Raw genomic sequence first — 144179 nt, forward strand, 5'->3', positions numbered from 1 at the left:
TGCTGGTCAAGGAAAATGTAGAATAGATCATTGTTAGCTAGACAATGCAGCACACCATGTAAAATTTAATCATCGAGTTGTAGAGAGATACAGTGTGGACACAGGCCCTTCGGCCCAACTTACCCACACCGGCCAACATGTCCCAGTTACACTAGTCCCAGCTGCCTGCGCTTGGTCCATATCCCTCCAAACCCGTCCTATCCATGTACCTGTCCAACTGTTTCTTAAACGTCGGGATAGTCTCAGCCTCGACTACCTCCTCTGGCAGCTTGTTCCATACGCCCACCACCCTCTGTGTGAAAAAGTTACCCCTCGGATTCTTATTAAATGTTTCCCCTTCACCTTGAACCTATGTCCTCTGGTCCTCGATTCCCCTACGCTGGGCAAGAGACTCTGTGCGTCTATTCCTCTCATGATTTTGTACACTTCTCTACGATTACCCCTCATCCTCCTGCGCTTCATGGAATAGAGACCCAGCCTGCTCAACCTCTCCCTGTAACTCACACCCTCTAGTCCTGGCAACATCCTCGTAAATCTTCTCTGCGCCCTTTCCAGCTTGACAACATCTTTCCTATAACATGGTGCCCAGAATTGAACACAATGCTCTAAATGCGGCCTCACCAACGTCTTATACAGACAGAGAGCCATCAATTGGATAGCCAGTCAGAAGCTTTTTTCCTTCAGGTGGGAATGTCAAAGATTAGAGGACACGGCTTTTAAGATGAGAGTGGCAAGGATATGAAAGCTTTGGAAAGGGTGTCGGATCTATTCCTCTCATGATTCTATACACCTCTGTAAAATCACAACTCTGCCTCCCACACCACAGTCGCTGCCTCACAGCGCCGGAGACCCGTGTTTGATCCTGACTCTGGGTGCAGCCTGTACAGAGTTTGTACGTCATGTGTCAGAAGGTGTTTAGTTTAGTTTAGAGATACAGCGTGGAAACAGGCTCACCGGGTCCGCGCCGACCAGCGATCCCCGCACACTAACACTATCCTACACCCACTAGGGACAATTTTTACATTTATACCAAGCCAATTAACCCACAAACCTGTACGTCTTTGGAGTGTGGGAGGAAACCGAAGATCTCGGAGAAAACCCACGCAGGTCACGGGGAGAACGTACAAACTCCGTACAGACGGCGCCCGTAGTCGGGATGGAACCCGGGTCTCCGACGCTGCATTCGCTGTAAGGCGGCAACTCTACCGCTGCGCCACCGTGACTGCCCTGTGTTATATTACGTGGTGATTGTTGCTCAGCATAGACTGGATGGGCCGAAGGGCCTGTTTCAGTGCATTATCTCTAAAGTAAAGCCTTCTTTACCACTCTACTTGGGTTGATGTTTTGAAGATGCTTGGGAAGAGGGAGGGAAGTATATTGTGTGTTTGTGTTTGTGTATGAGAGAGAGAGAGAACTTTTATTCATGCTGTTTACAAAGTACAGTGCTTGCCTATCTGTTCAGTTTAGTTCGGAGATTAATTTAGAGACACAGACTAAGTCTCTCGGCCTACCGAGTCCACGCAACCAGCGATCCCCACACACTAACACTATCCTGCGCACCAGAGACCATTTACAATTTTACCAAGCTAATTAGCTTGCAGACTTGCACGTCTTTGGAGAGTGGGAGGAAACCGGAGCACCCGGAGGAAACCCACGTGGGTCACGGGGAGAACGTACAAACTCCGTACAGGCAGCGCCCGTAGTCGGGATTGAACCCGGGTCTCTGGCGCTGTGATTCAGTAGCTCCACCGCTGTGCTGCTACAGGTAGGAATTTCTTTGTTCCCCTTTGGAACATGTGACAGTAAAACGCTAGTGTGGAAACAGGCCCTTCGGCCCAACTTGCCCACACTGGCCAACATGCCCCATCTACATTAGTGTCCCCTGCCTGCATTTGGTCTATATCCCTCTAAACATGTCTTATCCATGTACCTACCTGTCTCTTAAACGTTGGGATAGTCCCAGCTAGGGGTACCAACTTTACAACTCCCAAATAAGGGACAAAAGGTGACGTCACCGCCTCACCTGACCTCGCCCAGCCGGCGGCCACGTGCTCCCACTCCACCAATGGCGGCCGCCCGGGCCGGGAGGTGGGTTGCTACGCAACCTCCGTTGGCGAATACACTTGGCCCCGCTCCCCAAACACACTCCGTTAGGCTACAGTGTCCGGGCCTACAGTGCCTTCCTAAGCCTAATACGGGACAAGGGCGGTCTTGTAGGGGACAAACCAATTCAGCCCAATATACGGGATGTCCTGGCTAATAGTTAATGTCTTGGCTAATGTCCTGGCAACCCTAGTCCCTGCCCAAACTATTTCCAGTTTATAATCCTTGTTATATTCTGGTCACAGAAGAAACTGCAGACACTAGAAGCCTGAAGCAAAAATCAAACTCCACCTTAAAAAATATCCACTGACTTGGCCTCCACAGCCCTCTGTGGCCATGAATTCCACAGATTCACCACCCTCTGACTATAGAAATTCCTCCCCATCTTCCTAAAGGTTCGTCCTTTAATTCTGAGGCTGTGCCCTCTGGTCCTAGACTCTCCCACTAGTGGAAACATCCTCTCCACACCCACTCTGTTGGGTTACGGGGAGAAGGCTGGAGAATGGGGTTGAGAGGGAGGGATAGATCAGCCTTGATTGAATGGTGGAGTAGACTAGATGGGCCGAATGGCCTAATTCTGCTCAAGTCACTTATGAAGCTATGAGCTCTATCCAGGCCTTTCATTATCCGGGACGTTTGAATGAGGTTATCTTTGTTTGAACATCTCACTAAAGTTGTGGCACTTGCCTGCCCTTATTTTCTGTTGTATCTTCTTTCGGCAGACTGAATATATTGATGTCCTCATCAGAAGATAAGCCTGGAATGTCCAAATGGCTCTGATCCCTGGTAGGAGGTGAGTGATTAAGACCTGCGTTTAAGGTTTTTCCAATCTTTCCTCGTATGACAGTCCCGCCATCCCGGGGAATAATCGGGTGAACCTACGTTGCACTGCCTCAATAGCAAGGACGTCCTTCCTCAAATTAGGAGACCAAAACTGCACACGGTACTCCAGACGTGGTCTCACCAGGGCCTTTAAGGTTTGTGACTGTAAGATGTGGGAGAAAGGAACAGAGTACTGGAGTAACTCAGCGGGTCAGGCAGCATCTGTGGAGAACATGGATAGGTGACGTTTCACAGAGTGCTGGAGTAACTCAGCGGGTCAGGCAGCATCTCTGGAGAACATGGATCAGTGATGTTTTGGGTCGGGACTCTTCTTCAGACTGATTTCCAGGTCTGGTTATTTTGCTTTAACAAAGTCTGCCTACTACAAAAATAGTCAGAAATACAGTATAGAAACTGGCCCTTCTGCCCAACTTTCCCATGCTGACCAAAATGCCTCACACACTAGTCCCACCTGCCAACCTGGCCTCTCCCTCTTCTCCCCTCTCCCATCAGGCAAGCGGTACAGAAGTGTGAAAACGCACACCTCCAGATTCAGGGGCAGTTTCTCCCCCGGCTGTTATCAGGCAACTGAACCATCCTACCACCAATGAGAGAGTGGTCCTGACCCATCTATCCTCATCGGAGGTTCTTGTACTATCTTTAATCGGACTTTACTGGACTTTATCTTGCACTAAACGTTATTCCTTTTATGCTGTATCTGTACACTGTGGACGGCTCCATTGTAATCATGTACAGTCTTACCGATGACTGGATAGCGCGCAACAAAAAAAGCTTTTCACTTTACCTCTGTACGCTTGACAACAAGAAACAATTAGACAGGTACATGGACAGGACAAGTTTGGAGGGATATGGGCCAGACACAGGCAGGTGGGACTAGTCTAGATGGGACGTGTTGGCCGGTGTGGGCAAGTTGGGCCGAAGGGCCTGCTACCACTTTGTATCACTCTATGACTCTAATAAACTAAAACGTTTGAGTATATAATCTTACACACTTTATAACTCTACTTGGGGCGGTCATGGTGGCGCAGCGGTAGAGTTGCTGCCTTACAGTGAATGCAGCGCCGGAGACCCGGGTTCCATCCCGACTACGGGCGCTGTCTGTACGGAGTTTGTACGTTCTCCCCGTGACCTGCGTGGGTTTTCTCCAAGATCTTCGGTTTCCTCCCACACTCCAAAGGCGTGCAGGTTTGTGGGTTAATTGGCTTGGTGTAAATGTAAAAATTGTCCCTAGTGGGTGTGGGATAGTGTTAGTGTGCGGGGATCGCTGGTCGGCGCGGACCCGGTGGGCCGAAAGGGCCTGTTTCCGCACTGTATCTCTAAACTACACTACTTTTTTACATTTTTAACAGAAAGAAGAAAAGCATACCTTTGAGAAATGAAACCCTGTTATCATTCTACAAGGATAATTTGCATTTGAGAATGTGCTTTATTTCGGAAGATAATGAATTGCTGGTTTGACCCGGCCAATGCTGACTCTGCATTTGGAATTGTGTCAAATTCTTTGTCGAAATTTTGCTTTTGGCATTTGGCAAATGTTGGAAATACAGACACGGTGTATTAAACAAAGGCAACTTTTGTTTCTGTCCATTAAAGTATGAAAATGGTAATATACAACTTGTTGGGACTTGCTTCTTAATGACAAAGCTTTGTGGTATCTGCACCAGTTCAGTTCATTGTCACGTGTACCGAGGTACAGTGAAAAGCTTTTGTTGCGTGCTAACCAGTCAGCGGAAAGACACTACATGATTACGATCGATCCATTTACAGCGTACAGATACTTGATAAAGGGAATAACGTTTAGTGCAAGGTAAAGCCAGCAAAGTCCAATTAACGATAGTCCGAGGGTCACCAATGAGGTAGATAGTAGTTCAGCACCGCTCTCTAGTGGTGAGAGGATGGTTCAGTTGCCTGATAACAGCTGGGAAGAAACTGTCCCTGAATCTGGAGGTGTGCGTTTTCACACTTCTGTACCTCTTGCCCGATGGGAGAGGGGAGAAGAGGGAGTGGCCGGGGTGAGACTGGCCCTTGATTGTGCTACTGGCCTTGCCGAGGCAGCGTGAGGTGTAGATGGAGTCGATAGATCCCAGCCTCGGCACAGTGTCTCAGTGTCCCAATACATTCAATAGACAATAGGTGCAGGAGGAGGCCATTCGGCCCTTCGAGCCAGCACCACCATTCAATGTGATCATGGCTGATCATTCTCAATCAGTACCCCGTTCCTGCCTTCTCCCCATACCCCCTGACTCCGCTATCCTTAAGAGCTCTATCCAGCTCTCTCTTGAATGCATTCAGAGAATTGGCCTCCACTGCCTTCTGAGGCAGAGAATTCGACAGCAATGCTGCAATGTAGTTGGCAGTGACTGGGGTGGCACGGTGGCGCAGCGGTAGAGCTGCTGCCACACAGCGCCAGGGACCCGGGCCCGATCCGGAAGACCAGTGCTGTCTTTTCTCCGGGCCCCCCGGTTTCCTCCCACACTCCAAAGACGTGCAGGTTTGTAGGTTCATTAGCTTCGGTAAACTTTCAAGAGAGAGCTAGATAGAGCTCTGAAGGATAGCGGAGTCAGGGGGTATGGGGAGAAGGCAGGAACGGGGTACTGATTGGGAATGATCTACACTGGTCCCACCTGCCTGCGTTTGGCCCATATCCCTCCAAACCTGTCCTATCCATGTACCTGTCTAAATGTTTCTTAAACGATGGGTAAAGTTCCAGCCTCAACTATCTCCTCCTGGCAGCTTGTTCCACACACCCACCACTTCTTTGTGTCTATCTTTGGTGTAAACCAGCAACTGCAGTTCCTTCATCCACAGTTAGATAAGTGTTGGTCTCGGCATCATGTTCAGCATCAAAAATAATAAAGGGGAAGCTTTTTTAAATGTTCCCGATGTTGGGGGAGTCCTGAACCAGGGGCCACAGTTTAAGGATAAAGGGGAGGCCATTTAGAACTGAGATGAGGAAAAACTTTTTCACGCAGAGAGTTGTGAATCTGTGGAATTCTCCGCCACAGAGGGCGGTGGAGGCCGATTCACTGGATGAATTTAAAAGAGAGTCAGATGGAGCTCTAGGGGCTAGTGGAATCATGGGATATGGGGAGAAGGCAGGCACGGGTTACTGATTGTGGATGATCAGCCATGATCACAATGAATGGTGGTGCTGGCTCGAAGGGCCAAATGGCTGCCTCCTGCATCTATTGTGTATGTTGCTATGTTTCTAAAATTGTGGGCCGAAGGGCCTGTTCTTGCGCTATTTGCTTGCGCTCTGTGCTCTATCTCTGTCAGGAGATGTAACCTTTTAACAGGTAGCATCCTTGCCTGCTCAGGTGAAGATCCCTGCACTTACAACACCTGGGACTTGAAAATGGCGCCAAACCAGTGACCCTATACTGTTGTGGTGTACTACTTAGTTTAGTCTAAAAGGCTAGTAGAAGCAGAAGCATTTATTATCTTATAGAAAATAGGTGCAGGAGGAGGCCATTCGACCCTTTGAGCCAGCACTGCCATTCATTGTGATCATGGCTGATCATCCACAATCAATACCCCGTGCCTGCCTTCTCCCCATACCTCTTGATTCCGCTGGCCCCTAGAGCTCTACCTAACTCTCTTTTAAATTCATCCAGTTATTTGGCCTCCACTGCCCTCTGTGGCAGAGAATTCCACAAATTCACAACTCTCTGGGTGAAAAAGATTTTTCTCACCTCAGTTTTAAATGGCCTCCCCTTTATTCTTAAATTTCCGTTTAGTCTAAAAGGCTAGTAGAAGCAGAAGCACTTATTATCTTTTAATCCCAGCTTGGGTGTGTACAGAGACTGTCTTCAGACACACAGAAGTATTGCACTGGAGGTTAGGTTGCACGTTTAGTTCAGTTTAGAGATACAGCGCGGAAACAGGCTCTTCGGCCCACCGGGTCCGCGCCGACCAGCGATCCCCGCACACTAACACTATCCTACGCTATGGACAATTTTGACACCAAGCCAATTAACTTACAAACCTGTGCGTCTTTGGAGTGTGGGAGGAAACTGAAGTTCGTGGAGAAAACCCACGCGGGTCATGGGGAGAACGTACAAACTCGGTACAGACAGCGCCCCTAGTCAGGATTGAACCCGTGACTCCGGCGCTGCAAGGTCTGTAAGGCAGCAACTCTACCACCGTGCCACCCAGCTATACACTTTTACTGTATCTGAGGTGCTTATCTAATACGTATCTCGGTGCTAATGTCAAGGTCAAAGTGATAGGATTAGATTGAGGCCATTCGGCCCATCAAGTCTACTCCGCCATTCAATCACAGCTGATCTATCTCTTCCACCTAACCCCATTCTCCTGCCTTCTCCCCATAACCCCTGACACCCGTACCAATCAAGAATCTATCTATCTATCTCTGCCTTAAAAATATCCATTGAGTTGGCCTCCACAGCCTTCTGTAGCAATGAATTCCACAGATTCACCGCCCTCTGACTGATGAAATTTTCTCCGAGTCTCCTTCCTAAAAGAACGTCCTTTTATTCTGAGGCTGTGGCCTCTGGTCCTAGACTCTCCCACTAGTGGAAACATCCTCCCCACATCCACTCTATCCAAGCTTTTCACTATTCTGCAACTAAACTCCAGCGAGTACAGGCCCAGTGCCGACAATCGCTCATCGTAGGTTAATATTAATGTATGTATGGTGAGGCTTGTACTGAACTGTATTCAAAAATGAAAATGAATTTTCACTGTACCTCAGTACATGTGACTAGTAAACTACCGTACACATAAACTCCACACGTACAGGCGACTCCTGGGTTGTGGCCGTTAGTTTAACAGAAATTCACCCTTTGCAGAATTTACAAATTTGAGATGCAGAATAAAATTTGCTCACATGAAAATTTATTTGTCAACTTGAATAAATGCAAGTATTTTGGACTTCTTTTCCTGATGTATATGCAGATGGCAGAATCTTGTATTAGGAAAATCTCAATGCGTTGGTGATAGTCAAAGAGTGATACAGCATGGAAACAGGCCCTTCGGCCCAACTTGCCCACAACACTGGTCCCACCTGCCTGCGTTTGGCCTATCTCCCTCCAAACCTGTCCTATCCATGTACCTGATTAGCTGCTTCTTAAACGTTGGGATAGTCCCAGCCTCAACTACCTCCTCTGGCAGCTCGTTCCATACACCCACTACACTCTGTGTGGAAACGTTACACCTCAGATTCCTATTAAATCTTTTCCCCATCACCTTGAACCTATGTCCTCTGGTCCTCGATTCCCCTACTCTGGGCAAGAGACTCTGTGCATCTACCCGATCTATTCCTCTCGTGATTTTGTACACCTCTATAAGATCTCCCCTCATCCTCCTGCGCTCCAGGGAATAGAGACCCAGCCTGCTCAACCTCTCCCTGTAGCTCACACCCTCTAGTCCTGGCAACATCATAGAAAGCAGGTGCAGGAGGAGGCCATTCGGCCCCCATCGAGCCAGCACCGCCATTCAATATGATCGTGGATGATCATCTAAAATCAGTATCCCGTTCCTGCTTTCTCTCCCGTATCCCTTGATTCCGTTAGCCCGAAGAGCTAAATCTAACTCTCTCTTGAAAACATCCAGTGAATCGGCCTCCATTGCCTTCTGTGGCAGAGAATTCCAGAGATTCACAACTCTCTGGGATGAAAACGTTTTTCCTCATCTCAGTCCTAAATGGCCTTCCCCTTATTGTTAAACTGTGACCCCTGGTTCTGGACTCCCCCCAACATCGGGAACATTTTTCCTGCATCTCAATCTACATCCTGGTAAATCCTCTCTGCAACCCTTTCTAGCTTGACACCATCTTTCCTATATAACATGGATGTGGAGATTTTATTAGATATTTTAAAAGTTTTCTACAAATGGCTAGATCGGGAAAGTAGAGTAAAAAGATCACATTTATCTTGCAAAAAGAAATCAAAACCATTCAAAACATTTTTAACATCGAGTAGAAAAATGAGAATCTTTCAGAGAATTACAGGAAAACCCCAGATCAGGTGTTTTAATATAAAAAGCTCCAATTTAAATTGTAGTTAAGTTCTGCCTCTGCCGTAGAATCATAATAAAATGTGGTTTTATAAACTCTGTGCAAATCTGATGCATCTACTGAAATTTTGGGAGAAGCCAGTAATTATTAATCTCAAGATAGACACAAAATTGCTGGAATAACTCAGCGGGATAGGCAGCTAGTGTAGACAATAGGTGCAGGAATAGGCCATTCGGCCCTTCGAGCCAGCACCACCATTCAATGTGATCATGGTTGATCATTCTCTATCAGTAGCCCGTTCCTGCCTTCTCCCCATATCCCCTGACTCTGCTCTCCTTAAGAGCTACATCTAGCTCTCTCTTGAATGCCAACTTCCTCACTCCCAAATAAGGGACAAAAGGTGACATCACGTGACCTCATCCAGCCAGTGGCCACGTGCTCCCGCTACACCGGGGCCGGGAGGCGGGTTGCTACGCAACCTCCGTTAGGAGGTGCCCGGGCCTCCGGACCTACACTGTCCAAGTCTACAGTGTCCTGGCCTACAGTGTCCTGGCCTACAGCGGCTCCCGGGCCTTCTGTGTCCGGGCCTAGTGTCCTGGCCTACAGTGTCCTGGCCTACAGCAGCCCCTGGGCTTTCTGTGTCCGGGCCTACAGTGTCCGGGCCTAGTGTGTCCGGGCCTACAGTGTCCGGGCCTACAGCGCCCCCCGGGCCTAATACGAGCCAAGGGCAGTCCCATACGGGACAAACCAATTGAGCCCAATATAAGGGATATCCCGGTTAATAGGGAACAGTTGGCAACCCTACTGGCAGCATCTCTGGAGAGAAGGAATGGGTGACGTTTCAGGCCTAGACACTCCTTCAGACTCGGACCCAAAACTTCACCCATTCCTTCTCCCTGGTCATGCCAGGCCTGCCCCGCTGAGTTATTCCGGCGTTTTGTGTCTGTCCTCGGTTTAAACCGGCTTCTGCAGTTCCATCCTCCACGGTTATTAATTTCAAGTGATTCTCTACGACGAGGTACGTTCCCCAAAGAGCAATCTAGGATTGAGAATGCAATCATTTACACTTGTAGGCTATATACAGTGAGAGCGTTTGTATTTAAACCAGGACGTTATTAATTCGGCTTGCGATGGATCTTAGCACTAGTCTGCAGCAAGCAGGTGCAAGTACAGCTCGCTAGTGGGATACTGACGCACGCGCTCCACACTGATATTAATCCTCCTTCACGGACAGACTGCCGTTGATGGTCTTGCTGTAGTTGTTGTAGTACCCGTTGTTTAACTCTCTGAAAGTGGTGGCGGTCGTTTCCTTGCTCTGTGTTCTGCTGTACGTCTGCGGACAATGTAAGAAGGAATGAATGAAAGTGAATACTCTTGTCGATGAGCCGAAACATTATGACCACTGGCGGGCGAAGTAATCGAATAACGTTGATCATCTTGTTACAATGGCACCTGTCAAGGGGTGGGATATATTAGGCAGCAAGTGAAGTCAGTTTTTGAAGTTGACGTGTTGGATGCAGGAGAAATGGGCAGGAGTAAAGACCCGACCGACTTTGACAAGGGCCAAATTGTTATGGGTCAGACGACTGGGTCAGAGCATCTCTGAAACGGCAAGGCTAGTGGGGTGCTCCCGGTCAGCAGTGGTGAGTACCTACCGACAGTGGTCCGAGGAGGGACAAACCACAAACCGGCGACAGGCAGGGTGTTGGGCGCCCAAGGCTCATCGATGCGCGAGGGCAACGAAGGCTATCCCACCTGGTCCGAACCGACAGAAGGTTGACTGTGGCACAAGTCACGGGAAATGTTAATGGTGGTCACGGGAGGAATGTGTCACAATACACAGTGCATCGCACCCTGCTGGTATGGGGGGGGGGCGCTTAGCGCGAGAGGAAACCGAAGATCTCGGAGAAAACCCACGCAGGTCACAGGGAGAACGTGCAAACTCCGTACAGACAGCGCCCGTAGTCGGGATGGAACCCGGGTCTCCGGCGTTGTGAGGCGGCAACTCTGTGCTGCCCCGGTAAGAAGCTGCTGGAGGGCGCCAAGGGGAGCAGTCCGAGAGAGGACCCGGCGGCAGATGTCTCTGGACGTGCCTGCAGTGGGTGCCGGTGGTCAGCTAACGACAAAGAGGGAGGTGGGGGAAGGGGGGGGGGGGGGGCTCCAAGAACAAAGGGACAGCATTGGGGACCACATTGAACACTTTGTAACGTTGACAACGCCCTATACGTGACGACCCTTCGCATACTTGAGATCTAGGAGGATGAGGAGGAATTTCTTCAGTCAGAGGGTTGTGAATCTGTGGGATTCGTTGCCACAGAAGGCAGTGGAGGCCACAAGTCAGTGGATATATTTAAGGCAGAGATGGATAGATCCTTGATCAGTGCGGGTGTCAGGGGTTATGGGGAGAAGGCAGGAGAATGGGGTTAGGAGGGAGAGATAGATCAGCCACGATTGAATGGCGGGGTAGACTTGATGGGCCGAATGGCCTAATTCTAATCCTATCACTTATGGCCTTGTGTACGGTGTGCAAAATGAAGAATTTCATTGTGACATTCACTCAATCACTTCACTCACTCACTCACTCACTCACTCACTCACTCACTCACTCACTCACTCACTCACTCACTCACTCACTCACTCACTCACTCACTCACTCACTCACTCACTCACTCACTCACTCACTCGTGTCTTCTTACCTTCCTGTAGAAGTTGATGAACAGCAGTACGAGTGTGGCCATGTAAGAGGACTGGAACAGCAAGCATCCGGGTGGGAACCCACAAGGCTTTATCACTGCACTGAGTGTGTGGACCATTGTCAGTACGAACTGCACCTGGAGATAACAGGAGACAAGCGTCAGAGTACAAGGAGGTTCAGTTTAGTTCACTTCAGAGGTACAGCGCGGAAACAGGCCCCTCGGCCCACCGAGTCCGCGCCGACCAGCGATCCCCGCACACCAACACTATCCTACACACTAGGGACAATTTACAATTTTACCAAAGCCAATTAACCTACAAACCTGCACGTCTTTGGAGTGTGGGAGGAAACCGAAGATCTTGGAGAAAACCCACGCAGGTCACGGGGAGAACGTACAAACTCCGTACAGACAGCACCCGTAGTCGGGATCGAACCCGGGTCTCTGGCGCTGTGAGGCGGCAACTCTAACGCCACGCCTCCGCGCCGGACTGTATGAATGTTTCAACTGCTTTCTGTGAATACAAATTAAGTTCGCAAGTTTCGCTGGGACCAGAATTCATGGATTCAACGATTAATAGGAATCTGAGGGGTGACTTTTCCACACAGAGGGTGGTGGGTGTAAGGAACGAGCTGCCGGAGGAGGTAGTTGAGGCTGGGACTATCGCGACGTTTAAGAAACATTTGGACAGGTACATGGATAGGACAGGTTTAGAGGGATATGGGCCAAATGCTGGCAGGTGGGACTAGTGTAGGTGGGGCATGATGGCTGGTGAGGTCAAGTTGGGCTGAAGGGCCTGTTTCCACGCTGTAGCACTCTATAACACAAGATCCACATAAGGGTGTGTGTGATTATTTACTGTAGTTTATTCCTGTCACGTGTACCGAGGTAGAGTGAATAGTTTCTTGCGTGCTATCTCGTCAAAGAAAAGACTACACATGATTTGAGCGGCACGGTGGCGCAGCGGTAGAGTTGCTGCCTTACAGCGAATGCAGCGCTGGAGACCGGAGTTCGATCCCTACTACAGGTGCTGTCTGTACGGAGTTTGTACATTCTCCCCGTGACCTGCGTGGGTTTTCTCAGAGATCTTCAGATTCCTCCCACACTCCAAAGACGTGCAGGTTTATAGGTTAATTGGCTTGGTAAATGTAAACATTGTCCCTAGTGGGTGTAGGATAGTGTTAGTGTGCGGGGATCACTGGTCACGAGATTGATCCGTGGGATGGCGGGACTGTCATATGAGGAAAGATTGGAAAGACTGGGCTTGTATTAACATATAACAACTACAGCATGGAAACAGGCCCGTCCGGCCCTACCAGTCCACGCCGACCATTCTCTCTGACCTAGTCTCATCTACCTGCACTCAGACCATAACCCTCTAATCCCCTCCTATCCATATACCTATCCAATTTACTCTTAAATAATAAAATCGAGCCAGCCTCCACCACTTCCACCGGAAGCCCATTCCATACAGCCACAACCCTCTGAGTAAAGAAGTTCCCCCTCATGTTACCCCTAAACCTTTGTCCCTCAATTCTGAAGCTATGTCCCCTTGTTGGAATCTTCCCCACTCTCAAAGGGAAAAGCCTACCCACGTCAACTCTGTCCGTCCCTCTCAAAATTTAAAAAACCTCTATCAAGTCCCCCCTCAACCTTCTACGCTCCAAAGAATAAAGACCCAACCTGTTCAACCTCTCTCTGTAGCCTAAGTGCTGAAACCCAGGCAACATTCTAGTAAATCTCCTCTGTACCCTCTCCATTTTGTCGACATCCTTCCTATAATTTGGCGACCAGAACTGCACACCATACTCCAGATTCGGCCTCACCAATGCCCTGTACAATTTCAACATTACATCCCAACTTCTATACTCGATGCTCTGATTTATAAAGGCAAGCATACCAAACGCCTTCTTCACCACCCTATCCACATGAGATTCCACCTTCAGGGAACAATGCACAGTTATTCCCAGATCCCTCTGTTCCACTGCATTCCTCAATTCCCTACCATTTACCCTGTACGTCCTATTTTGATTTGTCCTACCAAAATGCAGCACCTCACACTTATCAACATTAAACTCCATCTGCCATCTTTCAGCCCACCCTTCCAAAAGGCCCAAGTCTCTCTGTAGACTTTGAAAATCTACCTCACTATCAACTACTCCACCTATCTTAGTATCATCTGCATATTTACTAATCCAATTTGCCACACCATCATCCAGATCATTAATGTAAATGACAAACAACAGTGGACCCAACACAGATCCTTGGGGCACTCCACTAGACACTGGCCTCCAACCTGACATACAATTGTCAACCATTACCCTCTGGTATCTCCCATTCAGCCATTGTTGAATCCATCTTGCAACCTCACTATTAATACCCAACGATTTAACTGGAGTTTAGAAGGATGAGAGGGGATCTTATAGAAACATATAAAATTATAAAAGCTAGATGCAGGGAAAATGTTCCCAATGTTGGGCGAGTCCAGAACCAGGGGCCACAGTCTTAGAATAAAGGGGAGGCCATTTAAAGCTGAGATGAGAAAAAACTTTTTCACCCAGAGAGTTGTGAATTTGTGGAATTCTCTGCCACAGGAGGGCAGTGGAGGCCAATTCACTGGATAGATTTAAGAGAGAGTTAGATAGAGCTCTCGGGGCTAGCGGAATCAAGGGATACGGGGAGAAGGCAGGCTCAAAGGGCCGAATGGCCTCCTCCTGCACCTATTTTCTACGTTTTTATGACCCGCTGAGTTACTCCAGCACTCGGTATTTTTTTTGAAAACCTTGTTTGTAAGACAATAGACAATAGACAATAGGTGCAGGAGGAGGCCATTCGGCCCTTCGAGCCAGCACCGCCATTCAATGTAATCATGGCTGATCATCTACAATCAGTATCCAGTTCCTGTAAGGAACAGCAAAATTGTAAATTGTTTCTCGTTTGTATCGGATAGTGTTCGTGTGCGGGGATCGCTGGTCGGCGCGGACTCGATGGACCGAAGGGCTTGTTTTAGTGCTGTATCTCTAAGGGGGAAACCTTTCTCTTTTAGGTCTCTTCCTCACGGCGCGGGGTGCGGCTGGACTTAACATCGCCCGGTGCGGCTCGGCCGCTGGACTTAACAGTGCCCGGTGCGGCTCGGCCGCGGGGCCTTCCATCGCCCGGCGCGGCTCGGCCGCGGGGCCTAACATCGCCCGGCGCGGCTCGGCCGCGGGACTTAGCTGCGCACGGCTCGGTCGCGGGGCCTTCGATCGCCCGGCTCGGCCGCGAGACGTTTCAGCGCCCGGTGCGACTCGGCCGCGGGGACTTCCATCCCCTTGCGGGGACTGTGCGGGTCGGTCGGGGATGAGCTGTCTGTCCGTGGGCGTGGGGAAGAGAGTGGAAGTTTTGTTGCCTCCATCATGGTGAGGGGGTGTTTGGAGTCACTGTGATGGACGTTTGTGTTGGGGTCATGTGTCTTGTGTTCTTTTTTGTGTGTGACTGCTATGTAGTTTCGTTCGGTACCTTGGTACCGAATGACAAATAAAGCCCTGTTGAACTGTTGATCTGTTAAAGTCTGAAGAAAGCCGGGTTGTGGATTTTCATTTGTCACTGGAGGTAGGGAGGGTGTGGGGTAGGCTTGGTGGTTAAAGGACTGAGTTGGAGGTTATCCTTACATGGGGGGGGTTATGTGTTAACATAGAAACATAGAAAATAAGTGCAGGAGGAGGCCATTTGGCCCTTCGAGCCAGCACCGTCATTCATTGTGATCATGGCTGATCATCCACAATCAGTAACCCGTGCCTGCCTTTAGATTTTTTTTTAGATTTAGAGATACAGCGCAGAAACAGGCCCTTCGGCCCACCGGGTCCGTGCTGCCCAGCGATCCCCAGCACACTAACACTATCCTACACCCACTAGGGACAATTTTTACATTTACACCAAGCCAATTAACCTACATACCTGTACGTCTTTGGAGTGTGGGAGGAAACTGAAGATCTCGGAGAAAACCCACGCAGGTCACGGGGAGAACGTACAAACTCCTTACAGACGGCGCCCGTAGTCAGGATCGAACCTGAGTCTCCGGCGCTGCATTCGCCGTAAGACGGCAACTCTACCGCTGCGCCACCGTGCCTGCCTTCTCCCCATATCCCTTGATTCCACTAGCCCCCAGAACTCTATCTGACTCTCTTTTAAATTCATCCAGTGAATCGGCCTCCACTGCCCTCTGTGGCAGAGAATTCCACAAATTCACAACTCTCTGGGTGAAAACGTTTCTTCTCATCTCAGTTTTAAATGGACTCCCCTTTATTCTTTAGACTATGTGTGACCGCCCCTGGTTCTGGACTCCCCCGACATTGGGAACATTGTTCCTGCGTCTAGCTTGTCCAGTCCTTTTATAATTTTACACGTTTCAGCGTTCTCACACGGAGCAATCTAATTTGCAGCCCTTAATCTTCTCAGTAGCATGATTAAATGTGCTTCTGCCAACCCTGGGGGGGATTTAGCTGCTCAGTCTGTTATTAGCTTCATCGGATTGAGAGATTAGTGCGGGACTGAGGGGGGGTCTGTTCAACGCGGTCAAGAACGGGGAGGGTTGCCAATAGACAATGGGTGCAGGAGGAGGCCATTCGGCCCTTCGAGCCAGCAGCGCCATTTAATGTGATCATGGCTGATTATTCTCAATCAGTACCCCGTTCCTGCCTTCTCCCCATACCCCCTGACTCCGCTATCCTTAAGAGCTCTATCCAGCTCTCTCTTGAATGCATTCAGAGAATTGGCCTCCACTGCCTTCTGAGGCAGAGAATTCCACAGATTCACAACTCTCTGAGTGAAAAAGTTTTTCCTCATCTCTGTTCTAAATGGCCTACCCCTTATTCTTAAACTGTGGCCCCTTGTTCTGGACTCCCCCAACATTGGGAATATGTTTCCTGCATCTAACGTGTCCAACCCCTTAATAATCTTATACGTTTCGATAAGATCCCCTCTCATCCTTCTAAATTCCAGTGTATACAAGCCTATTCACTTCAGTCTTTCAACATATGACAGTCCCGCCATTCCGGGAATTAACCTAGTAAACCTACGCTGCACGCCCTGAATAGCAAGAATATCCTTCCTCAAATTTGGAGACCAAAACTGCACACAGTACTCCAGGTGCGGTCTCACTAGGGCCCTGTACAACTGCAGAAGGACCTCTTTGCTCCTATACTCAACTCCTCTTGTTATGAAGGCCAACATTCCATTGGCTTTCTTCACTACCTGCTGTACCTGCATGCTTCCTTTCAGTGACTGATGCACTAGGACACCCAGATCTCATTGTACGTCCCCTTTTCCTAACTTGACACCATTCAGATAATACTCTGCCTTCTTATTCTTACCACCAAAGTGGATAGCCTCACACTTATCCACATTAAACTGCATCTGCCATGCATCCGCCCACTCACACAACCTGTCCAAGTCTCCCTGCAACCTCATAGCATCTTCCTCACAGTTCACACTGCCCCCCAGAAATGAAAGTGGCAACTCCTGCAGATTGTGCTAAAACTACAAAACAGAATAGTAGAAAAAAAATTTTAACACAAAAAAATAAATTAATACAATAAATTAAATTAGCCCCTGGTGATATGAGAGTTAACAGTCCTGATGGCCTGTGGGAAGAAACTCCGTCTCATCCTCTCCGTTTTCACAGCGTGACAGCGGAGGCGTTTGCCTGATCGTAGCAGCTGGAACAGTCCGTTGCTGGGGTGGTAGGGGTCCCCCATAATGTTGCTGGCTCTGGATCTGCACCTCCTGACGTACAGGTATGTAGGTTAATTGGCTGGGTAAAATGTAAAAATTGTCCCTAGTGGGTGTAGGATAGTGTTAATGTACGGGGATCGCTGGGTGGCACGGACTTGGTGGGCCGAAAAGGCCTGTTTCCGGCTGTATATATATGATATGATGATATGATATGATGATATAGGTCCTGCAGGGGGGCGAGTGTAGTTCCCATGGTGCGTTCTGCCGAACGTTCGGTCATAAGCGATAGGAGTAGAATTAGGCCATTCGGCCCATCGAGTCTACTCGCCATTCAATCGTGGCTGATCTATCTCTCCCTCCTAACCCTGTTGTCCTGCCTTCTCCCCCCTAACCCCTGACACCCGCACTGATCGAGAATCTGCCTTGACATGATGAATCTCCATGATGCAGCCATCTTACCAGCTGGGCCTGGGTGAGGTACTTCTTCCACCAGAGGTACGGGTACATGGATGGGACGGTGGAGAGGCCGTAGTAGGAATACATGAGGACATGGATAAAGCTGTTCAGTGTTGGCCCAAGGAAACCTGCAGAGAAAAAAGGCCAGAAGATCAATTGTTGGTGGCACTGTGGCGCAGCGGCAGAGATTTAACAGAACGCAGAGATCCAGCTCGGAAACAGCTACCCTACGTAAAAGACTGTGCATCTACCCGATCGCATGGTTTTGTGCACCTCTATAAGATCACCCCTCATCCTCCTGCGATGGCCCTTGCTCGTTCCACCCACCCACCGCCCTTTGTGTAAAAAAGTTACCCCTCAGATTCCTATTAAATCTTTTCCCCTTCATCTCAAACCTATGATTGATTCTCGATTCCCCTACGCTACGTAAAAGACTGTGCGTCTACCCGATCTTATAGAAACATAGAAACATAGAAAATAGGTGCAGGAGTAGGTCAATCGGCCCTTCGAGCCTGCACCGCCATTCAATATGATCATGGTTGATCATCCAACTCAGTATCCCATACCTGCCTTCTCTCCATACCCCCTGATCTCTTTAGCCACAAGGGCCACATCTAACTCCCTCTTAAATATAGCCAATGAACTGGCCTCAACTACCTTCTGTGGCAGAGAATTCCACAGATTCACCACTCTCTGTGTGAAAAAAAACGTTCTCATCTCGGTCCTAAAAGACTTCCCCCTTATCCTTAAACTGTGACCCCTTGTTCTGGACTTCTCCAACATCGGGAACAATCTTCCTGCATCTAGCCTGTCCAACCCCTTAAGAATTTTGTAAGTTTCGAAAAGATCCCCCCTCAATCTTCTAAATTCCAGCGAGTACAAGCAGTCTTATGGTTTTGTGCACCACTATAAGATCACCCCTCATCCTCCTGCGCTCCATGGAATAGAGTCCAGAACCAGGGGCCACAGTTTAAGAATAAGGGGTAGGCTATTTAGAACTGAGATGAGGAAAAACTTTTTCAGTCAGAGAGTTGTGAATCTGTGGAATTCTCTGCCTCAGAAGGCAGTGGAGGCCAATTCTCTGGATGCATTCAAGAGAGAGCTAGATAGAGCTCTTAAGGATAGCGGAGTCAGGGGGTATGGGGAGAAGGCAGGAACGGGGTACTGATTAAGAATGATCAGCCATGATCACATTGAATGGTAGTCTGGCTCGAAGGGCCGAATGGCCTCCTCCTGCACCTATTGTCTATTGTCTATTGAGTCCCAGCCAGCTCACACTCTCCCTGTAGCTCGGGGCCCTCGAGTCCTGGCAACATCCTCGTAAATCTCCCCTCTCTGCCCTTCCCAGCTTGACGACACCTTCCCAATAAACATGGTGCCCTGAGCTGAACACAATACTCTAAACGTGGCTCAGGCCCTCGAGTCCTGGCAACGTCCTCGTGAATCTTTAAATCTTTTAACGTTGACAGTAATATTTAGTTCCAGCACAACGCTGGTCCAGAACTTGCTTAAGCAACTAAGAAGAATCCCGACCTGAATCATCACCAGCCGTTTATCGCCACAGATGCAGTCTGACCCGCTGAGTTCCTCCAGCACTTTATGTTTTACCTAACTGCTTGTGTTGTCTATAGATGCTAGAAATTGTCCCAATACAAACCTCTACAGATGTTTAGTTTAGTTTAGTTTAGAGATACAGGGCGGAATCAGGCCCTTCGGCCCACTGGGTCCGTGCTGACCAGCGATCCCCGCACATTAACGCTATCCCATACCCACTAGGGACAATTTTTACATTTACACCAAGCCAAATTAGCCCACAAACCTGCACGTCTTTGGAGTGTGGGAGGAAACCGACGATCTCGGAGAAAACCCACGCAGGTCACGGGGAGAACATACAAACTCCGTACAGACAGCACCCGTAGTCGGGATCGAATCAGAGTCTCCGGTGCTGCATTCGCTGTAAGGCAGCAACTCTACCGCTGCGCCACCGTGACGCCCAATTTAATCGAGTTAATCTGAGGAACTCATTGCCACAGAGGGCTGTGGAGGCCAAGTCGGTGGATATTTTTTCAGGCAGAGAGAGACAATTCTTGATTAGAACGGGTGTCTAGGGTTAAGGGGAGAAGGCAGGATAATGGGATTAGGTTGCAGAGATCAGCCACGATTGAATGGCGGAGAGGACTCAATGGGCCGAATGGCCTCATTCTACTCCTATAACTCTTGTGAACTTGAGTTTATTGTTTAGCTTAGTTTAGTCCAGTTTATTGTCACGTGTACCGATGTTGTACCGAAACCTTGTCTGTCACCTCTTCCTTCTCTCCAGAGATGCTGAGTTACTCCAGCACTTTGTGCCTATCTTCGGTGTAAACCAGCATCTGCAGTTCCTTCCTGCACATTGTGTGCTCACCAGTCAGTGGAAAGACATGATTACAACACAACACAATACAACACAATACAATACAATATATCTTTATTGTCATTGTACAGGGGTACAACGAGATTGGGAATGCGCCTCCCATACGATGCAATAAATTAATTCGCTAGTCAGTATTAATTTAAACAACCCAATGAAACAAATTGGAACAGTTTTAAAACAGAATAAAGTGCAAGTAGATCTGTGCCGGTTCACTGTGCGATGTGACCATCCGGCTCAGCAGGACCGGTTCATAGCAGCTATGGCCCTGGGGATGAAGCTGTTCCTGAGTCTGGAGGTGCTGGCGTAGAAGGCCTTGCATCGTCTGCCCGATGGTAGAAGTTCGAACAGACTGTTGCAGGGGTGTGAAGAGTCTTTGTGGATGCTGGTGGCTTTTCTGAGGCATCGTGTGTTGTAGATGCCCTCCAAGGCTGGTAGCTGTGTTCCGATGGTCCTCTGAGCTCTATGGACTACCCGCTGTAGAGCTTTCCTCTCTGCCTCCGTGCAGCTGAGGTACCACACAGGGATGCCATGCGTTAGGATGCTCTCTATGGTGCAGCGGTAGAAGGTCGTCAGCAGCTGTTGGGGTAGACCAGACTTCTTCAGTGTTCTCAGGTAGAACAGTCTTTGCTGTGCCTTCTTGACCAGCGCAGCGGTGTTAGTGGACCATGTGAGGTCCTCCGAAATGTGAGACAATCGAGACATGGTGGTCGAGACTTGCGTACGGCGCACGGTGGCGCAGCAGTAGAGCTGCTGCCTTACAGACCTTACAGCGCCGGAGACACGGGTGCTGTCTGTACGGAGTTTGTACGTTCTCCCTGTGACCTGCGTGGGTTTTCTCCGGGTGCTCCGGTTTCATCCCACACTCCAAAGACGTACAGGTTTGCGGGTCAATTGGCTTCGATAAAAATGTTTAATTGTCCCCAGTGTGTGTAGGATAGCATGAGTGTTCAGTTCAGTTTATTGTCACGTGTACCGAGGTACAGTGAAAAACTTTTGTTGCGTGCTAACCAGTCAGCGGAAAGACAACACACGATTACAATCGTGTACAGGATGAAGGGAATAATGTTTAGTGCAAGGTAAAGTCCAGTAAAGATCGATTAAAGATAGTTTGAGGGTCTCCAATAGGTGGATAGCAGCTAGGGGTTGCCAATAGACAATATACAATAGACAATAGGTGCAGCAGGAGGCCATTCGGCCCTTCGAGCCAGCACCGCCATTCAATGTGAGCATGGCTGATCATTCTCAATCAGTACCCTGTTCCTGCCTTCTCCCCATACCCCCTGACTCCGCTATCCTTAAGAGCTCTATCTAGCTCTCTCTTGAATGTATTCAGAGAATTGGCCTCCACTGCCTTCTGAGGCAGAGAATTCCACAGATTCACAACTCTCTGACTGAAAAAGTTTTTCCTCATCTCAGTTCTAAATAGCCTACCCCTTATTCTTAAACTGTGGCCCCTGGTTCTGGACTCCCCCAACATTGGGAACATGTTTCCTGCCTCTAACGTGTCCAACCCTTTAATAATCTTATACGTTTCGATAAGATCCCCTCTCATCATTCTAAACTCCAGTGTATACAAGCCTAGTCGCTCCAGTCGCTCCAATTTCCTCACTCCCAAATAAGGGACAAAAGGTGACGTCACCGTCCCCCGCCCCACGTGACCTCACTCAGCCAGCGGCCACGTGCTCCCGCTCCACCAAAGGCGGCTGCCCGGGCCGGGAGGCAGGTTGCTACGCAATCTCCGTTAGGCAGCGCCTGGGCCTACAATGTCTGGACTACAGCGGCCCCCGGGCTACAGTGTCTGGGCCTATAGTGTCTGGGCCTACGGTGTCCGGGCCTACAGTGTCTGGGCCTACACTGTCCGGGCCTACAGTGTCTGGGCCTACAGTGTCCGGGCTTACAGTGTCCGGGCCTACAGCGTCTGGGCCTACAGCGTCCGGGGCCTACAGCGTCCGGGCCTACAGTGTCCGGGCCTACAGTGTCCGGGCCTACAGTGTCTGGGCCTACACTGTCCGGGCTTACAGTGTCCGGGCCTACAGCATCCGGGCCTACAGCGTCCGGGGCCTACAGCGTCCGGGCCTACAGCGTCCGGGCCTACAGCGCTCCCTGGGCCTAATACGGGACGAGGGCGGTCCCATATGGGACAAACCAATTTAGCCGAAAATCCGGGATGTCCAGACTAGTACGAGACAGTTGGCGACCCAAATAGTAGTTCAGCACTGCTCTCTGGTTGTGGTAGGATGATTCAGTTGCCTGATAAAAGCTGGGAAGAAACTGTCCCTGAACCTGGAGTAATTGTCACAAGTGTGCAGGATAGTGTTAGTGTATAGGGTGATCGCTGGTCGGTGTCGACTCGGTGGATAGATAGAGCTCTTAATGATAGCGGAGTCAGGGGTATGGGGAGAAGGCAGGAACGGGGTACTGATTGTGGATGATCAGCCATGATCACATTGAATGGCGGTGCTGGCTCGAGGGGCCGAATGGCCTCTTCCTGCACCTATTGTTTATTGTCTATTGTCTATTGACTGTATCTCTAAAGTCTAAAGTTCCCACCATTGTGTTACTATCATAAAAATCATGTGATATGAGAGGAATTGGGCCATTTGACCCATCGGGTCTATGCCATTCTATCATGGCTAATTTATCTCTCCCTCCTAACCCCATTCTCCTGCCTTCTCCCAATAACCTCTGACACCCGTACTATTCAAGAATCCAGCTATCGCTGCCTTAAATATATCCACTCACGGCCTCCACAGCCTTCTGTGACAAAGAATTCCACAGATTCACCACTCTCTGACTAAAGAAATTCCTCCTCATCTTTCTAATCTGAGGCTGTGCCCTCTGGTCCTAGACTCTCCCACTAGTGGAAACATCCTCTCCACATCCACTCTATCCAGGCCGCTCACTATTCTGTAAGTTTCAATGAGGTCCCCCCTCATTCTTCTAAACTCCAGCGAGTACAGGCCCAGTGCTGACAAACGCTCATCATAGGTTAACCCACTCATTCCTGGGATCGTTCTCGTAAACCTCCTCTGGACCCTCTCCAGAGCCAGCACATCCTCCCTCAGATATGGGGCCCCAAATTGCTCACAATACTCCAAATGTGGCCTGACCAGCGCCTTATAAAGCCTCAGCATTACATCCCTGTTTTTGTGTACAAGCCCACTTGAAATAAATGCTAGCATTGAGTTTGCTTTCTATATTACCGATTCGACTTGCAGATTAACGTTTTGGGAATCCTGCACCAGCACTCCCAAGTCCCTTTGCACCTCCAATTTCTGGAATCTCTCCCCATTTAGAAATTAGTCTACGCTGGTTGGCATGAACTCGTTGGGCTGAAGGGCCGGTTTCCACGCTCTATGTCTAAAAGGTGTAGGATTGTAATACTTTACAAGGATATCGCTGGGCCGAGGGGCCTGTTTCCACGCTGTATCTCTGATGTCTGGGGTTGCCAACTGTCCCGTATTAGCCGGGACATCCCGTATATTGGGCTAAATTGGTTTGTCCCGTACGGGACCGCTCTTGTCCCGGGTGCCGCTGTAGGCCCGGACAGTGTAGGCCCAGACACTGTGGGCCCGGACACTGTAGGCCCGGACAGTGTAGGCCCGGACGCTGTAGGCCCGGACACTGTAGGCCCGGACAGTGTAGGCCCGGACAGTGTAGGCCCGGACACTGTGGGCCCGGACACTGGGGGTCCGGACACTGTGGGCCCGGGGGCTGCTGTAAGTCTGGACAGTGTAGGCCCGGATGCCCGGGCACTGCCTGACGGAGGTTGCGTAGCAACCCGCCTCCCGGCACGGGCGGCCGCCATTGGTGGAGCGGGAGCACGTGGCCGCTGGCTGGGTGAGGTCACGTGGGGCACCTTTTGTCCCTTGTTTGGGAGTGAGAAAGTTGGCAACCCTACTGATGTCCAACGTCTGAAGGCCTCCACCATTGCCAACACTTACTCTGACCACAGGGAATCCAGTTGAGGACACACCACCAGATGTTGAACATTGAGGCGTGGTGGTACACGTGAAGAAAGGTGATCTGACTGTTCTTCTTCCGTAAGATAAAAAATATCGTGTCCATAAATTCGATGGCCTTGGAAAAGTAGTACCACCACAGCACTTTGGCCACCTGAAAGGGAAAAGGGAATACATTTAGAACCATTTTTTACCAGGATGTTGCCAGGAGTAGAGGGTGTGAGCTACAGGGAGAGGTTGAGCAGGCTGGGTCTCTATTCCATGGAGCGCAGGAGGATGAGGGGTGATCTTATAGAGGTGTACAAAATCATGAGAGGAATAGATCGGGTAGACGCACAGAGTCTCGTGCCCAGAGTAGGGGAATCGAGGACCAGAGGACATGGGTTCAAGGTGAAGGGGGAAAGATTTAATAGGAATCCGAGGGGTAACCTTTTCACACAGAGGGTGGTGGGTGTATGGAACAAGCTGCCAGAGGAGGTAGTTGAGGCTGGGCCTATCCCATCTGTTAAGAAACAGATGGACAGGTACATAGATAGGACAGATTTGAAGAGTTGTGGACCAAGCGCAGACAGGTGGGACTGGGGCAGCTGGGACATTGTTGGCCGGTGTGGGCAAGTTGGTCTGAAGGGCCTGTTTCCACTCTGTATCACTCTATGACTCGATAACCCCCCTGACCTAAATACAGGCCTTTTCCCCGCTCTTCCTTGTAGAGTCATAGAGTGTGGAAACAGGCCCTTCGGCCCAACTTGCCCACACCGGCCAACATGTCCCATCTACACTAGTCCCACCTGCCCGCGTTTGGCCCATATCCCTCCAAACCTGTCCTATCCATGTACCTGTCTAAATGTTTCCTAAACGTTGTGATCATCCCAGCCTCAATTACCTCCTCTGGCAGCTCGTTCCATACACCCACCACCCTTTGTGTGAAAAGGTTGCCCCTTAAGATCCTATTAAACCTTCAATAGGCAGGTGGGACTGGTGTAGATGGGACATGTCGGTCAGCGTGAGCAAGCTGGGCTGAAGGCAGTGCTGGAGTAACTCAGCAGGTCAGGCAACATCTCTGGAGAACATGGATAGGTGCCGTTTCACAGAGTGCTGGAGTAACTCAGCGGGTCAGGCAGCATCTCTGGAGAACATGGATAGGTGCCGTTTCACAGAGTGCTGGAGTAACTCAGCGGGTCAGGCAGCATCTCTGGAGAACATGGATAGGTGACGTTTTGGTTTGGGACCCTTCTTTAGACTGATGGGCGGGGGGGAGGGAGAGAAAGCTGGTAAAACGTGACAGGTGGACACAGGGGAGGGGGATTTGTTGATAGGCAGCTGGTTGGAACAAAAACCAGAGATAAGAACAGTAGGTGCGAGACAGGTTTGTAGAATTGCGGATTTGTAATGCAAGGGGAGAAAGGTGGGAGAGATGTGGGAGGAAAGGGGAGCATCCGGAGAAAACCCAGCCGGTAGAGTCGCTGCCTCACGGCGCCAGAGACCTAGGTTCGATCCCGACTTTGGTTGCTGTCTGTACGGAGTTTGCACGTTCTCCCCGTGACCTGCGCAAATTTTCTCAGAAATCTTTGGCTTCTCCTCACACTCCAAAGATGTGCGTTAATTGGCTTGGTGTAAATGTGTAATTATCCTACATTGTGTGTAGGATAGTGTTAGTGTGCGGGGATCGCTGGTCGGCGCGGACACGGTGGGCCGAAGGGCCTGTTTCCGCGCTGTATCCCTAAATGAAACTAAGTGAATGGCTCGAAGGGCAAAATGGCCTCCTCCTGCACCTATTGTCTATGCTTCTATGTTTCTATGTTTCTAAAGGGTGGTAGGTTTAGTTTCAGTTTAGTTTAGTTTAGTTTTGAGATACAGTGCAGAAACAGCCCATCGGGTCCGTACCGACCAGCGATCCCCGCACATTACCACTATCCTACACCCACTAGGGACAATTTTTACATTTACCGAGCCAATTAACCTACAAACCTGCACGTCTTTGGAGTGTGTGAGGAAACTGAAGATCTCGGAGAAAACCCACGCAGGTCACGGGGAGAGCGTACAAACTCCGTACAGACGGCGCCCATAGTTGGGATCGAACCCGGGTCTCCGGCGCTGTGAGGCAGCGTCACTACCCGCTGCACCGCCGTGCCGGCGTTTCGTGTGGTCTTACCCGAATGTCGGCTGTGCCAGCGCTGTGAAGATTCTGGCACAGCAGATTGTACCGGCCTTCCCAGCTCGCCAAGACCAACTGTGAGGGAGAGAAAACACGTGGCAGGAGAAAGTCAAGAGAGGTTTTAGTGTCACATTCACCAGATGCAGCAGCAACAACAGAATATGTAAACATCGTACACTGCAAACAACATGGTAAACGACAGAGAAGGTTCAGTGTGTGTGTGTGTATACTAGGGGTTGCCAACTATCTCACTCCCAAATACGGGACAAGGTGACGTCATCACCCCGCGCTCCAGGTGAGCTCACCCAGCCAGCGGCCACGTGCTCCCGCTCCACCAATGGCGGCTGCCCGGGCCGGGAGGCGAGTTGCTACGCAACCACCGTTAGGCCGTGCCCGGACCTCCGGGCCTACACCGTCCGGGCCTACGTTGTCCAGACCTACACTGTCCGGACTTACACTGTCCAGGCCTGCACTGTCCGGGTCTGCACTGTCTGGGCCTGCACTGTCCGGGCCTGCACTGTCCGGGCCTGCACTGTCCGGGCCTGCACTGTCCGAGCCTACACTGTCTGGGCCCACACTGTCCGGGCCTACACTGTCCGGGCCCGCACTCTCCGGACCTACAGCGCCCTCGGGCTTAATATGGGACAAGGGCGGTCCCGTACGGACAAACCAATTTAGCCCAAAATACATGATTTCCCGGCAAATACGGGACAGTTGGCAACCCGAGTGTGTTTTCATGTACTCACAAGTACTTCAAGTAGCCCTTGCTTTCCCTCTCTCTCTCTCTCTCCATCCCCTCCCCCTTCCCAGTTCTCCCACCAGTCTTACTGTCTGTGACTACATTTCATCTCTGTACTGCCCCCTCCCCTGACATCAGCCTGAAGAAGGGTCTCGACCCAAAACGTCACCCATTCCTTCTCTCCAGAGATGTTGCCTGACCCGCTGAGTTACTCCAGCATTTTGTGTCTACCTGAGAACAGTGCAGCACAAGAACAGACCCCCCTCAGCCCACGATGTTTAGCTTAGTTCAGTTTAATTTAACGACACAGCACGTAAACAGGCCCTTCGGCCCACCAAGTCCGTTCCGACCGGCGTTCCCCGCACACTAACACAAGCCTACGCACACTAGGGACAATTTACATTCATACCAAGTATGCAAACCCAAGCCAATTAACCTACATACCCCCCCCTGTACGTCTCTGGAGCGCGGGAGGAAACCGAGGATCTCGGAGAAAACCCACACAGGTCACGGTGAGAACGTACAAACTCCGTACAGACAGCGCCCGTAGTCGGGATCGAACCCGGGTCTCTGGAGCTGTGAGGCAGCAACTCTACCGCTGCGCCACCGAGCCTGCATCCAACAGTACTGTTCTACGTTCTAGACTACGTCACGACTTGCTCTTCAGAGACTGAAATACAACATTGGCACAGTGGTGCAGCGGTAGAATTGCTGCGTCATGGCTCCAGAGACCCAGGTTCTATCCTGACAATGGGCGCTGTCTGCACGGAGTTTGTACGTTCTCTCCTCGACCTGCGTGGGAATTCTCCGGGTGCTCTGGTTTCCTCCCACATCTGAAAGACGTGCAGGTTAGTAGTTTAATTGGGTTAGACAATAGACAATAGACAATAGACAATAGGTGCAGGAGTAGGCCATTCAGCCCTTCGAGCCAGCACCGCCATTCAATGCGATCATGGCTGATCACTCAATCAGTACCCCGTTCCTGCCTTCTCCCCATACCCCCTCACTCCGCTATCCTCAAGAGCTCTATCAAGCTCTCTCTTGAACCCATCCAGAGAATTGGTCTCCACTGCCTTCTGAGGCAGAGAATTCTACAGCCTACAGCGACCCCCCCCTTCCCCCGGGCCTACTACGGGCCAAGGGCGGTCCCGTACAGGACAAACCAATTTAGCCCAATATACGGGATGTCCCGGCTAATACGGGACAGTTGGCGACCGTCTTACCTCAACGAACATGTAGAGGGAGAGGATCATGACTCCAAAGTTGTAGATGATCAACAAGCTCCTGAGAGTGTAGGCCGGCCTTTTCCTCATGTACTTGGTGCCGAGCCAGATGGCGGAAAGGTAGGAGAGCGTGAGGAAGAACGTGGGGAGATAGGAATCCAGTAATGCCCAGCCCCGAACCCTGGCATCTGTGAACGAGAACGAAAAGTTGCCCATCATGCATCAGTTTATGTTTAACGCACAATTAAATCGAGGACCAGAGGACTTAAGGGCCTGTCCCACTTCAGGCGGTTTTAAGGCGACTGCCGGTGACTAGGCTGTCGCCGACAGTTCACCGGGGTGTCTCGGGAGTGACCGTGAGGAGTCTTCAATGGATCTCGGCGCGTCGCGGAAAAATCAACCGGTATGAAATTTCTCGGCGACAGCTGGCTTGTCGCCAGGTATCGTTGCTTATTGCGGGCGCTGTCTGTCGCACGCTGTCCCCAGGTTTGCTAGGTTCTCTTAGATGCATTTAGAAGCACGTAATATTAAATTAAGTGAAGTCATTTGAAGATACCACAAAGTACTTGTGTTTAACCAATTTATTTACCGTTGGGACATTTGACGGGTAGATTGGAGGCGACTGTTTGACGGTCAGGTAAGCGTGATCAGGAATTTTGCGATGTTTCCGAAGACGGTGTAATCTCGACCTGACTTGGCATTGTCGTGGTCATTGTCGTGGTCACTGTCGTGGTCACTGTCGTGGTCACTGTCGTGGTCATTGTGGTCATTGTCGTGGTCATTGTCGTGGTCATTGTCGTGGTCATTGTGGTCATTGTCGTGGTCATTGTGGTGGTCGTTGTCGTGGTCATTGTGGTCATTGTCATGGTCATTGTCGTGGTCATTGTGGTCATTGTCGTGGTCATTGTCATGGTCATTGTGGTCACTGTCGTGGTCATTGTCGTGGTCACTGTCGTGGTCACTGTCGTGGTCACTGTCGTGGTCACTGTCGTGGTCATTGTGGTCATTGTCGTGGTCATTGTCGTGGTCATTGTCGTGGTCATTGTGGTCATTGTCGTGGTCATTGTGGTGGTCGTTGTCGTGGTCATTGTGGTCATTGTCATGGTCATTGTCGTGGTCATTGTGGTCATTGTGGTGGTCATTGTCGTGGTCATTGTGGTCATTGTCGTGGTCATTGTCGTGGTCACTGTCGTGGTCATTGTGGTCATTGTCATGGTCATTGTCGTGGTCATTGACGTGGTCACTGTCGTGGTCGCTGTCGTGGTCATTGTGGTCATTGTCGTGGTCACTGTCGTGGTCATTGTCGTGGTCACTGTCATGGTCACTGTCGTGGTCACTGTCGTGGTCACTGTCATGGTCATTATCGTGGTCATTGTCGTGGTCATTGTCGTGGTCATTATCGTGGTCATTGTCGTGGTCATTGTCGTGGTCATTGTCGTGGTCATTGTCGACGGGCAAAAGAGAATTTCGGCGATCTGCTACGACTTTGACAGTCGCCGGCAGTCGTCTAACAAATCGCCTAAGTGGGACAGGGCCTTAAAGTTTCAAGGTGAAAGGGAAAAAACATTAACAGGAATCTGAGGGGTAACTTTTTCACACAGAGGGTGGTGGGTGTATGGAACGAGGAGCTAGATGAGGCTGGGACTATCCCAACGTTTAAGAAACAGTCAGACAGCATCATGGACAGGCTATTTAAAACTGAGATGAGAAGAAACGTTTTCACCCAGAGAGTTGTGATTCTGTGGAATTCTCTGCCATAGAGGGCAGTGGAGGCCGATTCACTGGATGGATTTAAGAGAGAGTTCGATAGAGCTCTAGGGGCTAGCGGAATCAGGGAATAAGGGGAGAAGGCAGACACGGGTTACTGATTGTGGATGATCAGCCATAATCACAATGAATGACGGTGCTGGCTCGAAGGGCAAAATGGCCTCCACCTGGACCTATTTTCTATGTTTCCATGTTTCTAAAGAGTGGTAGGTTTAGTTTCAGTTTGGTTCAGTTTAGTTTAGAGATACAGCGCAGAAACAGGCCATTTCGGCCCACCGGGTCCGCGCCGACCAGCGATCCCCGCACACCAACACTATCCTACACCCGCTAGGGACACTTTTTACATTTATACCAAGCCAATTAACCTACAAACCTGTACGTCTTTGGAGTGTGGGAGGAAACCGAAGATCGCGGAGAAAACCCACGCAGGTCACGGGGAGAACGTACAATCTCCGTACAGACGGCGCCCGCAGTCGGGATGGATCCCGGGTCTCCGGCGCTGCATTCGCTGTAAGGCGGCAACTCTACCGCCATGGAATGTATGGAACGAGCTGCCGGAGGAGTAGTTGAGGCTGGGACTATCCCAATGTTTGAGAAACAGTTAGGCAGGTGCATGGATAGGACGGGTTTGGAGGGATACGGGCCAAATGCAGGCAGGTAGGACTAGTGTAGACGGGACTAGTGTAGATGGGACATGTTGGTCGGTGTGGGCAAGTTGGGCTGAAGGGCCTGTTTCCACACTGTATCACTCTGTGACTCTAGTTGATTATTATCACGTTTATCGTGGTATGTTGAAAAGCTTTTTTTGTTGCCTGCTTTCCGGTCAATGAAAAAACTGGACATGGTCACAATCGATTGCCCGTTCACACTAACTCTGTGTGCAGGCAGCATTAATAGTTCTATTCACAAAATGCTGGGGTAACTCAGCAGGTCAGGCAGTATCTCAGGAGAGAAGGAATGGGTGATGTTTCGGGTCAAGACCCTTCTGAAGAAGGGTCTGAAGAAGGGTCTCGACCCGAAACGTCACCCATTCCTTCTCTCCTGAGATGCTGCCTGTCCCGCTGAGTTACTCAAGCATTTAGTGTCAATCTTCGTTGTAAACCAGCATCTGCAGTTCCTTCCTACACATAAGATCATAAGGTCATAAATGATGGGAGTAGAATTAGGCCATTCGGCCCATCAAGTCTACTCCGCCATCCAATTATGGCTGATCTATCTCTCCCTCCTAACCCCATTCTCCTGCCTTCTTCCCATAACCCCAGACATCCGTACTGATCCAGAATCTGCCAATCTCCGCCTTAAAATGTTCCACTGTCATCTGTGGCAATGAGCTCCACAGATTCACCACCCTCTGGCCCCTGGTTCTGGACTCCCCCAACATTGGGAACATGTTTCCTGCCTCTAACGTGTCCAACCCCTTAATAATCTTATATGTTTCGATAAGATCCCCTCCCTCCTTCCTAAAAAAAATGTCCTTTAATTCTGTCTATGGCCTCTAGTCCTGTACTCTCCCACTAGTGGAAACATCCTCTCCACATCCATTATAAGGCAGAGATCGGTAGAATCTTGATTAGTGCGGGTGTCAGGGGTTACGGGGAGAAGGCAGGAGAATGGGGTTAGGGGGGGAGAGATAGATCAGCCACGATTGAATGGCGGAGCAGACTCGATGGGCCGAATGGTCTAATTTTGCTCCTATAACTAACTGATAGTCTTATCTCTCAGCGATATATACCCAGATCTCCTGCAAACAGCCAGAACTCATCCCGAAAACACTGACTTACCTCTTTCTCCGAACATGTAGTCCACAAAGGAATTCACATGTTTGTCTAAGCTTTGGATATGGCTCTGGAAGAAATATTTACAACATTTTATGAAATTAAATTTCAAGTCAAAATATATAGACTTCACTGTTCATTATGATGCATAGAGCCATAGAGTGATAGAAACATAGAAACATAGAAAATAGGTGCAGGAGTAGGCCATTCGGCCCTTCGAGCCTGCACCGCCATTCAATATGATCATGGCTGATCATCCAACTCAGTATCCTGTACCTGCCTTCTCTCCATACCCCCTGATCCCTTTAGCCACAAGGGCCACATCTAACTCCCTCTTAAATATAGCCAATGAACTGGCCTCAACTACCTTCTGTGGCAGAGAATTCCACTGATTCACCACTGTCTGTGTGAAAAAAAACTTTCTCATCTCGGTCCTAAAAGACTTCCCCCTTATCCTTAAACTCTGACCCCTTGTTCTGGACTTCCCCAACATCGGGAACAATCTTCCTGCATCTAGCCTGTCCAACCCCTTAAGAATTTTGTAAGTTTCTATAAGATCCCCCCTCAATCTTCTAAATTCCAGCGAGTACAAGCCGAGTCTATCCAGTCTTTCTTCATATGAAAGTCCTGCCATCCCAGGAATCAATCTGGTGAACCTTCTCTGTACTCCCTCTATGGCAAGAATGTCTCGGATACGGCGTGGAAACAGGCCCTTCGGCCCAACTTGCCCGCACCGGCCAACATGCCCCATCTACACTCGTCCCACCTGCCTGCGTTTGGCCCATATCCCTCCAAACCTGTTCTATCCATGTACCTGTCCAAATGTTTATTAAATGTTGCGATGGTCCCTGCTCTCAACTACCTCCTCCGGCAGCTCGTTCCACCCATCCACCACCTCGGATTCCTATTAAATCTTTTCCTCCTTCACCTCAAACCTATGATTGATTCTCGATTCCCCTACCTTACATAAAAGACTGTGCGTCAACCCGATCTTATGGTTTTGTGCACCTCTATAAGATCACCCTTCATCCTCCTGCGCTCCATGGAATAGAGTCCAGAACCAGGGGTAGGCCATTTAGAACGGAGATGAGGAAAACCTTTTTCACTCAGAGAATTGTAAATCTGTGGAATTCACTGCCTCAGAAGACAGTGGAGGCCAATTCTCTGAATGCATTCAAGAGAGAGCTCGATAGAGCTCTTAAGGATAGCGGAGTCAGGGGGTATGGGGAGAAGGCAGGTCGGGGTACTGATTGAGAATGATCAGCCATGATCACATTGAATGGCGGTGCTGGCTCGAAGGGCCGAATGGCCTCCTCCTGCACCTATTGTCTATTGTCTATTGTTTAGTTTAGTTTAGTTTAGAGATACAGCGCGGAAACAGGCCCTTCGGCCCACCGGGTCCGCGCCGACCAGCGATCCCCGCACACTAACACTATCCTACACCCACTAGGGACAATTTTTACATTTGCCCAGCCAATTAACCTACAAACCTGCACGTCTTTGGAGTGCGGGAGGAAACCGAAGATCTCGGAGAAAACCCACGCAGGTCACGGGGAGAACGTACAAACTCCGTACAGACGGCTCCCGTAGTCGGGATGGAACCCGGGTCTCCGGCGCTGTATTCGCCGTAAGGCAGCAACTCTACTGCTGTGCCACCGTGACTGCCCGATGTCTTGTAGAAAGCAATACTGCCGGGCTGCATCACAGCTTGGTTTGAGAACAGCCCTGTTGCAGATGTTACCCGGTCCATCACACAGACCAGACTCCCCACCAATGACTCCATCCACACTTCACGCTGCCTCGGGAAAGCAGCCGACACAATCATAGACTTGTCCCACCTCCGTCATTCCTTCTTCTCCCTTTACACCATCGGGAAGAAGGTACAGGAGCCTGAAAACTGTAACGTCCAGGTTCAGGAACAGCTTCTACCCTGCAGCCATCAGGCTGTTAAACTCTATGGGGAGCTGCACCGTAGAGTTGCTGCCTTACAGTGAATGCAGCGCCGGAGACCCGGGTTCAATCCCGGCTGCGGGCGCCATCTGTACGGAGTTTGTACGTTCTCCCCGTGACCTGCGTGGGTTTTCTCCGAGATCTTTGGTTTCCTCCCACACTCCAAAGACGTACAGGTTTGTAGGTTAATTGACTGGGTAAAATGTAAAAAATTGTCCCTAGTGGGTGTAGGATAGTGTTAATGTGCGGGGATCGCTGGTCGGCACGGACCCGGTGGGCCGAAGGGCCTGTTTCCGCGCTGTATCTCTAAACTAAACTAAACTACAACCTCCAAATGGGCTCTAAACTATGACCTCTCTTCATTGCATTTGGGACTTTGTGCTTTTGTTTTGCACTAGGAATAAATATATTTGTTTTTTTAATGCATTGAACTATATTTTTGTTTTTTATGTGATCATGGCTGATCATTCACAATCAGTACCCCGTTCCTGCCTTCTCCCCATACCCCCTGACTCCGCTATCTTTAAGAGCTCTATCTAACTCTCTCTTGAAAGCATCCAGAGAATTGGCCTCCACTGCCTTCCGAGGCGGAAAATTCCACAGATTCACAACTCTCTGGGTGAAAAAGTTTTTCCTCATCTCCGTTCTAAATGGCCTACCCCTTATTCTTAAACTGTGGCCCCTGGTTCTGGACTCCCCCCAACATTGTCAAGTCAAGTCAAGTCAATTTTATTTGGAAAGCACATTTAAAAACAACCCACGTTGACCAAAGTGCTGTACATCAGTTCAGGTACTAAGAAACGAACATACAATGGCACTCAAACATAACAGCACATACATAAACAGTTCACAGTTCACATGGAACATGTTTCCTGCCTCTAACGTGTCCAACCCCTTAATAATATTATATGTTTCAATAAGATCCCCCTCTCATCCTTCTAAATACCAGTGTATACAAGCCCAGTCGCTCCATTCTTTCAACGTACGACGGTCCCGCCATCCCGGGAATTAACTTTGTGATCCTGGATTTTCCACAGTTTTCCTGCAAGGTATTCGAGTCTTTCACAGAGCGCATGGGGGGGTGAGCCAGCGTTTTAAGGGCCTGTCGCACTTAGGCAGTTTAAAGGCGACTGCCGGTGACTAGGCTGTCGCCGAACGTTCGCCGGGGTGTCGCGCGTGGGCGTGACCGTGAGGAGTCTTCAACGAATCGCAACGGATCTCGGCGCGTCGCGGAAAAAAATTCCCAGATAGAAATTTCTGGGCGCCAGCTGGCTTGTATCGTAGCTTATTGCGGGCGCTGTCTGTTGCACGCTGTCCCCAGGTATCGTAGCTTATTGCGGGCGCTGTCTGTCGCACGCTGTCCCCAGGTTTGCTGGGTTGTCGCAGATGCGTTTAGAAGCACGTAATATTAAATTAAGAAAAGCCATTTGAAGGTACCAGAAGATAGTTTTAGTTTAACCAATTTATTTACCGTCAGGACATTTGACGGGTAGATTGGAGGCGGCAGTTTGACGGTCAGGTAAGCGTGGGGATTTTCGCGATCTTTATGACCATCAGCCATTACATTTAAAGCGGGCTCCCAACCCAGATATGCAACCCAGAAACCAGATGTTTCCGAAGACGGTTCCGAAGACGATGTAAACTCTTAACCAGGTGCTAGTTTCACACAAAACGTTACTTGTATCGACCTGACTCGGCATTGTCGTGGTCATCGTCTGCCTCAGAAAGCAGTGGAGGCCAATTCTCTGGATGCATTCAAGAGAGAGCTAGATAGAGCTCTTAAGGGTAGCGGAGTCAGGGGGTACGGGGAGAAGGCAGGAACGGGGTACTGATTGAGAATGATCAGCCGTGATCACATTGAATGGTGGTGCTGACTCGAAGGGCCGAATGGCCTCCTCCTGCACCTATTGTCTATTGTCGTGGCGATCTGCTACGACTTTGACAGTCGCCGGCAGTCGCCTTAAAGATCACAGAACTGGGACAGGCCCTTTAAGTGTCGGTGGCGGATGTGGAGTTGGAACCGCGTGATCTCGGCAGAATGGGCTGCCTTGTGCAAGTTAATCCCAGGCTTGGACTGCTCTAAAACCTGGACCAGCTCCCAAAGGCATCTTAGACCCTCGACACAAGGAGCCCATTGTGTCCCTGTGCGACATTCCAGCCTTCCAGCGAGTCTATAACGCTAAACTTATTAAAAGCCTTTGTTCGCTCCATTGTGGAATAATTAGTGTCGCTCGAGGATAGTACCAAGGTGATTCAGGTCGTAGCGATTCAGATGATATGAACCCGCTGGTCAAGGTTAGCGTGAAGGGGCATTGTTGGTAATTGGCCAAATTCATCCTCATTTGTGGTCTAGTTTAGTTTTGACACACAGCGCGGAAACAGGCCCTTCGGCCCACCGAATCGGCGCCGACCAGCGATCCCCGCACACTAACACTATCCTGCACACACACAATAGGGACAATTTTACATTCACACCAAGCCAATTAATCTGCAAACCTGCACGTCTTTGCAGCGTGAGAGGAATCCCACGCAGGTATTATGTGCAGTTATGGTCTCCCAATTTGAGGAAGGACGTCCTTGTTATTGACGCAGTGCAACGTAGGTTCATGGCTGATCATTCTCAATCAGTACCCCGTTCCTGCCTTCTCCCCATACCCCCTGACTCCGTTATCCTTAAGAGCTCTATCTAGCTCTCTCTTGAATGCATTCAGAGAATTGGCCTCCACTGCCTTCTGAGGCAGAGAATTCCACAGATTTACAACTCTCTGACTGAAGAGGTTTTTCCTCATCTCCGTTCTAAATGGCCTACCCCTTATTCTTAAACTGTGGCCCCTGGTTCTGGACTCCCCCAACATTGGGAACATGTTCCCTGCCTCTAACGTGTCCAACCCCTTAATAATCTTATATGTTTCGATAAGATCCTCTCTCATCCTTTTAAATTCCAGTGTATACAAGCCTAGTCGCTCCAGTCTTTCAACGTACGACAGTCCCGCCATTCCGGGAATTAACCTGGTGAACCTACGCTGCACGCCCTCAATAGCAAGAATATCCTTCCTCAAATTTGGAGACCAAAACTGCACACAGTACTCCAGGTGCGGTCTCACTAGGGCCCTGTACAACTGCAGAAGGACTTCTTTGCTCCTATACTCAACTCCCCTTGTTATGAAGGCCAACATTCCATTGGCTTTCTTCACTGCCTGCTGTACCTGCCGTTCTGTCTAACTCCATGACTACAAATGACAATGAATTTGGCCAATGACCAATAATGCCTCTGAACACTACCTTTCCCTGATCATCCACAATCAGTAACCCATGCCTGCCTTCTCCCCATATCCCTTGATTCCACCAGCCCCTAGAGCTCTATCCAACTCTCTTTTAAATTCATCCAGTGAATTGGCCTCCACTGTCTTCTGTGGCAAAGAATTCCACAAATTCACAACTCCCTGGGTGAAAAGGTTTCTTCTCACCGCAGTTTTAAATGGCCTCCCCTTTATTCTTAGACAGTGTGTGGCCCCTGGTTCTGGACTCCCCCAACATTGGGAACATTTTTCCTGCATCTAGCTTGTCCAGTCCTTTTATAATTTTATACGTTTCTATAAGATCCCCTCTCATCCTTCTAAATTCCGGTGAACACTAGCCCAGTCTTTCTTCATATGACATCCCAGGGATTAACCATGATCACATTGAATGGCGGTGCTGGCTCGAAGGGCCGAATGGCCTCCTCCTGCACCTATTGCCTATTGTCTATCAGATCCCCTCTCATCCTTCTAAATTCCAGTGAATACAAGCCCAGTCGACCCATTCTTTCCTCATTCAGTCTCGCCATCCTGGGAATTAACCTCATGAACGGCACGGTGGCGCAGCGGTAGAGTTGCTGCCTTTTTACAGCGAATGCAGCGCCGGAGGCTCAGGTTCGATCCTGACTACGGGCGCCGTCTGTACGGAGTTTGTACGTTCTCCCCGTGACTTGCGTGGGTTTTCTCCGAGATCTTCGGTTTCCTCCCACACTCCAAAGACGTGTAGGTTTGTAGGTTAATTGACTGGGTAACTGTAAAAATTGTCCCTAGTGTGTGTAGGATAGTGTTAATGTGCGGGGATCGCTGGGCGGCGCGGACTCAGTTGCTGCCTTATGGCTCCGGAGACCCGGCTTCCATCCCGACTGCGGGCGCCGTCTGTACGGAGTTTGTACGTTCTCCCCGTGACATTCGTGGGTTGTCTCCGGGCGCTCCGGTTTCCTCCCACACTCCAAAGACGTGCAGGTTTGTAGGCTAATTGACTTCTGTAAATTGTAAATAGACCCTAGTGTGTGTAGGATAGTGCTGGAGTACGGGGTGATTGCTGGTCAGCATGGACTCGGTGGGCCGAAGGGCCTGGATCTACACTGTATCTCTAAACTACGGTGGCACTAGGGTTGCCAACTGTCCCGTATTAGAAACATGGAAACATAGAAAATAGGTGCAGGAGTAGGCCATTTGGCCCTTCAAGCCTGCACCGCCATTCAATATGATCATGGCTGATCATCCAACTTAGTATCCTGTACCTGCCTTCTCTCCATACCCCCTGATCCCTTTAGCCACAAGGGCCACATCTAACTCCCTCTTAAATATAGCCAATGAACTGGCCTCAACTACCTTCTGAGGCAGAGAATTCCACAGATTCACCACTCTCTGTGTGAAATTTTTTTTTCTCATCTCGGTCCTAAAAGACTTCCCCCTTATCCTTAAACTGTGACCCCATGTTCTGGACTTCCCCAACATCGGGAACAATCTTCCTGCATCTAGCCTGTCCAACCCCTTAAGAATTTTGTAAGTTTCTATAAGATCCCCCCCAAATCTTCTAAATTCCAGCGAGTACAAGCCGAGTCTATCCAGTCTTTCTTCATATGAATGTCCCGCCATCCCAGGAATCAATCTGGTGAACCTTCTCTGTACTCCCTCTATGGCAAGAATGTCTTTCCTCAGATTAGGAGACCAAAACTGTACACAATACTCCAGGTGCGGTCTCACCAAGGCCCTGTACAGCTGGGACATCCCGTATATTGGGTTGAATTGGTTTGTCCCGTACGGGACCGCCCTTGTCCTGTATCTGGCCCGGGGGACGCTGTAGGTCCAGACACTGTGGGCCCGGACACTATAAGCCGGATAGTGTAGGCCCGGACACTGTAGGCCGGACAGTGTAGCCCCTGACACTGTAGGCCCGGACACTGTAGCCCTTGACACTGTGGGCCCGGACGCTGTAGGCCCGGGGGCCGCTGTAGATCCGGACAGTGTAGGCCCGGGCGCCGCCTAACAGAGGTTGCGTAGCAACCCGCCTCCCGGCCCAGGCGGCCACCATTGGTGGAGCGGGAGCACGTGGCCGCTGGCTGGGTGAGGTCACGTGGGGCACGGGGTGGTGACGTCACCTTGCCCTTTATTTGGGAGTAAGAAAGTTGGCAACCCTAGGTGGCACTCTCTAAACGAGCGGCACGGTGGCGCAGCGGTAGAGTTGCTGCCTTACAGCAAATGCAGCGCCGGAGACCCGGGTTCCATCCTGACTACGGGCGCCGTCTGTACGGAGTTTGTACGTTCTCCCCGTGACCTGCGTGGGTTTTCTCCAAGATCTTCGGTTTCCTCCCACACTCCAAAGACGTGCAGGTTTGTAGGTTAATTGGCTTGGTAAATGTAAAAATTGTCCCTAGTGGGTGTAGGATAGTGTTAATGTGCGGGGATCGCTGGGTGGTGTGGACTCGGTGGGATGAAGGGCCCGTTTCCGCGCTGTATCTCGAAAGTTTAAAGTCTCATTTTATTGTTCTATTACTCAGTTCAAATGACAATCAAACGCTCCTGGCTCTTTAATGGAATCTCAGAGGGAAACAGCAACGGATGAGGCAAATGATCAGCTAATTGGTCACAATATCAGAAAAAAACTCTTAATATTCGTTGATTAATTGCATGGTGTCCTTTACAAAGAGTCACAGAGACACAGAGACGGAGACACATAGACACAGAGACACAGAGACACAGAGACACAGTCACAGAGACACAGAGACACAGTCACAGAGTCACAGAGACACAGAGACACAGAGACACAGACACACAGAGACACAGAGACAGAGTCACAGAGTCACAGAGACAGAGTCACAGAGACACAGAGACACAGAGACACAGAGTCACAGAGACGGAGACACAGAGACACAGAGACACAGAGACACAGAGACACAGAGACACAGAGACACAGAGACACAGAGACACAGAGACACAGTCACAGAGACACAGACACACAGAGACACAGAGACACAGAGACACAGAGACACAGTCACAGAGACACAGAGACACAGAGACACAGAGACACAGAGACACAGACACACAGAGACACAGAGACACAGAGACACAGAGACACAGAGACACAGAGACACAGAGACACAGAGACACAGAGACACAGAGACACAGAGACACAGAGACACAGAGTCACAGAGACAGAGTCACAGAGACACAGAGACACAGAGACACAGAGTCACAGAGACAGAGTCACAGAGTCACAGAGACAGAGTCACAGAGTCACAGAGACACAGAGACACAGAGACACAGAGACACAGAGACACAGAGACACAGAGACACAGTCACAGAGACACAGAGACACAGTCACAGAGTCACAGAGACACAGAGACACAGAGACACAGTCACAGAGACACAGAGACACAGAGACACAGAGACACAGTCACAGAGACACAGAGACACAGAGACACAGTCACAGAGACACAGAGACACAGAGACACAGAGACACAGAGACACAGAGACACAGAGACACAGTCACAGAGACACAGAGACACAGAGACACAGAGACACAGAGACACAGAGACACAGAGACACAGAGTCACAGAGACACAGAGACACAGAGACACAGTCACAGAGACACAGAGACACAGAGACACAGAGACACAGAGACACAGAGACACAGAGACACAGAGTCACAGAGACGGAGACACAGAGACACAGAGACACAGAGACACAGAGACACAGAGACACAGAGTCACAGAGACACAGAGTCATAGAGTGACACAGTGTGGAAACAGGCCCTTTGGCCCAACTTGCCCACAACGGCCAACATGTCCCATCTACACTATCCCACCTGCCCACGTTTGGCCCATATCCTTCTAAACCTGTCCTCTCCAAATGTTTCTTAAGCGTTGCGATATTCCTAGCCTCAACTACCTCCTGCAGTTTGTTCCATCCACCCACCACCCTCTGTGTGAAAAGGTTACCACTCAGTTTCCTATGAAATCTTTTCCCCTTCACCTTAAACCTATGTCCTCTGGTCCTCGATTCCCCTACTCTGGGCAAGAGACTCTGTGCATCTACCCGATCTAATCCTCTCATGATCTTGTACACCTCTATGAGACCACCCCTCATCCTCCTGCGCTCCAAGGAATAGACTCCCAGCCTGCTCAACCTCTCCCTGTAGCTCAGGCCTTCGAGTCCTGGCAACATCCTCGTAAATCTTCTCCGCGCCCTTTCCAACTTGACAACATCTTTCCTATAACATGGTGCCCAAAACTGAACACAATACTTTAGGTTAGTTTTTTTTGTTTCGTTTAGAAAAGAAAAGTGCAGGAAAGTCCGAGCCAACCATCGATCACCATACACTATAGACAATAGACAATAGGTGCAGGAGGAGGCCATTCGGCCCTTCGAGCCAGCACCGCCATTCAATGTGATCATGGCTGATCATTCTCAATCAGTACCCCGTTCCTGCCTTCTCCCCATACCCCCTGACTCCACTATCCTTAAGAGCTCTATCGAGGTCTCTCTTGAATGCATTCAGAGAATTAGCCTCCGCTGCCTTCTGAGGCAGAGAATTCCACAGATTTACAACTCTCTGACTGAAAAAGTTTTGCCTCATCTCAGTTCTGAATGGCCTACCCCTTATTCTTAAACTGTGGCCCCTTGTTCTGGACTCCCCCAACATTGGGAACACGTTTCCTGCCTCTAACTTGTCCAACCCCTTAATAATCTTATACGTTTCAATAAGATCCCCTCTCATCCTTCTAAATTCCAGTGTATACAAGAGAGAGCTAGATAGAGCTCTTAAAGATAGCGGAGTCAGAGGGTATGGGGAGAAGGCAGGAACAGGGTACTGATTGTGGATGATCAGCCATGATCACATTGAATGGCGGTGATGGCTCGAAGGGCCGAACGTCCTACTCCTGCACCTATTGTCTATTGTCTATTGAAGGGCCTGTTTCCACCCAGTATGACTCCATGACTTCCCAACATGCTACACAAGACCTAGACAGATTCACCATCCTTTCGATGAACTGCAAAAGGGAGAGAGGGTTCTGAAGGACATGAGAGCAAGGAGGATTATGTCACGTTGTAGGTTCGATGGCCTCATCTGTACAAACCCAGCCTGGATAGATGCTGTATCGTGTGGCAGCAATTTCCTCCTAAGCCTGATTAATAAAACAAATCTCGTGACATGCTTTATTTTGGCTGCTATCATATCACGAGACGTGTTTTATTCATCAGGCTCAGGAGGAAATTGCTGCCACTTGATACAGCATCTATTAACCTGTTTGGTCTCCTCGATCAACATCATCTTCAACAACAACCTCCGTCTTCTCAGGCCTACGGGATCTCATAAGGCCATTCATGATAGGAGCAGAATCAGGCCATTCGGCCCATCGGGCCTACTCCGCCATTCAATCGTGGCTGATCTATCTCTCCTTCCGAACCCCATTCTCCTGCCTTCTCCCCGTAACCCCTGACACCCGCACTAATCAAGAGAGAGAGCTAGATAGAGCTCTTAAGGATAGCAGAGTCAGGGGGTATGGGGAGAAGGCAGGAACGGGGTACTGATTGAGAATGGTCAGCCATGGTCACATTGAATGGCGGTGCTGGCTCGAAGGGCCGAATGGCCTCCTCCTGCACCTATTGTCTATTGTCTATAATCAAGAATCTGTCAAACTCCGCCTTAAAAATTTCCACTGACTTGGCCTCCACAGCCGTCTGTGGCAATGAATTCCACAGATTCACCACCCTCTGACTGAAGAAATTCCTCCTCAAATCTCCTTCCTAAAAGAACATCCTTTTATTCTGAGGCTGTGCCCTCTGGTCCTAGACTCTCCCACCAGTGGATCTTATTGAATCATATAAGATTATTAAAGGATTGGACACGTTAGAGGCAGGAAACATGTTCCCAATGTTGGGGGAGTCCAGAACCAGGGGCCACAGTTTAAGAATAAGGGGTAGGCCATTTAGAACGGAGATGAGGAAAAACTTTTTCAGTCAGAGAGTTGTGAATCTGTGGAATTCTCTGCCTCAGAAGGTAGTGGAGGCCAATTCTCTGAATGCATTCAAGAGAGAGTTAGATAGAGCTCTTAAGGATAGCGGAGTCAGGGGGTACGGGGAGAAGGCAGGAATGGGGTACTGATTGTGGATGATCAGACATGATCACAGTAAAATGGCGGAGCTGGCTCGAAGGCCGAATGGCCTACTCCTGCATCTATTGTCTATAGGCAGGAACATCCTCTCCACATCCACTCTGTCCAAGCCTTTCACCATACGGTAAGTCTCAATTAAACCTCCTTATAAACTCCAGCGAGTACAAGTCAAGTCAATTTTATTTGTATAGCACATTTAAAAACAACCCACGTTGACCAAAGTGCTGTACATCAGTTCAGGTACTAAAAAACGAACATACAATGGCACACAAACATAACAGCACATACATAAACAGTTCACAGCACCCCCTCAGAGGGCCTCAAACGCTAGGGAGTAGAGATAGGTTTTGAGCCTGGACTTAAAGTAGTCGATGGAGGGGGCAGTTCTGATGGGGAGAGGGATGCTGTTCCACAGTCTAGGAGCTGCAACCGCAAAAGCGCGGTCACCCCTGAGCTTAAGCCTAGACCGCGGGATAGTGAGTAGCCCCAAGTGGGCCGACCTGAGGGACCTGGAGATAGAGTGGTGGGTTAGAAGATTTTTGATATAGGAGGGGCAAGCTCGTTTAAGGGTTTGTATGCGAATAGGGGGAGCTTGAAGTTGATTCTGTACCGTACTGAGAGCCAGTGTATGCCCAGTGCCGTCAAACGCTTGTCTTGTGTTGTAGTAAATAGCCCAATAGTGAAGTCACTGTTTTCCCCTATGAAGTAAAATGATCGTCAATTATGTATTTTTTATAGGCCACAGGTTATCGAGTTTCCCACTCCCGTTTCTGCGCTCCACCCCCCTCTCACTACAGTGCACACACACACACCTCTCTCCCACACTTTACTTTAGACTTTAGAGATACAGCGCGGAAACAGGCCCTTCGGCCCATCGAGTCCGCGCCGCCCAGCGATCCCCGCACACTAACACTAATCCGACACACCATCTAGGGACACTAGTTTTATCATGTCTACCAGGCCAATTAACCTACAAACCTGTGAGAATCTATGCTATTAGTTGATATAGTTAATTAGAGATATTGATATTTTGTTGTAGTTGAGATGGTTTCTTTTGTTGTTTTAGCTAATAATACCGGCACGGTGGCGCAGCGGTAGAGTTGCTGCCTGACAGCGAATGCAGCGCCGGAGACCCGGGTTCCATCCCGACTACGGGCGCCGTCTGTACGGAGTTTATACGTTTTCCCCGTGACCTGCGTGGGTTTTCTCCGAGATCTTCGGTTTCCTCCCACACTCCAAAGACGTACAGGTTTGTAGGTTAATTGACTGGGTAAATGTAAAAAATGTCCCTAGTGTGTAGGATAGTGTTAGTGTGCGGGATCGCTGGGCGGCGCGGACCCGGTGGGCCGAAGGGCCTGTTTCCACGCTGTATCTCTAAATCTAAAATGAATGCTTATTTTCAGTGGAAAGCAGTAAGATGGATGCTTGTGGCAGAAATGTTATCCTTGGGAACAGAATGTGTTTGTCCCTTTATGAATGATAAAGAGTATGCTGAAGAGTAGGGGCTCTTGTTCTTAAATTACTCCCCCACTCCTCTGTCTGACTGTGAGAGTGCTTTGTATTAAAACAGTAACCAAGGTTGTGCACCTGCGAGATAAAGAAAGTTTCTTTCTTAGTAACAACTCCTTATAAGGGTGCGTGTGAAAGTAGGAAAAGTTTTGAATCCACTCTAGGTAAATTGACGCGTTTCCCCAAAAGCATGTGACTTATATTAATAGACAATAGACAATAGACAATAGACAATAGGTGCAGGAGGAGGCCATTCGGCCCTTCGAGCCAGCACCGCCATTCAATGTGATCATGGCTGATCATTCTCAATCAGTACCCCGTTCCTGCCTTCTCCCCATACCCCCTGACTCCGCTATCCTTAAGAGCTCTATCTAGCTCTCTCTTGAATGCATTCAGAGAATTGGCCTCCACTGCCTTCTGAGGCAGAGAATTCCACAGATTCACAACTCTCTGACTAAAAAAGTTTTTCCTCATCTCCGTTCTAAATGGCCTACCCCTTATTCTTAAACTGTGGCCCCTGGTTCTGGACTCCCCCAACATTGGGAACATGTTTCCTGCCTCTAACGTGTCCAACCCCTTAATAATCTTATATGTTTCGATAAGATCTCCTCTCATCCTTCTAAATTCCAGTGTATACAAGCCTAGTCGCTCCAGTCTTTCAACATATGACAGTCCCGCCATTCCGGGAATTAACCTCGTGAATCTACGCTGCATTCCTTCAATAGCAAGAATATCCTTCCTCAAATTGAGACCAAAACTGCACACAGTACTCCAGGTGCGGTCTCACTAGGGCCCTGTACAACTGCAGAAGGACCTCTTTGCTCCTATACTCAACTAAATGGTTTGGTTTCTGAGCATGTGACCTGTATTAATGATTTTGTTTCCTCTGTAACCATGGGAATTGTATTAGATTTGTAATTGGTCCTTAATTTTAATCTGTTACGCCCCTTTTTCCCTTCTGCATACAAAAGTAAACAATGGTGGAAAAGTTGTCCCTCCCGTCCCCTGAGTTGAGATCTTTCCAGACACGAGTATTGTGTCTGGAGATCGTCACGGGAAGAACCCCACGGTGGAATAAACCTGATGTGCTCATCCAGTATTACATGTGACTATTCAGACTGAAGGTAAAGAACTTGATTTATCACCTGCGCGTCTTTGGAGCGCGGGAGGAAACCGGAGATACCCGGAGAAAACCCGTGCAGGTCACGGGGGAGAACGTACAAACTCCGCACAGGCAGCGCCCGTGGTCAGGATGGAACCCGGGTCTCCGTCGCCGTGAGGCAGCGACTCTACCGCCGCGCCAACGTGACGCCCCTCTTCTTCCGAGTGATGGTGAACTAGTCGAGAAAAGGATTTCCAAATCCTGTATTATTTTGCTTTAGCTTTAAATTTGCTTACGGTAGAGTTGCTGCCACAGAAGGCTGTGGAGGCCACAAGTCAGTGGATATTTTTAAGGCGGAGATTGATAGATTCTTGATTAGTGCGGGTGTCAGGGGTTATGGGGAGAAGGGAAGAGAATGCGGTTATAGACAATAGACAATAGGTGCAGGAGGAGGCCATTCGGCCCTTCGAGCCAGCCCCGCCATTCACCGTGATCATGGCTGATCATTCACAATCAGTACCCCGTTCCTGCCTTCTCCCCATACCCCCTGACTCCGCTATCCTTAAGAGCTCTATCTAGCTCTCTCTTGAAAGCATCCAGAGAATTGGCCTCCACTGCTTTCTGAGGCAGAGAATTCCACAGATTTACAATTCTCTGAGTGAAAAGTTTTTCCTCATCTCCGTTCTAAATGGCCGACCCCTTATTCTTAAACTGTGTGGCCGCTGGTTCTGGACTCCCCCAACATTGGGAACATGTTCTTGGCATCATGTTGGGTGGACTCCCCCAACATTGGGTCTAGGCATCATGTTGGGTGGACTCCCCCAACATTGGGTATTAGCATCATGTTGGGTGGACTCCCCCAACATTGGGTCTAGGCATCATGTTGGGTGGACTCCCCCAACATTGGGTATTAGCATCATGTTGGGTGGACTCCCCCAACATTGGGTATTAGCATCATGTTGGGTGGACTCCCCCAACATTGGGTCTAGGCATCATGTTGGGTGGACTCCTCCAACATTGGGTATTGGCATCATGTTGGGTGGACTCCCCCAACATTGGGTCTAGGCATCATGTTGGGTGGACTCCCCCAACATTGGGTCTAGGCATCATGTTGGGTGGACTCCCCCAACATTGGGTATTGGCATCATGTTGGGTGGACTCCCCCAACATTGGGTATTGGCATCATGTTGGGTGGACGCCCCCAACATTGGGTCTAGGCATCATGTTGGGTGGACTCCCCCAACATTGGGTCTAGGCATCATGTTGGGTGGACTCCCCCAACATTGGGTATTGGCATCATGTTGGGTGGACTCCCCCAACATTGGGTATTGGCATCATGTTGGGTGGACGCCCCCAACATTGGGTCTAGGCATCATGTTGGGTGGACTCCTCCAACATTGGGTCTAGGCATCATGTTGGGTGGACTCCCCCAACATTGGGTATTGGCATCATGTTGGGTGGACTCCCCCAACATTGGGTCTAGGCATCATGTTGGGTGGACTCCCCCAACATTGGGTCTAGGCATCATATTGGGTGGACTCCCCCAACATTGGGTCTAGGCATCATGTTGGGTGGACTCCTCCAACATTGGGTATTGGCATCATGTTGGGTGGACTCCCCCAACATTGGGTCTTGCCATCATGTTCGGTGGACTCCCCCAACATTGGGTCTAGGCATCATGTTGGGTGGACTCCCCCAACATTGGGTCTAGGCATCATGTTGGGTGGACTCCCCCAACATTGGGTCTAGGCATCATGTTGGGTGGACTCCTCCAACATTGGGTCTTGCCATCATGTTGGGTGGACTCCCCCAACATTGGGAACATGTTCTTGGCATCATGTTGGGTGGACTCCCCCTACATTGGGTCTTGACATCATGTTGGCTGGACTCCTCCAACATTGGGTCTAGGCATCATGTTGGGTGGACTCCTCCAACATTGGGTCTTGCCATCATGTTGGCTGGACTCCCCCTACATTGGGTCTTGACATCATGTTGGCTAGACTCCTCCAACATTGGGTCTAGGTATCATGTTGGCTGGACTCCTCCAACATTGGGTCTTGCCATCATGTTGGCTGGACTCTCCCAACATTGGGTCAAGGCATCATATTGGCTGGACTCCTCCAACATTGGGTCTTGCCATCATGTTGGCTGGACTCCCCCAACATTGGGTCTTGGCATCATGTTCGACACAGTGGAGCAGCGGGTAGAGCCACTGCCTCACGGCGCCAGAGACACGGGCTCAATCCTGACCTCGGGTGCTGCCTGCGCGGAGTTTGCACGTGCTTCCTGTGACCTCGTGGGTTTTCCCCGGGTGCTCCGGTTTCCTCCCGCACTCCGGAGCGGGTTTGGAGGTTTGTCGGCTTCTGTAAATTGTCCCCGGTGTGCGGGATGTGAAAGGGGGCTAATGTAGGAGTGTGTACCGATGGTCTCGGTGGTCGATGAGCCAAATGGTCTTTTTTTCCACGCTGTATCACTGTGGACAAACATGTAAAATTCTTAAAGGATTGGACAGGTTAGATGCAGGGAAATTGTTCCCGATGTTGGGGGGAGTCCAGAACCAAGGGGCCACAGTTTGAGAATAAGGGGTAGACCATTTAGGACTGAGATGAGGAAAAACCTTTTCACCCAGAGAGAGTTGTGAATCTGTGGAATTCTCTGCCACAGAAGGCAGTGGAGGCCGATTCACTGGATGTTTTCAAGAGAGAACTAGAGAGAGCTCTTAATGATAGCGGAGTCAGGGGGTATGGGGAGAAAGCAGGAACGGGGTACTGATTCTGGATGATCAGCCTTGATTTTTACATTTGCCCAGCCAATTAACCTGCAAACCTGCACGTCTTTGGAGTGTGGAAGGAAACCGAAGATCTCGGAGAAAACCCACGTAGGTCACGGGGAGAACGTACAAACTCCGTACAGATAGATAGTGAGTTAGAGCTCTTAAATGATAGCGGAGTCAGAGGGTATGGGGAGAAGGCAGGAACGGGGTACTGATTGAGAATGATCAGCCATGATCACATTGAATGGTGGTGCTGGCTCAAAGGGCCGAATGGCCTCCTCCTGCACCTATTGTCTATTGTCTATAACACCTGTAGTCAGGATTGAACCCGGGTCTCCGGCGCTGCATTCGCTGCAAGGCAGCAACTCTACCGCTGCGCCACTGTGCCGCCTGGTTCGAATGGCGGAGTAGACTTGATGGGCCGAATGGCCTAATCCTGCTACTATCACTTATGAACGTATGAAACCGTGAGAGACAATAGACAGTAGACAACAGGTGCAGGAGGAGGCCATTCGGCCCTTCGAGCCAGCACCGCCATTCAATGTGATCATGGCTGATCATTCTCAATCAGTACCCCGTTCCTGCCTTCTCCCCATACCCCCTGACTCCGCTATCTTTAAGAGCTCTATCCAGCTCTCTCTTGAATGCATTCAGAGAATTGGTCTCCACTGCCTTCTGAGGCAGAGAATTCCACAGATTCACAACTTTCTGACTGAAAACGTTTTTCCTCGTCTCAGTTCTAAATGGCCTACCCCTTATTCTTAAACTGTGGCCCCTGGTTCTGGACTCCCCCAACATTGGGAACATGTTTCCTGCCTCTAACGTGTCCAACCCCTTAATAATCTTATATATGTTTCAATAAGATCCCCCCTCATCTTTTGCATCTTGACTTAGTGGAGGGTCTCCATCATGTTTACCCCCTGCATCTCGAAACTAAACTGAACTAAAAGCTTTTTTTGCGCGCCTGATTGGTGATGTGCAAGTCATTTCCACACTTCTCCATCACACTAGCACATACCATGTTACGCTATTTGCAAGGCTAGGAGGGTCTCATATGCCGTAACTGGAATCTCGATGAGGTACAGGATTACCGAAGACAACAATGGCCGGGAGGAAGAGAAGTCAGTCAGACGGATGATCAGATGTCCTCTCTCTCTCTCTCTCTCTCTCTCTCTCTCTCTCTCTCTCTCTCTCCCTCTCTCTCTCTCTCTCTCTCAGGAAACTGGGTTACTCACACCACTTGTAAACCCTGAAAGGACTTCATAGATCCAGCTCTATTCAGCAGGACAAAGCACCAAAACTTGCTCGGTTCTGTTTTCTGAGTTTTCAATGAGCTTCTCCCCCTCTCTTTTATATTCATTCCAGGAGAATCATGAAAGCCTCATTCACTCAAGACACTGAGTGCGATTGATCGGGGGGGGGGAGGGGGGGCAGGGGAGGGAGGTGCACTGGTTTCACTTCAGTCACCTCAGTCTGAAGAAGGGTCTCGACCCGAAACGTCACCCATTCCTTCTCATCAGAGACGCGCTGCCTGACCTGCTGAGTTACTCCAGTATTTTGTGTCTACCTTCGATTTGAACCAGCATCTGCAGTTTTTTTTTTGTCCTATACTGGTTTTCAATAGACAATAGACAATAGGTGCAGGAGGAGGCCATTCGGCCCTTCGAGCCAGCACCACCATTCAATGTGATCAAGGCTGATCATTCTCAATCAGTACCCCGTTCCTGCCTTCTCCCCATACCCCCTGACTCCGCTATCCTTAAGATAGTTTTTTGTCACAGGGTGTGGTGGGCGTATGGAACGAGCTGCCAGAGGAGGTAGTTGAGGCTGGGACTATCCCAACGTTTAATAAACGGTTAGACGGGTACGTGGATAGGACAGGTTTGGAAGGTTATGGACCAAACGCGGGCAGGTGGGACTAGGGTAGCTGAGACATTGTTGGCCGGTGTGGGCAAGTTGGGCCGAAGGGCCTGTTTCCACACTGTATCACTCTGCAACTCAGGTTCCTATTGAATCTTTCTCAATAGACAATAGAGCGGGAAAAGGCCCTTCGCCCCACTGAGTCCATGCTGACCTACGATCACACGTATACTACTTCTATATTAATAGACAATAGACAATAGACAATAGGTGCGGGAGGAGGCCATTCGGCCATTCGAGCCAGCACCGCCATTCAATGTGATCATGGCTGATCATTCTCAATCAGTACCCCGTTCCTGCCTTCTCCCCATACCCCTTGACTCCGCTATCCTTAAGTGCTCTATCTAGCTCTCTCTTGAATGCATTCAGAGAATTGGCCTCCACTGCCTTCTGAGGCAGAGAATTCCACAGATTCACAACTCTCTGACTGAAAAAGTTTTTCCTCATCTCCGTTCTAAATGGCCTACCCCTTATTCTTAAACTGTGGCCCCTTGTTTTGGACTCCCCCAACATTGGGAACATGCTTCCTGCCTCTAACGTGTCCAACCCCTTAATAATCTTATACGTTTCGATAAGATCTCATCTCCTCTCCTCCTTCTAAATTCCAGTGTATACAAGCCTAGTCGCTCCAGTCTTTCAACATATGACAGTCCCGCCATTCCGGGAATTAACCTCGTGAACGTACGCTGCACTCCCACAATAGCAAAAGACTCGGTGGCACAGCGGTAGAGTTGCTGCCTCACAGCGCCAGAAACCCGGGTTCCATCCTGACTACGGGTGCTGTCTGCACGTTCTCCCCATGACCGCGTGGGTTTTCTCCGGTTTTCTCCCACCACACTCCAAAGACGTACAGGTTTGTTGGTTAATTGGCGTCGGTAAAGTTGTGAATTGTCCCTAGTGTGTGTAGCATAATGTTAATGTGCGTGGACTCGACGGGCCAAAGGGCCTGTTTCCGCACATGTATCTCTAAACTAAACTCAAGTAATAAATAAATATAAATAAAGTTTGAAGAAGGGTCTCGACCTGAAACGTCACCTAAGGTGAGAGGAATAAAGTTTGAAGGATCTGAAGAAGGATCTTAATCGTTATCATTGTCACGTGTACCGGGGTACAGTGAATAACTTTTTTATTGCGTGCTATCCGGTCCGCGGAAAGACAATACATGATTACACTCCAGCCGTCCAGTGTACAGATACAGTATAAAGGGAATAATGTTTAATGCAAGATAAAGTCCTTAAAGTCCAACCTAAAACGTCACCTATCCATGTTCTCCAGAGACGCTGCCTGACCCGCTGAATTACTCCAGCACTCTGTGAAACGTCACCTATCCATGTTCTCCAGAGACGCTGCCTGACCCGCTGAGTTACTCCAGCACTCTGTGAAACGTCACCTATCCACGTTCTCCAGAGATGCTGCCTGACCCGCTGAGTTACTCCAGCACTTTATGTCCTTTTGTGTATTAACCAGTATCAGCAGTTCTTTGCCTTAATTAGAATTAATAGTATAGGAATATAACAATGCAATAATAATTCTTAAAGGCTGCGATAGTTCTTGCCTTAACTACTTCTTCTGGAAGCTCGAAGGTAGACACAAAATGCTGGCGTAACTCAGCGGGTCAGGCAGCATCTCTGGAGAGAAGGAATGGGTGACGTTTCGGGTCGAGACCCCTCTTCAGCTTCTGGCAGCTCGTTCCATACACTCACCACCCTTTGTGTGAAAAAGTTACCCCTCAGATTCCTAATACTTTTTTCCCCCCTAAAACCTATGAACCTATAATATATAATAATATATTATTATTATTATAAATTGCAGCATTGCAAAAACTGTCTGCAATGAGGTTGAGGGGAGATTTGACAGGTATGCAAAATTATAAGAGGCATAGATAGTGCAGACAGTCAGAACTGATTTCACAGGGTGGAAATGTAAAAAATTAGAGGGCGTAGACAATAGACAATAGGTGCAGGAGGAGGCCATTCAGCCCTTTGAGCCAGCACCGCCATTCAATGCGATCATGGCTGATCATTCTCAATCAGTACCCCGTTCCTGCCTTCTCCCCATACCCCCTCACTCCGCTATCCTTAAGAGCTCTATCCAGCTCTCTCTTGAAAGCATCCAACGAACTGGCCTCCACTGCCTTCTGAGGCAGAGAATTCCACAGGGGAAAGGTTTAAAGGAGATGTGTGGGCCAAGTCTTTTACTTGTGGGTGCCTGGAACACGTTGCCTTGGGCAATGGTGGAGTAGGGTTACCAACAGTCCCGTATTGGCCGGGACATCCCGTACTTTGGGACTATTGTACAGGACACAGGATAAGTATGTATGTATGATCTGTATTGGGCTAAATTAGTTTGTCCTGTCCGCCCTTGTCCCGTATTAGGCGCGAGGGGGGGGGGGGGGGGCCCTGTAGGCCCGGACAGTGTAGGTCCGGACAGTATAGTTCCGGACAGTGTAGGCCCGGACAGTATAGAATCTGTGGAATTCTCTGCCTCAGAGGACAGTGGAGGCCAATTCTCTGAATACATTAGACAATAGACAATAGGTGCAGGAGTAGGCCATTCGGCCCTTCGAGCCAGCACCGCCATTCAATGTGATCATGGCTGATCATTCTCAATCAGTACCCCGTTCCTGGCTTCTCCCCATACCCCCTGACTCCGCTATCCTTAAGAGCTTTATCTAGCTCTCTCTTGAATGCATTCAGAGAATTGGCCTCCACTGCCCTCTGAGGCAGAGAATTCCACAGATTCACAACTCTCTGACTGAAAAAGGTTTTTCCTCATCTCTGTTCTAAATGGCCTACCCCTTATTCTTAAACTGTGGCCCCTTGTTCTGGACTCCCCCAACATTGGGAACATGTTTCCTGCCTATAACGTGTCCAACCCCTTAATAATCTTATACGTTTCGATAAGATCCCCTCTCATCCTTCTAAATTCCAGTGTATGCAAGCCTAGTCGCTCCAGTCTTTCAACCTATGACAGTCCCGCCATTTTCGGGAATTAACCTAGTAAACCTACGCTGCACGCCCTCAATAGCAATTGTAGGCCCGGACAGTGTAGGCCCGGACAGTGTAGGCCCGGACAGTGTAGGTCTGGACACTGTAGTCCCGGACACTGTAGGTCCAGAGGCCCGGGCGCCGCCTAACGGAGGTTGCATAGCAACCCGCCTCCTGGCCCGGGCAGCCGCCATTGGTGGTGCGGGAGCACGTGGCCGCTGGCTGGGTGAGGTCACGTGGGGCGCGGGGCGGTGACGTCACCTTGTCCCTTATTTGGGAGTGAGATAGTTGGCAACCCTATGGTGGAGGTAGATACCACAGAGGTGTTTAAGAAGCTTTTGGATAGACCCATGGATATGCATGTGTGGAGAACATGGGTTAGATGACGTCTCACGTTGCAGAACGTACAGACTGTTGCAATGCCTATATTCATTCCTTGAATGTTAAACATGGCCTATCGACCATCATACCGTATAATGCAGCTCCTTAAATTATCTAAGCCAACTCATTTCATGTTGCCATTAGTTTAGTTTAGAGATACAGCGCGGAAACAGGCCCTTGGGTTCACCGAGTCCGCACTGATAGCGATCCCTGCACATTAACACCCATCCTACACACACTGGGGACAATTTTATATTTGCAACAAGCCAATTAAACAATAAATCTGAGCGTCTTTGGAGTGTGGGAGGAAACCGGAGCACCCGGAGAAAACCCACGCAGGTCACGGGGAGAACGTGCAAACACCGTAGAGACAGCACCCGTAGTCGGGATCGAACCCGTGCCTCAGGCGCTGTGAGGCAGCGATTCTACCGCTGCACCACCCTAGTGTATTAGTTTATTGTCACGTGTACCGAGGTACAGTGAAAAGCATTTGTTGCGTGCTGACCAGTCAGTGGAAAGACAATACACGATTACAATCGAGCCGTCCGCAGTGTACAGATAGATACACGATAAGGGAATAATGTTTAGTGCAAGGTAAAAATCCTTTTCATCTTTTCCAATAAAATCCATCTTTTTGAACTTTCCGAATCATGTGGAGGCCAGAAGAGATTAGTTTAGCTTGGCACCATGTACAGCACGGACGTTGTGGGCCGAAGGGCCTGTTCCTGTACTGTTCTACGTTCTATTTAAACACCTACCGACAGCCAACGTTACATAAGGGTTTGTTAAAGAGCTTTCAGCGCTACGAGGGGAAAAGAAAATACCGAGCTAAGCCTCTTTGCTGTGGTATCAACTCCTTTGTGAAATTCAACCGAGCGACAGTCTCCATTCTGGACAACAAAGACAGACTTGACTGCAAGGCGTACAAAAACAAAATCACCTCCCGAATAAAAATCCTGCATGATTTGACTTGTTGGGGTGGGGGGAAAAATAAAATTAAGAATCTCCCTCCCCACCTAGCTAGCGTGTACAGAAATTGCAATGAACATTAATCAAAATCATGCTTCAGTTCAACCACGCAATCGGTTCTGCTTCTGCAGGGAAGTGGCATAAAAGCCGATGCCGAGACATCAGGTGATATAAAGATGCAGCCTGTGGTTGTCTTACCGGGATTTTGTGGAGCATTATCGCCTTCTACTCCGGACAGCTCCCCGCCTCTGTCTGTGTTTGCAGCGAGCCGGCTGTGGTGAGATTGACAAGCATTCTCAGGCGGCTGGGCCAGCTTATTGGCTGTCTCCACATAGCAACCAGAGGCGTCTCGCTACACGGCATTGCCCACACTGACCCGGGGGGGGGCTCACCTGTCCACTACACCTACCTCTGCACTCCTGTACTAGTCAATTCAAGTCAAGTCAATTTTATTTGTACAGCACATTTAAAAACAACCCACGTTGACCAAAGTGCTGTACATCTGATTAGGTACTAAGGAAAAATAAATGAAACATACAGTAGCACGCAAACAGTTCACAGCGCCTCCTCAATGAGCCTCAAACGCTAGGGAGTAGAAATAGGTTTTGAGCCTGGACTTAAAGGAGTCGATGGAGGGGGCAGTTCTGATGGGGAGAGGGATGCTGTTCCACAGTCTACATACTACCCTGCCTGCCCCGCCACCCCCTTGCCCACGTCGGCAGCAACGATGCACAAACTGGCGCGGTTATTTTGAAGACCGACACAATATGCTGGAGTCACACAGTGGGACAGGCACACATAAATATATATACACACACACACATATATATATATACACACACTATATATATACACACACTATATATATACACAGACACACATTATACACACACACACTATATACACATACACACATATAAATACACACATATATATACACACACATATATACACACACACACTATATATACACACAAATATATACATATACACATATATATATACACACACACACACTATATACACACACACAACTATATATATATACACACACACACATATATAAACACACATATATACGCACACATGTATATACACACATACATAGAAACATAGACATAGAAAATAGGTGCAGGAGTAGGCCATTCGGCCCTTCGAGCCTGCACCGCCATTCAATATGATCATGGCTGATCATCCAGCTCAGTAACCCGTACCTGCCTTCTCTCCATACCCCCTGATCCCTTTAGCTACAAGGGCCACATCTAATTCCCTCTTAAATATAGCCAATGAACTGGCCTCATACACACACACACAAATATATATGCACACACATATATATACACACACACATGTATATATACACACATATAGACAATAGACAATAGACAATAGGTGCAGGAGTAGGCCATTCAGCCCTTCGAGCCAGCACCGCCATTCAATGCGATCATGGCTGATCACTCTCAATCAGTACCCCGTTCCTGCCTTCTCCCCATACCCCCTCACTCCGCTATCCTTAAGAGCTCTATCCAGCTCTCTCTTGAAAGCATCCAACGAACTGGCCTCCACTGCCTTCTGAGGCAGAGAATTCCACACCTTCACCACCCTCTGACTGAAAAAGTTCTTCCTCATCTCCGTTCTAAATGGCCTACCCCTTATTCTTAAACTGTGGCCCCTTGTTCTGGACTCCCCCAACATTGGGAACATGTTATCTGCCTCTAATGTGTCCAATCCCCTAATTATCTTATATGTTTCAATAAGATCCCCCCTCATCCTTCTAAATTCCAGTGTATACAAGCCCAATCGCTCCAGCCTTTCAACATACGACAGTCCCGCCATTCCGGGAATTAACCTAGTGAACCTACGCTGCACGCCCTCCATAGCAAGAATATCCTTCCTCAAATTTGGAGACCAAAACTGCACACAGTACTCCAGGTGCGGTCTCACCAGGGCCCGGTACAACTGTAGAAGGACCTCTTTGCTCCTATACTCAACTCCTCTTGTTACGAAGGCCAACATTCCATTGGCTTTCTTCACTGCCTGCTGTACCTGCATGCTTCCTTTCATTGACTGATGCACTAGGACACCCAGATCTCGTTGAACTCCCCCTCCTCCTAACTTGACACCATTCAGATAATAATCTGCCTTTCTATTCTTACTTCCAAAGTGAATAACCTCACACTTATCTACATTAAACTGCATCTGCCATGTATCCGCCCACTCACACAACCTGTCCAAGTCACCCTGCAGCCTTATTGCATCTTCCTCACAATTCACACTACCCCCCAACTTAGTATCATCTGCAAATTTGCTAATGGTACTTTTAATCCCTTCGTCTAAGTCATTAATGTATATCGTAAATAGCTGGGGTCCCAGCACCGAACCTTGCGGTACCCCACTGGTCACTGCCTGCCATTCCGAAAGGGACCCATTTATCCCCACTCTTTGCTTTCTGTCTGTCAACCAATTTTCTATCCATGTCAGTACCCTACCCCCAATACCATGTGCCCTAATTTTGCCCACTAATCTCCTATGTGGGACCTTGTCGAAGGCTTTCTGAAAGTCGAGGTACACCACATCCACTGACTCTCCCTTGTCAATTTTCCTAGTTACATCCTCAAAAAATTCCAGTAGATTTGTCAAGCATGATTTCCCCTTCGTAAATCCATGCTGACTCGGAATGATCCCGTTACTGCTATCCAAATGCTCAGCAATTTCGTCTTTTATAATTGACTCCAGCATCTTCCCCACCACTGATGTCAGACTAACTGGTCTATAATTACCCGTTTTCTCTCTCCCTCCTTTCTTAAAAAGTGGGATAACATTTGCTATCCTCCAATCCACAGGAACTGATCCTGAATCTATAGAACATTGAAAAATGATCTCCAATGCTTCCACTATTTCTAGAGCCACCTCCTTAAGTACTCTGGGATGCAGACCATCAGGCCCTGGGGATTTATCAGCCTTCAGTCCCATCAGTCTACCCAAAACCATTTCCTGCCTAATGTGGATTTCCTTCAGTTCCTCCATCACCCTAGGTTCTCCGGCCCCTAGAACATTTGGGAGATTGTGTGTATCTTCCTCAGTGAAGACAGATCCAAAGTAACGGTTTAACTCGTCTGCCATTTCTTTGTTCCCCATAATAAATCCCCCTGCTTCTGTCTTCAAGGGACCCACATTTGCCTTGACTATTTTTTTCCTCTTCACGTACCTAAAAAAACTTTTGCTATCCTCCTTTATATTATTGGCTAGTTTACCCTCGTACCTCATCTTTTCTCCCCGTATTGCCTTTTTAGTTAACTTTTGTTGCTCTTTAATGTATATACACGCACACATACAGTATATATACACTCATATATATATACACACAAATATATATATACACACACACACATATACACACACGTATATACACACACACGTATATACACACATGTATATATACACACACATACAGCATATATATATACTCATATAGGCCTTTGAATGATGCGATCTCCCGAAGCCCCCCCCCACCGGACTTTTCACTGATCCGATCACCCGCACCCCCCCCCCCCCCCCCGGGCCTTTAACTGATGCTAAGAGTGTGTCTGGGGGAGAGAAAATGGGGGGGGGGGCTGAGAATGGGGAATGGGACAACAGGGGTAGTGCGGAGGGGAATTGGTGGTGGGGGAAAGAGGGGTACTGGGAAAAGGGGAGGTCCATATCCCTCCACTCTCCCCCATCCCTCCCTCCACCCCTCTCTCCCCACCCCTCCCTCCCTCCACAAATACCACCCCATCTCTCATCACCCTCCCCCCCTCCCTCCCCCCTTCACTCCCACACCCCCTCCCGGATACAATGGAAACCCTAAGAGGACGGGCCAAAGGGGAGAGTGTGGGGAGTGTAAGAGTGGGGATGGGGCACGAGAGAATGGGGGAGCGGGGAATGGGCCCAACGGGCCCACTTTGTCTAGTACTCATATATATATATATATATATATATATATATATATATATATATGCACGTATATATACACATATATATATATACACACACATCTATATACACACATACACACATATATAGACACACACATACACATGCGTAAATATATACCCACACACACATATATGTACATATTACACACATATATATATACATACACACATGCAGTATATATACACACACACAATATATATATACACACACACATATATACACACACATACACACATACATATCTATACATACATGCATACATACACATAAAAACAAATAAATAAACTATAAAGTAAACCATAACAGCTTGGTTTAAATGCAAAAACAGAAACAATGATGCAAATGCTGAGTCAGGTAGCATTTGCAGAAGGTTCATAAATCATAGCGGCAGAATCGAGTCTCTCCACCATTGAATCATGGCTGATCTGGGTTGACATATGATGAGCGTTTGTCGGCACTGGGCCTGTACTCAATGGAGTTTAGAAGGATGAGGGGCCACCTCAGTGAAACTTACAGAATAGTGAAAGGCCTGGATAGAGTGGGCGTGGAGAGGATGTTTCCACTAGTGGGAGAGTCTAGGACCAGAGGGCACAGCCTCAGAATAAAAGGATGTTGCTTTAGGAAGGAGATGAGGAGGAATTTCTTTAGTCAGTCCAGTTTAGTGTATTGTCACGCACAGTGAAACGAGGGTGGTGAATCTGTGGAATTCTTTGCCACAGACGGCTGTGGAGGTCAAGTCAATGGATATTTTTAAGGCAGAGATAGATAGATTCTTGATTAGTACGGGTGTCAGGGGTTATGGGGTGAAGGCAGGAGAATGGGATTAGGAGGGAGAGATAGATCAGCCATGTTTGAATGGTGGAGTAGACTTGATGGGCCGAATGGCCCAATTCTGCTCCTAAAAGTAACGAAGATGGACACAGAGTGCTTGAGTAACTCAGCGGGTCAGGCAGCATCTGTGGAGAACATGGATAGGTGACGTTTCGGGTCAGAACCCTTCTTTAGACTGCAGTCTGAAGAAGGGTTTGGACCCAAAACGTCACCTATCTATGTTCTCCAGAGATGCTGCCTGACCCGCTGAGTTACTCCAGCACTCTGTGAAACGTCACCTATCCATGTTCTCCAGAGATGCTGCCTGACCCGCTGAGTTACTCCAGCACTCTGTGAAACGTCACCTATCCATGTTCTCCACAGATGCTGCCTGACCCGCTGAGTTACTCCAGTTTTTTGTACCTATCTTAAGTTATAAGTGAGTGCAGGTAAACCAGACCATGCCAGTGCAGTGCTACTGTTCCCTGATGCTCGACCTGGTGCAGGTTCAGGGCCAGGGTGCAGGTTCAGGGCCAGGGTGTGGGCTCAGGGTGCAAGTTCAGGTTCAGGGTGCAGGTTCAGGGTGCAGGTTCAGGGTGCAGGTTCAGGGCCAGGGTGCAGGTTCAGAGTGCAGGTTCAAGGTGTAGGTTCAGGGTGCAGGTTCAGGGTGCAGGTTCAGGGTGCAGGTTCAGGTTCAGGGTGCAGGTTCAGGGTGCAGGGTGCAGGTTCAGGGTGCAGGTTCAGGGTGCAGGTTCAAGGTGCAGGGTTCAGAGTGCAGGTTCAGGGTGCAGGTTCAGGGTGCAGGTTCAGGGTGCAGGTTCAGGGTGCAGGGTTCAGGGTGCAGGTTCAGGGTGCAGGTTCAGGGTGCAGGTTCAGGGTGCAGGGTTCAGGGTGCAGGTTCAGGGTGCAGGTTTAAGGTGCAGGTTCAGAGTGCAGGTTCAGGGCCAGGGTGCAGGTTCAAGGTGCAGGTTCAGGGTGCAGGTTCAGGTTCAAGGTGCAGGTTCAGGTTCAAGGTGCAGGTTCAGGATGCAGGTTCAGGGTGCAGGTTCAGGTTCAAGGTGCAGGTTCAGGGTGCAGGTTCAGGGCCAGGGTGCAGGTTCAAGGTGCAGGTTCAGGGTGCAGGTCCAGGTTCAAGGTGCAGGTTCAGGGTGCAGGTTCAGGTTCAAGGTGCAGGTTCAGGGTGCAGGTTCAAGGTGCAGGTTCAGGGTGCAGGTTCAGGGTTCAGGGTGCAGGTTCAGGGTGCAGGGCCAGGGTGCAGGTTCAGGGTGCAGGTTCAGGGTGCAGGTTCAGGTTCAAGGTGCAGGTTCAGGGTGCAGGTTCAGGTTCAAGGTGCAGGTTCAGGGTGCAGGTTCAGGGTGCAGGTTCAAGGTGCAGGTTCAGGGTGCAGGTGTAGGGTGCAGGTTCAGGGTGCAGGTTCAAGGTGCAGGTTCAGGGTGCAGGTTCAGGGTGCAGGTTCAAGGTGCAGGTTCAGGGTGCAGGTTCAGGGTGCAGGTTCAAGGTGCAGGTTCAAGGTGCAGGTTCAGGGTGCAGGTTCAGGGTGCAGGTTCAGGTTCAAGGTGCAGGTTCAGGGTGCAGGTTCCAGGTTCAGGGTGCAGGTTCAGGGTGCAGGTTCAGGGTGCAGGTTCAAGGTGCAGGTTCAGGGTGCAGGTTCAGGGTGCAGGTTCAAGGTGCAGGTTCAAGGTGCAGGTTCAGGGTGCAGGTTCAGGGTGCAGGTTCAGGTTCAAGGTGCAGGTTCAGGGTGCAGGTTCAGGGTGCAGGTTCAGGGTGCAGGTTCAGGTTCAAGGTGCAGGTTCAGGGTGCAGGTTCAGGGTGCAGGTTCAAGGTGCAGGTTCAGGGTGCAGGTTCAGGGTGCAGGTTCAGGTTCAAGGTGCAGGTTTAGGGTGCAGGTTCCAGGTTCAAGGTGCAGGTTCAGGGTGCAGGTTCAAGGTGCAGGTTCAGGGTGCAGGTTCAGGGTGCAGGTTCAGGTTCAAGGTGCAGGTTTAGGGTGCAGGTTCCAGGTTCAAGGTGCAGGTTCAGGGTGCAGGTTCAAGGTGGAGGTTCAGGGTGCAGGTTCAGGGTGCAGGTTCAGGTTCAAGGTGCAGGTTTAGGGTGCAGGTTCCAGGTTCAAGGTGCAGGTTTAGGGTGCAGGTTCAAGGTGCAGGTTTAGGGTGCAGGTTCAGGGTGCAGGTTCAGGGTGCAGGTTCAAGGTGCAGGTTCAGGGTGCAGGTTCAGGGTGCAGGTTCAAGGTGCAGGTTCAGGGTGCAGGTTCAGGGTGCAGGTTCAGGTTCAAGGTGCAGGTTTAGGGTGCAGGTTTCAGGTTCAAGGTGCAGGTTTAGGGTGCAGGTTCCAGGTTCAAGGTGCAGGTTCAGGGTGCAGGTTCAAGGTGGAGGTTCAGGGTGCAGGTTCAGGTTCAAGGTGCAGGTTTAGGGTGCAGGTTCCAGGTTCAAGGTGCAGGTTTAGGGTGCAGGTTCAAGGTGCAGGTTTAGGGTGCAGGTTCCAGGTTCAGGGTGCAGGTTCAAGGTGCAGGTTCAGGGTGCAGGTTCAGGGTGCAGGTTCAGGGTGCAGGTTCAAGGTGCAGGTTCAGGGTGCAGGTTCAGGGTGCAGGTTCAAGGTGCAGGTTCAGGGTGCAGGTTCAGGGTGCAGGTTCAGGTTCAAGGTGCAGGTTTAGGGTGCAGGTTCCAGGTTCAAGGTGCAGGTTTAGGGTGCAGGTTCAAGGTGCAGGTTCAGGGTGCAGGTTCAGGGTGCAGGTTCAGGGTGCAGGTTCAAGGTGCAGGTTCAGGGTGCAGGTTCAGGGTGCAGGTTCAGGTTCAAGGTGCAGGTTTAGGGTGCAGGTTCCAGGTTCAAGGTGCAGGTTTAGGGTGCAGGTTCAAGGTGCAGGTTCAGGGTGCAGGTTCAGGGTGCAGGTTCAGGGTGTAGGTTCAAGGTGCAGGTTTAGGGTGCAGGTTCCAGGTTCAGGGTGCAGGTTCAGGGTGTAGGTTCAAGGTGCAGGTTCAGGGTGTAGGTTCAAGGTGCAGGTTTAGGGTGCAGGTTCAGGGTGCAGGTTTAGGGTGCAGGTTCAAGGTGCAGGTTCAGGGTGCAGGTTCCAGGTTCAAGGTGCAGGTTTAGGGTGCAGGTTCAGGGTGCAGGTTCAGGGTGCAGGTTCAGGGTGTAGGTTCAAGGTGCAGGTTTAGGGTGCAGGTTCCAGGTTCAGGGTGCAGGTTCAAGATGCACATGCACCCCCCCTCCTCACACTTCCCCGGGCGCGCCCCCGAGTGCATATGCGCGCGCTCCCGCCACCCCCCCCCCCACCCTTCCTGCTGCACGTGCACGCGCCTCACCTCCCTCCCCCCCACTCCGTGACCAGGCTGCGCGCTCCCGTGACCACCCCCCCTCCCTCAAGGCTCCCTCGGACGGGGAACGGGAGCGCGCATCGTCCCTGTATTGTCCCCGGGAGCGCGCATCGTCTCCCCCCCCCCCCCCCACCACCACCGTCTCCCCGGGAGCGCGCACCCGGACCGCGCGCCCCCGTCACCCTCTGTGTGTGTGTGCGCGCTCCCGCCCACCCGCGGGGCCGCGGTGAGAAGGTGAGGCCGGGGCCCGGGGGGGGGGAGGGGGCCTAGTGGGGGGGGAGGGGGGGGGCAGGGGTGTGAGGATGCCCCCCCCCCCCCCTGTGGGGTCTGGGCCTAGAGTGTGGGTCTGGTCTGTGGTCCTGGCCCTGGTGGTGGGGCTGGGACACAAGGCCTAGACTGCGGGGCCGGGGGGGGGGGGCCGGGGGGGCCCGGGACCTGGAGGCTGCGCCTGGGCCTAGACTACGGGGCACAAGGTCTGGGCTGAGGGTGTGAGGAAGCCCCCTGTGGGGTCTGGGCCTAGAGTGTGGGTCTGGTCTGTGGTCCTGGCCCTGGTGGTGGGGCTGGGACACAAGGCCTAGACTGCGGGGCCGGGGGGGGCCGGGGGGGGGGCCCGGGGGGGGAGGGGGCCTAGTGGGGGGAGGGGGCCTAGTGGGGGGGGGCAGGGGTGTGAGGATGCCCCCCCCCCCCCTGTGGGGTCTGGGCCTAGAGTGTGGGTCTGGTCTGTGGTCCTGGCCCTGGTGGTGGGGCTGGGACACAAGGCCTAGACTGCGGGGCCGGGGGGGGGGGGGGGGGCCCGGGACCTGGAGGCTGCGCCTGGGCCTAGACTACGGGGCACAAGGTCTGGGCTGAGGGTGTGAGGAAGCCCCCCCCTCCCTGTGGGGTCTGGGCCTAGATTGTGGGTCTGGACTGGCACTGGTCTGGGTCTGGTCTGGGTCTGGCACTGGGTCTGGGTCTGGCACTGGTCTGGGTCTGGCACTGGTCTGGGTCTGGACTGTGACTGGCACTGGTCTGGGTCTGGCACTGGGTCTGGCACTGGGTCTGGGTCTGGACTGTGACTGGCACTGGTCTGGGTCTGGCACTGGGTCTGGCACTGGGTCTGGGTCTGGACTGTGACTGGCACTGGTGTGGGTCTGGACTGGGTCTGGGTCTGGCACTGGTCTGGGTCTGGACTGTGACTGGCACTGGTCTGGGTCTGGCACTGGGTCTGGCACTGGGTCTGGGTCTGGACTGTGACTGGCACTGGTCTGGGTCTGGACTGGGTCTGGGTCTGGCACTGGTCTGGGTCTGGCACTGGTCTGGGTCTGGCACTGGTCTGGGTCTGGCACTGGTCTGGGTCTGGGTCTGGCACTGGTCTGGGTCTGCTCTGGCACTGGTCTGGGTCTGCTCTGGCACTGGTCTGGGTCTGCTCTGGCACTGGTCTGGGTCTGGCACTGGTCTGGGTCTGGCACTGGTCTGGGTCTGCTCTGGCACTGGTCTGGGTCTGGCGCTGGTCTGGCACTGGTCTGGGTCGGGACTGTGACTGGCACTGGTCTGGGTCTGCTCTGGCACTGGTCTGGGTCTGGCGCTGGTCTGGGTCTGGCACTGGTCTGGGTCTGGCACTGGTCTGGGTCGGGACTGTGACTGGCACTGGTCTGGGTCTGCTCTGGCACTGGTCTGGGTCTGGCGCTGGTCTGGGTCTGGCACTGGTCTGGGTCTGGCACTGGTCTGGGTCGGGACTGTGACTGGCACTGGTCTGGGTCTGCTCTGGCACTGGTCTGGGTCTGGCGCTGGTCTGGGTCTGGCGCTGGTCTGGTCTGGCACTGGTCTGGGTCGGGACTGTGACTGGCACTGGTCTGGGTCTGCTCTGGCACTGGTCTGGGTCTGGCGCTGGTCTGGGTCTGGCGCTGGTCTGGTCTGGCACTGGTCTGGGTCGGGACTGTGACTGGCGCTGGTCTGGGTCTGGCGCTGGTCTGGGTCTGCTCTGGCACTGGTCTGGTCTGGCACTGGTCTGGGTCTGCTCTGGCACTGGGTCTGGTCTGGGTCTGGCGCTGGTCTGGGTCTGCTCTGGCACTGGTCTGGTCTGGCACTGGTCTGGGTCTGCTCTGGCACTGGTCTGGTCTGGCACTGGTCTGGGTCGGGACTGTGACTGGCACTGGTCTGGTCTGGCACTGGTCTGGGTCTGCTCTGGCACTGGTCTGGCACTGGTCTGGGTCAGGACTGTGACTGGCACTGGTCTGGGTCTGGCACTGGATTTGGTCCATATTGATACCTGGCACTAACCTGCTCCTGGTCTACTACTGATCCGGGTGTGTAGACTCACAACAAGAGGATTTGAGTTTAGGAGCAAAGAAGTCCATCTGCAGTTGTACAGGGCCCTAGTGAGACCGCACCTGGTGTACTGTGTGCAGTTTTGGTCTCCAAATTTGAGGAAGGATATTCTTGCAATTGAGGGCGTGCAGCGTAGGTTTACTATTTAGGTTAATTCCCGGAATGGCGGGACTGTCATATGTTGAAAGACTGGAGCGACTGGGCTTGTATACACTGTAATTTAGACGGATGAGAGGGGATCTTATAGAAACATATACAATCATTAAGGGATTGGACAGGCTTGATGCAGGTAAAATGTTCCCGATGTTGGGGGATTCCAGAACCAGGGGTCACAGTTTAAGAATAAGGGGTCGGCCATTTAGGACTGAGATGAGGAAAATCTTTTTCACCCAGAGTTGTGAATCTGTGGAATTCTCTGCCTCAGAAGGCAGTGAAGGCCAATTTACTGGATGTTTTCAAGAGAGAGCTAGATATAGCTTTTAGAGCTAACGGAATCAAGGGATATGGGGAGAAGGCAGGAACGGGTTAATGTTCTGGATGATCAGCCTTGATCACATTGAATGGCTGGATCGATGGGCCGAATGGCCTACTGCTGCACCTATTTTCTATGCTTCTGTGACTGGGCCATGTAGACAATAGACAATAGACATTAGGTGCAGGAGAAGGCCATTCGGCTGATCATTCTCAATCAGTACCCCGTTCCTGCCTTCTCCCCATAACCCCCGGACTCTGCTATCCTTAAGAGCTCTATGCAGCTCTCTCTTGAATGCATTCAGTGAATTGGCCTCCACTGCCCTCTGTGGCAGAGAATTCCACAAATTCACAACTCTCTGGGTGAAAAAGTATTTTCTCATCTCCGTTCTAAATGGCTTGCCCCTTATTCTTAAACTGTGGCCCCTTGTTCTGGACTCCCCCAACATTGGGAACATGTTTCCTGCCTCTAACGTGTCCAACCCCTTAATAATCTTATATGTTTCGATAAGATCTCCTCTCATCCTTCTAAATTCCAGTGTATACAAGCCTAGTCGCTCCAGTCTTTCAACATACGACAGTCCCACCATTCCGGGAATTAACCTAGTAAACCTACGCTGCACGCCCTCAATAGCAAGAATGTCCTTCCTTAAATTTGGAGACCAAAACTGCACACAGTACTCCAGGTGCATGTAGGTTCCAGTTCTCCTGCAAGCACAAGACACTGCAGATGCTAAAAATTTGAACAAACTTCAGAAGGTCAGGCAGCATCTGTGGAGGGAATGGACAAGCAATGTATGGGACAGAACCTTCTCCTCGAACCCTCCCGGCCTATCTTCTTAGTTTAGTTTAAAAGTACAGCGCAGAAACAGGCCGTTCGGCCCACCGAGTCTGCAGCGACCAGCGATCCCCGTACACTAACACTACCCTATACACTAGGGGCAATTTATAATTGTACCGAAGACAATTGACCTTCAAACCTGTACATCTTTGGAGTGTGGGAGGAAACCGGAGCACAGGAAGAACATACAGACTCCATACAGACAGCACCCGTAGTCGGGTTCGAACTCTGGCACTGTGAGGCAGCAACTCTACCGCTGCACCACCTTACGTACCAGCCTTTTCTGGACATTTTATATTTCCAACTATCACCACAACATTGGCGGTCTCTCGCTAAAGTGAGTGGTATCATAGGTAGTGATTATCAAAAGTTTGTAGGAAAGAACTGCAGATACTGGTTCAAATTGAAGGTAGACACAAAATGCTGGAGTAACTCAGCAGGACAGGCAGCATCACTGGAGAGAAGGAATGGGTGACGTTTTGGGTTGAGACCCTTCAGAATTATTACAAACGTGTTCAGTTTCAGTTTAGTTTATTGTCACGTGTACCAAGGTACAGTGAAAAGTTTTGTTGCGTGCTAACCAGTCAGCGGCAAGACTATACCTATTTACAATCGAGCCATTTACAGTGTATAGATACACGATGAGGAACTAATGAATAGTGCAAGGTAAAGCCAGCAGAGTCCGATCAAGGATAGTCCGAGGGTCACCAAAGAGGTAGATAGTAGTTCAGCACTGCTCTCTGGTTGTGGTAGGATAATTCAATAGTCTCTTAACAGCCGGGAAGAAACTGTTCCTGAATCTGGAGGTGTGCGTTTTCACACTTCTGTACCTCTTGCCTGATGGGAGAGGGGAGAAGAGGGAGTGGCCGGGGTGAGACTGGTCCTTGATTGTGCTGCTGGCCTTGCCGAGGCAGCGTGAGGTGTAAGAAAATAAATGCAGATGCTGGTACAAATCGCAGGTATTTATTTCACAAAATGCTGGAGTAACTCAGCAGGTCAGGCAGCATCTCCGGAGAGAAGGAATGGGTGACGTTTCGGGTCGAGACCCTTCTTCAGCGTGAGGTGTAGATGGAGTCCACTTTGGTGGTAAGAATAGGAAGGCAGAGTATTATCTGAATGGTGTCAAGTTAGGAAAAGGGGACGTACAACGAGATCTGGGTGTCCTAGTGCATCAGTCACTGAAAGGAAGCATGCAGGTACAGCAGGCAGTGAAGATGAGAATCTATGCTATTAGTTGATATAGTTAATTAGAGATATTGATATTTTGTTGTAGTTGAGATGGTTTCTTTTGTTGTTTTAGCTAATATAAAATGAATGCTTATTTTCAGTGGAAAGCAGTAAGATGGATGCTTGTGGCAGAAATGTTATCCTTGGGAACAGAATGTGTTTGTCCCTTTATAGAAACATAGAAACATAGAAAATAGGTGCAGGAGTAGGCCATTTGGCCCTTCAAGCCTGCCCCGCCATTCAATATGATCATGGCTGATCATCCAGCTCAGTAACCTGTACCTGCCTTCTCTCCATAACCTCCTGATCCCTTTAACAAACAGGGCCACATCTAACTCCCTCTTAAATATAGCCAATGAACTGGCCTCAACTACCTTCTGTGGCAGAGAATTCCACAGACTCACCACTCTCTGTGTGAAGAAATGTTTTCTCATCTCGGTCCTAAAAGACTTCCCCCTTATCCTTAAGCTGTGACCCCTGGTTCTGGACTCCCCCAACATCGGGAACAATCTTCCCGCATCTAGCCTCTCCAACCCCTTAAGAATTTTATATGTTTCTATAAGATCCCCCCTCAGTCTTCTAAATTCCAGCGAGTACAAGCCTAGTCTATCCAGACTTTCTTCATATGAAAGTCGCGCCATCCCAGGGATCAATCTAGTGAACCTTCTCTGTACTCCCTCTAACGGGAATAAACGTTTTTCCTCAGATTAGGAGACCAAAACTGTACGCAATATTCCAGGTGCGGTCTCACCAAGGCCCTGTACAACTGCAGTAGAACCTCCCTGCTCCTAAACTCAAATCCTCTTGCTATGAATGCCAACATACCATTCGCATTCTTCACTGCCTGCTGCACCTGCATGCTTGCTTTCAATGACTGGTGCACCATGACACCCAGGTCACGTTGCATCTCCCTTTCTCCTAATCGTTCACCATTCAGGTAATACTCTGCTTTCCTGTTCTTGCCGCCAAAGTGGATAACCTCACATTTATCCACATTATATTGCATCTGCCATGCATTTGCCCACTCGCCTAATCTATCCAAGTCACTCTGCAGCCTCCTAGCATCCTCGCAGCTAACACTGCCACCCAGCTTCGTGTCATCCGCAAACTTAGAGATGTTGCATTCAATTCCCTCGTCCAAATCATTAATATACACTGTAAATAACTGGGGTCCCAGCACTGAGCCTTGCGGTACCCCACTAGTCACTGCCTGCCATTCCGAAAAGGACCCGTTTATTCCTACTCTTTGCTTCCTGTCCGCCAACCAATTTTCTATCCACCTCAACACTGAACCCTCAATACCGTGTGCTTTAAGTTTGTACACCAATCTCCTATGTGGGACCTTGTCGAAGGCCTTCTGAAAGTCCAGATATAACACATCGACTGGTTCTCCCTTATCCACTCTACTAGTTACATCCTCGAAAAATTCTATAAGATTCGTCAGACATGATTTGCCTTTTGTAAATCCATGCTGACTTTGTCCGATGATTTCACCACTTTCCAAATGTGATGCTATCACATCTTTAATAACTGACTCTAGCATTTTCCCCACTACCGATGATAGGCTAACTGGTCTATAATTCCCCGTTTTCTCCCTCCCTTTTTAAAAAGTGGGGTTACATTAGCTACCCTCCAGTCCTCAGGAACTACTCCAGAATCTAAGGAGTTTTGAAAAATTATCACTAATGCATCCACTATTTCTGAAGCTACTTCCTTAAGCACTCTGGGATGCAGCCTATCTGGCCCTGGGGATTTATCTGCCTTTAATCCATTTAATTTACCTAACACCACTTCCCGACTAACCTGGATTTCCCTCAGTTCCTCCATCTCATTAGACCCCCGGTCCCCCGCTATTTCCGGCAGACGGTTTATGTCTTCCTTAGTGAAGACAGAACCAAAGTATTTGTTCAATTGGTCTGCCATCTCCTTGTTCCCTATGATCAATTCACCTGTTTCCGACTGCAAGGGACCTACATTTGTCGTAACTAATCGTTTTCTCTTCACATATCTATAAAAGCTTTTGCAGTCAAATTCTATAAGATTCGTCCCACATAGGAGATTGGTTCCTTGCCAGTTTTCCCTCATAATCTATTTTCCTTTTCCTAATTAAGCCCTTTGTCCTCCTCTGCTGGACTCTGAATTTTTCCCAGTTCTCTGGTATGCTACTTTTTCTGGCTAGTCTGTATGCTTCATCTTTTGTTTTAATACTATCCTTGATTTCCCTTGTTAGCCACGGATGCACTACCTTTCCTGGTTTGTTCTTTTGCCAAACTGGGATGAACACTTGTTGTAGTTCATCCATGCGACCTTTAAATGCCTTCCATTGCATGTCCACCGTCAACCCTTTCAGCATCAATTGCCAGTCTATCTTGGACAATTCACGCCTCATACCCTTATTATGAATGATAAAGAGTATACAGAAGAGTAGGGGCTCTTGTTCTTAAATCACTCCCCCACTCCTCTGTCTGACTGTGAGAGTGCTGTGTATTAAAACAGTAAAGCAAGGTTGTGCAGCTGCAAGATTGCTCGTGTATAGAGATAAAGAAAGTTTCTTTCTTAGTAACAACTCCTTCTATGGGTGCGTGTGGAAGTAGGAAAAGTAAATTGATGTGTTTCCCCGAAAGCATGTGACTTATATTAATGGTTTGGTTTCTGAGCATGTGACCTGCATTAATGATTTTGTTCCTCCGTAACCATGGGAATTGTATTAGAATTGTAGTTGGTCCTTAATTTTATCTGTTACACCCCTCTTTCCCTTCTGTATAAAAAAGTAAACAATGGTGGAAAAGTTGTCCTTCCCCTCTCCTGAGTTGAGATCTTTTCAGACACGAGTATTGTGTCTGGAGATCGTCACGGGAAGGAACCCCATGGTGGAATAAATCTGATGTGCTCATCCAGTATTACGTGTGATTATTCAGACTGAAGGTAAAGAACTTGATTTATCAAAGAAAGCCAATGGAATGTTGGCCTTCATAACAAGAGGAGTTGAGTATAGGACCAAAGAGGTCCTTCTGCAGTTGTACAGGGCCCTAGTGAGACCGCACCTGGAGTACTGTGTGCAGTTTTGGTCTCCAAATTTGAGGAAGGATATTCTTGCTATTGAGAGCGTGCAGCGTAGGTTTACTAGGTTAATTCCCGGAATGGCGGGACTGTCATATGTTGAAAGAATGGAGCGACTAGGCTTGTATACACTGGAATTTAGAAGGATGAGAGGGGATTAAGGGGTTGGACACGTTAGAGGCAGGAAACATGTTCCCAATGTTGGGGGAGTCCAGAACCAGGGGCCACAGTTTAAGAATATGGGGTAGGCCATTTAGAACTGAGATGAGGAAAAACTTTTTCAGTCAGAGAGTTGTGAATCTGTGGAATTCTCTGCCTCAGAAGGCAGTGGAGGCCAATTCTCTGAATGCATTCAAGAGAGAGCTAGATAGAGCTCTTAAGGATAGCGGAGTCAGGGGGTATGGGGAGAAGGCAGGAACGGGGTACTGATTGAGAATGATCAGCCATGATCGCATTGAATGGCGGTGCTGGCTCGAAGGGCCGAATGGCCTACTCCTGCACCTATTGTCTATTATTGTCTATTGTCTTCCTAAGTCTTCTAAGGAAGTAAGGGTGTTGTTGTGCTTTCTTGGGCTTTGCTTCTATATGGGTGGTCCAGGAGAAGTTGTTGGTGATATTGACTCTACTTCGGCGCCGCCAATGCAAACTGCGGTACGTGTACCGACTCACTTCCTGAAGCCGATCACTATCTCCTTTGTCTTGCTGACATTGAGAGAAGGGTTGTTGTCTCGACACCAGGACACGCTGTTCTCAATCACCTCCATGTACTCTGGCTCATCATTATTTGACACCATTACTTGATTTTTTTGATTACTTGATATAATTGCAACAGGACCTTGATCAGTTGAGCAAGTGGGTTGAGAAATGCATAATGGAGTTTAATGCAGATAATTGCGAGGTGTTTGGTTTCGAGACACAGCGTGGAAACTGGCCCCTTCGGCCCGCCGAGTCTGTACCGACCGGCGATCCCCGGACACTAGCACTATCCTACACCCCAGGGACAGTTTTTACAATTTTCACGAAGCCAATTAAACTGCAATCCTGTACGTTTTTGGAGTGTTGGAGGAAATCAGAGCACCCGGGGGAAACCCACATGGTCACGGGGAGAAGGTATAAACCCCATACAGACAGCACTCGTAGTCAGGATCGAAGGCAGAAACTCTGCCGCTGGGCTACCCTTCTACTGTGCGAAGTCAAAGCAGGGCAGGACCTTAAGAGTGAATGGCAGGGCCCTGGGGAGGGTTGTAGAGCAGAGGGATCTTGGACTGTATATTGTGCCTTGAAGTTGCTGTCACAGCTAGATAGGATGGTGTAGAAGGCTTTCGGTATATTGGCCTTCATCGCTCAGTATAATGAATACAGAAGTTGGGATGTTATGTTGCAGTTGTACAAGACGTTGGTGAGGCCACATTTGGAGCATTGCGTAGGAAGGAACTGCAGATAGACACAAATGCTGGAGTAACTCAGCGGGTCAGGCAGCATCTCCGGAGAGAAGGAACAGGTGGCATTTCAGGTCGAGACCCGTCTTCGGTCTGAAGAAGAAACGTCATCCATTCCTTCTCTCCCGAGATGCTGCCCTGACCCGCTGAGTTACTCCAGCATTTTGTGTCTACCTTGGATTTAAACCAGCTTCTGCAGTTTTTTTCCGGCACAAGGAACTGCAGATGCTGGTTTACATCGTAGATACAAAGTGTTGGAGTAACTCAGCGGGTCAGGCTGCATCTCCGGAGGAAATTAATGTGACGTTTCGGGTTGAGGGTTTCAGCCGGAAACGTCACCTATTTCTTTTCTCCAGAGATGCTGCCTGACCCACTGAGTTACTCCAGCACTCTGTGAAACGTCACCTATCCATGTTCTCCAGAGATGCTGTCTGACCCACTGAGTTACTCCAGCACTCTGTGAAACGTCACCTATCCATGTTCTCCAGAGATGCTGCCTGACCCGCTGAGTTACTCCAGCACTCTGTGAAACGTCACCTATCCATGTTCTCCAGAGATGCTGCCTGACCCGCTGAGTTACTCCAGCACTCTGTGAAACGTCACCTATCCATGTTCTCCACAGATGCTGCCTGACCCGCTGAGTTACTCTGGCACTCTGTGTCCATCTTTGGAGTATTGTGTTCAGTTTTGGTCCCCCTGCTGTTGGAAGGATACCGTTGACGTGGAAAGAGTGAGGAGAAGATTTACGAGGATGTTGCCAGTACTTGATGGCCTGAGTTATATTTTAGTTTAGTTTAGAGATACAGCGCGGAAACAGGCCCACCGGGTCCGTGCCGACCAGCGATCCCCGCACACTAACACTATCCTACACACACTAAGGACAATTTTTCTTTACATTTACCAAGCCAATTAACCAACAAACCTGTATGTATTTGGAGTGTGGGAGGAAACCGAAGATCTTGGAGAAAACTCACGGCGGCACGGTGGCGCAGTGGTAGAGTTGCTGCCTTACAGCGAATGCAGCGCCGGAGACTCACGTTCGATCCTGACTACGGGCGCTGTCTGTACGGAGTTTGTACGTTCTCCCCGTGACCTGCGCGGGTTTTCTCCGAGATCTTCGGTTTCCTCCCACACTCCAAAGACGTGCAGGTATGTAGGTTAATAGACTGGGTAAATGTAAAAATTGTCCCTAGTGTGTGTAGGATAGTGTTAATGTACGGGGATCGCTGGGCGGCTCGGACTCGGTGGGCCGAAGGGCCTGTTTCCACGCTGTATCTCTAAATCTAAAAAATAAATAAAAAATCTACTAACTCCGTACAGACAGCGCCCGTAGTCGGGATCGAACCCGGGTTGCCGGCTCTGCATTCGCTGTAAAGGCAGCGACTCTACCGCTACACAACCGTGCCGCCCTATCGGGAGAGGTTGGACAATAGACAATGGACAATAGGTGCAGGAGGAGGCCATTCGGCCCTTCGAGCCAGCACCACCATTCAATGTGATCATGGCTGATCATTCTGAATCAGAACCCTGTTCCTGCCTGCTCCCCATACCCCCTGACTCCGCTATCCTTAAGAGCTCTATCTAGCTCTCTCTTGAATGCATTCAGAGAATTGGCCTCCACTGCCTTCTGAGGCAGAGAATTCCACAGATTCACAACTCTCTGACTGAAAAAGTTTGGACAGGCTTGGACTCAATAGTGCCTTATACTAGGGACACAGACTGCCGTGATATTGATGGAAACCTTTATCCGTGATTACTACGGTCTCTTTTGACAGGGAGAAAATGGCTGACGATCCTCAGAGAAACTTCCGTTCTCACTATTACGAAAAGGTTGGGTTTCGTGGTGTTGAAGAGAAGAAATCACTGGAGATTTTACTGAAGGATGATCCATTAGGTATGTCTACAGAGCTTAAAGTATTCAATGTTACACTGCTAAAACATTTTGGTGGTGTCAGTCTCAGGGTTGGCTGGATCTCAGTGGCTGGTGGTGATATTCACTTATTCAATGGACAATAGGTGCAGGAGTAGGCCATTCAGCCCTTCAAGCCAGCACCGCCATTCACTGTGATCATGGCTGATCATCTGCAATCAGTACCCTCGATCCTGCCTTCTCCCCATACCCCCTGACTCCGCTATCATTAAGAACTCTAGCTAACCCTCTCGAGAAGGCATCCAGAGAATTGGTCTCCACTGCCTTCTGAGGCAGAGAATTCCACAGATTCACACCTCTCTGGGTGAAAATGTTTTTCCTCATCTCCGTTCTAAGTGGCTCCCCCTTATTCTTGTTTATTATTTTATTACCGAAATGTTCAGTTTGAAACACAGAGTCAAAGAGTCACACAGCGTTGAATCAGGTCCTTCGGCCCAACTTTCCCACACCGACCCACGCGCCCCATCAACACTAGTCCCACCTGCCAGCGTTTAGCCCATATTCCTCTAAATCTGCCATATCCATGTACTTGTCCAAATGTTTTTTTTTAAACATTAAGGTCATAAGGTTATAAGGAATAGGAGCAGAATTCGTCCATTTGGCCCATCAAGTCTACTCTGCCATTCATTCATAGAAACGTAGAAAATAGGTGCAGGAGGAGGCGGCCATTCGGCCCTTCGAGTCCATTCATTGTGATCATGGCTGATCATCCACAATCAGTAACCTGTGCCCAACTTCTCCCCATATCCCTTGAGCCATTTGGCCCATCAAGTCTACTCTGCCATTCAATCATAGAAACATAGAAAATAGGTGCAGGAGGAGGCCATTCGGCCCTTCGAGTCCATTCATTGTGATCATGGCTGATCATCCACAATCAGGAACCTGTGCCCAACTTCTCCCCACATCCCTTGATTCCACTAGCCCCCCAGAGCTCTATCTAACTCTCTCTTAAATTCATCCAGTGATTTGGCCTCCACTGCCCTCTGGCAGAGAATTCCACAAATTCACAACTCTTTGGGTGAACAAGTTCCTTCTCACCTCAGTTTTAAATGGCCTCCCCTTTATTCTAAGACTGTGGCCCCTGGTTCTGGACTCCCCTAACATTGGGAACATTTTTCCTGCATCTAGCTTGTCCAGTCCTTTTATAATTTTATACGTCTCTATAAGATCCCCTCTCATCCCTCTAAACTCCAGAGAATACAAGCCTAGTCTTTTCAATCTTTCCTCGTATGACAGTCCCGCCATCCCAGGGATCAATCTCGTGAACCTACGCTGCACTGCCTCAATTACAAGGATGTCCTTCCTCAAATTAGGAGACCAAAACTATACACAATACTCTAGATATGGTCTTACCAGGGCCCTATGCAACTGCAGAAGAACGTCTTTACTCCTATACTGACATGCCTTTATTTCTTCACTGTCTGCTGTACCTGCGCGCCAACTTTCAGTGACTGGTGTACAAGGACACCCAGGTCTCGCTGCACCTCCCCCTTACCTAACCTGACACCATTGAGATAATCTGCCTCCTTGTTTTTGCCGCCAAAGTGGATAACCTCACATTTATCTACATTATACTGCATCCGCCCACTCACTCAACTTGTCCAGGTCACCCTGCAACCTAACATCCTCTTCGCAGTTCACACTGCCACCCAGCTTTGTGTCATCTGCAAACTTGCTAGTGTTGCTTCTAATTCCTTCATCCAAATCATTAATACATATGGTGAACAGTTGCGGCCCCAACGCCGAGCCTTGCGGCACTCCACTCGCCACTGCCTGCCATTCTGAAAAGGACCCGTTTACCCCGCAGGTCACGGGGGGAAGAACGTACAGCCAGCACCCGTGGTGGAGATGGAACCCGGGTCTCCGGCGCTGCAAGCTGTGTAAGGCAGCAACTCTACCGCTGCGCCACCGTGCAACCTTCCCATCTACCTCATTAGGGATAATAGAGTTGTCTTTACTGACTTTATCTTGCACTAAACGTTATTCCCGTTATCCTGTATCTACACTGTGGACAGCTCGTTTGTAATCATGTACAGTCTTTCCACTGACTCGTTAGCACGCAACAAAAGCTTTTCACTGTGCCTCGGTACACGTGACAATAAACTATACTACAACTTAATTGATTGTATTAAAAATTAATAGCGTGGAAAATATCCAGTTTAAACGTTGCTTTTTTTCAGATGTTGAGAAGCTCTGCACCTTTGCTCAACGCTATCCTCTCCCAACCATGTACCGGACTCTTGTATGGAAAGTGCTGCTTGGTATGTCTGAGTAATCTTATTATATTACATAACGACACGAATATATCTCTCCTGAGATGCTGCCTGACCTCCTGAGTTACTCCAGCAGTTTGTGAAATAAATACCTTTGAATATATCTTTTGTTTCTTAATACCTCAACTTCGTTGCCTTCGCCGAAGTTGCTCCTTCAGTTTAGTTTCGCTTAGAGATACAGCGTGGAAACAGGCCCTGCGGCCCACCGAGCCCGCGCCAACTAGCGATCACCCCGTACACGAGCACCATCTTTACCAAAGCCAATTAACCGCCAAACCTGCACGCCGTTTGGAAGACTGGAGCGACTAGGCTTGTATACACTGGAATTTAGAAGGATGAGAGGAGATCTTATCGAAACGTATAAGATTATTAAGGGGTTGGACACGTTAGAGGCAGGAAACATGTTCCCAATGTTGGGGGAGTCCAGAACCAGGGGCCACAGTTTAAGAATAAGGGGTAGGCCATTTAGAATTGAGATGAGGAAAAACTTTTTCAGTCAGAGAGTTGTGAATCTGTGGAATTCTCTGCCTCAGAAGGCAGTGGAGGCCAATTCTCTGAATGCATTCAAGAGAGAGCTAGATAGAGCTCTTAAGGATAGCGGAGTCAGGGGGAATGGGGAGAAAGTAGGAACGGGGTACTGATTGAGAATGATCAGCCATGATCACATTGAATGGCAGTGCTGGCTCGAAGGGCCGAATGGCCTCCTCCTACACCTTTTGTCTATTGTCTATTGTTGTAGTGGGAGGAAATTGGAGCACCCGGAGAAAACCCACGCAGGTCACGGAGAGAACGTTCAGTGCAATCTCCGTACAGGCAGCACCCGTGGTCAGGATCGAACCCGGGTTTCTGGCGCAGTGAGGCAGCAACTCCACCGCTGTACCACAGTGCCCCCAACCTGTATCTGTTCTAGATGGAAACGTAGAAGCATAGAAAAATAGGTGCAGGAGTAGGCCGTTTGGCCCTTCGAGCCAGCACCACCATTCAATATGATCATGGCTGATTATCTAAAATCAGTACCCCGTTCCTGCTTTTCCACCATATCCCTTGATTCCATTAGCCCTAAGAGCTCCATCTATCTCTCTCTTGAAAACATCCAGTGAATTGGCCTCCACTGCCTTCTGTGGCAGAGAATTCACAACTCTCTGGATGAAAACTTTTTTCCTCATCTCAGTCCTAAATGGCCTCCCCTTTATTCTTAAACTGTGGCCCCTGGTTCTGGGCTCCCCCAACATCGGGAACATTTTTCCTGCATCTAGCCTGTCCACTCCTCTAAGAATTTTATATGTTTCTATAAGATCCCCTCTCCTCCTTCTAAATTCCAGTGAATACAAGCCCGGTCGACCCATTCTTTCATAATTCTTTCATCATCTCCAGCCTTTGCCCACCCTTCTACCAATCAACCCCACCCCACTCACCTCTATCCACGGGCACCACGGTGGCGCAGCGGTAGAGTTGCTGCCTCACGGCGAAAGCAGCACCGGAGACCCGGGTTCGATTCCGACCACAGGTGCTGTCTACGGAATTTGTACGTTCTCCCCGTGACCTGCGTGGGTTTTCTCCGAGATCTTCGGTTTCCTCCCACGCTCCAAAGATGTGCAGGTTTATAGATTAATTGGCTTGGTAAATGTAAAAATTGTCCCTAGTGGGTGTAGGATAGTGTTAATGTGCGGAGAATCGCTGGTCCCAGTGTGCTGAAAGGGCCTGTTTCCGTGCTGTATCTCGAAACTAAACTAAACCACCCATCACCTGCCAGCCGTTGTCCTATCTTTGATCGGACATTATGGCTTTACTTTGCACTAAATGTTATTCCCTTATGTACACTGTAAATGGTTCGACTGTGATCTTGTTCGGTGTTTCCGCTGACTGGATAGCACGCAGCAAAAGCTTTTCACTGTACCTCGGTACACGTGACAATAAACTAAACGGAGACTTTAAGCCGCCCCCACTTCTTTTCCAGCTTTCTATCCCCCCCCCCCCCCACCACAATCAGTCTGAAGAGTGGACAGTCACGGTGGCGCAGCGGTAGAGTTGCTGCCTTACCGCGAATGCAGCGCCGGAGACCCGGGTTCCATCCCGACCACGGGTGCCGTCTGTACGGAGTTTATACGTTCTCCCCGTGACCTGCGTGGGTTTCCTCCGAGATCTTCGGTTTCCTCCCACACTCCAAAGACGTACAGGTTTGTAGGTTAATTGGTTTGGTATAAATGTAAAAATTGTCCCTGGTGGGTGTGGGATAGAGTTAATGCGTGGGGACCGCTGGTCGGCGCGGACCCGGTGGGCCGATGGGCCTGTTCCCGCGCTGTATCTAAACTAAACTAAAGAGTGGTCTTGACCCGAAACATGGTCTATCCATCCCCTCCACTGATGCTGCCTGACCCACTGAGTTCCTCCAGCACTTTGTTTAGTTTAGTTTAGAGATACAGCGCGGAAACAGGCCCTTCAGCCCACTGGATCCGCACTGACCGACGATCACCCCGTACACCAGTTCCACTCTGTACACCAGGAACAATTTACAGATGCCAATTCAATTACAAACCTGCTCGTGTCTGGAGTGTGAGAGGAAACCGGAGCACCCGGAGAAAACCCACGCAGTCACAGGGAGAGCGTACAAAGTCCGTACAGACAGCGCCCATTTTGCTTGAGTATGAAGGTTATACTGTAACCTGCTGAGTAAAGCCTGTCTAATCTCTCCCCATAACTAAAGTCTCAAGTTGGGCAACACTGCATGGCGGTGCAGCGGTAGAACTGCTGCCTCACAGCGCTAGAGCACCCACGCTCTCTGAATTAGTCCCTTTCCAGTTCCACGCCTGTCGCATACACACGATGAACACAACGCCAGAGACCCGGGTTTGAACTTGACTTCGAGTGCTGTCTGTAAGGAGTTTGCACGTTCTCCCTCGTGATCTGCGTCGATTTTCGCCGGGTGCTCCGGTTTCCTCCCGCACTCTAAAGACGTACAGGGGTTTGTAGGTTAGGTGAGTGGGCAAATGCATGGCAGATGCAGTATAATGTGGATAAATGTGAGGTTATCCACTTTGGCGGCAAGAACAGGAAAGCAGACTATTACCTGAATGGTGGCCGATTAGGAGAAGGGGAGATGCAACGAGACCTGGGTGTCGTGGTACACCAGTCATTGAAAGTAGGCATGCAGGTGCAGCAGGCAGTGAAGAAAGCCAATGGTATGTTGGCATTCATAGCGAGGGGATTTGAGTATAGGAGCAGGGAGGTTCTGCTGCAGTTGTACAGGGCATCGGTGAGACCACACCTGGAGTATTGTGTACAGTTTTGGTCTCCTAATCTGAGGAAAGACATTCTTGCCATAGAGGGAGTACAGAGAAGGTTCACCAGATTGATTCCTGGGATGGCAGGACTTTCATATGAAGAAAGACTGGATAGACTCGGCTTGTACTCGCTGGAATTTAGAAGATTGAGGGGGGGTCTTACAGAAACTTACAAAATTCTTAAGGGGTTGGACAGGCTAGATGCAGGAAGATTGATCCCGATGTTGGGGAAGTCCAGAACCAGGGGTCACAGTTTAAGGATAAGGGGGAAGTCTTTTAGGACCGAGATGAGAACGTTTTTTTTCACACAGAGTGGTGAATCTGTGGAATTCTCTGCCACAGAAGGTAGTTGAGGCCAGTTCATTGGCTATATTTAAGAGGGAGTTAGATGTGGCCCTTGTGGCTAAAGGGATCAGGGGGTATGGAGAGAGGGCAGGTACGGGATACTGAGTTGGATGATCAACCATGATCATATTGAATGGCGGTGCAGGCTCGAAGGGCCGAATGGTCTATTCCTGCACCTATTTTCTATGTTTCTATGTAGGTTAATTGGCTCGGTAAATTATCCCTCGTGTGTGTATGATAATGTTAATGTGCGGGGATCGCTGGTCGGCGCGGGCTCGGTGGGCCAAAGGGCCCGTTTTCGCGCTGTATCTCTAAACTAAACGACACTCTCGACAGTGCGTGATGCACGACCTTGCTCTGAGGCTTAACTGTATCAGGAAGGAGACTTCTTTGTTACAGGAAGACAGCTATATATAAAACCAAGTGCTCAGTAATAACGGCGAGGTATCTTTTTCACCCACTTGAGAGGCGCAAAAAGGTCTTGGGTTCAATCTGAAACAGCACCCCTGAGAGCTCTGGAGTGAAGTATCTCTCTGCTTTATCTGCTTGGGTTTCTGGATTGTGGCACGGTTCCACAACCTTGCAACTTGAGACAAATGTCCGAACCCTGAGGCAGCATTGACTTTAGACTTTAAACTTCTAGAGTCATGGAGTCATATGTTTAAAATCTATAAAGTGTGTAGAGTAGTGCTGGTGTACAAGGTGATTGCTGGTTGGCGCAGACTTGGTGGGCCGAGGGGCCTGTTTCCGCGCTGTACCTCAGATGTCTAAAGGCCTCCACCATTGTGTTACCATGCCAACACAAGGTTTACTAGGTTAATTCCCGGAATGGCGGGACTGTCATATATTGAAAGACTGGAGTGACTAGGCTTGTACACACTGGAATTTAGAAGGATGAGAGGAGATCTTATCGAAACGTATAAGATTATTAAGAGGTTGGACACGTTAGAGGCAGGAAACATGTTCCCAATGTTGGGGGAGTCCAGAACCAGGGGCCACAGTTTAAGAATAAGGGGTAGGCCATTTAGAACGGAGATGAGGAAAAACTTTTTCAGTCAGAGAGTTGTGAATCTGTGGAATTCTCTGCCTCAGAAGGCAGTGGAGGCCAATTCTCTGAATGTATTCAAGAGAGAGCTGGATAGAGCTCTTAAGGATAGCGGAGTCAGGGGGTATGGGGAGAAGGCAGGAACGGGGTACTGATTGAGAATGATCAGCCATGATCACATTGAATGTCAGTGCTGGCTCGTAGGGCCGAAAGGCCTCCTCCTGCACCTAATTATATATTTTTAAAACACTTACTCTGACCACAGGGAATCCAGTTGAGGACACATCACCAGATGTTGAACATTGATGCGTAGTGGTTAGGTTTGCCAACTGTCCCGTACAGCCGGGACATCATGTATTTTGAGCTAAATTGGTTTGGCGCGTACGGGACCACCCTTGTCCCGCATTAGATCCCGTGGGCGTGTAGGCCCGGACAGTGTAGGTTCGGACAGTGTAGGCCCGGACAGTGTAGGCCCGGACAGTGTAGGCCCGGACAGTGTAGGCCCGGACAGTGTAGGCCCGGACAGTGTAGGCCCGGACAGTGTAGGCCCGGACAGTGTTGGCCCGGACAGTGTAGGCCCGGACAGTGTAGGCCCGGACAGTGTAGGCCCGGACAGTGTAGGCCCGGACAGTGTAGGCCCGGACAGTGTAGGCCCGGACAGTGTAGGCCCGGACAGTGTAGGCCCGGACAGTGTAGGCCCGGACAGTGTAGGCCCGGACAGTGTAGGCCCGGAAAGTGTAGGTTCGGACAGTGTAGGTGCGGACAGTGTAGGCTCGGACAGTGTAGGTGCGGACAGTGTAGGCCCGGACAGTGTAGGCCCGGACAGTGTAGGCTCGGACACTGTAGGCTCGTTCACTTGCTGCCTAATATATCCCACCCCTTGACAGGTGCCATTGTAACAAGATAATCAATGTTATTCACTCCGCCTGTCAGTGGTCTTAATGTTTACGCACATACACATTTTTACGTGTAGTATTGCATATTAACATTTACTTCATGCCCTCCAAGGTATTCTTCCTCCTCACTACGAATCTCACGCTGCTGTGCTGTCGTTCCGTAAAGAGCAGTACCAGGACTTGTTGCAGGCGTTGCAGGTGATCCGCTTTGTTGAAGATTCCACCCCACAGGTGTGGGTCTACCTGCGGATGTATCAGTTGGAGTGCGGAACACTCCCACGACGGCCCTCCCACTCACTGGTCAGTTCTCTCGATGACATTTACTTTTGCGGAGCAAGCAGGACGTTCAGAAAGTTCAGAATCATAGTGGGCGCTCTTTTAGAAAGGAGGTGACGAGGAACTTCTTTAGTCAGAGGGCAGTGAATCTGTGGGAACTCATTGCCACAGAGGGCTGTGGAGGACAAGTCAGTGGATATTTTTAGGGCAAAGATGGACAATATTCAACAGACAATAGGTGCAGGAGGAGGCCATTCGGCTGATCACATTGAATGGTGGTGCTGGCTCGAAGGGCCGAATGGCCTCCTCCTGCACCTATTGTCTACAGTCGCTCCAGTCTTTCAACATTCGACAGTCCCGCCATTCCGGGAAAAGGCCCTTCGCCCCACTGAGTCCATGCTGACCTACGATCACACGTATACTACTTCTATATTAATAGACAATATTCGAGCCAGCACCGCCATTCAATGTGACCATGGCTGATCATTCTCAATCAGTACCCCGTTCCTGCCTTCTCCCCATACCCCCTGACTATGCTATCCTTAAGAGCTCTATCCAGCTCTCTCTTGAATGCATTCAGAGAATTGGCCTCCACTGCCTTCTGAGGCAGAGAATTCCACTGTTCTTGATTAGAACGGGGTGTCAAGGGTTATGGGGAGAAGGCAGGAAAATAGGATTAGGAGGCAGAGATCAGCCATGATTGAATGGCGGAGTGGACTCGACGGGCCGAACGGCCTCATTCTACTCCTATAACTTGTGAACACGTTGTGAACAGAAATAAAAGTCAGATGTTAGCTACAAGGATAGGTTGGACAAACTGAGATTGTTTATAGAAACATAGAAAATAGGTGCAGGAGGAGGCCATTCGGCTGATCATCCACAATCAGTAACCCGTGCCTGCCTTCTCCCCATATCCCTTGATTCCACTAGCCCCCAGAGCTCTATCTAATTCTCTTTTAAATTCATCCAGTGAATCGGCCTCCACTGCCCTCTGTGGCAGAGAATTCCACAAATTCACAACTCTCTGGGTGAACAAGTTTATTCTCACCTTAGTTTAGAGGTATAGCGCGGAAATGGGCCCTTCGGCCCATCGAGTCCTCGCCGGCCGACGTCCCGGTACACTAGCACAATATATATCCTCTCCAATATAAGTGACTTCCCACTGATACAGTGGGTGACACAACTCACAGGTTGTCTCATCTTCTGTGCTGTGTTGTCCTCTCAATCCGCTCCCTTCGTTCCTCTTGTACATCTTTGATGAAACACTATTAGAATACCAAGGTCTGTAGCGTCTTAAAACTGAGGGGAGAAAAAATCTTTTTCACCCAGAGAGTTGTGAATTTGTGGAATTCTCTGCCACAGGGCAGTGGAGGCCAATTCACTGGATGAATTTAAAAGAGAGTTCGACAGAGCTCTCGGGGCTAGCGGAATCAAGGGTTATGGGGAGAAGGCAGGCACGGGGTACTGATTGTGGATGATCAGAATTAATCCATTTGGCCCATCAAGTCTACCCCGCCATTCAATCATGGCTGATCTGTCTCTCCCTCTCAACCCCATTCTCCTGCCTTCTCTCCGTAACCCCTGACACCCGCACTAATCAAACAATGAAAGACTATTAAAAAGTATTCACAGTTGAGGTAAATTATTCAATATTAATATAACATGGGATGATAACATTATTCCATATTGAAATAATATCGTATTTGTCGGCTAATAAAATCAAACATTTATGCAATGGTATGCCCTTTCTCATAGATTCATAGAGTGAAACAGTGTGGAAGCAGGCCCTTCGGCCCAACTCGCTCACAACGGCCAACAATGTCCCAGCCTACTTAACCTCTCCCTATAGCTCACACCCTCAAGTCCTGGCAACATCCTTGTAAATCTTTTCTGAACCCTTTCGAGCTATTGAATTATTGAACATAGAATCATAGAGTGATACAGTGTGGAAACAGGCCCTTCGGCCCAACTTGCCCACACTGGCCAACATCTCCCAGCTACACGAGTCCCACCTGCCTGCGTTTGGCCCACATCCCTCCAAACCTGCCCTGTCCATGCACCTGTCTAACTGTTACCTCCTCTGGCAGCTTGTTCCATACACCCACCACCCTCTGTGTGAAAAAGTTACTCCTCAGATTCCTATTAAATCTTTTCCTCTTCACCGTGAACCCATGTCCTCTGATCCTCGATTCTCCTACTCTGGGCAAGAGACCCTGTGCGTCCACCCGATCTATTCCTCTCATCATTTTGTGTACACCTCTATGAGATCTCCCCTCATCCTCCTGCGCTCCATGGAATAAAGACCCAGCCTGCTCAACCTCTCCCTGACCCTCAGACCCTCTAGCCCTGGCGAACATCCTCGTAAATCTTCTCTGAGCCCTTTCCGACACTTTTTGTGCTATGTTTAGTAACTTATTAATAATAATAATAATAATAATGTATTTTATTTATATAGCGCTTTTCATATACTCAAAGACGCTTTCCAGAGATTTAGAGAACATAGGGAAATTAATAAATAGATAAATAAGTAAATAAATAAACGAACAGAGAAAGGAGACAGAAGGTGAGGTGACCTTCAGTGGTTGAAGGCAGTACTGAACAGGTGAGACTTCAGCGATGTTTTGAATGTGGTGAGTGTGGAGGAGTCTAACGTTTTGGGGTAGTGAGTTCCATAGGGTGGGAGCAGCGATGGAGAAAGCCCTGTCTAATTAACTTTATTTATATGCTGTAACTGTAATTCTTTTTGTGCACAACCCGCAGGCATTGCCACTTTCATTTCACTGCACATCGAGTATGTGTATGTGACAAATAAATTTGACTTGACTTTCCAGCTTGATGACATAGTTCCCATAACGTAGGGAACATGGGTTTATAATAGCATCGTAATATTTTAACGCTATTATTAACGTTATTTGTCACAGGGACCCGAGGACAAAATGTTAATCGCAATTGCAGAGGCAATGGACGAGATGATGGAGAATGATGTTGATTCATATTGGCTGGTCAAGTGTTTTGTGAAGCAATTTAATAATAAATACGGAGATTCACTGCCCCACTTGGTAAGTAGCTCGCTAAAGTAACAATTGATCGCATAACTGGAAGTGAATTCACCTTCATAGAAACATAGACAATAGGTGCAGGAGGAGGCCTTTCGACCCTTCGAGCCAGCACCGCCATTCAATGTGATCATGGCTGATCATTCTCAATCAGTACCCCGTTCCTGCCTTCTCCCCATACCCCCTTGACTCCGTTAGCCCCAAGAGCTACTGTAAATCTAACTCTCTCTTGAAAACATCCACTGAATTCGCCTCCACTGCCCTCTGTGACAGAGAATTCCACAGATTCACAACTCTCTGGGTGAAAACGTTTTTCCTCATCACAGTCCTAAATGGCCTCCCCCTTGTTCTGAAACCATGACCCCTGGTTCTGGACTCCCCAACATATCATATCATATCATATATATACAGCCGGAAACAGGCCTTTTCGGCCCTCCAAGTCCGTGCCGCCCAGTGATCCCCGCACATTAACACTATCCTACACCCACTAGGGACAATTTTTACATTTACCCAGCCAATTAACCTACATATCATATCATCATATCATATCATATATATACAGCCGGAAACAGGCCTTTTCGGCCCTCCAAGTCCGCGCCGCCCAGCGATCCCCGCACATTAACACTATCCTACACCCACTAGGGACAATTTTTACAATTTTTACATTTACCCAGCCAATTAACCTACATACCTGTACGTCTTTGGAGTGTGGGAGGAAACCGAAGATCTCGGAGAAAACCCACGCAGGTCACGGGGAGAACGTACAAACTCCTTACAGTGCTGCACCCGTAGTCAGGATCGAACCTGAGTCTCCGGCGCTGCATTCGCTGTAAAGCAGCAACTCTACCGCTGCGCTACCGTGCCGCTATACCTGTCGGGAACCATACCTGTCGGGAACATTTTTCCTGCATCTCGCCTGTCCAATAGCTTAATGATTTTATATGTTTCTATAAGATCCCCTCTCATCCTTCTAATGTAATGTAATTAGAGTCGTACAGTGGGGAAACAGGCCCTTCGGCCCAACTTGCCTATGCCGACCAACAAGTCCCATCTACACTAGTCCCACCTGCCTGCGTTTGGCCCATATTCCTCTAAACCTGTCTTATCCATGTACCTGTCTAAATTTTTCCTAAATGTTGTGATAGTACCTGGATCAACTACCTCTGCTGGCAGCCCGTTCCATACACCCACCACCCTTTGTGTAAAAATGTTACCCCTCAGGTTCCTATTAAATCTTTCCCCCCCCCTTCACCTTAAACCTCTATGTCCCCTATGTCAAAAGAGTCTGTGCGTTTTACCTGATGTATTCCTCTCCTGAGTTTGTACACAACACTCGTAATTGTGGCCTCACCAACGTCTTATATAACTGCAACACGACCTCCCACCTTCCATAATTGATGAAAAGCAGATTGCACTCATTAAGTGCAAGACATTGATGAGGGCATATATGTATGGACTCCTGTACATCGGCAAGACCAAGCCCAGGCTCGGCGATCGCTTCGCTGAACACCTCCGCTCAGTCCGTCTTAACCTACCTGATCTCCCGGTGGCTCAGCACTTCAACTACCCCTCCCACTCCCACACTGACCTTTCTGTCCTGGGCCTCCTCCACTGTCAGAGTGAGGCCCAGCGCAAATTGGAGGAACAGCACCTCATATTTTGCTTGGGCAGCTTACACCCCAGTGGTATGAACGTTGACTTCTCTAACTTCAAGTAGCCCTTGTATCCCCTCTCTCTCCCTCCCCTCCCCCTTCCCAGTTCTCCCACCAGTTTTACTGTCTCTGACTACATTTAACCTCTGTACCGCCCCCTCCCCTGACATAAGTCTGAAGAAGGGTCTCGACCAGAAACGTCGCCCATTCCTTCTCTCCAGAGATGCTGCCTGACCCGCTGATTTACTCCAGCATTTTGTATCTATCTGCGATTTAAACCAGCATAGAAACAAAGAAAATAGGTGCAGGAGTAGGCCATTCGGCCCTTCGAGCCTGCACCGCCATTCAATATGATCATGGCTGATCATCCAACTCAGTATCCCGTACCTGCCTTCTCTCCATACCCCCTGATCCCTTTAGCCACAAGGGCCACATCTAACTCCCTCTTAAATATAGCCAATGAACTGGCCTCAACTACCTTCAGTGGCAGAGAATTCCACAGATTCACCACTCTGCAGTTCTTTCCCACACATGTAGATAATTGTGTTTAGTTTTAGTCAATCAAAGATGTTGTCAAGCTGGAAAGGGTGCAGAGAAGATTTACGAGGATGTTGCCAGGACTCGAGTGCCTGAAGGGAGTGAGGGTATATGGAGCGTTTAAGACATATTTAGACAGGTCCATAGATAGGTTAGGTTTAGAGGGATATAGGACAAATGCAGGCAGGTGGGGCTGGTATAAATGGAACGTTGGCCAGTGTGGGCTAGTTGGGCTGAAGGGCCTGTTTCCACACTGTATGTCTCTGTGACTCTAACTACTTCAATCTGAGGGGGCAGACAGGGCCGAGGTTAAACAACTCTTCCAAAACATGGTACTGTGGAGCTAGGGTTGCCAACTGTCCCGTGTTAGCCGGGACATCCCGCATTTTGAGCTAAATTGGTTTGTCCCGTACGGGACCGCCCTTGTCCCGTATTAGGCCCAGGGGGCGCTGTAGGCCCGGACACTGTAGGCCTGGACACTCGGCCCAGCCAGGACAGTGTAGGCCCGGACAGTGTAGGCCCGGAAACCCAGCCGCCGCTGTGCGGAGGTTGCTTAGCAACCCGCCTCCTGGCCCGGGCAGCTCCTGGTGGAGCGGGAGCACGTGGCCGCTGGCTGGGTGAGGTCAGGTGGGGCGCGGGGCGGTGACGTCTCCTTGTCCCTTATTTGGGAGTGAGAAAGTTGGCACCCCTATGTGGAGTGCCCTACTTCACCTTGAGGGATATGGGCCAAACATAGCAGGCGGGACTAGAGTGGGCGGCACGGTGGCGCAGCAGTAGAGTTGCTGCCTTACAGCGCTTGCAGCGCCAGAGACCCGGGTTCCATCCAGACTACGGGTGCTGTCTGTATGGAGTTTGTACGTTCTCCCCGTGACCGCGTAGGTTTTCTCCGGGAGCTCCGGTTTCCTCCCACACTCCAAAGACGTACAGGTATGTAAGGTTAATTGGCTTGGTATAAGTGTAAATTGTCCTTAGTGTGTGTAGGATAGTGTTTAAGATGCGGGGATCGCTGGTCGGCGCGGACTCGGTGGGCCGAAGGGCCTGTTTCCGCGATGTATCTCTAAAACAATAAACTAAAACTAAGATGGTTCAGCATGGACAGGTTGGACTGAAGGGCCTGATTCCGTGCAGTATAGTTTAATCAACATGGAATAAAAAATAAGACTATTTCGTTTAGTTTATTATTATAACATGTACCGAGGTACAGTGAAAAGCTTTTTGTTTGAGGGCGTGCAGCTTAGGTTTACTAGGTTAATTCCCGGAATGGCGGGACTGTCGTATGTTGAAAGACTGGAGCGACTAGGCTTGTATACACTGGAATTTAGAAGGATGAGAGGAGATCTTATCGAAACTATAAGATTATTAAGGGGTTGGACACGTTAGTGGCAGGAAACATGTTCCCAATGTTGGGGTAGTCCTGAACAAGGGGCCACAGTTTAAGAATAAGGGGTAGGCCATTTAGAACTGAGATGAGGAAAAACTTTTTCAGTCAGAGAGTTGTAAATCTGTGGAATTCTCTGCCTCAGAAGGCAGTGGAGGCCAATTCTCTGAATGCATTCAAGGGAGAGCTGGAGAGAGCTCTTAAGGATAGCGGAGTCAGGGGGTATGGGGAGAAGGCAGGAACGGGGTACTGATTGTGAATGATCAGCCATGATCACATTGAATGGTGGTGCTGGCTCGAAGGACCGAATGACCTCCTCCTGCACCTATTGTCTATTGTTGCGTGCTATCCAATCAAAGGAAAGACTATACATGATTACAATCAAGTTGTCTACAGTGTACAGATAAAGGATAAAGGGTAGAACATTTAATGCAAAATAAAATTCAATTAAAGATAGTCTGAGGATATCCAATGAGGTATATAGTTGCTGTCTCGTTGGCGGTAGGATGGTTCAGTTGCCGGGAAGAACCTGTCCCTGAATCTGGAGGTGTGCGTTTTCACACTTCTGTACCTCTTGCCCGATGGGAGAGAGGAGAAGAGGGAGTGACCAGGGTGAGAATGGCCCTGGATTATGCTGGTGGCCTTGCCGAGGCAGTGTGAGGTGTAAACTTGCCCTTGCCTTTTGTCCATTGTGTAGCCAAAGAGCCTTGAACATTACCTGAATCTGGAAGACAGCAAACTCCTGGTTCACCTCCACACTTGCTCGGCCATGAATAAACTTCCCTACGACGTGTGGTTCACACATTGTTTTGCAGGCTATTTACCGGAATCAAGCCTTCAGAGGTAGGCGTTTAATTTTCCAGTAAAAATGTGCTTGTGTAACTTTACTGATGACAATAAAGTAAAATATCATCAACGGTTCAATGGTAGATAGGGTTGCCAACTTTGTCACTCCCAAATGAGGGACAAAAGGTGACGTCACCGCCCCGCGCCCCAAGTGACCTCACCCAGCCAGCGGCCACGTGCTCCCGCTCCGCCAATGACGGCCCCTGGGCCTACACTGTCTGGGCCTACACTGTCTGGGCCTACAGCGGCCACCGGGCCTACAGTGCCCGGGCCCACAACGGCACACGGGCCTACAGTGTCCAGGCCTACAGCGGTTCACGGGCCTACAGTGTCCGGGCCTACAGTGTCCAGGCCTACAACGGCTACCGGGCCTACAGTGTCCAGGCCTACAGTGTCCGGGCCTACAGCGGCTCACGGGCCTAATACGGGACAAGGGCGGTCCCATACGGGACAAACCAATTTAAGCCCAATATACGGGATGTCCTGACTAATACGGGACAGTTGGCAACCCTAGTGGTAGATCCCATTTAGAATATTGTGTTCAGTTCTGGGCACCATGTTACCGGAAAGGTCAGCAGGAACAGCAATGGCAGGAATCTCTGGGAATAATCCAGAATAGTCCAGGATCAGTTCATTCCAAACAGGAGGAAAGATTCTAAGGGGAGTAAGAAGCAACCGTGGCTGACAAGGGAAGTCAAGGACAGTATAAAACTAAAAGAGAACACAGCAAAGATGAGCGGGGAAACCAGAGGATCGGGAAACGTTTAAAGAACAACAGAGGGTAACTAAAAAGGCAATATGGAGAGGAAAGATGAAGTACAACAGTAAGCTAGCCAAGAATATAAAGGAGGATAGTGAAAGCTTCTGTAGGTATGTGAAAAAGAAAAGATTAGTTAGGACAAATGTGGGTCCCTTGAAGACAGAAGCAGGTGAATTTATTATGGGGAACAAGGAAATGGCAGACGAGTTGAACAGGTACTTTGGTTCTGTCTTCACTAAGGAAGACACCAACAATCTCCCAGATGTTATAGTGGCCAGAGATCCTAGGGTGACGGAGGAACTGAAGGAAATTCACATTGGTCAGGAAATGGTGTTGGGTAGACTGATGGGACTGAAGGCTGATAAATCCCCAGGGCCTGATGGTCTGCATCCCAGAGTACTTAAGGAGGTGGCTCTAGAAATCGTGGACGCATTGGTGATCATTTTCCAATGTTCTATAGATTCAGGATCAGTTCCTGTGGATTGGAAGGTAGCTAATGTTATCCCACTTTTTCAGAAAGGAGGTAGAGAGAAAACAGGGAATTATAGACCAGTTAGTCTGGCATCAGTGGTGGGGAAGATGCTGGAGTCAATTATAAAAGACGAAATTGCGGAGCATTTGGATAGTAGTAACAGGATTGTTCCGAGTCAGCATGGATTTACGAAGGGGAAATCATGCTTGTCTAATCTTCTGGAATTTTTTGAGGATGTAATTAGGAAAATGGACATGGGAGAGCCAGTGGATGTAGTGTATCTAGACTTTCAGAAAGCCTTTGATAAGGTCCCACACAGGAGATTAGTGGGCAAAATTAGAGCACCTGGTATTGGGGGTAGGGTATTAACGGATCGAAAATTGGTACAAAGAGTAGGGATTAACGGGTCCCTTTCAGAATGGCAGGCAATGACTAGTCGGGTACCGCAAGGCTCGGTGCTGGGACCGTAGCTGTTCACAATACACATTAATGACTTACATGGAAACATGTAGGAGGAGGCCATTTGGCCCTTCGAGCCAGCACCGCCATTCATTGTGATCATGGCTGATCATCCGCAATCAGTAACCCGTGCCTGCCTTCTCCCCATATCCCTTGATTCCACTGGCCCCTAGAGCTCCATCTAACTCTCTTAAATCCATCTAGTGATTTGGCCTCCACTGCCCTCTGTGGCAGAGAATTCCACAAATTCACAACTCTCTGGGTGAAAAGGTTCCTTCTCACCTCAGTTTAAAATGGCCTCCCCTTTATTCTAAGACTGTGGCCCCTGGTTCTGGACTCCCCCAACATTGGGAATATTTTTCCTGCATCTGGCTTGTCCATTCCTTTTATAATTTTATATGTCTCTATAAGATCCCCTCTCATCCTTCTAAACCCCAGTGAATACAAGATGAAGGAATTAAAAGTAACATTAGCAAATTTGCAGATGACACAAAGCTGGGTGGCAGTGTGAACTGTGAGGAGGATGCTGTGAGGTTGCAGGGTGACTTGGACAGGTTGTGTGAGTGGGCGGATGCATGGCAGATGCAGTATAATGTGGATAAATGTGAGATCCACTTTGGTGGCAAGAACAAGAAGGCAGATTATCATCCGAATGGTGTCAGGTCAGGAAAAGGGGAATTGCAATGAGACCTGGGTGTCCTAGTGCATCAGTCACTGAAAGTAAGTATGCAGGTACAGCAGGCAGTGAAGAAAGCTAATGGAATGTTGGCCTGCATAATGAGAGGATTGGAGTATATGAGTAAAGATGTCCTTCTGCAGTTGTACAGGGCCCTAGTGAGACCACTCCTGGAGTATTGTGTGCAGTTTTGGTCTCCTAATTTGAGGAAGGATATCCTTGCTATTGAGGGAGTAAAAGTACTTATTGTGGATGATCAGCCATGATCACATTGAATGGTGGTGCTGGCTCGAAGGGGTCGAATGGCTTCCTCCTGCACCTATTTTCTATGTACCTATGTTTAACCAGAAAAGAACAAAGTGCTGGAGGAAATTAGTGGGAAACTTGGGATTGACCACCAGCATAAAAGGGCGCAGCGGTAGAGTTGCTGCCTCACAGCGCCAGAGACCCGGGTTCAACCCTGACTACGGGTGCTGTCTGTACGGAGTTTGTACGTTCTCCCTGTGACCTGCGTGGGTTTTCTCCGAGATCTTCGGTTTCCTCCCACGCTCCAAAGACGTGCAGGTTTGTAGGTTAATTGGCTTGGTGCAAAATGTAAAATTGGCCCCAGTGTGTGTAGGGTAGTGTTAGTGTACGGGGATCGCGGGTCGGTGCGGACTCGGTGGGCCGAAGGGCCTGTTTCCGCGCTGCATCTCTAAAGTAAACTAAACTAAAATAATGTTACACTACTTGCCTCAACTACCAACTCTGTCATCATCTTCTGTATCCGATGTTCCAGGTGTCAACTTCTCTACATCGGCGAGACCAAGCGCAGGCTCGGCGATCGTTTCACTGAATACTTCTGCTCAGTCTGTCTTAACCTACCTGATCTCCCGGTGGCTCAGCACTTCAACTCCCAATTCCCATTCCCAATCTGACTTTTCTTTCGTGGGCCTCCTCCATTGTCAGAGTGAGGCCCAGCGCAAATTGGAGGAATAGCACCTCATATTTCGCTTGGGGTAGTTTACACCCCAGCGGTATGAACATTGACTTCTCTAACTTCAGATAGTTCCTGCGTTCCCTCTCTCTCCATCCTCTCACCCTTCCCAGTTCTCCCACCAGTCTTCCTGTCTCCGACTACATCCGAACTTTGTCCCGCCCCCTCCCCTGACATCAGTCCTAAGAAGGGTCTCGACCCGAAACGTCACCCATTCCTTCTCTCCCGAGAGGCTGCCTGACCCGCTGAGTTACTCCAGCATTTTGTGTCTATCATCGAATGTATTAGTTTGCATGATTATCATATTTTAGACATGTTAGGATTTGCACATCATGATGATGACTGTTTTTCAGGGTTTGGGATAAAGTCATAAGTGGATCGTGCAAAATTCTGGTCTTCGTGGCCATGGAAATTTTATTAACTTTTAAGATGAAGTTAATGGCAATGAATAAAGCGGAAAATATTACACAGTTCCTCCTTAACGTGAGTATGCTTGCCAGCAAGTATCTTCACCGCTATTCTCAAGTAAATGGCTTCCCCAGTAGTTTAGAGATACAGTGCGGAAGCAGGCCCTTCGGCCAACCGAGTCCGCGCCGACCAGCGATCCCCGCACAAGGGCGGCCGCGGTGGCGCAGCGGTAGAGTTGCCGCCTTACAGCGAGTGCAGCGCCGGAGACTCGGGTTCCATCCCGACTACGGGCGCCGTCTGTACGGAGTTTGTACGTTCTCCCCCGTGACCCACGTGGGTTTTCTCCGAGACCTGCTTCGGTTTCCTCACACACTCCAAAGACGTGCAGGTTTATAGGTTAATTGGCTTGGTATAAATGTAAAAATAGTCCCCAAGTGGGTGTGGGATAGTGTTAGTGTGCGGGGATCGCTGGTCGGAGCGGACTCGATGGGCCATAGGTAGCGTAAGAAAATAACTGCAGATGCTGGTACAAATCGAAGGTATTTATTCACAAAATGCTGGAGTAACTCAGCAGGTCAGGCAGCATCTCAGGAGAGAAGGGTGTCGACCTGAAACGTCACCCATTCCTTCTCTCCTGAGATGCTGCCTGACCTGCTGAGTTACTCCAGCATTTTGTGAATAAATACCTTCGATGGGCCATAGGGGCTGTTTCCGCACTGTATCTCCAAACTAAACTAAACATTAAAACTACCCTACACACACTCGGGACAAGTTTTACATTTTGCACCAAGCCAATCAACCTACAAACCTGGACGATTTTGGAGTGCGGGAGGAAACCGAAGATCTCGGAGAAAACCCACGCAGGTCACGGGGAGAACGTGCAAACGCCATACAGACAGCACCCGTAGTCGGGATGGAACCCGGGTCTCCGGCGCTGTGAGGCAGAATCTCTACCGATGGTGTCACCCATGTAGGCTTCACCAAGGCAGTACACAAAGGGTTGCCACGTTATATAGCTGAGGTTCTATAAGGCGCTGGTCAGACCGCATTTGGAGTATAGTGAGCAGTTTTGGGCCCCGTATCTGAGGAAGGACGTGCTGGCTCTGGAGAGGGTCCAGAGGAGGTTTAGGAGAATGATCCCAGGAATGAGTGGGTTAACGTGTGATGAGTGTTTGTCGGCACTGGGCCTGTACTCGCTGGAGTTTAGAAGGTTGAGGGGGGGGGGCCTCATTGAAACTTACCGAATAGTGAGCGGCCTGGATAGAGTGGGTGTGGAGAGGATGTTTCCACTAGTGGGAGAGTCTAGGACCAGAGGGCACAGCCTCAGAATTAAAGGACGACCCTTTAGAAATGAGATGGGGAGGAATTTCTTTAGTCAGAGGGTGGTGGATCTGTGGAATTCTTTGCCACAGACGGCTGTGGAGGACATGCCAGTGGCAGAGAAAATAAAGATATTTAGACAGGCAGGAGACAGGATGAGGGGGTACGGGGAGAGGGCAGGAACGGGGTACTGATTGAGAAGGATCAGCCATAATCACATTGAATGGTGGTGCGTACAGGCTCGAAGGGCGGAATGGCCTCCTCCTGCACCTATTGTCTATTATCTATTGTCTATAAGACAGGTTGAGAAGGAAATGGGCCAAACTCTGGCAGGTGGGACTGGTGTAGATGGGGGCATGTTGGCCGGCGTGAGGCAAGCTGGGCCGAAGGGCCTGTATCACTCTGTGACTCTACTGTGCAATCTTAACGTGATGCTGTTAATCCGATTAGTTTCCCCCCCCTGCCTGACAGTGTGTTCTTTGTGTGTTCGTTCAGATTCCTCAAGAGAATACGGACGCAATCATCAGCAAAGCCATTGATTTGTGGCACAAATACGTCGGGACTCCCATGCACTCTGTGTAATTAGCACGCGAATGAAAGAGTTTGATTGACCACTGTCTGCCATGTAATAATTTATTAAAATAACTTTGCAAAAAATTTGAAAGTTGGACTTTCGAGTAAACGAGACAACACTATCAGGCAAACGCTATGTCGGCATTTACAATAGACAATAGGCGCAGGAGGAGGCCATTCGGCCCTTCGAGCCAGCACCACCATTCAATGTGATCATGGCTGATCATTCTCAATCAGTACCCCGTTCCTGCCTTCTCCCCATACCCCCTGACTCTGCTATCCTTAAGAGCTCTATCTAGCTCTCTCTTGAATGCATTCAGAGAATTGGCCTCCACTGCCTTCTGAGGCAGAGAATTCCACAGATTCACAACTCTCTGACTGAAAAAGTTTTTCCTCATCTCCGTTCTAAATGGCCTACCCCTTATTCTTAAACTGTGTGGCCCCTGGTTCTGGACTCCCCCAACATTGGGAACATGTTTGCTGCCTCTAATGTGTCCAACCCCTTAATAATCTTATATGTTTCTATAAGATCTCCTCTCATCCTTCTAAATTCCCGTGTATACAAGTCTAGTCGCTCCAGTCTTTCATCCTATATATTACCATTATGATCGTCCCTATAGCAGCGTGACCGAAACTGAAGACAAATATTCCAAATGGGGCCCTCACCAATGTCTTGTACAAGCCTCTTGATTCCCCTACTCTGGGTGAAGGGCTCTGTGCATTCAACATGGGAACATGTTTGCTGCCTCTAACATGTCCAATCCCTTAATAATCTTATATGTTTTATTTCAATATTTTATATGTTTTAGCCATATTTCAAGAGGGCTAGAATCCAAAACGGGGGTGTAATGCTAAGGCTCTATCAGGCGCTGGACAGGCCGCGTTTGGAGTACTGTGAGCAATTTTGGGCCCCCATATCTGAGGCAGGATGTGCTGGCTCTGGAGAGGGTCCAGAGGAAGTTTACGAGAACGATCCCAGGAATGAGTGGGTTAACTCAAGACGGCAGTGGGCCTGTACTCGCTGGAGTTTAGAAGGTTGAGGAGGGGGGACCTCATTGAAACTTACAGAATAATGAACGGCTTGGATAGAGTGGATGTGGAGAGGATGTTTCCACTAGTGGGAGAGTCTAGGACCAGAGGGCACAGCCTCAGAATTAAAGGACGTTCCTTTAGAAAGGAGATGAGGAGGAATTTCTTCAGTCAGTGGGTGGTGAATCTGTGGGATTCTTTGCCACAGACGGCTGTGGAGGCCAAGTCAGTGGATATATTTAAGGCAGAGATAGATAGATTCTTGATTAGCGCGGGTGTCAGGGGTTATGGGGAGAAGGGAGGTGAATGATCAGCCATGATTGGATGGCGGAGTAGACCTGATGGGCTGAATTCTCCCCCCTATCATTTATGAACTTATGAAATAATGTAGTATTTTTAAGCTAATAAAATTGGGAAGGGTTGCATCATCAACGTGCCATCACTTGGTGACTGAAGTTGGAAACCAAGTCTATCCTCCTCCTCTCACGGAGTTGTAACTGTGTTCCCTCTGGGATTGCTCAGTAGTTTCTTCCCAGCTGTTATTAGGCAACTGAACCATCCTGGCCTCCTCCGGCGCCTATTGTCTATTGTCTATTATTACTTTATATCTTATTACTTTTTAATCTAAACATAGCACAGAAAGTAAGGAAATTTGTGTTTGGTAGATTATTTCTTTGTTGTAACAATGCTTCTTGGCAATAAATCTTATACCGTTGGAAAGCCTGTTTATTTCCCTTTTAAATGGTGCCACATTTGTAAGGAACATGCATTTGTGGGATGAGCAGCAGAGCTGAGTATGTGGGTTGCGCCCATGAAAAATCTGCCAAATCTTCTCTGCCAATGCCAAACAGCTTATTCTGCCATTGACTCTTGTTCGGTGTTGTTTGGTGGATTGGATGATTGAAGTCTGAAGAAACAAGACATATTGGCAATTTTAACAATTTATTCATTTAATAAACAGGAGCCTCAGTAGCGTGTGGAAGAACCATACACAGCCACAACAGCCTGGCACCTCCTCCTCATGCTGGTCACCAGCCTGGTCACACACTGTTGTGGGATGGCATCCCATTCTTCAACCAGCATTTGTCGCAAGTCAGCCAACGTGGTTGTGTTGGTCACTCTGGCACGAACAGCACGCCCAAGCTGATCCCACAAGTGTTCAATGGGGTTGAGGTCAGGACTGCTGGCAGGCCATTCCATCCTCTCCACTCCCAAATTCTGGAGGTAGTCTCTGAGAAACCCTGCTCTGTGGGGGCGAGCATTGTCATCTTGGAGGATAGAGTTCGGTCCCAGACTGTGGAGATATGGGATTGCCACTGGTTGCAGAATCTCATCTCGATATCTCTCTGCATTGAGATTGCCTCCAATGATGACAAGCCTCGTTTTTCCAGTCAGGGAGATGCCGCCCCACACCATCACACTGCCTCCACCAAAAGATGTTACTCTATCGGTGCAGCAATCAGCATAGCATTCTCCGCGTCTTCTCCACACTTTGACCCTATGATCCAACTGCCGTAGGCAGAATCTGGACTCATCGCTGAACATAACGTTCCTCCACATGTTCAGGTTCCAGTGCACGTGTTGCCGACACCAGCGCAAACGGGCCTGATGGTGAAGGGCAGTCATGGCAGGCCTCCTGGCAGCCCTATGAGACCGGAGATCGGCTGCGTGCAGTCTGTTCCGAATTGTCTGGGCAGAGAGCCGTCGGCCATATCGTCCTGCAAACCTTGACTGCAAATCTGTAGAAGACAGCCTACGGTTCCTAAGTGCTGACAGGGTGAGGAAACGGTCTTCTTCGGGTGTCGTCTTCTTGGGACGCCCACTTCGCGGCCTGTCTCTGACATCCCCCATTATATGGAACTTGGCCTTCACTTTGGAGATGGTACTAGGGCTCACTCCAAATAATGCCGCAACTTGGTTTTGCGGAACACCAGCTTGAAGTTGCCCTATCGCACGGGCCCTATCCAGATCAGTCAAACGTGGCATGCCGATTCTTGGAGCAGACACCGGCTGACCACTGTAGCAGGGCCCATGCTCACAGATGCTGCCAATCAGGTGCCAATCAGGCACCTGATTGTCAGCACCTGGTGGTACCAGAAGCTCAAAACAAGAGTCAATAGCAACAGCAGAATAAGCTGTTTGGCATTGGCAGAGAAGATTTGGCAAATTTTTCATGGGCGCAACCCATATACTCAGCTCTGCTGCTCATCCCACAAATGCATGTTCCTTACAAATGTGGCACCATTTAAAAGGGAAATAAACAGGCTTTCCAACGGTATAAGATTTATTGCCAAGAAGCATTGTTACAACAAAGAAATAATCTACCAAACACAAATTCCCTTACTTTTTGTGCTATGTTTAATTTTATTGCTGTATCATCCGCTCGTGTGTCAGACGACGTTAGCTCGCTGTTGGCTTCTGTGGTCGTCCACCACGTTGACAGAATCGGTCGCCCGACGCATCACGGAGCGCATCGTGTCGTCTTTCCCGGGGGATCGCCAGGAGGAGGCTTCCGTCATGATCCCCCATTACTCTATTGATCTTACTTACAACTATTATTTATTTATCTTATTACTCTTATTGTTTGTATTTTCCTACCTTTTCTCCTTGTTCTGTGCTCGGTGTAAAGCACTTTGAATTGCCATTGCTGTGTGAAATGAGCTATGTAAATAAACTTGCCTTGCCTAAATCCACCGGGTGGCGCCACCGGCACTGGCTGTCTCGCCAACAGTCTTGTCTGTCCTTTGTTTTTTATTATTTTAAGTTTGTGTTAAAGTATGTTTTAGTGTTTCTAGGTTTGTTTTATGTGGGGGGGGGGGGGGGGGGGGAATTGGGGGAAACTTTTTTTCAATCTCTTACCTCGACGGAGTTGCGATTTGTCTCCGTATCACATCTCCGTCCCCACTGCGGCCGAACATCGAGGAGTTGGTGGGCTTTCCTGGAGACCGGCCCGGCGCTTCTTGTCGCGGGCACGACAATAGACAATAGGTGCAGGAGGAGGCCATTCGGCCCTTCGAGCCTGTACGCACCGCCATTCAATGCGATCATGGCTGATCATTCACAATCAGTACCCGGTTCCTGCCTTCTCCCCATACCCCCTGACTCCGCTATCCTTAAGAGCTCTATCCAGCTCTCTCTTGAATGCATTCAGAGAATTGGCCTCCACTGCCTTCTGAGGCAGAGAATTCCACAGATTCACAACTCTCTGACTGAAAAAGTTTTCCTCATCTCAGTTCTAAATGGCCGACCCCTTATTCTTAAACTGTGGCCGCTTGTTCTGGACTCCCCCAACATTGGGAACATGTTTCCTGCCTCTAACGTGTCCAACCCCTTAATAATCTTATACGTTTCGATAAGATCTCCTCTCATCCTTCTAAATTCCAGTGTATACAAGCCTAGTCGCTCCAGTCTTTCAACATAAGACAGTCCCGCCATTCCGGGAATTAACCTAGTAAACCTACGCTGCACGCCCTCAATAGCAAGAATGTCCACGAACTTTAACATCGTGGAGCTTTCGATCCTTTGCCAGGGATCGACTGTGGAGAGCTCAGACCGCGGGGCCTGTGGACTTTAACACCGTGAAGCCCGCGGTCTCTGTGGTGAGAAGAGGCCGACTCAGGAGCTCCGTGCCACGCAGGGAGTTTGTCAACCACCCCGACGCAGGAGTCTTCGATCATCCCGAGGCGAGGCCCTCGGACAGTTGGCAGCGGCGACTGCGGACGGTTCAACAGCCCCGACTGCGGGTGAACAAAGAGGAAGTTGATTGACCTTTATTACCTTCCATCACAGTGAGGAATGTGGAATCCGCTGTGGTGGATGTTCATGTTAAATTTTACTTCATGTGACTGTGTGTCTTGTTGCTTTTCACTTATGGTCACTCAAATTTCACTGTACCTTAATTGGTGCACGTGACAATAAATTGAAACTAAACTAAACTACCTTTTCAGCGTAGTTCAGGCTTGCATTTTAACATGTTTGGTACAAGCCCCTTTGCTGCTGTGGTGAGCATCCATTTTACATACGCTGTCATCTTCTGCCGTTGCGATGGCTAGGTCCCGGTGAGCCCGGTGGCGCAGCGGTAGAGTTGCCGCCTTACAGCGAATGCAACGCCGGAGACCCGGGTTCCATCCCGACTACGGGCGCTGCCTGTACGTTCTCCCCGTGACCTGCATGGGTTTTCTCCGGGTGCTCCGGTTTCCTCCCACACTCCAAAGGCGTGCAGGTTTGTAGGTTAATCGGCTTGGTATAAATGTAAAAATTGTCCTTAGTGGGTGTGGGATAGTGTTAATGTGCGGGGATCGCTGGGCGGCGCGGACCCGGTGGGCCGAAAGGGCCTGTTTCCGAGCTGTATCTCTAAACTAAACTACTTTTTAAAAAAATTAACAGAAAGAAGAAAAGCATACCTTTGAGAAATGAAACCCTGTTATCATTCTCCAAGGATAATTTGCATTTGAGAATGTGCTTTATTTCAGAAGATAATGAATTGCTGGTTTGGCCCAGTGCCGACAAACGCTGGTCAAGCTGTGCCAACAGACACAGCTTGCACTGTCTGCCCGTTGTCTCAGCGTTGGCAGTGAAAAGCTTCTTCATTTACAGGTTCATTTCAATGTTTACACCGCTCTGATTTCCTCCACACCCTTTAATGTTTCTTTAGTTTAGTATCATATCATCATATCATATATATACAGCCGGAAACAGGCCTTTTCGGCCCACCAAGTCCGTGCCGCCCAGCGATCCCCGTACATTAACACTATCCGACGCCCACTAGGGACAATTTTTACATTTACCCAGCCAATTAACCTACATACCTGTACATCTTTGGAGTGTGAGAGGAAACCGAAGATCTCGGAGAAAACCCACGCAGGTCACGGGGAGAACGTACAAACTCCTTACAGACGGCGCCCGTAGTCGGGATGGAACCTGAGTCTCCGGCGCTGCATTCGCTGTAAAGCAGCAACTCTACCGCTGCGCCACCGTGCCGCTCGTTGAGCTGAGTTGCTGCCTTATGGCTCCGGAGACCCGGGTTCCATCCCGACTGCGGGCGCCGTCTGTAGGGAGTTTGCACGTTCTCCCCGTGACCTGCGTGGGTTTTCTCCGGGCGCTCCGGTTTCCTCCCGCACTCCAAAGACGTGCAGGTTTGTAGGTTAATTGGCTTGGTAAATGTAAAAATTGTCTCTACTGGGTGTAGCATAATGTTAATGTGCGGGGATCGCTGGTCGGCGCGGACCCGGTGGGCCGATAGGGCGCTGTTTCCGCGCTGTATCTCTGAACTAAAGGCCCTGCTCTCCTGCTGTGGAACCGCGATTGTGAAGCCACCGGACCCGGCCTCTCGTAGACCAGGAACCGGAGAGGAGGGTGGAGGGGACGGCAGAGGGCTCTGGACAAAGGGCCGGGAAGAAGAACCAAGTGTGTGGGGGGGGTGGGGGGGGGTGGGAGGGGTCTCTCCTTCCTCAAGGTCGGTCGGCTGGGGGAGGGGTCCCCGGGCTGGGCACGGTGGGCGGACGACGAGGAGAGGGACGACGATTCACGGCACGATCCAAAATGGAGACGGCGGCTGCAACGGACCCAGTACGGGCGACGCAACGGTCCGCCTCACAGCGCCAGGGACCCGGGTTCCATCCCAACAACGGGTGCTGTCTGTACGGAGTTCTCCTCGTGACCTGCGTGGGTTTTCTCCGGGAGCTCCGGTTTCCTCCCACACTCCAAAGACGTGCAGGTTTGGGTGACGTTTCAGGTCGAGACCCTTCTTCGGACTGATGTCAGGGGAGGGGGCATGACAGAGATAGAATGTAGTCGGAGACAGGAAGACTAGTGGGAGAACTGGGAGGGGATGGAGAGAGAGGGAAAGCAGGGACTATCTGAAGTTAGAGAAGTCAATGTTCATACCGCTGGGGTGTAAACTACCAAAGCGAAATATGAGGTGCTGTTCCTCCAAAATGCTCACTCTGACAATGGAGGAGGCCCAGGTCAGACTGGGAGTGGGAGGGGTAGTTGAAGTGCTGAGCCACCGGGAGATCAGGTTGGTTAAGGCGGACTGAGCGAAGGTGTTGAGCCTGCGCTTGGTCTCGCCGACGTAGAAAAGTTGACACCTGGAGCAGCGGATACAGTAGATGAGGTTGGAGGAGGCGCAGGTGAACCTCTGTCTCACCTGGAAAGACTGTTTAGGTCCTTGGATGGAGTCGAGGGGGGAGGTAAAGGGACAGGTGTTGCATCTCCTGCGGTTGCAGGGGAAAGTGCCCGGGGATGGGGTGGTTTGGGTAGGAAGGGACAAAGACTAGTGGGAGAACTGGGAAGGGGAGGGGATGGAGAGGGAAAGCAAGGGACTTTCTGAAGTTAGAGAAGTCAATGTTCATACCGCTGGGTTGTAAACTACCCAAGCGAAATATGAGGTAAGACTTATACCAGCAGCATTCGATTTATACCAGCATCTGCAGTTTCTTTTCCTACAGGTTTGTAGAGTGATTGGCTTCTGATAATGGTATCTGGGTGGTATTGCAGATAGTGAAGATGGTTGTGAACGATCTGGATTGATTGGCCAGGGGGGCGGAGGAATGGTTGATGGAAGTTAATACAGAGAAATGTGAGGTGTTGCATTTTGGAGAGTCTAACATGGGCAGGATCTACACAGTGAATGGTAGGCCTCTGGGGAGTGTTGTAGAGCAGAGGGATCTAGGAGTGCAGGTGCATGGTTCCTTGAAGGTCGAGTCGCAGGTGGATGGGGTGGTCAAAAAGTCTTTTCGCACATTGACCTTCATCAGTCAAGAGCATAGACGTTTGGAGGTCATGTTACAGTTGTATAAGACGTTGGTGAGGACGCATTTTAGAGTTTTGTGCAGTTCTGGGCACCACGTTATAGGAAAGACATTGTCAAGCTTGAATGGGTTCAGAGAAGATCTTCGAGGATGTTGCCAGGACTAGAGGGTGTGAGCTGCTGGGAGAGGTTGAGCAGGCTGGGTCTCTATTCCATGGAGCGCAGGAGGACGAGGGGTGACCTTACAGGGGTGTACAAAATCATGAGAGGGATAGTCGGGTGAACACACAGAATCTTTTACCCAGAATAGGGGAATCAAGAACCTAGAGGATTTTGGTTTAAGGTGAAGGGGGAAATATTTAATGGGAACCTGAGGGGTGAATTTTTTAATACAGAGGGTGGTGGGTGTACGGAACGAGCTGCCCGAGGAGGTTGTTGAGGCTGGTACCATCGCGACGTTTAAGAAACATTTAGACGGGTACATGGATAGGCCGGGTTCAGAGGGATATGGGCCAAACGCAGGCAAGTGGGACTAGAGTAGCTGGGGCATGTTGGCCGGTGTGGGCAGGTTGGGCTGAAGGGCCTGTTTCCACGCTGTGAAATTGTCCCTAGTGTGTGTAGGATCGTGCTAGTGTACAGTGTGATCGCTGGTCGGCGCGGACTCGATGGTCCGAAGGGCCAGTTTCTCACACGTCCCAAATTGCAGTCTTGCGCCGTCTGGCCACAGTTTAAGAATAAGGGGTCGGCCATTTAGAACTGAGATGAGGGAAAACTTTTTCAGTCAGAGAGTTGTGAATCTGTGGAATTCTCTGCCTCAGAAGGCAGTGGAGGCCAATTCTCTGAATGCATTCAAGAGAGAGCTAGATAGAGCTCTTAAGGATAGCGGAGTCAGGGGGTATGGGGAGAAGGCAGGAACGGGGTACTGATTGAGAATGATCAGCCATGATCACATTGAATGGCGGTGCGTACAGGCTCGAAGGGCCGAATGGCCTCCTCCTGCACCTATTGTCTAATGTCTATTGAAACGTTTTGCATCGAATGACTGTGTAAAATGAAATGACACCACCTTGCCTTTGTTTTAATTTTTAATGGGACCAGTTATTTAGTTATTTAGCAAAATTAGATTTAACCAAACTATTTGAATTGACGCCCTTTTTTTTTTGTGTAAAAACAGTTGTTGAATGCCAACCACTAAAAAAATTTCTTTTTTTAAAATAAAATTTAGTTTTAAGAAACTGTGTACATCATTTGCAACAAACTTGTAGACAGCGAAATTAAAATTATACAACAGCATGCAAGTCCGTTATGTACAGATGGCAAAACCCGGAACAACAATATTAGAGGCAAATGTTTCTCTTTATGGTTATTTACAAGTCTTCGAACATCGTCCATTTTGTTTAAATTGTACAGTACTGGAAGAACACAGGGTTTCGACGTTCACAACTCCAACTCCTTTACATAGACAACGTATGTACAGTTATGCCACATCCACGGAAATTCTCACCGTTCACGTTCAGACCACTGGAGAAACGGAGACTTCGACAGGTAGGCCAAGGCGCACGCCTACGTTCGTTAAGCACGAACGGTTCCTGGTCTGATGGGATGAGAACGTTAGGGCTGGTGGGGCCAGTAGAGCCACTGCCTCACGGCGCCAGAGACTTACCCCGGTTCGATCCTGACCGCCCGTGTGTGTGCGCACGTGCGCGCAGTTTGAACGTTCTCCCGGGGACCTTGTGGGTTTTCTCCGGGTGCTCCGGTCTCCTCCCGCGCCCCCCAAAGACTTGCTGTGTTTGGAGGTTAATCGGCCAGTCTGTGAATTGCCCCCAAACGGATGAGAAGGTGGGGTGATACAGAACTCGGGCAAAAGGGTGGACCGATGGTCGGCGTGGACCGAAGGACCAACGTTTCAATGTCCCGGCTTCCTCCCACATCTCAAGGACTTACGTGCGGATTGACAGGTAGATTTCACCTGCTCTACAGGTGAGTGGCAGAGGCTGGGGGCTGATTGATAGCAATGTGGGGAGAATAAAACTGTACCTAGATTGGACTGCGAGGTGATTTGGGCCCCATATAATAAGGAAGGATGTGCTAGCTCTGGAGAGGATCCAGAGGAGGTTTACAAGAACGATCCCAGAAATGAGTGGGTTAACGTATGATGAGTGTTTGTCGGCACTGGGCCTGTACTCGCTGGAGTTTAGAAAGGATGAGGGGGGGGGGGGGGGGGGGGGGGGGAGAACCTCATTGGAACTTACCGAATCGTGAAAGGCCCGGATAGAGTGGATGTGGAGAGGATGTTTCCACTAGTGGGAGAGTCCGGGACCAGAGGGCACAGCCTCAGAATAAAAGGACGAAGCTTTAGAAAGGAGATGGGGGATGAATTTTCTTGAGTCAGAGGGTGGCGAATCTGTGGAATTCGTTGCCACAGACGGCTGTGGAGGCCAAGTCAGCGGATATTTTTGTAAGGCGGAGATTGGCAGATTCTCGATTAGTACGGGTTGGCGGGGAGAAGGCAGGAGAATGGGGTTGAGGGGGAGAGATAGATCAGCCGTGAGTGAATGGCGGAGTAGACTTGATGGGCCGAATGGCCAGATTCTGCTCCTACAACGTACGATCTTATTGGTGTCGGATTAGTGCAGACAGGTCCTTGTTGGTCAGTTGGACTTATTCGGCAAAAGGATGTGCTGTATATCCACAGTTTATCTCTAACATCATCCGTACCGATGGGAATATTTTTGGTAGATCTGGCTCCAACATGGGAAACACACTAAATAATGAAGGTACGATCACGTCATTGGGGAACAGTAGTTTCAAGCCACTCTTTTGGTTAACACGGAAACATTTCTTGCTATTCTTGCTGTTGAGGGCGTGCAGCGTAGGTTTACTAGGTTAATTCCCGGAATGGCGGGACTGTCATATGTTGAAAGACTGGAGCGACTAGGCTTGTATACGCTGGAATTTAGAAGGATGAGAGGGGATCTTATCGAAACCTATAAGATTATTAAGGGGTTGGACACGTTAGAGGCAGGAAACATGTTCCCAATGTTGGGGGAGTCCAGAACCAGGGCCACAGTTTAAGAATAAGGGGTAGGCCATTTAGAACGGAGATGAGGAAAAACTTTTTCAGTCAGAGAGTTGCGAATCTGTGGAATTCTCTGCCTCAGAAGGCAGTGGAGGCCAATTCTCTGAATGCATTCACGAGAGAGCTGGATAGAGCTCTTAAGGATAGCGGAGTCAGGGGGTATGGGGAGAAGGCAGGAACGGGGTACTGATTGAGAATGATCAGCCATGATCACATTGAATGGCGGTGCTGGCTCGAAGGGCCGAATGGCCGATTCCTGCACCTATTGTCTATTGTCTATTTCCATTCCTGGCATTCTATCAAGGCCATTGCCAAAGATTCCTTTACTGTAAACAGAAACCAGAGAAAAGTTCGAACAAAATCATTCAAGTCGGTCTAGATATTCAAAGCCATCTCTTGGCTCTGCAGGAAAGCATAAAGGCCACTCACTGATTGATTGCAGTCAAAAAATGTAAAATCAAACGTAGATTTTGGCAGGTGAATTTCCAGGCACACCATGACTTAGATAAGGGTTAAACATAGAGTCATATACAGCCTGGAAATAGGCCCTTTGGCCGAACTTTCCCACACCGGCCAACACGTCCCATCGACACGAGTCCCACCTGCCTGCGTTTGTCCCCTATCCCTCCAAACCTGTCCTATCCACATAGCTGTGGGGAACAAAAAAACTGCAGATGCTGCTTTAAATCGAAGGTGGACACAGAGTGCTGGAGTAAATCAATGGGTCAGGCAGCATCTCGGGAGAGAAGGAATGGGTGACGTTTCGGGTCGAGACCCTTCTTCAGTCTGAAGAAACGTCACCCATTCCTTCTCTCTCCCGAGATGCTGCCTGACCCGCTGAGTTACTCCAGCACTCTGTGAAACCTTACCTATCCATGTTCTCCAGAGATGCTGCCTGACCCGCTGAGTTACTCCAGCACTTTGTGTCTACTATCCATGACCTGTCTGTTTCTTAAATATTGTGATAGTCCCTGCCTCGACTACCTCCTCCGTTCCATACACCATCCTACTAGCCTGTTCCTTACAGCCACCACCCTCTGTGTGTCAACGTTACCCCTCGGGTTCCTATTAAAACCTTCCTCCTTCACCTTGAACTTATGTCCTCTGGTCCTCGATTCCCCCGACTCTGGGCACGAGACTCTGTGCGTCTACCCGATCTATTCCTCTGAGTTGTGAATCTGTGGAATTCTCTGCCTCAGAAGGCAGTGGAGGCCAATTCTCTGAATGCATTCAAGAGAGAGATGGATAGAGCTCTTAAGGATAGTGGAGTCAGGGGGTATGGGGAGAAGGCAGGAACGGGGTACTGATTGAGAATGATCAGCCATGATCACATTGAATGGCGGTGCTGGCTCGAAGGGCCGAATGGCCTCCTCCTGCACCTATTGTCTATTGTCTATTGTCTCATGATTTTTGTACATTCGTGATAAACGTCCAGATTTTTGTACATTCGTGATAAACGACCAGACATGCTTTATGTATCTATGTATTTGTATTAGATTAGTGTGGTCTCACGGTGGTGCAGCGATAGAGTTGCTGCCCCACAGCGTGGAGACCCGGGTTCCATCCTGACTACGGGCGCCGTCTGCACAGAGTTTGTACGTTCTCCCCGTGACCTGCGTGGGATTTCTCCGAGACCTTCGGTTTCCTCCCACACTCCAAAGACGTGCACATATGTGGGCTCGTTGGCTTGGTGTAGATATATATTCACAGTTGACAAATGCACCTCTTTCCTTTCATTCTTCCAAAGCAAAATAGACAGCATCTACAGCACCTTAACCACCAACGCACCTGCTCCCCCTCAAACCACCTGCCCCCCCCTTATCCTGTCAGCCCCTGCCTCAGTTCTCCCCAGTCTCCACCACCGACCTCTCTGACCTCTTCACAGGAATGAAAACTGCCACCTGCTCTCTGGACCCCATCCCCTCCAGCTTTGTCAAGGCCTGCCTTCCTGCTCTCTCTCCACTTATCACTGCAACAATAAACTCCTCCCTGTCCACTGGCATTGTCCCGCCATCCCTCAACATCGCTGCTGTCACCCCCATTCTGAAAAAACCTGGTCTCAACCCTGACACCCCAAACAACTTCAGACCAATCTCCAATCTACCCTTTCTGTCCAAAGTTTTGGAACGTGCTGTAGCTTCCCAACTCAAATACCACCACTCTACCAATAACCTGTATGAAACTTTCCAATCCGGATTCCGCTCCAACCACTGTACTGAAACTGCACTCCTCAAAATCACAAACGACCTTTTCCTCTCCTCTGACGCTGGCAACCTCAACATCCTCATCCTACTTGACCTCAGCGCCGCCTTTGACACCATAAATCACTCCATTCTCCTCACCCGACTTGAAACCTCCCTTAACATCACCGGCACAGCCCTATCCTGGATCTAATCTTACCTCTCCGACAGGCACCAGTTCATCTCCATTAACAACTGTAAATCCCCCACCGCTCCCCTCCCCCAAGGTGTCCCCCAAGGCTCAGTCCTTGGCCCCCTCCTCTTCATCCTCTACCTGTTCCCCCTTGGTCAATTAATCCGCCGTCATGGTCTCAACTTCCACTGCTTCGCCGATGATATCCAGCTCCTCATCTCCACCAAGTCAATCTCCCCCACCACACACTCTACACTGACAAACTGCATCACTGAAATAAAATCTTGGCTTCAATCAAATTTCCTCAAACTCAACTGCAACAAATCTGAAATCATCATCATTGGTCCAAAAACGCTCACCAAATCCACCCAAAACGTCATCCTCAACATTGATGGTCTCCCAGTATCCACCTCACCTCACATCCGGAATCTTGGAATCATCTTTGATCAAACCCTCTCCTTCGACAAACACATCAAACACATCACAAAGACAGCCTTCTTCCACCTCAAAAACATTGCCCGTCTCCGTCCATCCCTCTCCTCCACAGCTGCAGAAACCCTCATCCACGCCTTCATCACCTCCCGTCTGGACTACTGCAACAGCCTCCTCTATGGCGCACCCTCAAAAATCATCAATAAACTTCAATACATTCAAAACTCCGCTGCCCGTCTACTCACACACACCTCGATCCGTGACCATATCACCCCCGTCCTTTATAAACTCCACTGGCTCCCCATCCCCCAGAGAATCCAGTACAAAATCCTCCTCATAACCTACAAAGCCCTCCATAACCTGGCCCCATCCTACCTGACCGACCTCCTCCACAGGCACACTCCCACCTGCACCCTCCGCTCTGCTGCTGCCAATCTCCTATCCCCCCACATCCGGACCAAACTCAGATCCTGGGGGGACAGGGCTTTCTCCATCGCTGCTCCCACCCTATGGAACTCACTACCCCAAACCGTCAGAGACTCCTCCTCACTCACCACATTCAAAACATCACTGAAGTCTCACCTGTTCAGCACTGCCTTCAACCACTGAAGGTCACCTCACCTTCTGTCTCCTTTCTCTGTTCGTTTACTTATTTATCTATTTATTTTCTTCTCTATGTTCTAGTACTCCCTGTAAAGCGTCTTTGAGTGTTTGAAAAGCGCTATATAAATGTAATGCATTATTATTATTATTATTGTCCCTAGTGTTAGCGTGCGGGGATCGCCGGTGGGCCGAAGGGCCTGTTTCCGTGCTGTATCGCTAAGCTAAACATACATTCTGAACATATTCCGAAGAAGGGTCTCGACCCGAAACGTCACCCGGAGATGCTGCCTGACCCGCTGAGTTACTCCAGCATTTTGCGTGTATTCCAGCCTTTGATTTAAACCAGCGCCTGCAGTTCTTTCCTGAACAAAATATTCTCTTAAGCTGAAACATTGTGAAAGGGTGTCCTGATAACTGTGTCATATTGCCCGCGTTAGTACATTCTCACACTCACACGTCACTGCACACAAACAGTTGGCTCGTCTGAATCACACTTGCGTTCCCGCACAAAATATGGGTAGAAAATCTTCCTTGCAAAAAAAAATGCAGCCGTTTGTGAAATCTATAAATACATATTGGCTTCATCGAGTTACCTTTCTCAATTATCTTACATGATGTACTTTCTCGACCTAAGTGGACTGACTCCCCTCCCAGCCCCCACCCGCCCCCCCCCCTCCCAAATCTTTGCACATCCCCCACTCCTTTCCATTCGTCATTTTAACTTCATGTTTCATGTATCTTCTGTTTTTACGTCTGTTGGCAGATCAATTTCCCTCCTGGGATAAATAAAGTTCTATCGTATCGTATCGTGTCACCTTTGCACATCCGCTGTCATGTCCAGAGAAGGGTCCCGACCCGAAACGCCGCCTCTCCATTTCCCTCCACAGATGCTGCCTGACCCGCTGAGTTACTCCAGCACTCTGTGAAACGTCACCTGTCCATGTTCTCCAGAGATGCTGCCTGACCCGCTGAGTTACTCCAGCACTCTATGAAACGTCACCTATCCATGTTCTCCAGAGATGCTGCCTGACCCGCTGAGTTACTCCAGCACGCTGTGTTTTACTTTGGGTAATATCAACATTGCGACTTGCTAAAATTGGCTTTGATCGAGTATTGGGACTTATGTAGTGTGGCCTGCATTATTCTTAACTAAATTATTGAGGGTTTGTAGCAGGGAAGTGTTGATATGTTTGTTCGGCAAACTGGATGTGGAAAAGAAGGCAGGAGAAATGTGCTAGATGCAGGAAAAATGTTCCCAATGTTCGGCGAATCCAGAACCAGGGGCCACACTGTCTAAGAATAAAGGGGAGGCCATTTAAAACTGAGGTGAGAAGGAACTTTTTCACCCAGAGAGTTGTGAATTTGTGGAATTCTCTGCCACAGAGGGCAGTGGAGGCCAAATCACTGGATGGATTTAAGAGAGAGTTAGATAGAGTTCTAGGGGCTAGCGGAATCAAAGGATATGGGGAGAAGGCAGGCACAGGTTACTGATTGTGGACGATCAGCCATGATCACAATGAATGGCGGTGCTGGCTCGACGGGCTGAATGGCCTCCTCCTATTTTCTATGTTTCTAGAATGGGGTCAGGAGGGAGAGATAGATCAGCCACGGTTGAATGGCGGAGAGGACACGATGGGCCGAATGGCCTAATTCTGCTCCTATCACTTGCGATGTTATGATCTGTGAACTGTACAATCTGCATTCGCCACTGTGGGACATCTTTTAGCAAGGTATGGACCCAAACATCTCCCACTCCTTCTCCCCAGAGATGCTGCCTGTCCCGCTGAGTAACTCCAGCATCGTGGGTCTGTCCTCGATGTAAACCAGCATCTGCAGTCCCTTCCTACACCACGCTGTTACCTGCACTCTGTCCCGTCTCACCAGCGTTAACGGTATTTCTGCCTTTTTAATGACGCGTTTAATTGTTGTTTTACGCTGCCGCTGACTGTTAGTATTACGTGCTGTTCTCGTTTTATATTTCACGATGGATATATCCGCTAAATATAGTTCACCTCCGTCCCACAGGCGTACTGAACGAAGAAGAGTTGATATAAGGGATCACTTATCCATCTCTAGATCGAGACAGTAACCTGGTAACTTGGGCACTGTTTGTCCAGTTTCAGGTGACAAAGCAATGGTGTGGTGAAAGACCAGAAGATCGGGTGCTGGAGGGCTTTTGGAGAAGCATCTTCAGTTGTGGCATCTCCAACGCACGCACGCACGCACGCACGCACGCTGTGTTCTGGACGTTGCTGTCAGTATTGTGCGATGCTTTCATTTCACATTTCACCGTATCTGGAGATGAGGAGGGGTGTCTTTAGTTGGAGGGTGTGGGTGAATCTGTGGAGTTCTTCACCACAGAAGGCTGTGGAGGCCGAGTCAGCGAGATATTTTTAAGGCAGAGACAGACAGATTCTTGATGAGAAGGGTGGCCAGGGTTTACAGGGAGAAGGCGGGAGAATGGGAGCGAGAGGGAGAGAGACAGATCGGCCGCGGATTGAATGGCGGGGTAGACTCGACGGCCGAATGGCCTAATTCCACTCCTGTTCCTCGTGACAATTATGATCTCAGACACGGTTGAGAGGGAGAGAGACGGATCGGCCGCGGATTGAATGGCGGAGTAGACTCGACGGGCCGAATGGCCTAGTTCTGCTGCTGTCCACGTATCCGCGGCGTGGGGAGGGTAGGGTGGGTGGATTTCCTCGTCCCGCCAGCGACGGAGAGCAAGACGGGACGAGTGAACGACGGCGCGGGACGTCCAGGCCGTGGGCGCGTCGGATCGAGCCGCCGGAAGGTCACGGCGAGGCCCCAGCTGGACGCGCCCGGTACGCAAAGGCAGTCAGTCGCCAAGAGTTCTCTCCCGCCCGGGATGAAAGGGCACCTGTACTGTCCCAGCACTTCAGGCTTCCTGCTTGTCTAAGACGCACTGCGGATGTGCAGTGTTAATGGCTAGGGTCTGTGGAACCTGCAGGGGAAGACAAATACATGGAGTTAGCTTCATTGGCCAAGTACGAACACACACACACACACACACACATATATATACACACACACACACACACACACACAAACACACACACACACACACACACACACACACACACAAGGAACATGCTCGCTCGGCTCTCTCCCTCGCCACCGACAACACCAACGTACAGTGGACAATTATGGATGAAGCGTCAAACATTAAGAACTAGACCAAGTTGGGGCCCAAACCTCTCCTGCATTGGTGCAGCACCCTCCCCTCCCCCACTCCCCCCTCTCCGTCCCTCTCCCCCTCCCCTCTCCCCTCCTCTCCTCCCCTCCCCTCTCCCCCACCCCTCTCTCCCCCACCCCTCTCTCCCCTCCTCCCCTCCCCTCTCCCCACCCCTCTCGCCCTCCCTCCCTCCTCTCCTCCCCCTCCTTCTCAACCCCCCTCCCTCCTCCCCTCCCCCTCCCTCCCTTCCTCAGCACCCTGTCCTCCCCCCTCCCCTATCTCCTCAACCCCTCCTCCCCTCTCCCTTCTCCCCTCCTTCCTCAGCACCCTCTCCTCCCCCTCCCCTCTCCCCCCTCCTCCCCTCCCCTACCCCCCCTTCCTCAGCACCCTCTCCTCCCCCTCCCCTCTCTACTCAACCCCCTCCCCTCTCCCTTCTCCCCCACCCCCCTTCCTGCCTCCCTCTTCCCTCTCCCCTCCCTCCTCCCCCTCCCCTCTCTCCTCAACCCCCTCCCCTCTCCCTTCTCCCCCACCCCCCCTTCCTCCCTCCCTCCTCCCTCCCCCCTCCCTCCTCCCCCTCCCCTCCTTTTAAACTTTAAAATGTGAATAACTTTTAAAATATAAGACCGATTTCAATAAAACTACTTGCATTATCACTAAAGTGACCTAAAATTAGGTGGACCTAAAATTGTCACACTATCGTTTACTGCTTTGGCTGAAGTTCAGTCACAAACAAGATAACAAACGAGAGTTTTAGTGTATAGATGACACTCAATCCACCTTAACTACAGATGGACACAGAGTGCTGGAGTAACTCAGCGGGTCAGGCAGCATCTCTGGAGAGAATGAACAGATGATGTTCCACGTCGAGATCCTTCTTGATCCAAAACGTCACCCATTCCTTCTCTCCAGAGATGCTGCCTGACCCGCTGAGTTACTCCAGCATTCTGTGTCTTATCTTTGGTGTAAAGACGCATTTGCAGTTCCTTCTTACACAAGGAACTGGTTAATACACAACCACACATCACACAAACCCACCTTCTGTCCATTGACTCCATCTACACCTCACGCTGCCTCGGCAAGGCCAGCAGCACAATCAAGGACCAGTCTCACCCCGGCCACTCCCTCTTCTCCCCTCTCCCATCACGCAAGAGGTACAGAAGTGTGGGAACGCACACCTCCAGATTCAGGGACAGTTTCTTCCCAGCTGTTATCAGGTAATTGAACCGTCCTACCACAACCAGAGAGCAGTGCTGAACTACTATCTACCTCAGTGGTGACCCTCGGACTATCTTTAATTGGACTTTTCTGGACTTTATCTTGCACTAAACGTTACTCCCTTTATCCTGCATCTGTACACTGTGGAAGACTCGATTGTAATCGTGTGTTGTCTTTCCGTTGACTGGCTAGCACGCAACAAAAGCTTTTCACTGTACATTGGGCTTGTGTTCACTGGAGTTTAGAAGGATGAGAGGGGATCTTACAGAGACGTATATAATTATGAAAGGACTGGACGAGCTCGATGCAGGAAAAATGTTTCCAATGTTGGGGGAGTCCAGAACCAGGGGCCACACAGTCTTAGAATAAAGGGGAGGCCGTTTAAAACTGAGGTGAGAAAAAACTGAGGTGAGAAACATATAAAATCATTGAGGGATTGGACAGGCGAGATGCAGGAAACATGTTCCCGATGTTGGGGGAGTCCAGAACCAGGGGCCACACACAGTCTAAGAATAAAGGGGAGGCCATTTAAAACTGAGGTGAGAAAAAACTTTTTCACCCAGAGAGTTGAGAATTTGTGGAATTCTCTGCCTCAGAAGGAAGTGGAGGCCAATTCACTGGATGGATTTAAAAGAGAGTTAGATAGAGCTTTTCACTGTATATTGGGCTTGTGTTCACTGGAGTTTAGAAGGATGAGAGGGGATCTTACAGAGACGTATAAAATCATGAAAGGACGAGGGGCTAGTGGAATCAAGGGATATGGGGAGAAGGCAGACACGGGTTACTGATTGTGGATGATCGGCCATGATCACAATGAATGGCGGTGCTGGCTCGAAGGGCCGAATGGCCTCCTCCTGCACCTATTTTCTATGTTTCTATGTTAGTACACACGACAATAAACGGAACTCAACACCCTGCCGACCAGTCATCACCTGCACTAGTTCTAACCTGCGCATTCAGGGGCAATACATGTGACAATAAATGAAACTAAAGTAAACTAAACTCAGCTAAATGACGATAATGGCAACAATAGACAATAGACAATAGGTGCAGGAGGAGGCCATTCGGCCCTTCGAGCCAGCACCGCCATTCAATGTGATCATGGCTGATCATCCACAATCAGTACCCCGTTCCTGCCTTCTCCCCATACCCCCTGACTCCGCTATCCTTAAGAGCTCTATCTAGCTCTCTCTTGAATGCATTCAGAGAATTGGCCTCCACTGCCTTCTGAGGCAGAAAATTCCACAGATTTACAACTCTCTGACTGAAAAGGTTTTTCCTCAACTCCGTTCTAAATGGCCTACCCCTTATTCTTAAACTGTGTGGCCCCTGGTTCTGGACTCCCCCCAACATTGGGAACATGTTTCCTGCCTCTAACGTGTCCAACCCCTTAATAATCTTATACGTTTCGATAGTTTCGTTGCCTCACTCACCTCGTTAGATGCCTGCTTAATTCATGCACTTCCATTTCCGTGCTCTTGAATTCATTCAGTTCCTTACGAATAGCAGCCTGCAATTAAGGAAACACATTTGAATATGCAGAGACATATTAATTTCCTCCCTTGAATTTTAGCTATAGGTTTCAGCATTTCGAGATACAGGGTGCAAACAGGCCCTTCGAGCGAGCTATTCAATGTGATCACGGCTGATCATTCTCAATCAGTACCCCGTTCCTGCCTTCTCCCCGTACCCCCTGACTCCGCTATCCTTAAGAGCTCTATCTAGCTCTCTCTTGAATGCACTCAGAGTCCACGCCGACCAGCGATCACTACTCCTGCACACAAGGGACAATTTACCGAAGCTAATGGGCCTACAAAACCTGCACATCTTTGGAATATGGGAGGAAAACTCCATACACTGGAATTTAGAAGGATGAGAGGGGATCTTATCGAAAACGTATAAGATTATTAAGGGGTTGGACACGTTAGAGGCAGGAAACATGTTCCCAATGTTGGGGGAGTCCAGAACCAGGGGCCACAGTTTAAGAATAAGGGGTAGGCCATTTAGAACGGAGATGAGGAAAAACGTTTTCAGTCAGAGAGTTGTGAATCTGTGGAATTCTCTGCCTCAGAAGGCAGTGGAGGCCAATTCTCTGAATGCATTCAAGAGAGAGCTAGATAGAGCTCTTAAGGATAGCGGAGTCAGGGGGTATGGGGAGAAGGCAGGAACGGGGTACTGATTGAGAATGATCAGCCATGATCACATTGAATGGCGGTGCTGGCTCGAAGGGCTGAATGGCCTCCTCCTGCACCTATCGTTTATTGTCTATTGTCTAAGATGGACACAAAAAGCTGGAATAACTCAGCGGGACAGGCAACAGCCCTAGATAGAAGGAGTCCAGACCCTTCTTTACATTGAGAGTCAGGGGAAAGGGAGGCAATGAACAATGAACCATTCTACATTTTCCTTGTGCATTGTCTGGTTTCCGAAGAAGGGTCTCGACCCGAAACGTCACCCATTCCTTCTCTCCAGAGATGCTGCCTGACCCGCTGAGTTACTCCAGCATTTTGTTTCTGCTTTGATCTGTTGTTTTCACACCTTACCCGTCTATATCTCTAACCTCCCTCTATCCTGACTCAGTCTGAAGAAGGGTCTCATCCCGAAACGTCACCCATTCCTTCTCTCCAGAGATGCTACCTGACCCGCTGAGTTACTCCAGCATCTTGTAGGTAGCACGGTGGCGCAGCGGTAGAGTTGCTGCCTCACAGCGCCGGAGACCCGGGTTCCATCCCGACTGCGGGTGCCGTCTGTACGGAGTTTGTACGTTCTCCCCGTGACCTGCGTGGGTTTTCTCCAAGATCTTCGGTTTCCTCCCGCACTCCAAAGACGTGCAGGTTTGTAGGTTAATTGGCTTGGTATTAAGTGAAAATTGTTCCCAGTGTAGGATGGTGTAATTTGGATTAGATCAGAGATACAGTGCGGAAACAGGCCCTTCGGCCCACCGGGTCCGCGCCGACCAGCGATCCCCGCACACTAACACTATCCTACACCCACTAGGGACAATTTACACACACACCAAGCCAATTAACCTACAAACCTGCACGTCTTTGGAACGTGGGAGGAAACCGAAAATCTCTGAGGAAACCCCCACAGGTCACGGGGAGAACGTACAAACTATATACAGACAGCGCCCGTAGTCGGGATCGAACCCGGGTCTCCGTCGCTGCAAGCGCTGTAAGGCGGCAATTCTGCCGCTGCCGCCCGACCGTGGCCACCCCGTGCTGTGCGGGGATCGCTGGTCGGCGTGGACTCCGAGGGTCGAAGGATCTGTATCTCTAAACTAAACTAGAACGTGTCCCGGCCAGCGTGGCCAGCGCGACGAAGCCACGATCCGCGGGTTGCCGATGACTTACTTTGTCGGCAGCGGTCAGCCGTGTCCAGGGTTTGTCCGCGCGCCGGTCGTAGTCCTGTGCTTCGGCCACCTCCACGTAGTCGCTGAAGCGGATGAGGATCTTCCGCTCCCTCAGCTCCTCCACTGTCGGCCTCTGGCTGAGCTGGGAAAACAAAACAAGACCAACATTGCAGTTCACCGCAGAAAATCAAACCCCGGTCACCCACCCGCTCATTACAGGTTTACAAGCGACTGCAGCAGAATTAGGTAGATACAGAGTGCTGGAGTAACTCAGCGGGTCAGGCAGCATCTGTGGAGAACATGGATAGGTGACGTTTCACAGAGTGCTGGAGTAACTCAGCGGGTCATAGAAACATAGAAAATAGGTGATCATCCAACTCAGTAACCCGTACCTGCCTTCTCTCCATACCCCCTGATCCCTTTAGCCACAAGGGCCACATCTAACTCCCCCTTAAATATAGCCAATGAACTGGCCTCAACTACCCTCTGTGGCAGAGAATTCCACAGATTCACCACTCTCTGTGTGAAAAAAACTTTCTCATCTCGGTCTTAAAAGACTTCCCACTTATCCTTAAACTGTGACCCCTTGTTCTGGACTTCCCCAACATCGGGAACAATCTTCCTGCATCTAGCCTCTCCAACCCCTTAAGAATTTTGTACGTTTCTATAAGATCCCCCCTCAATCTTCTAAATTCCAGCGAGTACAAGCCGAGTCTATCCAGTCTTTCTTCATATGAAAGTCCTGCCATCCCAGGAATCAATCTGGTGAACCTTCTCTGTACTCCCTCTATGGCAAGAATGTCTTTCCTCAGATTAGGAGACTAAAACTGTACGCAATACTCCAGGTGTGGTCTCACCAATGCCCTGTACAATTGCAGCAGAACCTCCCTGCTCCTATACTCAAATCCCCTCGCTATGAATGCCAACATACCATTCGCTTTCTTCACTGCCTGCTGCACCTGCATGCCTACTTTCAATGACTGGAGTACCACGACACCCAGGTCTCGTTGCAGCATCTCTGGAGAACGTGGATAGGTGATGTTTCACAGCGTGCTGGAGTAACTCAGCGGGTCGGGCAGCATCTCCGGAGAGAAGGAATGGGTGACGTTTCGGGTCGAGACCCTTCATCTCAGACTCAACGTGGAATACAGCGTGGAAACAGGCCCTTTGCTCCGCTAAGTCCACACCGACCAGTGGTCACCCTGTATTTACTGCCACAGACGGCTGTGGAGGCCAAGTCAGTGGGTATTTTTAAGGCAGAGATAGATGGATTCTTGATCAGTGCGGGTGTCAGAGGTTATGGGGAGAAGGCAGGAGAATGGGGTTAGGAGGGAGAGATAGATCAGCCATGATTGATCATAAGATCATAGGTGATAGGAGCAGAATTAGGCCGCTCAGCCCCTCAACTCTACTCCGCCATTCAATAGAGTGGATGTGGAGAGGATGTTTCCACTGGTGGGGGAGTCTAGGACCAGAGGGCACAGCCTCAGAATTAAAGGACGTTCCTTTAGGAAGGAGATGAGGAGGAATTTCTTCAGTCAGAGGGTGGTGAATCTGTGAGATTCATTGCCACAGACGGCTGTGGAGGCCACAAGTCAGAGGGTATATTTAAGGCGGAGATAGATAGATTCTTGATCAGTGCGGGTGTCAGGGGTCAGGGGTTACGGGGAGAAGGCAGGAGAATGGGGTTAGGGGGGAGAGATAGATCGGGCCGGCCCACCGACTTCCTGCAGCAGTTTGTCTGTTTGTAACATTAATAAAACAGCGCTGGCTGGAGCTTAATATGAAGATTAGCAAGTTAATTGTTTATTCATGATCTTCTGTCCTTCTAAAAATATAGTCCCTGTCGTTTTCACGACCACATTTAATGCAACTATATTTCAGCAAAGATCCTTGGATGGAAAACGTTAGAGGGATATGGTCCATGTTAGCATTTATTTCGACAGGACTGGGGTATATGGCGGGACTGTCATATGTTGAAAGACTGGAGCGACTAGGCTTGTATACACTGGAATTTAGAAGGATGAGAGGGGATCTTATTGAAACGTATAAGATTATTAAGGGGTTGGACACGTTAGAGGCAGGAAACATGTTCCCAATGTTGGGGGAGTCCAGAACCAGGGGCCACAGTTTAAGAATAAGGGGTAGGCCATTTAGAACGGAGATCAGGAAAAACTTTTTCAGTCAGAGAGTTGTGAATCTGTGGAATTCTCTGCCTCAGAGGGCAGTGGAGGCCAATTCTCTGAATACATTCAAGAGAGAGCTAGATAGAGCTCTTAAGGATAGTGGAGTCAGGGGGTATGGGGAGAAGGCAGGAACGGGGTACTGATTGAGAATGATCAGCCATGATCACATTGAATGGCGGTGCTGGCTCGAAGGGCCGAATGGCCTACTCCTGCACCTATTGTCTATTGTCTATTGTCTATATAAACAGTTCTCAGCAACGTAGTTTAGCTTAGTCTTGTTTATCGTCATAAGTTCATATGTGACAGGAGCAGCAATAGGCCATTCGGCCCATCGAGTCTACTCCGCCATTCAATCATGGCTGGTCTATCTCTCCTTCCTCGGTCTGGGAACAGCTCCATCCAAGACCAGCAAGAAATCGCAGAGAATTGTGGACGCAGCCCAGACCATTGCACAAACCAACCTCCCTTCCATCGACCCCATCTACACCTCACGCTGCCTCGGCAAGGCCAGCAGCACAATCAAAGACCAGTCTCACCGCGGCCACTCCCTCTTCTCCCCTCTCCCATCGGGCAAGAGGTACAGAAGTGTGAAAACGCACACCTCCACATTCAGGGGCAGTTTTTTCCCGGCTGTTATCAGGCAACTGAACCATCCTACCACAACCAGAGAGCGGTCCTGACCTCCCATCTACCCCATTGGAGACTATCTTTACTGACTATATCTTGCACTAAATTCACAAAATGCTGGAGTAACTCAGCAGGTCAGGCAGCGGAATTCTCTGCCTCAGAAGGCAGTGGAGGCCAATTCTCTGAATACATTCAAGAGAGAACTAGATAGGGCTCTTCAGGATAGCGGAGTCAGGGGGTATGGGGAGAAGGCAGGAACGGGGTACTGATTGAGAATGATCAGCCATGATCACATTGAATGGCGGTGCTGGCTCGAAGGGCCGAATGGCCTCCTCCTGCACCTATTGTCTATAGGAGAGAAGGAATGGGTGACGTTTCGTGTCGAGACCCTTCTTCAGACTGAAGAAGGGTCTCGATCCGAAACGTCACCCATTCCTTCTCTCCTGAGATGCTGCCTGACCTGCTGAGTTACTCCAGCACTTTGTGAATAAATACCTTCGATTTGTACCAGCATCTGCAGTTATTTTCTTACACTTGACCTTGCACTAAAGGTTATTCCCCTTATCCTGTTTCTGTACACTGTGGACGGCTCCATTGCAATCATGTACAGTCTTTCCGTTGACTGGATAGCGCGCAACAAAAAGCTTTTCACACGACAATAATAGACTAAACTAAACAAAAAACTAAATTAATTGTACAATTCCCCCTTACGTTCATACAGTCCTTCCGCAGTGAAGAAAGCGAATGGTATGTTGGCATTCATAGCAAGTGGATTTGAGTATAGGAGCAGGGAGGTTCTGCTGCAGTTGTACAGGGCCTTGGTGAGACCGCACCTGGAGTATTCCGTGCAGTTTTGGTCTCCTAATGTGAGGAAAGACATTCTTGCCATAGAAGGAGTACAGAGAAGGTTCACCAGATTGATCCCTGGGATGGCAGGACTTTCATATGAAGAAAGACTGGATAGACTCGGCTTGTACTCGCTGGAATTTAGAAGACTGAGGGGGGATCTTATTGAAACATATAAAATTCTTAAGGGGTTGGAGAGGCTAGATGCGGGAAGATTGTTCCCGATGTTGGGGAAGTCCAGAACCAAGGGTCACAGCTTAAGGATAAGGGGGAAGTCTTTTAGGACCGAGATGAGAAAACATTTCTTCACACAGAGAGTGGTGAGTCTGTGGAATTCTCTGCCACAGAAGGTAGTTGAGGCCAGTTCGTTGGTTATATTTAAGAGGGAGTTAGATGTGGCCCTTGTGGCTAAAGGGATCAGGGGGTATGGAGAGAAGGCAGGTACAGGCTACTGAGTTGGATGAATGGCCCACTCCTGCACCTATGTTTCTATGTTTCTATGTTTCTATGTTTCTAACACTTGATCCCAATCCAATTGTCTCGACTTACCTTACGTGTTAGTCGGCGTTTAATTTCCCGCTTTTCCTCCTCTTCTTCCTGCTCGTTTCTTGCTACGGAGACAAATTAGTAAATTGTTTTCGTTTGCCAAACAACAAGGGCGGTCACGGTGGAGCGGCGGTAGAGTTGCTGCCTCACAGCGCCGGAGACCCGGGTTCCATCCCGACCACGGGTGCTGTCTGTACGGAGTTTGCACTCCGTACCTGTGAGGGTTTTCTCCGGGTGCTCCGGTTTCCTCCCGCGCTCCAAAGACGTTGCAGGTTTGTAGGTTAATTGGCCTCGGTTAAAATCGCAAATTGTCCCTAGTGTGTGTGTAGGATAGTGCTATTGTACGGGATGATCGCTGGCATTCTTGCTATCGAGGGAGTGCAGCGTAGTAGGTTCACCAGGTTAATTCCCGGGATGGCGGGACTGACGTATGATGAAAGAATGGGTCGACTGGGCTTGTATTCACTAGAATTTAGAAGGATGAGAGGGGATCTCGGTGGCGCAGCGGTAGAGTTGCTGCCTTACAGCGAATGCAGCGCCGGAGACCCGGGTTCCATCCCGACTACGGGCGCCGTCTGTACGGAGTTTGTACGTTCTCCCCGTGACCTGCGTGGGTTTTCTCCGAGATCTTCGGTTTCCTCCCACACTCCAAAGACGTACAGGTATGTAGGTTAATTGGCTGGGCAAATGTAAAAATTGCCCCTAGTGTGTTTAGGATAGTGTTAATGTGCGGGGATCGCTGGTCGGCCCGGACCCGATGGGCCGAAGGGCCTGTTTCTGCGCTGTATCTCTAAATCTAAATCTAAATCTTATGGAATCATATAAAATTCTTAAGGGATTGGACAGGCTAGATGCAGGAAAAATGTTCCCAATGTTGGGGGGAGTCCAGAACCAGGGGCCACACAGTCTAAGAATAAGGGGTAGGCCGTTTAGGACTGAGGTGAGGAAAAACCTTTTCAGCCAGAGAGTTGTGAATCTGTGGAATTCTCTGCCACAGAAGGCAGTGGAGGCCAATTCACTGGATGTTTTCAAGAGAGAGTTAGATAGAGCTCTTAAAGATAGCTCGGTAGCGCAGCGGTAGAGTTGCTGCTTTACAGCGAATGCAGCGCCGGAGACTCAGGTTCGATCCTGACTACGGGCGCTGCACTGTAAGGAGTTTGTACGTTCTCCCCGTGACCTGCGTGGGTTTTCTCCGAGATCTTCGGTTTCCTCCCACACTCCAAAGACGTACAGGTATGTAGGTTAATTGGCTGGTTAAATGTAAAAATTGTCCCTAGTGGGTGTAGGATAGTGTTAATGTACGGGGATCGCTGGGCGGCACGGACTTGGAGGGCCGAAAAGGCCTGTTTCCGGCTGTATATATATGATATGATATGATATGATAGCGGAGTCAGGGGATATGGAGAGAAATCAGGAATGGGGGTACTGATTGTGGATGATCAGCCACGATCATATTGAATGGCGGTGCTGGCTCGAAGGTCGAATGGCCTCCTCCTGCACCTATTTTCTATGTTTCCATGGTCGGCGCGGACTCGGTGGGCCGAAGGGCCTGTTTCTGTAAACTATCTTTAAACTAAACACTAAACTGAACAATACCTGATTTACAGTGGACACATGAAGTGTGGTTTGAACTGAGATCAAACTGTTCCTTCCACCTTTGCAAAAGTTGTCATCGTTCGAGTTTAGAGTTTAGAGATACAGCGTGGAAAGGCCCTTCTCCCCACTGAGTCCACGCCAGCCAGCGATGGCTCGTTCACCCAGTTCTATGTTATCCCACTTTCTCATCCACTCCCTGCACACTGGGGAGCCATGTACAGAAGCCAATTAACCTACGTCTTTGGGATGTGGAAGGAAATGGAAGCATCTAGAGTAGTCCCACCTGCCTGCGCTTGGCCCATATCCCACCAAACCCATCCTATCCGTGTACCTGTCTAATTGTTTCTTAAACGTTGCGATTGTACCAGCCTCAACTACCTCCTCCGGCAGCTTGTTCCATACACCCACCACCCTTTGTGTAAAAAATGTAACCCCTCAAATTCCTATTAAATCTTTCTCCCCATCACTTTAAACATCTGGTTCTCTGGTTCTCGATTCCCCCTTCTCTGGGCAAGAGACCCTGTGCGTTTACCCAAATTATTCCCCTCATGATTTTGTACATCTCCATAGATTACCCCTCATTCTCCTGCGCTCCAAGGAATAGAGTCCCAGCCTGCTCAACCTCTCCCGATATCTCAGGCCCTCTAGTCCTGGCAACATCCATCTAAATTTTTGTCTGTCCCCTTTCCAGTTTGACGACATCTTTCTTACAACATGGCGCCCAAAACTGAACACAATACTCCAAATGCGGCCTCACCGACGTCATATATAACTGCAAAGTTGGCCACTCAATAGACGCAAAACTTTTTCAGTCAGAGAGTTGTGAATCTGTGGAATTCTCTGCCTCAGAAGGCAGTGGAGGCCAATTCTCTGAATGCATTCAAGGGAGAGCTAGATAGAGCTCTTAAGGATAGCGGAGTCAGGGGGTACGGGGAGAAGGCAGGAACGGGGTACTGATTGAGAATGAACAGCCATGATCACATTGAATGGCGGTGCTGGCTCGAAGGGCCAAATGGCCTCCTCCTGCACCTATTGTCTATTGTCTAAAACGCTGGAGTCACTCAGCGGGACAGGCAGCAACTCTGGAGAGAAGGGATGGGTGGCGTTTCGGGTTGAGACCCTTCTTCAGACCCAATACTCTGACTGATAAAGGCCAACGTGCCAAAAGCCTTTTATGACCACACTATCTACCTGCAACTCCACCTTCAAGGAAGTATGTACCTACACTCCTAGGTATTTATTTCACAAAGTGCTGGAGTAACTCAGCAGGTCAGGCAGCATCTCGGGAGGGAAGGAATGGGTGACGTTTCGGGTCGAGACCCTTCTTCAGACTGATGTCGGGGGGGCGGGACAAAGGAAGGATATAGGTGGAGACAGGAAGATAGAGGGAGAACTGGGAAGGGGGAAGGGAAGAGAGGAACTATCTAAAGTTGGAGAAGTCGATGTTCATACCACTGGGCTGCAAACTGCCCAGGCGAAATATGAGGTGCTGTTCCTCCAATTTGCGGTGGGCCTCACTATGGCACTGGAGGAGGCCCATGACAGAAAGGTCAGACTGGGAGTGGGAGGGGGAGTTGAAGTGCTCAGCCACAGGGAGATCAGGTTGGTTAAGGTGGACTGAGCGAAGGTGTTGAGCGAAGCGATCGCCGAGACTGCGTTTGGTTTCGCCGATGTAAAGAAGTTGACATCTAGAGCAGCGGATGCAATAGATGAGGTTGGAGGAGGTGCAGGTGAACCTCTGTCTCACCTGGAAAGACTGTTTGGGTCCTTGGTACCTTTCGATTTGTACCAGCATCTGCAGTTATTTTCTTACACTACCTACACTCCTAGATCCCTCTGCTCCACAACACTCCCCAGAGCCCTGACATTCACTGTGTAGGTCCTGCCCATGTTAGACTTCCCAAGATTCAATACCTCAAATTTCAAACAAAGCTCAGAGTCATTGAGTCACCCAGCATGTAAACAGCCTTCATCCCAACCTACCTACATCTAACCAACGTGCCCCATCTACACTAGTCCCACCTATCCGCATATGGCCCATATCACTATAAACGGTATTACGTATAAAAATTATAAAAGGACTGGACAAGCTAGATGTAGGAAAAATATTCCCAATGTTGGGGGAGTCCAGAACCAGGGGCCACACAGTCTTAGAATAAAGGGGAGGCCATTTAAAACTGAGGTGAGAAGGATCTTTTTCTCCCAGAGAGTTGTGAATTTGTGGAATTCTCTGCCACAGAGGGCAGTGGAGGCCAAATCACTGGATGGATTTAAACGAGAGAGTTAGATAGAGCTCTAGAGGCTAGTGGAATAATAATAATAATAATATATTCCTTTATTTGTCCCACACCGGGGAAATTTGCAGTGTTACAGCAGCAAAGTGGATAGCAAAAGATCATTCATTATGAATAAAAATAAAGATAAGGATAAATTGTCATCATTTACTGTGTGACCTTAGCTGTTACTGTTGACTGGTCTGCTGGGAGCAGTGCTGGTTGTGCAGTCGCACAGCAGCGGGAAGGAAGGACCTCCTATATCTCCCCTTCACACACTTGGGGTGAAGGAGTCTGTCACTGAAGGAGCTACTCAGTGCAGTGACAGAGTCCTGCATGGGATGGGAGTCGTTGTCCAGCAGCGATGTTAACTTTGCCATTATCCTCCTCTCTCCCACCGCCTGCACTGAGTCGAGGGGGCAACCCAGGACAGAGCTGGCCTTCCTGACCTGCTTGTCGAGTCTCTTCCCCTCCGCCGCTGAGATGCTGCTGCTCCAGCAGACCTGAATCAAGGGGGTATGGGGAGAAGGCAGGCACGGGTCACTGATTGTGGACGATCAGCCGTGATCACAGTGAATGGCGGTGCTGGCTTGAAGGGCTGAATGGCCACCTCCTGCACCTATTGTCTACGTTTAAACCTTTCCTACCCATGTTTCTTAAAGGCTGTGATGGTACCTGGCCCAACTACCTCTTCCGACAGGATAAGGATAAGGGGGAGGTCTTTTAGGACCGAGATGAGAACGTTTTTTTTCACACAGAGAGTGGTGAATCTGTGGAATTCTCTGCCACAGAAGGTAGTTGAGGCCAGTTCATTGGGTATATTTAAGAGGGAGTTAGATGTGGCCCTTGTGGCTAAAGGGATCAGGGGGTATGGAGAGAAGGCAGGTACGGGATACTGAGTTGGATGATCAGCCATGATCATATTGAATGGCGGTGCAGGCTCGAAGGGCCGAATGGCCTACTCCTGCACCTATTTTCTATGTTTCTATGACAGCTCGTTGCAGACACCGGCCATGTTTTGTGTGAAAAGGTAACAAATGTGGAAGTGGCCTTGAGTCAGGGCAACATCCTCGTGAATCTTAACTCCGCGCCCTTTCCAGCTTGACGACATCTTTCCTGCAACATGGTGCCCAGAACTGAACACAATACAGCCTTGACGAAGATTACGAAGTAGAAGAAGAAGAACTTACGTTTCAGGATGTTCCTTTGCTCCAGTTCCTCGGCCGTTGGCCTCTGACTCAATCTTCTGTGGAAGGAGATCAGGATCAATGTTGGACTAGGTACCTCACCACTGGTTCCCAACCCAGAGCCCTCTCGTTGTTCTCCATCAATAGCAACACAGGTGGAAACGGCTGCTCACACCCACCCAGCCGGGACCAACTAAGTCAATTGTCTTCACTCAAGGCAGACACTAAACGCCGGAGAAACTCAGCGGGTCAGGCAGCATCTCTGGAGAACGTGGGCAGGTGACGTTTCACGGAGTGCTGGAGTAACTCAGCGGGTCAGGCAGCATCTCTGGGGAACATGGATAGGTGACGTTTCACAGAGTGCTGGAGTAACTCAGCGGGTCAGGCAGCATCTCTGGAGAACATGGATAGGTGACGTTTATAAGTGATAGGAGCAGAATTAGGCCATTCGACCCATCAAGTCTACTCCGCCATTCATCGATCTCTCAACCCCATTCTCCTGCCTTCTCCCCATAACCACTGACACCCGTACTAATGAGGTGTCTATCTATCTCTGCCTTAAAAATACCCATTGTCCTTGCCTCCAGTTTTCAGTTTATTGTCACGTGTACCGAGGTACAGTGAAAAGCTTTTGTTGCGTGCTGACCGGTCAGCGGAAAGATAATACATGATTACAATCGAGCCACTTACAGTGTACAGATGCGTGATAAAGGAATAACGTTTAGTGTAAAGCCTGATTAAAGATAGTCCGAGGGTCTCAAATGAGATAGATGGGAGTTCAGCACTGCTCTCTAGTTGGTGGTAGGATGGTTCAGTTGTCTGTTAACAGCTGGGAAGAAACAGTCCCTGAATCTGGAGGTGTGTGTTTTCACACTTCTGTTCCTCTTGCCCGATGGGAGAGGGGAGAAGAGGGAGTAACTGGGGTGAGACTGGTCCTTCATATGTTATAGGACTCTGCCTGTAAAAAGATTCGGTCTGTAAAATCTTCTGACTTTAGAAAGATACTGCTTGTAAAAAGACAGTATCTGTAAAAAGACTCTCACTGTAATGGATTCTGCCTGGGTTTTCTCCGGGTGCTTCGGTTTCCTCCCACACTCCAAAGACAGACATGTTTGTAAGGATAATTGGCTCCAGTGTACAGGATAGTGCTGGAGTAATGTTCCCAATGTTGGGCGAGTCCAGAACCAGGGGCCACACAGTCTAAGAATAAAGGGGAGGCCATTTAAAACTGGTTAATTCTCGGGATGGCGGGACTGACGTATGATGAAAGAATGGGTCGACTGGGCTTGTATTCACTGGAATTTAGAAGGAGTTGAGAGGGGATCTTATAGAGACGTATAAAATTATAAAAGGACTGGATGAGCTAGATGCAGGAAAAATGTTCCCCATGTTTGGGGAGTCCAGAACCAGGGGCCACACAGTCTAAGAATAAAGGGGAGGCCATTTAAAACTGAGGTGTGAAAAAACTTTTTTCACCCAGAGAGTTGTGATTCTGTGGAATTTACAGAGGGCCAGTTAACCTGTCAGAGGTAAACCGGAGCACCCGGGGAAAACCCACGCAGGTCACGGGGAGAACGTACAAACTCCGTACAGACAGCGCCCGTAGTCGGGATCGAACCCGGGTCTCCGGCGCTGTCAGGCAGCAACTCTATCGCTGTGCCACCGTGCTGCCCTCTAGTGGGAGAGTCTGGGACCTGAGGGCATAGCCTCAGAATAAAAGGACGTACCTACAGGAAGGAGATGAGGAGAAATTTCTTTAGTCAGAGGGTGGCGTGTCGCCCTTTACTGAAACCCTCTAATCCAGGCAGCATTCTGGTGAACTTCCTCTGCATCTTATCGAAACGTATAAGATTATTAAGGGGTTGGACACGTTAGAGGCAGGAAACATGTTCCCAATGTTGGGGGAGTCCAGAACCAGGGGCCACAGTTTAAGAATAAGGGGTAGGCCATTTAGAACGGAGATGAGGAAAAACTTTTTCAGTCAGAGAGTTGTGAATCTGTGGAATTCTCTGCCTCAGAAGGCAGTGGAGGCCAATTCTCTGAATGCATTCAAGAGAGAGCTAGATAGAGCTCTTAAGGATAGCGGAGTCAGGGGGTATGGGGAGAAGGCAGGAACGGGGTACTGATTGAGAATGATCAGCCATGATCACATTGGATGGCGGTGCTGGCTCGAAGGGCCGAATGGCCTCCTCCTGCACCTATTGTCTACTGTCTATTGAACGAGTGAGTTTGAGGAACCACAGCTCGGGGCGGATTGGCGGGCCACGGACCTGGTCAGCTTCGTGCCGATCTGCTGCCGCATTTCCAGTCGCTCCTCGTCGGTCTGCATGGGGATGATGTTCTTCTCCTCCAGCTCTCGCTTCGAGGGTCTGTTGCTGAGCTTAATGGCCAGGGAGTCTTTCCTGCAGACCTTCAGTGATAACGAGCCTGGAGAGGGGAAAGAGAAAGAAAAGGTGAGGGTCAACGACAAAGGCCGCACCATAACGCCAAGGGAGATCCATCATCCCCCGCGACTATCAAACCGGACAACCCCCCCTCCCCAATCTGTCCACAACTGGACTCCCCTCCCTCCTCATCCCCACCCTCCCCACACAATACAATACAATACAATACATCTTTATTGTCATTGTACAGGGGTACAACGAGATTGGGAATCCACAATCCTTTCCACACGCCACTTTAATTTCATGTTTCACGTTGTGTTTTATAGACAACAGACAATAGGTGCAGGAGGAGGCCATTCGGCCCTTCGAGCCAGCACCTGTAAAACCTGATTAAAGATAGTCCGAGGGTCAAAGATGAGGTAGATGGGAAGTCAGGACCACTCTCTGGTTGTGGTGGGACGGTTCAGTTGCCTGATAACAGCCGGGGAGAAACTGTCCCTGAATCTGGAGGTGTGCGCTTTTAGACAATAGACAATAGGTGCAGGAGGAGGCCATTCGGCCCTTCGAGCCAGCACCGCCATTCAATGTGGTCATGGCTGATCATTCTCAATCAGTACCCCGTTCCTGCCTTCTCCCCATACCCCCTGACTCCGCTATCCTTAAGAGCTCTATCTAGCTCGCTCTTGAATGCATTCAGAGAATTGGCCTCCACTGCCTTCTGAGGCAGAGAATTCCACAGATTCACAACTCTCTGGGTGAAAAAGTTTTTCCTCATCTCAGTTCTAAATGGCCTACCCCTTATTTATTGAAAGATCAATTTCCCTCCTGGAATAAATAAAATTATATTGTATCGTATCGTATAAGCTCATAAGTGATAGGAGCAGAATTAGGCCATTCAACTCATCAATTTGTGGAATTCTCTGCCACAGAGGGCAGTGGAGGCCAAATCACTGGATGAGTTTAAAAGAGAGTTGGATAGAGCTCTAGGGGCTAGTGGAATCAGGGGATATGGGGAGAAGGCAGGCACGGGTTACTGATTGTGGATGATCAGCCATGATCACAATGAATGGCAGTGCTGGCTCGAAGGGCCGAATGGCCTCCTCCTGCACCTATTGTCTATGTTTCTATGTCAAGTCTACTTTGCCATTCAATTGTGGCTGATCCATTTCTCCCTCTCAACCGAAAGTCGGGAATACCCACGTCCAAACTCCGTACAGACAGACCCGCAGTCAGGATGTAACCCGGGTCTCTGGCGCTGTGAGGCAGCAACTCTATCGCTGCGCCACCGTGCTGCCCTTTCAACCTACTTGAACTATTTTCATAAGTTCATAAGTCATAGGAGCAGAATTAGGCCATTCGGCCTATCGAGTCTACTCCTCCATTCAATCATGGCTGATCTATCTCTCCCTCCTAACCCCATTCTCCTGCCTTCTCCCCATAATCCCTGACACCCGCACCAATCAAGAATCTGTCAATCTCCGCCATAAAAATATCCATTGACTTGTGGCCTCCACAGCCGTCTGTGGCAAAGAATCCCACAGATTCACCACCCTCTGACTAAAGAAATTCCTCCTCTTCTCCTTCCTGAAGGTACGTCCTTTTATTCTGGGGCTGTGACCTCAGGTCCCAGACTCTCCCACTAGGGGGCGCAGCGGTAGAGTTGCCGCCTCACAGCGCCGGAGACCCGGGTTCGATCCCGACTACGGGCGCTGTCTGTATGGAGTTTGTACGTTCTCCCCGTGACCCGCGTGGGTTTCTCCGGGGGCGGCTGGATTTTCCCTGTGCCGTCCCATGTGTCTCAACTCACTCCCTGCGCAATTTACAGAGGGCCAGTTAACCTGTCAGAGGTAAAACGGATCACCCGGGGAAAACCCACGCAGGTCACGGGGAGAACGTACAAACTCCGTACAGACAGCGCCCGTAGTCGGGATTGAACCCGGGTCTCCGGCGCTGTGAGGCAGCAACTCTACCGCTGTGCCACCGTGCTGCCCTCTAGTGGGAGAGTCTAGGACCTGAGAGCACAGCGTCAGAATTAAAGGACGTACCGTCAGGAAGGAGATGAGGAGGAATTTCTTTTTGTGTTGCCCGTAACTGAAACCCTCTAATCCAGGCAGCATTCTGGTGAACCTCCTCTGCATCTTATCGAAACGTATAAGATTATTAAGGGGTTGGACATGTTAGAGGCAGGAAACATGTTCCCAATGTTGGGGGAGTCCAGAACCAGGGGCCACAGTTTAAGAATAAGGGGTAGGCCATTTAGAACAGAGATGAGGAAAAACGTTTTCAGTCAGAGAGTTGTGAATCTGTGGAATTCTCTGCCTCAGAAGGCAGTGGAGGCCAATTCTCTGATTGCATTCACGAGAGAGCTAGATAGAGCTCTTAAGGATAGCGGAGTCAGGGGGTATGGGGGGAAGGCAGGAACGGGGTACTGATTGTGGATGATCAGCCATGATCACATTGAATGGCGGTGCTGGCTCGAAGGGCCGAATGGCCTACTCCTGCACCTATTGTCTATTGTCTATCCTCTCCAAAGCCCCCACATCCTTCCTGTAATGGTGACCAGAACTGCAAGCAACGCTATAAACGCGGCCTGAACCAAGTCCTACAGAGCTGCATCAGAGGGTAATGCGCCAAGCGTAGCCAATTAGTCAACAATCCTGCACGTCTTTGGAGTGCGGGAGGAAACCAGAGCACCCGGAGAAAACCCACGCAGGTCATGGGGAGAACGTGCAAAGTCCACACAGACGGTACCCGGGTCTCCGGCGCTGTGAGGCCGCAACTCTACTGCCGCGCCAGGGTGCCGCTCTAAAGTCTCTGGCGCTACGAGGCAGCAAATCTATCAACTGCGCCACCACGCTGCCCCATGGAAAGATTTCCAGAGACCCGGGTTCCATCCTGACTACGGGTGCTGTCTGTTTGTACGTTCTCCCCGTGGGTTTTCCCCGGGTGCCTCCCCTCTTCTCCCCTCTCCCATCAGGCGAAAGGTATAGAAGTGTGAAAACAATAGACAATAGACAATAGGTGCAGGAGGAGGCCATTCAGCCCTTCGAGCCAGCACCGCCATTCAATGCGATCATGGCTGATCACTCTCAATCAGTACCCCGTTCCTGCCTTCTCCCCATACCCCCTCACTCCGCTATCCTTAAGAGCTCTATCCAGCTCTCTCTTGAAAGCATCCAACGAACTGGCCTCCACTGCCTTCTGAGGCAGAGAATTCCACACCTTCACCACTCTCTGACTGAAAAAGTTCTTCCTCAACTCCGTTCTAAATGGCCTACCCCTTATTCTTAAACTGTGGCCCCTTGTTCTGGACTCCCCCAACATTGGGAACATGTTTCCTGCCTCTAATGTGTCCAATCCCCTAATTATCTTATATGTTTCAATAAGATCCCCCCTCATCCTTCTAAATTCCAGTGTATACAAGTCTAATTGCTCCAGCCTTTCAACATACGACAGTCCCGCCATTCCGGGAATTAACCTAGTGAACCTACGCTGCACGCCCTCCATAGCAAGAATATCCTTCCTCAAATTTGGAGACCAAAACTGCACACAGTACTCCAGGTGCAGTCTCACTAGGGCCCTGTACAACCTCTTTGCTCCTATACTCAACTCCTCTTGTTACGAAGGCCAACATTCCATTGGCTTTCTTCACTGCCTGCTGTACCTGCATGCTTCCTTTCATTGACTGATGCACTAGAACACCCAGATCTCGTTGAACTGCCCCTCCTCCTAACTTGACACCATTCAGATAATAATCTGCCTTTCTATTCTTACTTCCAAAGTGAATAACCTCACACTTATCTACATTAAACTGCATCTGCCATGTATCCGCCCACTCACACAACCTGTCCAAGTCACCCTGCAGCCTTATTGCATCTTCCTCACAATTCACACACCTCCGGATTCAGGGACAGTTGTCGGTCAGCTGAACCATCCTACCACAACCAGAAAGCAGTCCTCAACTACCATCTACCTCATTGAAGACATTTGGACTATCATCGTCCAGACTTTGCTGGCTTTACCTTGCACTGAGCGTTATTCTCAAACCATGTATCTATCTGCACACTGCGGACGGCTCAATTGTAATCCTGTACTGTCTTTCCGCTGACTGGTTAGCCCGCGACAAAAGCTTTTCACTGTACCTCGGTGGTACACGTGACAATACACTCAACTGAAGTGAACTGAGCAAAGATGTACATGTTTAGTGTAGTTGAGTTGATTTGAGTTGAGTTTAGTTTAGTGTAGATTAGTTTAGTTTAGTTTGGTTTCGTATAATTTCGTGTAATTTAGAAACATAGAAAATAGGTGCAGGTGGAGGCCATTCGGCCCTTCGAGCCAGCACCGCCATTCATCGTGATCATGGCTGATCGTCCGCAATCAGTAACCCGTGCCTGCCTTCTCCCCGTATCCCTTGATTCCACTAGCCCCTAGAGCTCTTTCTAACAGTTTGGTTTAGTTTAGGTTAGTTTAGATTTGTGTAGTGTAGTGTAGATGAGTTTAGTGTAGTTTAGTTTGGTTGCGTGTAGTCGAGTGTAGTGTAGTTGAGTGTGGGTGAGTGTAGTTTAGTGTTGGGGTGCACTGCGGGAGGTATTAGATTGCGTACTTGTGAAGAAGCTGTCTTCATCTTCGTCTTCATCCTCGTCCTCCTCGTCCACATCCTCGTCCTCCCCCTGCATGCTGAACGTGTCCTCGTAGTCCGATTCGTTGGGCATGTTCTCCTTGTCGTCGTCGTCCTCGTCCTCGATCACCACCGTCGGCACTTGCCGCGTGTCCGCGGTGCTGATCCTCACCGTTCTCATTCCCAGCTCTCCCGTGTGCAGTCCTGAACTGCCAACATAAAACCACACCGCGCACCGTGACGTTAGTGGACAAACACCACGCTTCAGCAACCCCCCACGGTCTGGAGTTGACAATCCCCCCACGTTCTGGAGTAAACCCCCCACGTTCTGGAGTAAACACCCCCCACGGTCCGGAGTTGACAATCCCCCCACGTTCTGGAGTAAACCCCCCATGTTCTGGAGTTGACAATCCCCCACGTTCTGGAGTAAACACCTCCCACGTTCTGGAGTAAACATCCCCCACGTTCTGCAGTAAACCCCCCCTACGTTCTGGAGTAAACATCCCCACGCGTTCTGGAGTAAACATCTCCATGTTCTGGAATAAACATTCCCCACGTTCTGGAGTAAAAAAAAAAACCACGTTCTGGAGTAAACACCCCCACGTTCTGGAGTAAACACCCCCACGTTCTGGAGCAAACACCCCCACGTTCTGTAGTAAACATCTCCACGTTCTGGAGTAAACATCCCCACGTTCTGGAGTAAACACCCCCACGTTCTGGAGTAAACACCCCCCACTTTCTGGAGTAAACACCCCCCATGTTCTGGAGTAAACACTCCCCACGTTCTGGAGTAAACACCCCACACGTTCTAGAGTGATCACCCCCACGTTCTGAAGTAAACATCCCGAGGGTCTGGAGTTAACATTCCCCACATTCTGGAGTAAACCCCCCCCCCCACATGTTCTGGAGTAACCCCCCCACGTTCTGGAGTAAACACCCCCACTCGTTCTGGAGTAACCCTCCATACACGTTCTGGAGTAAACACCCCCATGTTCTGGAGTAAACACCCCCCATGTTCTGGAGTAAACACCCCACACGTTCTGGAGTAAACACCCCCCCCACGTTCTGGAGTAAATACCCCCCACGGTAGAGTAAAAACCCCCACGTTCTGGAGTAAACACCCCCCACGCTCTGGAGTAAACAACCGCCCACATTCTGGAGTAAACACCCCCCACGTTCTGGAGTTTTAAAAAAAAAACACGTTCTGGAGTAAACAACCGCCCACGTTCTGGAGTAAACACCCCCACACGTTCTGGAGTAACCTCCCCCCACGTTCTGGAGTTTAAAAAAACACCACACGTTCTGGACTAAACACCCCCACACGTTCTGGAGTAAACACCCCCCACATTCTGGAGTAAACAACCTCCCACGTTCTGGAGTAAGCACCCTCCCACGTTCTGGAGTAAACACCCCCCCCCCCAGTTCTGGAGTAAACACCACCCCACGTTCTGGAGTAAACAACCCCCCCCTACGTTCTGGAGTAAACAATCTAATTATGTCCCAAATTCACAAGTTATTGGAGTAGAATTAGGTCATTCGGCCCATCGAGTCCACTCCCCCATTCAATCACGGCTGATCCCATTTTCCTGCCTTCTCCCCATAACTCTTGATACCCGTTCTAATCAAGAGTTTGTCTATCTCTGCCTTAAAATTGTCCACTGACTTGGCCTCCACAGCATTGAGTTCCACAGATTAACTCTGACTAAAGAAGTTCCCCTGAGTGGTCACCCCGTACACTAGCACTATCCTACACACACTATGGACAATTTATAAACTTTTTCGAAGTTAATTAACCTACAAACCTGTACTTGTAATCATGCATTGCCTTTCCACTGAGTGGTTAGCACGCAACTACAAAGCTTTTCACTGTACCCCGATGCACAACAATAAACTAAACCCAACTAAACTCAACGAACAAAATGAAACTATACTAAACTACACTGTGGACGGCTCGATTGTTATCGTGTCTGTTCGTAGACTGCACACAACTACAAAGCTTTTCTCTGTACCTCGGTACACGTGACAATAAAGTGAAGTGGGCGTTACCTCTCGAGCCGCTGCATGGTCAGAGCCAGGGTCTTGTTGAGCTCCTCGATCACCTTGCTGGTGGGCATGGCTGTGTGGAGGGGCAGCGAGGACGTGTGCGAGACTGGGCCGTACTGATGCTGGGACGATTGCTGCGCCATCTTCTGCGCGGCCATGTAGGAGCTGGACGGCACGTCGCCCGCCTGCTGCGGGATGCAGATCATCACCTTCTTTGGCGGCAGAGGGGGCGAGAGTCTGACCGGCGCCATGCACGGTAGCTTCACGGGCTGGCCCGCGTCTGGTGGGGCAAACACACAGAGTCACAGAGGGACAGAGGCACAGAGACGCACCGAGACACAGAGACACAGAGACACAGAGACACAGAGTCACAGAGACACAGAGTCACAGACACAGAGTCACAGAGACAGAGACACAGAGACACAGAGTCACAGAGACACAGAGTCACAGACACAGAGTCACAGAGACAGAGACACAGAGACACAGAGTCACAGACACAGAGACACAGAGACACAGAGTCACAGAGACAGAGACACAGAGACACAGAGTCACAGACACAGAGACACAGAGACACAGAGACACAGAGACACAGAGACACAGAGACACAGGGACACAGAGTCACAGACACAGAGACACAGAGACACAGAGTCACAGACACAGAGACACAGAGACACAGAGACATAGAGACACAGAGACACAGAGACACAGTCACAGAGACACAGAGACACAGAGACACAGAGACACAGAGTCACAGAGACACAGGGACACAGGGACACAGAGTCACAGACACAGAGACACAGAGACACAGAGTCACAGAGACATAGAGACACAGAGACACAGAGTCACAGAGACACAGAGTCACAGAGACACAGAGACACAGAGACACAGAGTCACAGACACAGAGACACAGAGACACAGGGACACAGAGTCACAGAGACACAGAGACACAGAGTCACAGACACAGAGACACAGACACAGAGACACAGGGACACAGGGACACAGAGACACAGAGACACCGAGACACAGAGACACAGAGACACAGAGTCACAGAGACACAGAGACACAGAGACACAGAGTCACAGACACAGAGACACAGAGACACAGGGACACAGAGTCACAGAGACACAGAGACACAGAGTCACAGACACAGAGACACAGACACAGAGACACAGGGACACAGGGACACAGAGACACAGAGACACCGAGACACAGAGACACAGAGACACAGAGTCACAGAGACACAGAGACACAGAGACACAGAGTCACAGACACAGAGACACAGAGACACAGGGACACAGAGTCACAGAGACACAGAGACACAGAGTCACAGACACAGAGACACAGAGACACAGGGACACAGGGACACAGGGACACAGAGTCACAGACACAGAGACACAGAGACACAGAGACACAGAGACACAGAGACACAGAGTCACAGACACAGAGACACAGAGACACAGGGACACAGGGACACAGGGACACAGAGTCACAGACACAGAGACACAGAGACACAGAGACACAGAGACACAGAGACACAGTCACAGAGTCACAGAGACACAGAGTCACAGACACAGAGTCACAGAGACACAGAGACACAGAGACACAGACACAGTCACAGAGACACAGAGACACAGAGACACAGAGACACAGAGACACAGAGTCTAGTTTTATTCAATAGACAATAGGTGCAGGAGGAGACCATTCGGCCCTTCGAGCCAGCACCACCATTCACTGTGATCATGGCTGATCATTCTCAATCAGTACCCCGTTCCTGCCTTCTCCCCATACCCCCTGACTCCGCTATGGATGGATTTAAGAGAGAGTTAGATAGAGCTCTAGGGGCTAGTGGAATCAAGGGATATGGGGAGAAGGCAGGAACGGGTTACTGATTGTGGATGATCAGCCATGATCACAATGAATGGCACAATGAATTATCCTTAAGAGCTCTATCTAGCTCTCTCTTGAAAGCATTCAGAGAATTGGCCTCCACTGCCTTCTGAGGCAGAGAATTCCACAGATTAACAACTCTCTGGGTGAAAAAGTTTTTCCTCATCTCCGTTCTAAATGGCCTAACCCTTATTCTTAAACTGTGGCCCCTGGTTCTGGACTCCCCCAACATCGGGAACATGTTTATTTTAGTTTAGAGATACAGCGCGGAAACAGGCCCTTTCGGCCCACCGGGTCCGCGCCGACCAGCGATCCCCGCGCACTAACACTATCCTACACCCACTAGGGACGATTTTTACATTTATATCAAGCCAATTAACCTACAAAGCAGCACGTCTTTGGAGTGTGGGAGGAAACCGAAGATCTTGGAGAAAACCCACGCAGGTCACGGGGAGAACGTACAAACTCCGTACAGACGGCGCCCGTAGTCGGGATGGAACCCGGGTCTCCGGCGCTGCATTCTCTGTAAGGCGGCAACTCTACCGCTGCGCCACCGTGACCGCCCAAGAGTCAAAGAGTTAATGAGCCATGGAGTCACTGAGTCATAGAGTCGTACAGTGTGGAAACAGGCCCTTCGGCCCAACTTGCCCGCACCGACCAACACGCCCCATCTACACCAGTCCCACCTGCCTGCGTTTGACCCATATCCCTCTAAACCTGTCCTGTCCATGTACGCATCTAAATGTTTCTTAAACGTTTTAGAGAGAGAGAGAGAGAGAGAGATACAGTGTGGAAACAGGCCCTTCGGCCCACCGGGTCCGTGCCGCCCAGCGATCCCCGCACACTAACACTATCCTACACCCGAGGGACAATTTTTTTAACATTTGCCCAGCCAATTAACCTACAAACCTGCACGTCTTTGGAGTGTGGGAGGAAACCGAAGATCTCGGCGAAAACCCACGCAGGTCACGGGGAGAACGTGCAAACTCCGTACAGACGGCGCCCGTAGTCGGGATCGAACCCGGGTCTCTGGCGCTGCATTCGCTGTAAGGCAGCAACTCTACCGCTGCGCCACCGTGCCGTGGGGATAGTCCCTGCCTCAACGGCCTCCTTCGGCACTCCGTTCCATACACCCACCACCCTTTGTGTGAAAAAGTAGCTTCGTTTAGTTTAATCTGGAGATCTAGTGTGGAAACAGGCCCACAAAGCCATGATCACATTGAATGGCGGTGCTGGCTCGAGGGGCTGAATGGCCTCCTCCTGCACCTATTGTCTATTGTCTACTGTCTACAAAGTCCACGCCAACCATCATTTACCCGCACACTAGTTCTCTCCTGCACACTCGGGACCATTTACAAAAGCCTATTAACCTACAAACCTGCACATCTCTGGAATGCAGGAGGGCGGTCACGGTGGCGCAGCGGTAGAGTTGCCGCCTTACAGCGAATGCAGCGCCGGAGACCCGGGTTCCATCCCGACTACGGGCGCCGTCTGTACGGAGTTTGTACGTTCTCCCCATGACCTGCGTGGGTTTTCTCCGAGATCTTCGGTTTCCTCCCACACTCCAAAGACGTGCAGGTTTGTAGGTTAATTGGCTTGGTGTAAATGTAAAAATTGTCCCCAGTGTGTGTAGGATAGTGTTAGTGTGCGGGGATCGCTGGGCGGCGCGGACTCGGTGGGCCGAAGGGCCTGTTTCTGCGCTAAATCTAAATCTAAAACCGGAGAGAAGCCAAGGGGAGAACGTACAAACTCCGTACAGATCGGACTTTGCTGGCTTTGCCTTGCCCTAAACGTCATTCCCTTGTCATGTAAATGGCCTCTCCGTGGATTGTCACTGTGTCGTGGTGGAGAAGCTCGTGTGGTCCTGAGATCCTGAGAGTGATGCCGTCTGGAGCCACGCTCCTGGTAGGGTCACCCATGGGGGTAAGGTCGAGGGGGAGGGAGGTCCCTGACAAAGAGCGATCCAACCAAGACCTCAACGGTGGAACAGGCGGAGGGGGAAGATGGCTGACTTTAGTGAAGCGTCACAACGGCTGGGAAGGCGGATGAATGAAGGCTGCGGCAGAAAAGGGTCCCCGGTCGTCTTGGACTCCACGCCACTGGATCCCGACCCAGATCTGTCAAGGACCGTGTGGTTGCTGTCTGTGCACCAGTCTCCCCACGTTAAACAAAGTCACGCACAGGGTCCCGACCCTATGGAGAGGACAGTCACACTCGCTTCCAGTGACCGCCATTGATTGAAATCGTGTATTGTCTTTCCGCTGACTGGTCAGCACGCAAACAAAAGCTTTCCACTGCACCTCAGTACACGTGACAGTGAACTGAGCTAAAGGAGATCGAAGACCACTTACCCCTGATGCTCCGAAGGTGCCCCACCTGTCTCTTCGACGTGCAAAGGGTGGAGTCGTGTGAATAGGTGGTTTGCCGGTCGGCCTGTCTTCTTAGCCGAGGGATGGTGTAGGCGGTGGGGAAAGCTGGGAGAAAGGGGGACACGTTAGGCGGCCTCACGTGTAGGAACAAACCACACCGAAGTTAGACACAAAATCACACCGAAGATAGACACAAAATCACAATGGGCACCTCACGATGGCACAGCAGTAGAGTTACAATAGACAATAGGTGCAGGAGGAGGCCATTCAGCCCTTCGAGCCAGCACCGCCATTCACTGTGATCATGGCTGATCGTCCACAATCAGTACCCCGTTCCTGCCTTCTCCCCATGCCCCCTGACTCCGCTATCCTTAAGAGCTCTATCTAGCTCTCTCTTGAATGCATTCAGAGAATTGGCCTCCACTGCCTTCTGAGGCAGAGAATTCCACAGATTCACAACTCTCTGACTGAAAAAGTTTTTCCTCATCTCCGTTCTAAATGGCCCACCCCTTATTCTTTAACTGTGGCCCCTGGTTCTGGACTCCCCCAACATCGGGAACATGTTTCCTGCCTCTAACGTGTCCAACCCCTTAATAATCTTATACGTTTCGATAAGCACGGTGGCGCAGCGGTAGAGTTGCTGCTTTACAGCGAATGCAGCGCCGGAGACTCAGGTTCGATCCTGACTACGGGTGCTGCACTGTAAGGAGTTTGTACGTTCTCCCCGTGACCTGCGTGGGTTTTCTCCGAGATCTTCGGTTTCCTCCCGCACTCCAAAGACGTACAGGTATGTAGGTTAATTGGCTGGGTAAATGTAAAAATTGTCCCTAGTGGGTGTAGAATAGTGTTAATGTGCGGGGATCGCTGGGCGGCACGGACTTGGTGGGCCGAAAAGGCCTGTTTCCGGCTGTATATATATGATATGATATGATGAAGCAGAGAATTCCACTGATTCTCAACTCTCAGGGTGAAAACATCGCTGCCGTGCAGGGCCGGAGAGCCGGGTTCGATCCCGACTGCGGGCGCCGTCTGTACGGAGTTTGTACGTTCTCCCCGTGACCTGCGTGGTTTTGTCCGAGATCTTCGGTTTCCCCCCACACTCCAAAGACGCTTGGTGTAAATGTCTTGGCTTGGTGTAAATGTAAAAATCGTCCCTAGTGGGTAGACGGTAGACAATAGACAATAGGTGCAGGAGGAGGTCATTCGGCCCTTCGAGCCAGCACCACCATTCAATGTGATCATGGCTGACATGATACACAGGGATCGCGGGGTAGGTGCGGACCCGAGGGGCCAATGGGCCAATTTTTCTGCGCTGTGTCTCTGAAGTAAAATAAACTAAAAATGCTGGGGTAAATTATAAAAGGACTGGACAAGCTAGATGCAGGAAAATTGTTCCCAATGTTGGGCGAGTCCAGAATCAGGGGCCACACAGTCCAAGAATAAAGGGGAGGCCATTTAAAACTGAGGTGAGAAGGAACTTTATCACCCAGAGAGTTGTGAATTTATGGAATTCTCTGCCACAGAGGGCAGTGGAGGCCAAGTTACTGGATGGATTTAAGAGAGAGTTAGATAGAGCTCTAGGGGCTAGTGGAATCGAGGGATATGGGGAGAAGGCAGGCACGGGTTACTGATTGTGGATGATCAGCCATGATCACAATGAATGGCGGTGCTGGCTCAAAGGGTTGAATGGCCTCCTCCTGCACCTATTTTCTATGTTTCTATTTTTGGTTTCCTCCCACGCTCCAAAGACGTACAGGTTTGTAGGTTAATAGGCTTGGTATAAGTGTAAAAGTTGTCCCTGGTGTGTGTACGGGGATCGCTGGTCGGTGCGGACTCGATGGGCCAATGGGCCAGTTTTTCTGCCCTGTGTCTCTGAAGTAAACTAGTTTAACGTGCTGGGGTATCTCAGCGGGAAAGGCAGCATCTCTGGAGTAAAGGTGTGGGTGACGTTGCGGGTCGAGGCCCTTCATCGGGCTGTGAGTCAGGGAGGGGGAAAACTGGAGGTGTGGCAAGGTGCAAGGCAAAGCGAATGGTACAGCGATGACAGAGAAAAGGTGGAGCCCACAATGGTCCATTGTTGGCTGGCGATGAGGTGATAACATGAAGCCCATTTAAAACTGAGGCGAGAAAATACTTTTTCACCCAGAGAGTTGTGAATTTGTGGAATTCTCTGCCACAGGGGGGAATGGAAGCCAAATCACTGGATGGATTTAAGAGAGAGTTAGATAGAGCTCTAGGGGCTAGTGGAATCGATGGATATGGGGAGAAGGCAGGCACGGGTTACTGATTGCAGCCGTGATCACAATGAATGCCGGTGCTGGCGCGAAGGACCGAATGGCCTCCTCCTGCACCTATTTTCTATGTTTCTATGTTAACAAAGGGATACAAAGTGCCCTCCATAATGTTTGGGACAAAGACCCATCTTTTATTTATTTGAAAGGCATGCTCATAAAAATAAAAGAGCAGAAGTACTGGAGCCTACCAGGGAGAAGGCAATTCTGGATTTAGTGTTGTGTAATGAACCTGATCTGATAAGGGGACTCGAGGTAAAAGAGCCATTAGGATGCAGTGATCACAATATGATAAGTTTTACTCTGCAAATTGAGAGGCAGAAGGGAAAATCGGAAGTGTCAGTATTACCGTATAGCAAAGGGGATTACAGAGGCATGAGGCAGGAGCTGGCCAAAATTGATTGGAAGGAGGCCCTAGCAGGGAAGATGGTGGAACAGCAATGGCAGGTATTCCTGGGAATAATGCAGGATCAATTTATCCCAAAGAGGAGGAAAGATTCCAAGGGGAGTAAGAGGCACCCGTGGCTGACAAGGGAAGTCAAGGACAACATAAAAATAAAAGGGAAGAAGTATAACAAAGCAAAGAAGAATGGGAAGACAGAGGATTGGGACTCTTTTAAAGAGCAACAAAAGTTAACTAAAAAGGCAATACGGGGAGAAAAGATGAGGCACGAGGGTAAACTAGCCAATAATATAAAGGAGGATAGTAAAAGCTTTTTTAGGTACGTGAAGAGGAAAAAAATAGTCGAGGCAAATGTGGGTCCCTTGAAGATAGAAGCTGGGGAATTTATTATGGGGAACAAAGAAATGGCAGACGAGTTAAACCGTTACTTTGGATCTGTCTTCACTGAGGAGGATACAAACAATCTCCCAGATGTTCTAGTGGCCAGAGAACCTAGGGTGACAGAGGAACTGGAGGAAATCCACATTAGGCAGGAAATGATGTTGAGTAGACTAATGGGACTGAAGGCTGATAAATCCCCAGGGCCTGATGGTCTGCATCCCAGGGTACTTAAGGAGGTGGCTCTAGAAATAGTGGAAGCATTGGAGATCACTTTCCAATGTTCTATAGAATCAGGATCAGTTCCTGTGGATTGGAGGGTAGCTAATGTTATCCCACTTTTTAAGAAAGGAGGGAAATTATAGACCAGTTAGTCTGACATCAGTGGTGGGGAAGATGCTGGAGTCAATTATAAAAGACGAAATTGCGGAGCATTTGGATAGCAGTAACAGGATCATTCCGAGTCAGCATGGATTTACGAAGGGGAAATCACGCTTGACTAATCTTTTGGAATTTTTTGAGGATGTAACCAGGAAAATTGACAGGGGAGAGCCGGTGGATGTGGTGTACCTTGACTTTCAGAAAGCCTTTGGCAAGGTCCCACATAGGAGATTGGTGGGCAAAATTAGAGCACATGGTAATGGGGGTAGGGTACTGACATGGATAGAAAATTGGTTGGCAGACAGAAAGCAAAGAGTGGGGATAAATGGGTCCCTTTCAGAATGGCAGGCAGTGACCAGTGGGGTACCGCAAGGCTCGGTGTTGGGACCGCAGGAAGGATATTTGAGGAATGATATTCTTGCTATTGAGGGCGTGCAGCGTAGATTACTAGGTTAATTCCCGGAATGGCGGGACTGTCACATGTTGAAAGACTGGAGCGACTAGGCTTGTATACACTGGAATTTAGAAGGATGAGAGGGGATCTTATCGAAACATATAAGATTATTAAGGGGTTGGACACGTTAGAGACAGGAAACATGTTCCTAATGTCAGTCAGAGGGTTGTAAATCTGTGAAATTCTCTGCCTCAGAAGGCAGTGGAGGCCAATTCTCCGAATGCATTCAAGAGAGATTTAGATAGAGCTCTTA

The 144179-nt window shown here is 49.7% G+C and overlaps 3 protein-coding genes across 10 annotated transcripts in view; 1 reads left to right on the top strand and 2 right to left on the bottom strand.

The window, feature by feature from the left end:
• Positions 1-8816: 8816 nt before the first annotated feature.
• elovl2 (ELOVL fatty acid elongase 2) lies at positions 8817-55125 on the bottom strand. Its single transcript, XM_078414159.1, has 8 exons — positions 55026-55125; positions 31825-31888; positions 28277-28464; positions 26312-26389; positions 24142-24313; positions 17788-17912; positions 11620-11754; positions 8817-10256 (listed from the first exon to the last, which is right to left on the bottom strand). The coding sequence occupies exons 1-8, from the start codon at positions 55041-55043 to the stop codon at positions 10137-10139; spliced, it is 900 nt and encodes a 299-aa protein (XP_078270285.1). The 5' UTR covers positions 55044-55125; the 3' UTR covers positions 8817-10136.
• A 7883-nt stretch (positions 55126-63008) lies between these two features.
• tbc1d7 (TBC1 domain family, member 7) lies at positions 63009-97172 on the top strand. Of its 3 annotated transcripts, XM_078414172.1 has the most exons (9): positions 63079-63157; positions 66641-66879; positions 74044-74162; positions 76379-76459; positions 82151-82338; positions 85236-85373; positions 89635-89780; positions 93480-93609; positions 95350-97172. In XM_078414172.1, exons 3-9 carry the CDS (start codon positions 74051-74053, stop codon positions 95434-95436), a joined length of 882 nt encoding a protein of 293 aa, XP_078270298.1. In that variant the 5' UTR covers positions 63079-63157; positions 66641-66879; positions 74044-74050; the 3' UTR covers positions 95437-97172. The 3 variants fall into 3 exon arrangements, with proteins under 3 accessions (XP_078270318.1, XP_078270308.1, XP_078270298.1); XM_078414192.1 differs by lacking the exon at positions 66641-66879 and having other exon boundaries at positions 63009-63157; XM_078414182.1 differs by lacking the exons at positions 66641-66879; positions 93480-93609 and having other exon boundaries at positions 63009-63157.
• Positions 97173-109591: 12419 nt separating this feature from the next.
• Positions 109592-144179, bottom strand: part of phactr1 (phosphatase and actin regulator 1) — a 164692-nt gene continuing 130104 nt past the window's right edge. For all 6 annotated transcript variants that reach the window (XM_078414238.1, XM_078414211.1, XM_078414248.1 and 3 more), the window contains 9 exons: positions 140002-140124; positions 135767-136043; positions 133706-133929; positions 128989-129145; positions 126722-126777; positions 121666-121727; positions 117459-117599; positions 115539-115615; positions 109592-112659 (listed from right to left, as the gene is read on the bottom strand). In XM_078414238.1, the coding sequence (XP_078270364.1) occupies positions 112644-112659; positions 115539-115615; positions 117459-117599; positions 121666-121727; positions 126722-126777; positions 128989-129145; positions 133706-133929; positions 135767-136043; positions 140002-140124 (1133 nt within the window). In that variant the 3' untranslated portion in view covers positions 109592-112643. The remainder of the gene's footprint in view (positions 112660-115538; positions 115616-117458; positions 117600-121665; positions 121728-126721; positions 126778-128988; positions 129146-133705; positions 133930-135766; positions 136044-140001; positions 140125-144179) is intronic.

This window comes from Rhinoraja longicauda, chromosome 2 (genome assembly GCF_053455715.1).
Source record: "Rhinoraja longicauda isolate Sanriku21f chromosome 2, sRhiLon1.1, whole genome shotgun sequence".
Lineage (NCBI taxonomy): Eukaryota > Metazoa > Chordata > Chondrichthyes > Rajiformes > Arhynchobatidae > Rhinoraja > Rhinoraja longicauda.

Coding starts and splice junctions, on each gene's coding strand:
- tbc1d7 (XM_078414192.1), top strand. CDS start 74,051: ATGGCTGACGATCCTCAGAGAAACTTCCGTTCTCACTATTACGAAAAG. Junction 89,781..93,479: donor CCGGAATCAAGCCTTCAGAG/GTAGGCGTTTAA, acceptor ACTGTTTTTCAG/GGTTTGGGATAAAGTCATAA. Junction 93,610..95,349: donor TTACACAGTTCCTCCTTAAC/GTGAGTATGCTT, acceptor GTGTTCGTTCAG/ATTCCTCAAGAGAATACGGA.
- elovl2 (XM_078414159.1), bottom strand. Junction 28,465..31,824: donor CTACATGTTCGGAGAAAGAG/GTAAGTCAGTGT, acceptor TCTCGTTCACAG/ATGCCAGGGTTCGGGGCTGG. Junction 24,314..26,311: donor CTGGCACAGCCGACATTCGG/GTAAGACCACAC, acceptor TTTCCCTTTCAG/GTGGCCAAAGTGCTGTGGTG.